General features: G+C 43.3%; 3 protein-coding genes across 3 annotated transcripts; 2 read left to right on the top strand and 1 right to left on the bottom strand.

The window, feature by feature from the left end:
- Positions 1–5,650: 5,650 nt before the first annotated feature.
- On the bottom strand, positions 5,651–33,612 carry LOC308285378 (uncharacterized protein; the record flags this gene model as incomplete). Its single annotated transcript, XM_080726109.1, has 14 exons — positions 5,651–7,350; positions 8,012–8,124; positions 8,800–9,186; positions 11,933–12,172; positions 13,486–13,582; positions 14,660–14,755; positions 15,995–16,080; positions 17,731–17,892; positions 18,404–18,453; positions 19,651–19,808; positions 23,273–23,428; positions 29,165–29,318; positions 30,130–30,388; positions 33,495–33,612. The coding sequence occupies 14 exons, from the start codon at positions 33,610–33,612 to the stop codon at positions 6,004–6,006; spliced, it is 3,423 nt and encodes a 1,140-aa protein (XP_080582235.1). The 3' UTR covers positions 5,651–6,003.
- An 11,124-nt stretch (positions 33,613–44,736) lies between these two features.
- On the top strand, positions 44,737–76,645 carry lamc1 (laminin, gamma 1; the record flags this gene model as incomplete). Its single annotated transcript, XM_080725925.1, has 18 exons — positions 44,737–44,860; positions 46,656–47,080; positions 48,166–48,470; positions 50,894–51,024; positions 54,094–54,260; positions 55,689–55,874; positions 56,931–57,048; positions 57,230–57,328; positions 62,748–62,884; positions 63,513–63,635; positions 63,990–64,179; positions 66,843–66,955; positions 67,688–67,912; positions 69,135–69,323; positions 69,862–70,107; positions 71,075–71,228; positions 71,745–71,887; positions 76,638–76,645. The coding sequence occupies exons 2-18, from the start codon at positions 46,693–46,695 to the stop codon at positions 76,643–76,645; spliced, it is 2,922 nt and encodes a 973-aa protein (XP_080582051.1). The 5' UTR covers positions 44,737–44,860; positions 46,656–46,692.
- A 1,225-nt stretch (positions 76,646–77,870) lies between these two features.
- Positions 77,871–89,701, top strand: LOC308285795 (hyaluronan-binding protein 2-like). The gene is made up of 10 exons (XM_080726675.1): positions 77,871–77,943; positions 78,051–78,353; positions 82,589–82,843; positions 82,964–83,224; positions 83,870–84,169; positions 86,039–86,231; positions 87,962–88,125; positions 88,322–88,453; positions 89,025–89,173; positions 89,491–89,701. Exons 3-10 carry the CDS (start codon positions 82,753–82,755, stop codon positions 89,686–89,688), a joined length of 1,488 nt encoding a protein of 495 aa, XP_080582801.1. The 5' UTR covers positions 77,871–77,943; positions 78,051–78,353; positions 82,589–82,752; the 3' UTR covers positions 89,689–89,701.
- The last annotated feature ends 25,463 nt before the right edge of the window (positions 89,702–115,164 follow it).

The raw sequence follows: 115,164 nt of genomic DNA, 5'->3' as shown, positions 1-115,164 counted from the left end.
CCTTTATAGTATAGTGTATAGTAAGTGATGGGCCCAAACTTTTACCCCCTATAAAAGAAATTGCTCAATGCTGACAGGTGGTTTCATGAACGTATATAGACAACATTTTAGGCCAATAAAAAAAAACTATATACCAAATATCATACCTATGATACCAACTTAGCATAAATGCTAAGCTGGCAGCCGGACTACTATGATTGGCCGCTAGTTGCGCTGTTCTGGTACCAAAAGCAATTCCATTAATTTCCCCCAAACTTCTCTTACCTTAATAAACATTGCTAGTTTAAGACAATGGCCCTTTTTCATATCCAGACTTGTCACTATGCTTAAAATATACAAGTCTGTCTGTAGTATTTGATTTGTGCACATCTGGACTCCCACACAACATCAGTCATGCCCAAATATGGAGGTCCACCCCGCTTGACAGAGACATGAGCTTAACCGAACGCACCATTTGCCCCTGTTGTCCCTGTTTAGACATGTCATCATAGACACAAAAGAAGAGAAAACTAGAAGCAGTGCTCTTCCGAGCACAGGTCTCCACCAGGCCAGGCGTCCTGGTGGTGCAATGTAAAAAGGGTGGCATATGTTCTTCACCTTAGACCTTTCATGCAATCGGACACTGCATGCATGATTTGAGGCATTGTGTTCCAAAAATGTGTTTTGACAAAGTCTACTGCTGGTGGCGCTATAACAGGCCAATGTGAAAAGAAGGGTAGCATTTGTTCCTTGACATAGTGGAAATATGTGTGGCAAATTTCACGGTAATCGCAAGCTGCGTTGATGATTTGAGGCATTTTGTTCAAAAACGGAGCAATCCTGCAAACTTTGGAAGCTAATATTGGCCAATCAGGATGGAATATGAAATATCAGACGGATCAGACTTGATCACATGACTATAGAGATACTGTGTACTGATTTGTGTTATTTTTGGAGAAAATCTGAAGGAGTAATATCCAAAAATGTGTTTTACATAAGTCGGCCCAAAGGTGGCACTATAAAAGGCTGATGTGAAAAATGCATTGAAAAGGTTTTTCCTTGGCCTCTAGGAAGTGCGTGTACAAAGTTTGACACTGATCGGTGGAGTTATAGGTAAAACCACAAATCGGCCTGTTATAGCGCCACCATGAGGCTGATTTAAAAAGATTAAGTGGCATTTCTTCTTCGGCCTAGTGCGTTTGTGATTTGAGGCATTTTGTTCAAAACGGCTCAATCCTACAAACTTTGGAAGCCAATCTTAGCCAATCAGGATGGAATATGCAAAATCGCACAGATCCGTGTCGATCAAATGACTGTGGAGATAATGCATAGAGATTTGTAGGATTTTTTGACATAATCTGTAAGAGTAGTGTACAGAAATGGTTTTGCGAACATCGGCCTCATGGTGGCGCTAGAACAGGCCCATTTGAAAAATGGGTCAGAGGTTCTAAATTGGCATCCAGGGAGTGTGTGTGCTCATTTTGGCAGTGACCGGGCCAACGGCGACTGAGATTAGGTGGTAACAAACTGCGAGGACGCACGCACGGACACACAGACGGACGGACACACGGACGGACGGACGGAGGGGAAAACATACTCTCCCCCATGCCTTCGGCTGGTGGAGACAACAAAGTGAAACATAGGAGCGGTTTGCACAGCTCGAAAAGAAGAATAGAACTAAACAAACTAAAAGGAATATTGTGTGTGTGTGCGTAAGACCTTTTCAAGTAAGTCGAGTACGTTCCGGCCGTTCAACTTGGCATTCATCTCACGGAGGATCCAGGGGTGTGTTGTCTAGAGTGAGATCCAAGGGTGTGTTGTGTAGAGTGAAAAGCCACTCTATGGACAATCCTGATGTCATCGAGTATGACACTACAGTAGTGATGTCATAGACTGTAGGGTTGTAACGATACATTTTAACAACGATAAAACACGCATTCACAATACATGGTTGACGATACGATACATGGGCGATATTGGTACATTCATGGCGATACGATACGATTCAATGATTTAAAATCGATATACTAACTATTTAGCAAAGTTATTAAATCTGTGTGAAAAGTGTCAATAGTGCATGTTTCTAAGGGAAAAAGTAAACACTGTGATTCTCTAGTCTAGCAAATACATGGACATTATATTTCAACACATATGGACAAACCCGCACCTTGACATGAACACAGAGATTACACACATTTATCGATAGACCAGCAGTAGCTATATGGAATGGAAAAGTAATTAAACCCCTCTTTTTCATTTTCCCTCTTAAAATTGCTAAATATAAGGCACAAATGCTTTGTTTCCATACAATCAACACTGCAAAACGTTTCGATACCGATTATCTGCATTGTAAAACGATACATTACAAAGCCAAAACGGTAGGATATATGCTTTTGCATAACGATCATTGCAAATTAAAAAAATTGATATATTGTTACACCCCTGATAGATAGGGATCCAAGTACTATCATAATGGGTACTGCAGTGCTTACAATGGGGAAGGCAGGTTACGATGGGTATTGCATAACCAAAGTGGAAATATTCCTTGTGGCCACCGTCCGATTCCATAGCCTGGACAGACGTCAACGATATGGGAACAGATCAAAGTACCTCTGATCCTATGAGAAAATCTCAGGTTTGTTCAAATATGGTATTCCTCAATATGACATCAGTCTGACATTTTCGCTGCCGTATCATTATAAGTTGTAGCATGTGCAAGAGAGCTCCATTATTGAACAGAGCTGCAATTGATCCATCTTGTTATACACTGTGTTGATTCAATCTGAAATGCTGCATTGGACCGCAAATCTAGAAGGAGTGCCAAAGAGATCCTTCATCACTGCTGTGACAGTGGGGCTGATCGACAGGGATCAGATTCCTGTGTACGTCTTCAACACAGTGTCCTTGGTTTGGATGAAGTTGCCTGGTGTGACAACTGGAAATACCCTTGATGTTCCTGCCAACCGAGTGTTCCACACAGCTGTGCTGATAGAAGATATTGTCTACATCTGGGGGGGACAAGTGGATTTTAAGATAATTATGGAGGATGACAGCTGGCTTACCACCGAAGGCCGCTACTGCAACGTGCTTTATGCCTTTGATGTTGACACCCGTGGATGGTTAAAGGCCAACATTTCTGGGACTGTTCCAGAGGGGAGGAAGAGCCACTCTGCGTGTGTCTTGGGGAAGGTCATGTATATACATGGAGGATGGAACGATTTGACTGGACGCTCTAATGACACCTACAAGTTGGACACCACAACAATGGTCTGGTCTTTAATTAACACCAAAGGCACTATGCCACTTGTTTCATTTAGTCACTCTGCCACTATTATAGGGACAAAGATGTTTGTATTTGGGGGTGAAGGAGACCAGGACGACTACAACAACACTATCAGAGTGTTTGACACGGAGACCAACTGCTGGACGAACACACCTTCTGCACAGCTTCTTCCAGAACAACGCAGATGTCATTCAGCCTTTACCTATAATGGAGAGCTGTATATATGTGGTGGCTTCAACATGAACCAGAATTTCACTGATCTGTGGAAATTCAATCCAAAGACCTTCTCCTGGAAGATGGCTGTGCCCAAGGGAAAAGGCCTGTCAGGGCCTTTTCCCTTGGAGACTGTGTCATCCTCTTAAGTAGAAGGAACCTGCATATCCTTGACTTGAGTCCCAGTATGAAGACTTTATGCAAGCTAGCCGTTATTCAGTACGGTCTGGAACAGGCTGGACTTCCACACAACATCAGGTGGGAACTGGCAGCCATGACTACTGACAGCACTAAAAACCTCAGATCTACCAAGTTGGGTAAAAAATGGCAGTTCCGTGGCCGTGGAGAGCAAAGGTCCGTTTCTCAATGGATTTGTCATCTAGAAGGGTTATTAAACAAATTTGGCTGGGTTGTCTTTTTTAAAAGGGTCAGGAATTTTTTTTGGAGACCAAAATCCAAAATGGCTACAATCAGCTATGACAAAAATTAACTTTTCAATGGTTTGACCTACAGTTATGAATAAAACTTGTTTTCTGTGACTTTTTGGGTTGAAGAATCCATAATTGATGTTAATTTAATGATTTAACCTTTTCTTGAACTTCTGATCCAAGATGGCTGCCGACTATCGGCTCTGAAAGGTCATTTTTTAACATTGCCATAGAACCTTCATATTAGGCTCTAATGAAAGCTCTGCTCAAGCTAAAGCCAGTACAACTAACATAATGACACAGAGGTCCTCTCAAAGGTCAAAAAAGTCACTGTTGTCTTATACAGTGATTAGTTATCAAACTAATAGACTGCTACACTTCATCAGAATCTGTTGATTCTCCACACTGGCTCCACTCATCATCATCAGTACTGTCATCTGAAGAGTCACAAGTTGGGAGCTGCTGGGGCAAGGGGGGAAGGGGAAGGGTGTGATGCACTGGTCGGCACTTCCCATTCACAAGTTCCCAACCATAACCAAGGGGTAAGGGAGGCTCTAGCAGGTTGTAATGGAGCTGGCTAAATTAAGGTTGTCCTTTCAAGATGAAGATTCAAGAGTCATCATCAGGTGGAGGACAGAGTGTACATTGTTTCTTATATGTGACACTTTGAAGCTTTGACTTCCCCACAGGTAATAACTGCTGCAAACCATCTTTTTTTTAAAAATCACACCCAATGTGAAGTGAGCGGTGGTCGTGCTTACATAACATCTTCAGACTAGGATTTAAGTCTAGGATGTACAGGCTATGCTACACACACACGTTTTGCTATGGCAAAACGCTGAGGAAAAAGGCTACAGACATACGACATATGACATCACTAGACAAACATGATGCTACGTACACACATTTTGCTATGGCAAAACGCTAAGGAAAAAGGCTACAGACACACGCACAGCCACTTATAGGAAGATAGCAAGATTTGTGAACTGTTGTGACAAAAGAAGGCTAGAAACACAACCACCCTAAGGACTACAAACCATGGATTGACATCTAGACCTACTGCACATACAGTATGAAACAGAGCTGATACCTTTAAATGCATTTTGAGGGAAAAAAATGCTGCTATTTGTACCCTGTATATAAAATATCACAATGCGACATAGCTCTGTTTACTCAATGCTGTACCCCCTCCAACTGTATATATGTTCCCCATTTTCAACTGTTTTTTATTGTATTTGTGATACTTGCTTTGGCAATGTAAACGTATGTTTTCTCATGCCAATAAAGCTCCTTTGAATTGAATTGAATTGAATTGAATATAGGAGCGGTTTGCACCGCTCAAAAAAAAGCTTGGAAATTATTAAAACTGGTTTGAAAAGAGATTACATTGAATTACCAAGCCAACCATTAGCTTGGCTTCTCTCAGTGTGAATGCAGCATTACCCCTTATCCCTAATCTTCTTTGCCTTTTTTTCCCTACAAGATAAAGATCTACAAACTCACAAAGTGTTGATGTAGATTGTCTATTTGGGATTAGGGGTAAGGCATGGGCGAAAATGTAGCTGAATGTGTTTAAACCCTGAAACAGCCAATGAGTGTCCAACTCCAACATCATGTCATGAAGTGTTTAATCCTGAATGAAAGGCCAATGATTGTCCATGCAACAGCCAAGGTTCAAGGTTGTACTTTATTGTTACGTCTTCTGTACAGGTACATAAGAGTAAAAGGTATTTTTGTTCGGCTTTCTTTCAATGCAGTGCTATATATATAAAATAACAGCAGAACGACACAAAACAACACATCTAAAGAAAAAATAATAAGTAATAATAAGTAATAATGACTTAGGAAAGAAAGATTGCAAAAGGCAAAAGAGCAAAGAGAATGAAAAAAGCATCCTCAGCTGTACACGTGCATAAACTTTGGCATACTGTATTGTATACACCAAGCACCCTGTTGAAGTGTCCTTGAGCAATCAAGGCATTGCACCTGTCATTTACTTCATTTACTTTGAAGTTGCTCTGGATGATCATGTGACAGAAATGACTAAGACACAGGAAGTTGCCTGGATACTGAAGGCATTTTAAAAACATCAGTACAGTTCTACATCAACCCGAGATGTTTAGAGAGGCATGAGTCCAGACCACAGAGAATCAGTATCATGCTTGAACTTGCATCAGGTCCTTTGTGCCTCACTGTATCGATGACAAAACGTGCCTTGTCTTTTTTCGCCTGCATCTCAGCAGCCATCTCCCTCTCAGCATCGGTTAACACCTCCTTTGTGAAGAGTTTGTCCAGGAGACAGTTGAGATTGGGAAGAGAAACGTTGTCAATGAAGCTGCCTCGCACCGAAAACAGTCTCTCTTCTGCTGGAAGAGTCAGTGTGCGTTGAACTTGGTGTTTTCTTAAAGCAAGAGCTGAAAGCTTGACACAGCGTTCCCATGCGCAGTCAGAGGTGTTACTGTGTCTTAGAAGCAACCTAACATGCTTAAACTTGGCCTCTAATGTCACTTCAAAAGTTGAAATGTAGTTGTGATAGGATGATGCATCCACATTAAATTTAGCCTTACTTGGTTCGATTGTGATGGAATCATCTTGAGGGGAAGTGGAGAGCGTATATTCTTGCTTTGGGATTAGTTCACAGGGAGGCTTTTCAATGTAAATCTCATCTCCATTTATTTTCCTCCGTGTATGCAGCACTTCACTCAGCACAACATTCTCAGGTAGGAGCAATACTTTCAGGACTGAACTGGGATCATCATCATCTTCAATTGGTGGTGTATAAAACAGTGACACCAATGCCTGCACAGGATTTGGGCTGTCAACATCATTGATGATACCATAGGCAGAAAATCCATTTACATTTATGATGACATGGGTTTCTGTGATCACATCAGGGTAAATCAACTCAATGCCATCATCATCCATCACATGGACAACAGCCAAGCAGCATTTGCCTCCACCTGTGGAGAGGATCTCACAATGTGGAAAGTGTAACTGACACACAGACATCCGAGGACATTTTATGTCAAACAGTGGTCCTGCAGGCCTCTTGCCAAGCTGGGATAGAAGCAATCGGTGCCATGGGACTGTCCTGTAAGTCACATCTCCCTCTGTCCCAAACTTAAACACCAGGCCGGTCACACTGCATTTGAACAGTCCTGTTCGGGTGCAGTGGAACCTGTAGCTTTCCTTGTTTTCTACAAGAATGATATCAGGTGTAATTGTCTGTGTTTTGTCAAGTAGTGTAACATCATTTACACTGTGGCGCCGCTTTGCTCTGAAACCTGTCTTGTTCTCTAAATATGGAATATGGCTCAGTGAGGTTAAGCTGTGAGAACGAGGCAAGGAGAGGGATTCTCCCATCCTACAATCACTGAAGCATGAACTTAGATAAGTTTCATCAAGGAGCTCCAGTAGAGACCCTACCTCACCACCCTGCATCCCCTCCTAAAAGAAAGAGAGAGAAAATAAAATAAAGTTATGAATATTAAATAAACATAAACAAACATTACCTAAATAAGAAAGTCACCGGCAGGAAAAAAAATGGCACACCCAGTAGAGTGGCCTGTAAATTAAGGCCCGGCCCTAACTGGCTAACCGACTAACTAGCATACATTTTAGACTGAAAACACCAGGCCGGGTAGGGTCAGGTTCAGGAAGAACTTTCTATCACAGAGTAAAGCATTTGTTTTTTCATTGGGCCTAACCCGACTAATTAGCATACAGTTTAGGCCCTACCCGGCCCGGAAATGTGGGTACGGGTCGGGTAGGCGCTACTATCTTATCTTACTACTGTATATCTCACTATAAAATGACTGAACATCTGTCTGTGAGTTACTGTAGAATCCATTTTCTCCTCAGTGGGATGACCGATCTGTACTTGCACTCAGGCATCAATTGTTTCTTTATTGTCAGTTTTATGAAAATAAAGAGGATGATCCTTTGAGTGATGGTGAGTGAAGTTTGTATATATATATATATATATATATATATATATATATATATATATATATATATATATATATATATATATATATACACAAACACACTGAAGAGTACTTGTTTGTCTTATGTACTTATAATGTAGTACAAGATTGCAGCCACTAACCAGGTTAGATGTGTTATTTGGTCCAATGATTACAGATGTCTTCACAAACTGGGTGTTGGCGGACTCATGGCAGGCCTTGGGCTGTGAGTGCATATATAGACCCTCTGGGACCTCTGGGAGGAGAGGAGAGGAGAGGAGAGGAGAGGAGAGGAGAGGAGAGGAGAGGAGAGGTTTCAGGTGGTTGCATAGCGTGGTTGTACCAAGAAGATGGAATAATGCAAGCAGAGTCCCAATAACATAACAATAACATAAATTCTTTGTGAGAGAGTAGAATATTTATGATCAAAACGACACCTTATTCAACATTATATCTCCCCTTTAATGATACCAATTTGTATTGTGTTTTATATCATTATTGATAGGACAGTAGACTGACAGGAAATGGGGGGAGAGATGGGGAGTGACATGCGGCAAAGGTCGTCCGGATCGGGAATCGAACGGGCGACGCCGCCAGCCATCCATGCCTATGTGGCAATGCCTAAGCCTAAAGGCCTCTCCATACTTCGACCGAAATGTTCGGTGAGTTGTGTTTTCCGACGTGCAAATTTCCGAACTCTCATTCGGTCTAATGCTTTTCAGAAGTCCCCAGGGACATCATTTTATGGTCGAAAAGGACCTTTTGACCGAAATCTTCGGTTTCGGTCGAAGTATGGACAGCCCTTTAGTGGTATGCGCCTGGACCAGTAGGCCAGCGGGTGCCCCTATATTTAGCCTTTTTCTATAGAAAAATGCGTCATTTGAACAGCGCCTGAGAGCGTATAAAAAGGTGTGTCGTGTGATGTCATTACCTGTGGTTCCCGGTGGGGTGTTGGAGTTGGTGAAGAAGGCAGGCTGGGACAAGAAGGGAGCGCTGGGTGTCGGGGGGCACAGGCCGGAGGGGAAGGGCTGCAGCCTCAGCTGCCGGTTGTCCTGCAGCTTGCGGACGACGATGCGGCAGAAGCCCTCGTTGTGGCGGTCGCACGTGTCCAGCAGCTGGCGCACCTTGGCGGTGCGCGTGGGCCGGCCCTGCACCAGCTCGTAGTCCTCCACCATGAGGAGCTGGCGCGCCAGCAGCGCGTCCAGGCTCTGGTTGAGGCACGCCTCCGTCATCTGCGAGACGATCTCCTCACGCCGCTCGCCGATCCAGCGGGCGACGGGGCCCGCCGTGGGCGGGGAGTGGCAGTCGTCGTTGTCCGCTGTTTTAAGAAAGAAAGGCGGCACATAAATGTGATGCACACGTATCTTGTCGCGTAAGCGTGTTGTGGATTTGAGTGAGCGAGGCTTCATTTTGGCAGAGAGGTGCAATGCAAACCTTGTATTATGTGTTTGTTTTTCCTGTAATTATAGTTTTTGTTTTGTTTGTTTGTCTTCATATGATTTGCTTGTTTTGTTTTTGTCTGTTTGTTTTCCTGGGAAATATCTACTGCATATTTTTTTTGCTCTTGTTGTAAATGCTCTAGTTCTGTCAACGTCTTGAAATGAAAAGAGAATTAAAAAAATATAAATCATAAAAAAAGAAGGTGGTAAAGAGGAGAACTTTACAGTTTGATTCGTATATATACGCAATGGCACAAACATCACTCCAGTGAGGAGGGAGAGTGTTTTCTGCTGGTGTTTCAGTCCAAGTGTATCAAAGGGTGCGTTCGGAAATGCGCACCGGGATTGTGCTCAGTGTAGTGAGTGCCTAAACCCAACCCTAATCCTAACCCTAACCTCAGTAAAACAATGCCTAAACCTAACCCTAACCTAACCCTAACCACACCCGGTGCGCATTTCCGAACGCACCCTTTGATACACTCGGACTGAAACACCAGCAGAAAACACTCTCCCCCAGTGAGGGACTGGTGTGTCATCTTTACCCCCCAAAAATACTTGTTTTCTACTAGTAAGCGACCTCGCCCTTATTCAGATTGAGAACCGAACTCTGAGAGGGTAATGGAAGCAAATGGACCCTTAAGGATCCATTTTCTTCCATTCGTACCCTCTAAAGGGCCACAGTGATGTGGACATCAGGGATGTGGACACATCAGGGATCTCCATATATGGGCATAAAAGGGATTTGTTCCCCTGGCATCACAGGGATCTCCATATCTCCATATATGGGCATAAAAGGGATTTGTTCCCCCTGGCATCACAGGGATCTCTTTAACAGGGCATCATTAATATTGATGACATCAGGGAACTCCATATCTGGGCATAAAAGGGATTCTGTTAGTGTGACATCACAGTGAAGCCAGAGTGTGATGTCAGAGCGGCAAACCCATTCTGGTAGAGTGGTTCCCCTGACATCACAGTGACGTCAGAGATGATGTCTGAGCAGCAAACCCATAGAAACCCATAAAAATGTGTACACGGACGCAAACAAGCTGTGACGTTTCTCATGGTAAACTGCGACCTTCGGTCACAATCATATAGACGCCCTTGAATTCATTCCTCGCATTCCTAAGCCAATAATTTGATGACGAGGGAGTCTCCGGTCAGGGCCGTTTTTTGCACAGACACACTAGGCACTGTGCCTAGGGCCTGTCATGTCATTTATTTTTATACTACTGAGAAGCGTCACATCGAGATTCATTGTGAGCTTGTAGATCGGCTTATATAGAGATTATCTAGAGAGATTACAGCCTTATATGCATTTCGGCAAATAGACAAAAATGTACAGTATATAAGGCTATACAATCTCTCAAAAACAGATGTAGTGCTACACTAGGAACAAAACAGAGAGGCTGCTGTTTTTTTCCCTTTTCTTTGATGATGGCTAGCCAGAGTGATAAGGCTGAAGTGGTTGCTGCATGTTTTGTAATAACTATTAGAATCTACAAAGTAGACCAACTAGTAACTAAAGTTTTCAAATAATTGAAATAAATACCTTAACATTTTATTGGGGGTAAAGTCCTGTAGTGTTTACATATGAGCTGGAGGGGAGCATTATATTAGCCTATTAATTATTGTTTGGTGAGGAGGGGAGCGACTTGCATCATATTAGGATATTATTATTTTTTTTGTGACCCGTTTTTAACCGAGAAAAACTAATAATTTCACAGAAAAACACAATTTTATTGCACAGCCCTATCTCTGGTAGGAGACTTGAATAGTCTCCTACCGGAGACACTAGTATCTTTCCTCCTGTCAATTATTGGCATTTGAATCTCCATCAATTCAAGGCTTCGTGGGTTGTGTAATTGATAGAAAATACGATTTTTGGGGGGCGAAATACTCCTTCAACATACCCGTTGGATTCATCTAATATGCATCATACCCAATGTTGCTGGCCGCCACAGAATCTAATTAATATCAAAACAAGTAGCACAAGAGGAAGACATTATCGCTTTATAAGTTCTTCTATAAACTCCAATTTCGTTTTCTTTTAAAACTAAATTACTTTGATCTGAAGCCGTGGCTGATACAGAGACATCTATGAAACCACATGGCAGTGGAAAACATTTACTGAAAGGCTGTTGACACTTGAAGAAGACTGTGTGCAAACGTAAACTAATCAAATATCACAGGAACAAAGAACGCTTGGTTGAGGATGAAAGAGGGGGAAATGATGGCAAAAGCAGGCATAGATTTCATTCAGCCTATTTATCTAGCGGCCATCATCTGTTCTGGGAGCTGATTTAGTAAACCATTTCACTGTATGAAACTGTGTGTGTAACAGCTCAACTTTTGGCTGTGTAGACACACATTATTTAAGATTACATCGTGACAGTGTGAAATGTGTGAAATGTGCTCAGTTTTGGCTATTTTCTGAGTGTTCCCATAATGTTTGACTATTTGAAGACATCAGTGAAATTAACAGATTTGAACATTTTTGTAACAATTTTAAGCGTTTTGCCCAGAATTACTTGCCCAAAATAGGGATTATTTTACGAAGTTATCGATATTTTCTTTAAATGATTAAATCAATTAGTTCAATTAACTGTTTGCACCCCTAGTTACCTGGCTTTGGTGGTGATGGTGGTGGTGGAGGTGGTGGAGGTGGTTGTGGTTGTGGCTGGGGTTTCAGAGAGGGTTCAGACCACTCTTCGGTAATGGGCAGGCATGGGTTTGTGGGGATGTTTAATTCTTTATCATTAGAGGCGGCCGCCTGGGAGCATTCGTTCAGGTTGTTGTTGGTTGGGCTCTGGACCCGCAGCGGCTGGGGGGGCTCCAGCGAGTGAGGCATGAAGGAAGACACTCCTGGATGAGAGAAAAGGATGGATAGATCTTATAGTCAGATTTAAAATATGTTGCTTTCGAGGAAAACTCTCCGTCTTCATATTCTAACTTTCAGTATTTTCATTTGATCATACTACAGTGTCACACAAAAGCATCAAAAGTAGCAGATCTACAAGCTGGAAACGCATGCGCAAAGTGATGGGTTTTAAAGGACAACCTTTTTTTTTTTACAACAAGGGTTCATATTTTAGATTGCAATTAGAGAAAAGAAGAGTGTTCAAATGTTTTCATTTCAATTTCAGTGGTTGGGGGCATGCGTACAAGTGGCTAAATATGTATTTTTAGACACAATAAGCCAGAGATTTCTTTATTACTATTTACAATAACACTAATAGCCCCCATAAGTCACATCTGCCAATGAAAGATTGTGGTGCATCTTGGGAATGGGTGCATGTACGCATGCACCCACCCACTGAAATCGCTAAAACTATGGAAAGCAGTAAATGAAAACATTTTAACCCTCATCTTTTCTTTTCTAAAATATGAACCCTTGTTGTAAAAAAACAAAGTTGTCTTTTAAGCTTGTAGATCTGCTACTTGTGATGCTTTTCAATTTGAATCCTGAAAAGAAAGATTTTGGACATATGAGGTTTCCACCCGGCAAAGACGATATACAAAGTCTATTTTTAATTTCAAGGTCCGCCCAAGTTGATAATAAGTATGATTAGGTCACAGGCCCCCATTATGACGTCCACTGTAAAATCCTCAGAGAGCTCTGTAACAGCAATCCACAGACTGCCACGGTCAGCTCTACGAGGCCTTTCCTAGTCTGTACAGCGTTCCCCAACACACCTCCAACACAGAGGTTCTCAAAGTGGGGTCCCCAAGGGGTCCTTGAGGGGTTCCAGGGGGGTTCCCAGGCGTTATTATGATTCACACCACAGCTCCAGGCGGAACCGCTCGTTTCGTGTCACCAGCGTCGGCATAGTTTTACTGAGGTTAAGGTTAGGGTTAGGGTTAGGTTTAGGCATAGTTTTACTGAGGTTAAGGTTAGGGTTAGGGTTAGGGTTAGAGTTAGGCATAGTCCGGCACCTCCGCACGGTGCAAAAGAAGCGCTCCCTAGCTCCGGTTCAGCCAATCAAAAGCTTCCATAGGCGGGGTTTGCCTGGAGCTGTGGTGTGAATGATAATAACGCGGTTCCCAGCTACGTTATTGACAAGTTGACAACCAAATGCACCGTCACAGATCAGTAACTCTGAGACGGCACGAATGGATGAATGGATCTGAATCTTCAGTTGGTTGTACAAAAAAGGTGTGAGGTATGATGTCATTACCTGTGGTACCTGGTGGGGTGTTGGAGTTGGTGAGGAAGGCAGGCAGGGACATCTCTGTGTCCTGGGAGGAGCAAGACCCCGAGTCTGAGGTGGAGCTCTGGCGAGACACACAGTAATCGATACAGTTAAAGACACATTATGAAAAAGGAAGCTCTTCTGTCACGCATAAGTCTAGAAATGTCGATAGATCTTTATTAACTCATTAAAAGCCAAACGCGCGATGTCGCGCGAAAAGTACTTGAGTACTTATAGTGCCGAATGCGCGATGTCGCGCGAAAAGTAATATATTACTGTAACGGCGAGTATAAATACCGAGTATATGGCGGAAGCTCCGGAGGCGAAAATCGTCGCTGATTTGTCATCATCACGGCTCCACCAGCACAAAATAGTCATCCCATAACATTGAGGTGGACGGGGGATCTCATCTTAAATGTCCATTATCTCAAAACTACACTTTAGAAGCGAAGATGGAGGCAGATGCTCGCTTATATAACACATATATAAAAGCTCCAATGCAATCCAGCATGGCACCACGTAAACAACGATCGATTCCGGCGCACGACCCGATGACGTCAGACCGGAAGTGATCACGCTGTGCACTTCTGGCCTTCAAAATAAGAGAGTGCAAGTGGATGGAGCCTGCGTGAGGCACTCTGGACATCATTGCGACCGAAAGTCGCGGGCGCAAAATGAGTTAATATACTTCTACTTGAACACCTTTTGGGGTTCTTGTTGCCATGTATCGTAGCTGTCGGGCAGAAACCTTGTATCTCCAAGTTTCAAATGTGTAATTTTTTTTCCCGCAAAGTAAAGCACTGCTTCATCATACAAGGCCATCGCACAAATGTAGTGAAAACAGCTGATCTACAAGCACACAACGCCTCGCACGCTGTAGATCGGCTGTTTCACTAGTTTAAATCATTTTTTAAAAGGATAAATACAAAACAAACGGTTTTGGACATACAAGGTTTCCACCCGACAACGACGATATCAGTAACAGTAATAAATAGTTTAACCCCTTGAACCCAGCATCCCCATTCAGGAGGGGAAGGGGGGAGCACGTCATCACATCACAACACATCGCAAAGCAACACGTTGTGAGCTTGTAGATCGGCTATTGTTGTTGGTGAAGAAATGTGGTTAAGGTGGTGAGTGAGGGTATGCTCTGCCTTACGGGGCTCCTGTAGAGTTCAGGGTGGTCAGTGTTGACGGGTTTGTCCTCTTTCTTCTTCCCACTCGAGGCCGGGCAACAGCTGGTACCCCTCATCAGCTGTGGACACACGCACGCACGCACGCACGCACGCACACACACACGCACGCACACACACACACACACACAGAGTGAAAAACTGATTGAAAGCAAATCTACAGGTAGACAGTGACATTCACCTGGCCAATACCACTATCAGAATCACTTAATTGGCGCACACACACACACGCACGCACGCACACTCACCTGACTCGCTGCCCGATGTGCTGTGTATGATTTGCTCAGATAGTTACTCATTACTCATTGCGTACAAAGGGTATGCAATAAATGCGTAATTCAGCTACGAATGAAATCGATCACGATGTGCACGCACAGTCGCACATGCAAGACCAACATTGAAAACAAGGAAGGATGAGTCCATTGGGTCAATAGTGTTGAAATATGTTGAAAATGTGTCCAGTCATCTACTCAAACAAAGCTGATTGAGACAGTACAGATTTTTTGTTTTTATATATAATTTTCAACTTTCTATTGATTTTGTTATTTTTATTAGGAACACCCGGACTGGATCCACAGATTTGGATCCAGATCCTCAGTCAAATGAATAGGAAGTCAAATCGATTTCACTGGTTGTACTGGGTTTGGTGATGTTCTATACTGTTTGAATCAGCTTTGTTTGCTTACAGCTTCATTGTTTTCAGGCCAAGGAACCCTTAGTTGAGAGAGAGATAAAGCAGGGACCCCCACAACCTGTTTATAGATTCCATATTGTTTCATTGTTTGACAGCACAATAATCAGTGTATTTTGGATTCACGTCAATTTGTGTTTTCAGATATTTAACCACTTGAACCGTCAACACTTAATATCTTCGGAGTCATCTTTCACTTCGTACTTAGTCCGCTCTTTTTCCCCTCTACACCAAACCTCTTTGCTGAAAATAGCCGATCTACAAGCTCACAATGCCTCGCAGCGCGAGGTTTGTATGAAAAAGAAATGACATACCATCACAGCCACTCATCATACGGCAATTTTGGAGTAAGTGTGCAAGAAACATGCCTTAGAGAAGTGTGTGTACTGTTCATTAACACATGCTTTTTTTGCTGTTCTATTATTTGCCTTTACCAACTTAGCTATTATATACTGTATGCATTGCTGATGAATATTGATCAAAAATGTCATTGTATACAGTAAGTATTTTGTGAAAGCACAATGAAGTCATTCCCACATTATTGATACTGATGTACTTGGTCATTGAAAATGTTGTCCATGTCGCCCCCCAGCCCTGCCCCCTGACTGACCTTTGACTTCTTGACCTCCAGCACCGCCTCCAGGAAGTCAATCTCATCGAATCGTCTCAGCATGGGCTCCAGTTCTATCAGACACTCTGGACAAGAGAGAGAAAACACTGCATGGGCTCCAGTTCTATCAGACACTCTGGACAAGAGAGAGAAAACACTGCATGGGCTCCTGTTCTATCAGACACTCTGGACAAGAGAGAGAAAACACTGCATGGGCTCCTGTTCTATCAGACACTCTGGACAAGAGAGAGAAAACACTGCATGGGCTCCTGTTCTATCAGACACTCTGGACAAGAGAGAGAAAACACTGCATGGGCTCCTGTTCTATCAGACACTCTGGACAAGAGAGAGAAAACACTGCATGGGCTCCTGTTCTATCAGACACTCTGGACAAGAGAGAGAAAACACTGCATGGGCTCCTGTTCTATCAGACACTCTGGACAAGAGAGAGAAAACACTGCATGGGCTCCAGTTCTATCAGACACTCTGGACAAGAGACAGAAAACACTGTGAACATGGGCTCCAGTTCTGTCAGACACATTTCCATTCTAGTACAGAAGGCAGCATGGCTACATGTTTCACTTCCTCTAGCAACATTGCTCACTCATGGTCACATTCAGGCTAATCTTTTGTGGCCAGACTGTTGCCTCTGACAATGTTCAAATGCTTCCATCATGCAGTCTTCTTCACGGAAGCTATGATCACGAGTAAGGGATAAAGCGGATGTGGAGCCTTTTCTGAACTTCCGTTTTGTCTTACAGTCGCGAAAATGTACGGTATCCTAAAATAAATCAAAACCATCTAAGCATATAAAGTATATAGCTTGCTGCTTAGCAGAAATGGAAATAAAACATATGGTGTAGGTGTAGGTGTAGTTCCAGACTCCATATAGCATTCAGAGATTGTGGAATAGCTGTCTGGTAATGCAAGACTACATTCAGGCCCATGCACAGACCATTTGCTGTAGTGACTTGCCACATCTCATCAAACTATGATAGACATACTTGAACCACTTAGGAGTCGGGACCTTATCCCAAGGTAGTTATCACATAGACAGGCGAGAAGTGAGCCCCCCTTGTTTCCCCTATCCTGTACATAGTGTTTTTTATAACTGCGATATTATGGTATGTTTTCTTTACTTGCTATTATTATTATATTCATGAATTAAATACTGAGGGCTACTAACGTAAAAAAGACCGTACAAAGTCTTAATGGGGATCTTCCTTTTAGGCAGGGTGTTTAACTGTACTTGTACTGTAGTACATTTCATTTGTATTGACTATACTTTCTTCTCCATTTTTGTCTAATAAAATAATTAATCATTCAATCAATCAATCAAAACCTATCTAGACATTTCTAAAAGAAATGTCTAATAGCTCACAATGGAAATGTCCCTTTTAACTCGTCATGAATCAGATTTCAGTAAATAAAGACACACTGAATCATGCAATCATCCAACGAGCTGGCAAGATGTATGGAGAACCGGGATGACTGGAAGCGACGATGGAAGGCTCGTCTGAGGACGACCTAGAGAGTATTTGCACTATTTTGAAAAACATTTTAAAATACTTCAAATAGCCGATTTACAAGCTCATAACGTGTTGATGTAGATTGGGGAGTTAAACTATTTTAAGATGCTTTCAGATGGGGGGTCCAAGGCCAAATACATCCTTTAGAATCTGTGACATGACAAAACGTCTGGTTTGAGAACCCCTCTAGGTGTAGCCTTAGCTTACTGAGGGAGGAGGGGCGTTCGTCTGGGTTGGCGGTCCAGCCGGAGCTCATGAGGCTGATGAGGGTCTCCCTGCCGGGGATGTCGGGGGACAGGCTCTCTGTGCCCGTGTCCGGACGCAGTCCGCGCAGCACGCTGAACATGATCTGCATGGGGTTGGTCATCTCTATGCGTGCATGCGCACGCACACACACACACACACACACACACACACACACACACACACACACACACACACACACACACACACACACACACACACACACACACACACACACACACACACACACACACACACACACACACACACAACTTTGCTAGGAGGACAGGGCAAAGGTTGATCTTGAAGATAGCCTAGAGATGAAGATAAGCCCACTGTTTCTCAAACAGCCTACACATTTCTTTACAGGCAAAAAAGATAAATATATACTGTGTGTGTGTGTGTGTGTGTGTGTGTGTGTGTGTGTGTGTGTGTGTGTGTGCGTGTGCGTGTGCGTGTGTGTGTGCCTATATACCGGTATATATATACTGTATATATATATATATATATATATATATATATATATATATATAGTTTCAAAAATAGCAAGTTCAAAACAAGCTTGTAGATCAGTGATTTCCGCTATGATTGCACATAAAACTGGATATTTACAATGGGGGGAGAAAAGAAAGAATACCTTCGTATGGAATCCGCCTGGACAGCACCTCCCACATAATGATGGCATAGCTGCAGGAGATAAGTCGTTTAGAGAAATAAGTCATGTATCATTCCTGCTAAATGGAACCCCTCTTGACTGAAAGAAGAATTCATGTATCATGAGAAGCACTTTGTAATCGTAACTAGTCTAAGCCTTTTCTCAGGTATGTCATGGCATTTCTTCAAACCAGCTTGCAGAGAACAACAAGACACACCTGGGGAAGAACTCACAACTAGGGCTGTCACAATTATGACATTTTAAATCTTTTAGGATTTAGAAGGGCCTCAGGTCTGAATGGGCTAATGAAGTTTCAGACATACTGTATTTAAAAATGTCAAAGTATCAAATAAGGCTTACGTGTTAAAGACCAACACTTATGCCATATAACAATATTCAAAATCCCAGGCGATATCTAGTCTCATATCATGATATTGATTATCTTCTTCTTCTTCTGGCTAATTCCCATCAGGGCTGCCATAATCTATTAGTGGATCATCCGTTTCCATCTGGTTCTGTTTTCTGCCTCTCCATCAGTATCCTGCGACCTGCATGCCTTCTCTCGCTGCATCCATAAACCTCCTCTTTGGCCTTCCTCTTCTCTGGCAGTTCCATCTTCAGCATCCTTCTCACAATAACCAGGGTTCCCCAATTAGTTTTGCCCAAGGGGCCGAATTATGTCTAGGGTACCAAGCCGAGGGCCACAACATTGCAGGGGGCGACGGTGGTGCTCCCGCTACTCCAGCGACAGTTCAGATATCGTCGTTGTCGGGTGAAAATCTTGTATGTCCACAACCGTTTGTTTCGCATTTATCATTTAAAAAATGATTTAAACTAGTGAAAACAGCCGATCTACAAGCACACACCGCCTCGCACCGCGAGGCGTTGTGTGCTTGTAGATCTGCTGTTTTCACTACTTTTGTGCGACGGCCATGTATGATGAAGCAGGGCTTTACGTTGCGAAAGAACATACAAATTTGGAGATACGAGGTTTCCACCCGACAACGACAATATACTAGTGTTGTTGCTGCAACCACCATTATTACTGGGGTTGGTGGGGGCCGCAAATGGCCCATGGGCCGCCTATTGGGGAACCCTGCAATATACCAATCATCGATATAATATTGACAAATTGTCCAATCTGCCCAGTCCTACAGTAGGTACCTGTACTGTACATACCATGCATTCACGGTTCTCTACTTTGGTAGAGGTTCCTGTGAGTGTCTCACCTGTAAATGTCGTGTTTGACGTCGGCCCGGCGGCTCTTGGAGGGGTCGTACTGCTCAGGGGGCATGTAGATCACTGGGCCCCCCTTCTCCGGCTGTTTGGAGCCCGAGCCTTTACTGATGGACAGCTGCCGCCACTTTGAAAGGCCAAAGTCTGCGATCTGTGCACAACATTTTGGCTTAATGTCTTTTTTTGTGTTTGCAGCCCACCCATATGACTACTTAACAAGTGGTCATGTGGGTGGGCTCAGGGTTCACACGCATCTTTACCAATTAATTTCCCAAACTTTTCCCAAACTTTTCCAGAATATTTAACCCAATTTCCAGGACAATATAACAATAATTCAGCTCAATAATAGGTCGCTTATACCTTTTTCAGGCCGTGACCCCCGAAATAATCATGTTTTAACTGGGGACCCGGCACCCTGACGAGCACTAAGAGTTGAGGAATTTAGTATAACACGGTTCTATTGTGAAAATAGCAGATCTACATGCTCACAACGCCTCGCGTTTCACAATTTCTGCCTCTAGTATTTGACAATTTGGCCCATGTTTAATTTGTAATTTCAGAGGTATTAACAAAATCAATAACCAAAGACAATGCATAGCTATTTTTTCCAGGACCTTCCAGGACCCTTGATAAATTCCAAAACTTTTCCAGTACTGGAAAAATATTTTTCTAATTTCAAAATATTTCCAGGAATTTCATGACCATTGGAACCCTGTGGGCTGCATGTATTTTCAGAGAGAAAAGTGACACCCTGCAGGCACACTTCAATGAGCTCTATGGGGGCATCATTAACCACTTACACCCTAGGGCTCTGTACTTTGGTCCCCTCCTTGGTATCTCTAGTCTATACCAAATCTCTTCAGCAGAGATAGCTCATCTATAAGCTCCACACAACAAGTCAGTAGGAGCGAGATCATTTAGCGACCTACAACCGGGTCGCGTCGTGGTCGGTAGTTTTCAGCGACCGGGTCGCTAAATCGAGCGACCGGGTCGCTAAATCGAGCGACCGGGTCGCTAAATCACCGACCGCGCCGCTAAATCGACCGACCCGGTCGCTAAATCTACCGACCTGCCTGCAGTTTTAGGTTGGTAGATTTAGCGACCCGGTTGGTACATCTAGTGACCCGGTCGGAAGATTTTGCGCCCCAGTCGGTCGATTTAGCGACCCGGTCGCTCGCTTTAGCGGCACGGTCGGTGATTTAGCGACGCGGTCGGTGATTTAGCGACCCGGTCGGGAGGTTGCGTGGCAGGTTAGCCTAACTGAGGTAAGGTTACTGAGGTTAGGGTTAGGGTTAGGGTTAGGGTTAGGGTTAGGGTTAGTAGCCCGGTGGTCGGTGGAAGCGACCACCGGTCGGTGGATTTACCTACCCGGTCGCTGGATTAGCGTCCCGGTCGGTGGAATTAGCGTCCCGGTCGGTGGAATTAGCGACCCGGTCGGTGGTTTTAGCGTCCCGGTCGGTGGTTTTAGCGTCCCGGTCGGTCGATTTAGCGACCCGGTTGGTGGTTTTAGCGTCCCGGTCGGTGGTTTTAGCGTCCCGGTCGGTGGTTTTAGCGTCCCGGTCGGTGGTTCTAGCGTCCCGGTCGGTGGTTTTACCGTCCCAGTCGGTCGATTTAGCGACCCGGTCGCTGAAAACTACCGACCACGTCGCGACCCGGTTGTAGGTCGCTAAATGATCTCGCCCTCTCTCCAACAAGTTGTGAGCTTGTTGACATGCTATTTTCACAAAATATTTGCCTATTTTTGAATAGAATAGGGACGCTGGGGTTCACATAGTTAAAAGAAGGGCATTAATGCCAGTTGTGTAACTGAGACGGATTAAGAATAGTTGGTTCGTGCTTATAGGATGGCTTTCTTTTTTACATAATTATTTAAATACTCAATGCATAAGCTTAACCACTAATATCATCTTTTCTGAGGGTCACAGGGAGTCAAATTGGACCCTTTATAACTTATGCATGCAAATGGATTCAGATTATTTATATACCGTAGTTATATTTCATGTAAACATCTCTCAGTCACACTTAAAGGAGCACATGACCCATTTTCAACCTTACCTTACAGTATAGTACTAATGCTCATTATAAGATGGCACCATTTCTGTCTCCTCACTCTGCCTCAGAGGACATCGTCAGTTTAGGAAGGTTTGGTCATTTTGAACCAAAAACTGATGGTAAGAACAATGGCTTCTATTTCAGAATGCTAGTCCATTAAGAGAAGGGCTGTAGTTTGTATTAGCTTGGAATCAATGATGTCACTATATAGTAGACAGATTTCTGAACTGTCCACAGCCCTCCTCTGAGACACAGAGTGGCTGAGTAGACATGAATTGTGGCATCTTACAGTGAGCATTAGTGAGGACCACTTACCATTGGTGCCTATTGAGCTTGGCAGATTTTCTTTCTCTCACGTCACTTTGTCTGCTGACCTCACTCATTTAGGTCCTGCAATGTAGTTTCAAATGCACTACATTGCAGGCGTTTTTTTTTAGAGTGAAAAATATATATATATTTGTGTGACATATGTGATGTTGGCAGGTTGCCCCAGAAAATGTGCCGATCTCAATAGGTACTAACAGTATATGAAGATACAGGTTGGAAATGGGCGAAGTGATCCTTTGCCATTACAGTACTGTTCAACATGCTCAATATTAACACACACACACACACACACACACACACACACACACACACACACACACACACACACACACACACACAAACTAGAGCTGGGATAACCGACCGAAAACCCTCGGGGCCTGTCGGACGCATTTTCATAATAAATTGTCGGACGTCGATTCGGGTCAGACAGATTTTTGCTATAGCCTCTGCCTTCATATGACATGCATCATGCACTCTCTCTGATGATGCACGCAGCGTGCAACTCCTGTGTGTGTGTGTGTGTGTGTGTGTGTGTGTGTGTGTGTGTGTGTGTGTGTGTGTGTGTGTGTGTGTGTGTGTGTGTGGCACTGTGTGTGTGGCACTGTGTGTGTGGCACTGTGTGTGTGGCTGCTCGCGCTAATGTTGCAGCCGGAGACATAACTCTGAGCATGGAGAAAAGTCCCATGCTGAGGTAAACGCAATGTTGAGGTTTCATTGGAAGTGGTGTGCCGCTGAATGGAGCTCCCTGCTTGTGTTCCCACTACTTTACCTTGCATTGGATGTTTATTTTTCGGCGCTGTTGTGTGCACTGCTGTGCCAGCCTCGTCCGTCCATCCGTCCAACACACATCACATCACCCAAGTAAATCCTGGCTTATACTTTCACAAGCCACAGTGTGGCTTAATATTCACATTAAGGGTAACAAGCAGGCACGCTGCATGCACTGCACATTAGAACAAGTTTGCTAGTGAGTGTAAATCAGTGGCTTCCTCAAAGAAAAAGAAAGGAGGGGAAAAAGCGTTGGAAACATAAGGTTCAGGCCTCGGCGCGGGTCGGACACATTTTAATGATTAATGCTCGGACGCCGATTCGGGTCGGACAAAAAACTGTCGGACACGGGTTCGGAACGGACAGAAAAAATGGGCCGGATCCCAGCTCTAACACACGCATGCACGCACGCACGCACGCACGCACACACGCACACACACACACACACACACACACACACACACACACCTTGACATGATATTCCCCGTCCATCAGGATGTTTTGCGTCTTGAGGTCGTGGTGCAGTAGGGGCGGGGTCATGTTGTGGAGGAAGTTGACCCCCAGGGCGATCTCGTAGAGGACCCTCAACCTCAAAGGCCAGGCCAGCACAGGGTACAAACCCCTCTATACACACAGAACAAGAAGAAACCAGGTATAAAACATATACAGATCCATCCATCGATGATTTTGATTACTAAGGACCTCCGACAGAAACAAGACCGCTAAGGGCTTTTTTTGGGTGTTCCTTTTAGGCAGGATGTTTGACTGTACTTGTGCTGTGCTCCATTGTTTTGTGTTTGACTGTACATGTATTATTTTTGTCTAATACAATAATCAATCAATCAATCTAAAAATAATTAGAATATCGGTATTGTGTAAAATCGGTATGGTATTTTTTTACACAATGCATATATTTTTTAATGTATAGACAGATCTGTAGGAGGAAAGACTCCAAACTGTCATTGTGTTCAGGAAGTGAAGGAAATGGTTAGAGATGGACCGATTGCAAAATTCTTGGCTGATACCGATCCACCGGTTTTATGAAGGTCTGACCTGCCAAAACCGATTTTTCCGATACCGATTTCTTTAGCTAAGAACTAGAAAATAGGGTTGCTCCAATACCCTTTCTTCAGGCCAAGTAGGCCTACAAGACATACTTCAATGTGAGTACCAATAAGCTAGAAGAACACTAATGGCAAATCAATCACAATAGTACAATATCCAAAATCACAGACAATATCCAGTCTAATATGACCGTCTGGACTAGGCAGGAGGAAAGCAGGTGACGCATGTTTTTTTCCCTTCTTTTTGGAGACGACATTGACACAGGATTATGGAATATATCCTCACATTGCAAAGGTAATCAGCACCATCTGTATTCTGTAGGCTGCCACTAAGTAGACTGGCTGCTACTTGCTAATGTTTACTTTAGTTACAGGACCAGAGCATCATGCTGTGCAGTGCCATAGACACAATTGGCATAAAACCGGTATTTATGTCAGTGACCACCGATTCGGCCGGTTTGATATAATACCTGCCGATTTTTGATATTGGCCGATACCGATGTCCATCCCTAGAAATGGTGCTAAAACACATTCATGTCAATGACAACCAAATTAATATGTATTTGACCGTGGATGACCATTTTAAGAATATGTTGTGACAGGGAAAAACACAAAAGATTTGTGTTGTTAAAATGTTTCCAAAACATTCAAATTCTTTCAAATGTTTTCAAGTTGTTTTGTTGTTGTTGACAATAGCAGAAAATAGCAGCTCTACAAGACATCAACATACATCTACAGAGATGCGATGTAGCTTGTAGATCAGTCATTTGCGCAGCGCGCACAGTTATGACGTGGCTTATGTCATGAGACCAGTCCAGTGTCAGCGCTGCGCTGCCTGTCACAGTCACAGAGAGAGCATAGCGTGCGACGCGCTTACATGAATGGGACATTTACAATCTACAAGCACTCCTCTCGGCCGCGGAGGGGTCCGTCGCGGGGGGGTCCGTCGCGGGGGGTCCGTCGCGCGGGGGTCCGCCCGACTCCGCCGCGGAGGGGTCCGTCGCTCAGCGGGACCACCGTGGACCACTGCGGACTGAGTTGCTGCTGTTAGCCAGTTAGCGTAGCCTCTATCTAGCCTTACATTAAGACGCTTTCTGCCGAGACTTTCGCATTGTGACATTGGGGCGAATGTCACAATGCGAAAGTCTCGGCAGAATGCGTCTTAATGTAAGGCTACGTAGCCTCCACTGTCTGAGCCCAATAAGCCTCATGTCTGTTGTAAAATGTAAAACTACTCACCGAAATAGACGGTTTTAGGGAGTTGAAAGCCTACTTTCCTTAGTGGGAACACCCAGAGCCCCTGCACCTCACGTCTAAAATAGCCTAAACTTTTTAGGCAGAAAAGAAAATATGTAGCCAATTATTTAAGAATATTATAGGCAGGGGTCTTCAACAGAGCTGAGAGTTTTAAATGTAATAAAAAATAAGCAATGTTTTGTTGGGTTATATATTATATGTCTTAATTATTAATTGATTCGCTTGTAGGCCTATACCAAAATCCATTAAAAAAAGTTTCTAACTGTTCCCAGGTCAAATATTGATGTGTGATTAAAATGTGATTAATTGAGATTAATTAATTACAAAGCCTGCAATTATAATTTCTTTAATCGCATCCCAGAGACTCTTATTGTTCCAATAAATTGGATTCAGTTCTAAAAGGAGCTGTCTAAACAGATTTTGCAGTAAAAAAAAAAAAAAAAAAAAAAAGTAATATAACTTAATATATTACATATTACTCTTGATTCCAAGTAATAAGTAATATAATATTATTACTTTTTCCAAGGAGTAATAAGTAATAAGTAACGATTACTCTCCTAAGTAATATTGCCCAACACTGGTAGCCTATAGACCCATTTCTTGTTTAAAAACATTGAGACTAAATGCACAGGTGACTGTATCATCTATCTATAAATGCGAGAAGTCTCTGTGTGTCTGTAATCCGCGTATCTCGAGAACCGTTCGTCCCACCGGCTTCAGATTCGGCACGCGCGTTCCCCGCCGCGGCACGGAGTGCAGTGCCGGGTCTCGACCCGACCCGACGCGCGGTTTTCCCGAACCGGCGAGAAACGTTCGGAATCTCCTTATGCGGGGTTGATTGTTGACATCAGGCTGTTCCGGAGGAAATCGGCGAAAGCTCTGACTCATTGTGACATCACTTCATAAAAGGCTCTGACATCACGTACGCCACATGAGTCAACAAAAAATCTCTGTGAGTGTGTATGTATGTATGTAATCCGCGTATCTCGAGAACCGTTCGTCCCACGGGCACGCGCGTTCTCCATATATGGGAATAAAATGAATGCCCGTATGCGGAGCTGATGTCTGACATCAGAGTTTTCCGCAACCGGTACTGTGTGTGCAGAGATCATATATGGGCATACGTGGACAAAGACAAACAGATGGTCAAAACGGGTCCTATGACAACAGGTATATTGGGGTTTGCATTAAAGGGTGGGGCATTCATGGGTTTGCACCGCAGCAGGTAGTGCAGTGCTCGGCCTCGACCCGACCCGATACACGATTTTCTGGAACCAGCACGAAAGGTTCGGATTCTGATGTCTGACATCAGGATTTTCCGGAACTGGCACTGTGTCTGCATAGATCTCCATATATGGGCATAAAATGGATGCAGACAGACAGATACAGATATCTCCATATATGGGCATAAATGGACACAGGCAAACAGATGGTCAAAATTCTCCATATATGGGCATAAAGTGGACGCAGACAGACAGATACAGATATCTCCATATATGGGCATAAATGGACACAGGCAAACAGATGGTCAAAACGGGTCCTATGACAACAGGTATAATGGGGTTTGCATTAAGTTTGTCTCCTCCATCTGTTTGTCTGTGTCCCTTTATTCCCATTATGGAGATCTCTGTATCTGTCTGTGCCTCCGACTGTGTTGCAGACACAGTGCCGGTTCCCCCTTTAATGCAAACCCCATTATACCTGTTGTCATAGGACCCGTTTTGACCATCTGTTTGAAAAAGCGACAGAGATCTCATATATGGGCATAAAATGGACGCAGATAAACAGATATCTCCATATATGGCATATATGGGCATACAATGGACGCAGAATCACAAAGATCTCCATATACGGGCATAAAAGGGACACAGACAGACAGATACAGTGATCTCCATATATGGGCATAAAATGGACGCAGATAGACAGATATCTCCATATATGGGCATATATGGGCATAAAATGGACCCAGAACTATAACTGCAGTGATCTCCATATATGGACATAAAATGGACACCGACAGACAGACAGACAGATACAGATATCTCCATATATGGGCATAAATGGACACAGGCAGACAGATGGTCAAAACGGGTCCTATGAAAACAGGTATAATGGGGTTTGCATTAAAGGGCGGGGCATTCATTCCCTATTTACATTGTTCCGAGTTGGCCAGGTCGCCGACTAGACGCTGTAATCAATTCTCAACAATCCCCAAACCTGTTGTTTTGGGGAGCGCTGGTTTCATTGGCTCATTTGGTACCGACCGGCGCGTGCATCTAGGTTCTTATAAGTGTAACGTGGACAAGAAATGCATATATTATCCCCAGAATAGGGACCCTAGAGTTGAAATTGGTTAACGCTAGGGCTGTCCTCGACTCGGGATTTTTGGAATCGATTCGAATCGAGGGGTTCATTCCGACGCGTCGACGAATCGTTTTATAGTCTACTTTGTGTAAAAAAAAAAAGAAAAAAAAAAAAAAGTTTTGCTTTAAACGTCCACATCAACACAACACAATAATACATTAAGATGAATTGAATGCACGGTGTTTTCGGTGATATCGGTGCGCGAGCACAAACATTATCTGCATAGCAATGTACAACACACCGTTAAAACAAATAAAACATCTCCGCTGATCAACTCTGCCCCGTCTCGGCAGCATCCACTGCCGTGCAGTAAAGATGAGACATTCGCGAACGATTCCGCTCTCTTGAACGGCTTTTTTAAATGAACGATGGGATCCAGTCCGCAGTCGCGGGACACAGAGCACTGACAGAGTAATGAGTCGGTGTCGAGAACGGATTCATTTCAGAAACGGATCATAAATAGCTGGAGGCACAGCTCCCAGCTAGAGCCCTCAGTGTGGACATGTCATGGACGCAAACACAGCGAAACAAACTACAAACATCATCATGGATTACTTACAACACTGGAACAATTCAGAAGCACTTTAATTAGAAAATGTAACTAGTAGCCTACACTTGTGTATGTTAATTTGACTTTAGTAGATTGTTTAATTACTTCGTGGACGTGCGTGTGTGCTGTGGCAGGTTATTTAATATGGGATTTTGACAGCGTGCTTCTCCTCTTAAGTACGGAACACCGTCCCGGCTCCGAATGTTTTAACGAAGCGGCGGTTCTGGCCGTTCCGTCTCACTTTCACCCCTACGCTGGTGCGAGACAATAAATAACTGTTCGCCAATTGCTACATCTCTCAATTGGAAGTACATGACACCAGTCTAGCAGCAGTGCACCGCAGTATAGTAGGTTAACTGGTGATATAAAAAATATATATATATTTTCGACTCCTCGACTCAAACAATTGGCGTCGATTCCCGGGGCTTAAAACGACGCGTCGATTCGTCGATTTTTAGAGGACAGGCCTAGTTAACGCCAGAGCAGTAATTTACTTTTTAAATACTTTAATAAAGAAGCAAGGAACTTTTTGAGACTCCAGTTCACGGACATTAGGGCATTCACGAATAGTGATTTCTAGTATTCGATTTATTCGACCTCAAAGTATTCAAATAGTCGAACATTCGACAGGACTGGCCAAACTGTCAAATATTAAGTAAGCGAACATTGTGAAAATAGCCGATCTACATGCTCACAACGCCTCGTAATGCGAGGCGTTGTGAGCATGTAGATCGGCTATTTTCACAATATTTATCTGCGGAACCGAGTCACATTAAATGTAATACCTACAAGTGCTTGTCAGGGTGGGGGTCCCCAGTTCAAATATGTTTATTTTGACATCCACGGCCTAAAAAGGTTTGAGAACCCCTGGCATAGAGCATTAACAAATTCATCCACCATGGGCATTGACAACTCATTCTTATGACTTCCTATCTTTAAAAAAATAAAAATCAGCGAATATTCGACTTCGGTGAATAACGTCGAAATCGAATAGTGACTTTGATATTCGAATATTTGAATATTTGGTGAATGCCCTAACGGACATACAGCACCCAAGTCAAGAAGAGCTTAAAGATGTAACTGGCAGGCAGGTATACAACAGGTAGGTAGTAGGTAGGTACCAACCTCATGGAGCAGCACCTTCAGGGAGCCGTTGCTCATGAACTCGGTGACGATGCAGAATAACTCTGGCTCGTTGCACACGCCAAAGATCTGGATGATGTAGTTGAACCTGGCCTTGTGGAGAACCTCTGCCTCCTTCAGCAGGCAGTTCCAATCCCTGAAACACCAGCACATCATGCCTTGAGCAAGCAAGTACCGCTGGAACATAATACTCACAGTCGAATAATGTTGCAAGTGAAAATAAAGCATTCAAAATTTGACTTCAAGTCAAGTACATATCTTATTAGGATCAAATGATACTTAAATCCCTGTAAGTAAAAGTATTTATGCCGAGTGGCCCATTTCAGAATAATAAATATGACTCTGCTGTATTATAATTATTATATACATCAACAATATTAATTGTGGTTAATATTGCAGCTGGTAAGGAGGGAGGGGAAGCCCAAATGGAGCCTTACAGGGCTGTAACTCTGAGAGTCTATTTGGTTCCATTTGTGCAGCACACAGTTATGGGGTTCTTCGAAATCAAACGATACGTGTTGTCGCCAGACAGTCACACAATGAAAGTCAGCTCCAATATTAAGCAGTAACGTTACACACACGGCCACCAAGCTTGATTTCAAGATCAGACATGATCATGAAGGCTGCATGGTCACATTTCAACATGTTATCACTTGCCTGGCGTTGCCAGCCTCTATCACATCACTTCGTTTTGGGAAGAGAGTCTGGGATTTCAGGAAGAGTTTTCATTTCTGGGGTTTGCCCCAAACCACGTGCCCCAAGCCTACAGAAACCACATGCCCCAAGCATACAACCCTGATTGGCCAACCCTTGAAGCTGGTTGAGGAAATAGAATCTCAATGGATCGGTGCCAGACCGTACTACAACACCACTACCGCCAGGGAGTGTTGTTGTGTTCGGTCTGGTTTATTAACCAGGCAATGTTATCACACAAACGTATTAGATACCTTTCACCAACGGGAGAATCAAGCTTGAGGCACTTGAGGGCCACGGTGGTCCGCCAATCGGAGTGCTGAGCCTTGAACACGGTGCCGAAGCGCCATCTGCTCAGGCAGTGCAGGTCGGTGAGCTTCTGGTAGGGGATGACGGGCAGGGTGCTGGTCAAGCTGCCGATGTTCACATGACCAGTGTCCGTGCTGGGATGCTCCATATCCGAGCTGCTGTGAGCCTGTAAGTCCGGTGACTCTGGTCCGTTAACTCTGGAAGCTGGAAGGATTATTTATTGTGTGAATCATCCACTGGACTGAACTAGCCCTGAAACATGACGGTCGTATGACACAACCGGCATGCTTCCACGTGAACCTGGTTTCAAGCAGACTAGCCAAATGCCATGGCACGCGTCGCTAAACAAACTCACGGATGTCAGAATATGTGTCGCTCAACCAGAAATTACACGTAGCAGAAATACAAGGAAAAACTGAAAACAATGTTTGAAATTCGATATCCCTAGGGGAATTTTTGACAGCTGCTGAAAGTTTGGTTCCCATTCACTTATTATCCAGTACGCTTATTCGCAATTTTGACATTTGAATCCTGAAAATTTGCATTTTTATTTAATTTTAACTCATTGAATGCCATTTCAAGATGGCCCCCAAGTACCAGACTGCCACTATCCTAGATTTCTAGTGCACGGATCAATTTTTAGTGCACGGATCGTGCACGCCCATGCACCATATATGCATCATATGTGTAGTACTTTTTAACAGCTTTCAAACAAAAAAATCCGCTTGGAAATCCGTTCAGGCATTCATGAGATAGAAGCCTTCAAAGTCAGACAAAACAAACACTGCCACCTTCCAAATTTCTAGTGCACGGATCATTTTTTAGTGCACGGATCGTGCACGCCCATGCCTAGATCATGCACCATATGTGTAGTACTTTTTAACAGCTTTCAAACAAAAAAATCCGCTTGGAAATCCGTTCAGGCATTCATGAGATACAAGCCTTCAAAGTCAGACAAAACAGCCATTTTTGACATTTTGAAAGATGTGTTTGTTATGGGGCTAAACATGCAATTTCGCAATTGCGATCATGCCTAATACATTTGAGGCATTTTTAGAATTTTTTTTATAAAAAAAAATTTTGAATTTTTTTTTTTTTTTTTTCAAAATGGCTTCCAACTCGGGAAACTCGGGCTGTGGCAGCCTGGGAGTACTGTAATAACTCGTGAAACTCGTGCCTTGGCAGTCAATGAGTTAAATGCATTTATATCTATATATCTATATATCTATATATACTATAATTTTGCGAATGTCCGAGTGAGTGAGTGAGTGAGTGAGTGTCTGTCTGTCTGTCTGAAACAGCGTTTCTCCTCAGTGGCTGGAGCAATTGATCTGAAATCGCATCACCATTAGCATATGAACACACCTAACATAACTGTGAAGCCCGTTTGTCACTTTCACAAATCATATACTGTATATTAGCATTTTTATGGTGTATCTACAATCTATTCTGCATCTAGCATGAGGCACATCTATTCTGCATCTAGCATGAGGCAACATGTTTAACCAGCTCTCTCTGTGTGTGTGTGTGTGTGTGTGTGTGTGTGTGTGTGTGCAGGCAGGCGGGTGTGTGCGCAGGCGGGTGGGCGGGTGGGCGGGCGGGCTGGCATCTTACATTGATGCTCCTACATATTATCATGCAAGCACCAGTTAAAGTTACTTTCCATCCCTCATATACTGTGTGCACAGTGCACATCCCATAACCCATACACTGCACATCATTTTGGAGCTCATATCTTTGAACGGGTAAGGGCTAGTGTTCTTAACTTTATGAACTTGAATACAAATAGGCCTACATTGGACAATGGACATAAAAAAAAGACTAGTAGGCCTACTATTCATTAAGCTAGTATAGACTGAAGTAATTCAAGTGGGCCATGTTTGCAAGTTTAGAATCAGCTGAAATCAATAATATATCAGTATTTCGATATTAACCTGCGGGCCACATTAAAGCTATACTGTGTAAGTTGCTCAACTTGTGGTCAGTAGCTCTATAGCAAACCTCGGTCGCGTCCGCGTCTTTCGGCCGTCTTTCGGTTCTCACACCCCCGCGTCTGCCTCCACCTCGCCGAGATCTATCTTTTGAGGGGTCCCTGGTTCCTGTGCGTTCAGCCATTCCGGAGATACACTCCTTCACCCATGCTTCACCGTGCACCCGAGTATAGAGACACACGGGAGACTACAAATATGGCCGCCCTAGCGACCCCACTCCAAGATGCGCTGTGATTGGCCGGCAGTGTATAACCCTCGCTGTGATTGGCCGGTAGTGTGATGACGCAATTTTACCGCGAAAACCGGTCCCCGGTAGGGATCATAGAAAACATATAAAGAGAAGGCTTTTGAAGCTGAAAATAACGGAGTGGGGGTTCTAAAACTTTAGCGATTTAACAGTTAGGACCATTTTAAGATTTGTTTTATAAAAAAAGTTACATGGTATAACTTTAAGGGAAGGTTGGGGCCGCATGTGGCCCTCGGGCCGCCAGTTGCCCATGTATGTATGTACTATACCTGTAGGCCTACACTATAGCCTACTATAGTGTATTAAGTGAATGGGACTCTGTATAGTAAGTTGAATGGGACTCCAACTTTCAGCAGCTGTCAAAAATGTAAACCTGTAGAGGTGTAGACACCTTTACAAACACATTGGTTAAGAAATGTCTTGGTAAGGTATTTATTCCCAGATTTGACATTATTCTGGCTATGAACCTGAGTGAAGTCACGGAGGAGTACACATTATAGCCCCATATTCCCAAAATGTATGTTGCATGTTTTTTTTTTTTTTTGCATCATGTTTTTACCACAGTCTTTCTTATATTTTCTGCATAGTAGACCTACTACTGTTTTATTTGTCTGACGTCATTCAATGTTATACGAGTTAAAAAAGGACACTAATTTAAAAGAAAATGAGGTGTTTAGTTGACCATGTAGCCTACCTGAGAACTGTACTGTCATTACTCATGAAACTGTATAGGCCTACCCTTTCCTATGCAAACTTCTAATAAAGGTATCAATCAATCAATCCATTCAGTCTGAATGGATTGATTGATTGAAAACTGTGAATGATTCAGACCCATGCACAGCAACTCGCTGCTAAGAAACTATGCGTCTGGCTGTCAAAAAGAAGTGTTTACAAAATAATGTTACGCGTTAATTAGCTAAGTTAGATAAATAAAGGCGTCATATGGCCGTTATTGTGTCGTGTGTCATTGTGTCGTGTGGCTCCTTTCGGAACCTCTCTCTTCCGCCTCTCCTACACGCTCAGGCTCGTGGGTTCGTGCCCGTGGGTCGGGCCAGGGACGCGTGACACTCACTTGTCGTCGATCTCTGCGGGGTCATGTTGATGCTAGGTTCGATTCTCCTGCGCGCCTCTTCATTCTCTTGCTTTAGTTTCTCCTCGATTCGTGCGAGCCTCTGCTCCAGCGACGACATGCTGTGTTCTTTAGTCAAACCTGCTGACACTGCCCTGGAGAGACTGCAAGACCAGGAAGTGTCTCTCTCTCTCACTCACACTCACACACACACACACACACACGGCGCACGCGCACGCACGCACGCACGCACGCACACACACACACACACACACACACACACACACACACACACACACACACACACACACACAGAAGAGTAAAGTTCAACTCTCGTGCTGTCTAAAGAATGTTGAGAAAAACCTTCCTGAAGTGTAGGCTAACAGACAGGCAGACAGACATACAGACAGACAGACAGACAGACAGACAGACAGACAGACAGACAGACAGACAGACAGACAGACAGACACATTCCCCCTCCGCACCCTCCTAACCGGAGTCCCCCAGGGATCTGTACTTGGCCCTCTCCTTGGGTGGAAATTAGTGATAGATTGATATAATTGACAATGGTTAATAAGTTATGTTTATGAATGGCAATGGTACGACCAAATTTACATGCATGTTTAAAATAAAAGCATGAATATATTAATCTATTATTTTAACCTCTTGAGCCCCATTCCATCCTTATCTCCCGATTAGGGACTCTTAGGGAGCAATCGTTTTTTATGAACAGCACCCCCTCGAGGAAAATAGGGGAGGGTCATGCTATTTTAATTTCAGTCCTATGGAGGGTCTGCTGATTTCACTTTGAATTCAAGGGAGGGTCATGCAATTTTTAATTACCGGTAAGAATAGTCCGGTAACACTGCCAGGCAACTATTCATGTACTGTAACATGAAGGTTAACGATCGCTCGCTGAAAATGCGCATTTGACTCATTTGACCACAGGCAATCAACAGCACAAAATGAATGGCAGCTGTTACAAGCCTTCTCTGTCTTGTGCACAACACGTGTGTTAACTGTTTTATCTGTAACCTATAGAACGAGGGCTTGGAGCGCAAAGGGCCAAATAACCTGTTCTCAACCTGTGAGAACTTCTCACCTTTTTTGTAATGTCCACGTTGACTTTTACACTAGCAGCAGTACTCACTGTGTGTTACTTTAGTTTGGAGGGTCAGGAGTTTATATTTGGAAATGTGTTTTTGGGATGAAGTGCAGGCTGTGCAGCTGGGATCTCAATGCATTATATTAGCCTATTCATTATTGTTCATTGCTGCTGCCGCCCGCACCCGTTTTTAACCCTAAAAAACCCTAATATTTTACAGTAAAGCTTCCGCTGCCTTAACCCAGTTGCCTTTTTGATACACTCGGACTGAACAACCTGCAATGTCCCTATAGCCTGAGCTGCAATACCGCTGGCTGACCAGAGAGGTGCTGTTGAGCAGCCTTGAAATGTAGATGCACCGAGCGAGGTTGGGACTGTTGAAGTGACAATACCAGCAGGCAACACTCAGACAGATATTATGCAGTTTTTTTCCATCAATCCTTCCGTCCATTCAAATCAGTTAAGATTGCAGCCAGGCTGCACTGTCTCCTTTTTAATAGCATGTAGTCCATGCCTTAGCGTTCACAGAGCTGATGTGTTGAGCTACTGCAGAGATACAGCATCAAAGAGTAAAAAAAAAAAAAAATATATATATATATATATATATATATATATATATATATTTTTTTTTTTATAACATACAAACAACATTTATAATTGTATATTGTCTCATTACAAACGCAGTAGGATTCATAATGTTTTACAAAGCAAACACTCATGTGGGCTAGTGTGTGGACTTGATTGATTGATTGTTTGTTTGTTTGTTTGATTGATTGATTGTATGTAAAGCAGAATAACAAAATGCCACTTCTGATGAGTTTGTAGATCTGGCTTGTATAGCCTATAGATCTGCTACTTTGCTTATTTCTCTCGCCCAATCTGGCAACGCCGTCTTCTCCCGCAGGTAGTTTGGTTTTTCTGAATGGAATGACGTCACGCAGTTAAGTACTAAAGTTACTCCTCACTCTCTCTGCTGCTGCGCGTTGTTCAGCCGCGGTTGTTTTGTTTTGCTCTGAAAAGTTCGCTTGGTTCAGAATCTGATCCTGTTCGCTTCGGCACTCCAAACCACGTGGTCTCCGTGGGTCTTTGAGGATCAGGTGTAGAACGGTTTCCTCTGGGAGCGGTGGATTCGCTTATTCTGGCCGTGAGTTAAACTAATGACTTTTCCGCGCTATTCGTTAATATCATTGTTGTTGTTTTTGTTGGTGTGTGTATTTCCTGCAATGACCATTCTTTGATTGTTTGATTGAATACGTTAAGCAGTTGAAGTCCCATAGGAAAAGCACAGGACAGTGCTTGAATCTTGAGCCTACACGTCTACTACTAAGTAATGGGATTTAAACCCTTGTTTTCATAGGGTCATTGTACTCGTGTGTGTGTGTGTGTGTGTGTGTGTGTGTGTGTGGGGAGAGAGAGAGAGAGAGAGAGAGAGAGAGAGAGAGAGAGAGAGAGAGAGAGAGAGAGAGAGAGAGAGAGAGAGAGAGAGAGAGAGAGAGAGAGAGAGAGAGGTTAATGCAGATTAATGTGAGGGAACAAGGTTTTCAGTCAGCTTACTGTCGCAGGTTTACAGAAGTAAAAAACTTCTATCATATTGTTATGAAGGAGATCATTCAAAGCAAACAAAACAAATCTAAAAAGGTTTTGTTTCTGGGGGAGTGGGAGATTTCAATTTAAATGTTTGCTTAAAACGATATAGGCCTATACAAAGATTTGCACACATCTTCACTGTTTTTCAAGCAGATCTACAAGCTCATAGCGTGGCACAAAGTGACAGGACATGAGCTTGTAAATCTGCTATTTTTTTTAGGTTACAACGATTATGATGCTAATTTAGCTGGGGACCCCCTGGCAATGTATGCAAAAAAGGACCCATTCCCATTAGTCACTAGACTGCGTGATTCAGTATTTTGTTTTCAAATTCAGATGAGGTTGGTCTGGATGAAAGCCTCTTAGGTAAAACACAACAGAGATTGTGGCAATTAACATGAGAACGGGTGGAGAAGTAGTCCTATTCACATTTCTAAGCGGTGCTCCTGGAAGAGCTAAGCTCCAACATCTGGCTTTGTCCGGTCCCCAGAAGATCTCCGGTCCCCCAAAAATGTCTGGGCTCTGAGTGTCCAACATCTTGCCTAGATAGATATGGCCCCTTGGCACAAACGGCTCAAAGTTTGTTGTATGCCAGGGTCTCGTTGGTCAAGCTTTGCAGGACACCGCTCACTCCTCTATAGGTGTGATTTTCTTTATTTACGTAAAAGTATAAATACGGTACTGCATTGTATCAACACTGTCACGGTCACACCACACTTTTATTCTATATGTGCATTTCAATGGGAATGGAGCGTTTTCTTTTTTGTAGAAAACTGCAAATGGCAGCAAAACGATCCATTCCCATTGAAATGCATAGGCAGAAGCTGTCCTCACAGGTGTGTGTATGTATATATATATATATATATATACCGGTATACATACATACATATATAATGATATAGGCTACTACATTTAATTTTGGCACCAGTAAACCACGCCCGCTGCTCTATATTTGCCTCTGAGCTGTAGTGGAGTAGACGTAAAAGTACTGACATTTGGAAATACTCCAGTAAAGTAAAAGAATACCTCAAAATGAATTGTGAATGTTGTGATCAACACAACATTTATCTGTGGAACAGTCACATCTGTGGAACAGTCACACTAAATGTAAATGATTATTTTGTCCACAGTTGAAATATGATTATATGGGGGTTCACAGCCTGATAACCACTGCAGTGAATGACCTGCAAAAACACACTGATTCTTCATTGCTGGAGTAGCCTATTCATTCATAGAGGGAGGCCTTGGGGCAATGAATGTTGGCATCAAAGTAATGATTGCATTTTGTAAAAACATGGCAACGGGCATTCTGTGTAAAGCACCCTGGGTTAGAGACCCCCTGAAATGGAGAAAACAAAGAGGCAGAGGCAGAGCAACCCTACCTTATTATAAATTAGCATATGGTGACTTTATAGATAAATATACTAACTTAAATATCAATTGGGGTACTCAGTCAAATAAAGTAATATATAATATAATAAGTGATTATCTATATGGAGGTCTGGTAATGTTTAAAGACCAATCCTTAGAACAAAGTAAAACACTCATAAAGTGCCTAAACAGCGGCCTTGTCACCGGTTTTATCAGAGATGTAATGTGGTTAACTGTGCATGGCCGACTCCCCGTCAGAGGGGTTGTAAAATGGGTCTGTTAGACACAGAATGCCCAGTTCCAGACTGTAAAGAGTTTGAGACAATAGGTCACTTATTGATTGACTGCCCCAGGTCAAAACATGTCTGGAGCCAAATGTATGACATGGGAGTCAAGGTGCCCTGCCACAGAGACACTTTATACGCAAACTTTACCTGCGCAAAAGATAATTTTGATTTATTTTGGCTGTGTATATGTGTTACCATTTATAAACTGTGGAAAACAAGATGTAAGATGTCAACAGATAATATCTTTGTGGATAAAAACGGAGTTAAGAAAACGAAAAACAATGGACTTGAAAAGAAAGCAATTCAGCAATTGCTTTATAATGTTATTTTATTTTTCAAATGTAATGTTATTTTATTTTTCAAAAGTAATTCTTATGCACTGCTATTATCACTGTTATGGATATTTCTCTTGCTTTTTTTTTTTTTTTTATAATTATTTTTATTAACTTTTAAACATTTCATCTATGTTACAAAATATTGCTTTAAAATCATTACAACACTATTACAAAATGCATAGTTATCAAAAACCCCTACCCTACCCTATACCAGTACAAAATTCCCACAATGCATGATTCCCTTTTCTATTACCATAAGACATACTGTACATAACACATTTGAACATGATTAGACATAATTATTATTAGACATGATTATTAGACATAATTATTGGACTTAAGTGAACATGACATAATGACGTAATGTAGGCCACATACCACTGTACACATGTTTTTGTTTTTTTTTTGTTTTTTAAACAGACAAAAAAAAAGAGAGGAGAAAAAAAATAATAATAATAATATTAATAATAGTAATAAATGCGGATGCTGGTGTTTAATTAATTGTCTCCAATTCTCTTCCCATGCTTGGGATGTACTCCACTGCCCTACCCCATATCTTTTGGAAGTGGACAGGTTTTCCTTTCACCTGGTACATGATTTTTTCTGGTGTACAATAAGATAGTAGCTCTGACCACCATTGTTTAATCGGGGGAGGGGCTTCAGATTTCCAATGACACAGTATACACTTTTTTGCAGCAGCCATTGCTAGCAAAATGAATTTCTTTTCAAAGGCATCAAAACCACTTAACATTGTGACGTCACCCAAGATGGCTATACGGGGATCAGAAATCAGACTTTTTTGAAGAATTTTGGATAGCTGTTCAAATATAAATTTCCAATAATGATTTAGTTTTTGACAATTCCAAAATGTATGGATCAGATCTCCCTTTAAATGCTGGCATCTAAGACACTTGGGTGATGTCTCATGGCTAAATTGATATAAGCGGTGAGGTGTGTAGTAAGTTCTATGTAGTACATTAAATTGGATTAACCTGTGTTTGGTATTTGTCAGAGTTGTTTGGGTTGTTTGCAATAGTGACTGCCATTCCTTCAGAGTGTATTCATGTTGGATGTCTTTTTCCCATTTATTTTTAAGTTGTAACATTTTGTCATCTTTCAGCTGGCTATTCAATAGTGTGTACATCTTGGATACAAGTCCCTTAGTTGATTTAGAACCAATAAACAGCTTCTCCATTGGGGTTTCGGTTATATAAGGATAGCTGTTGCTGTTATTCTTAACCCAATTTCGTAGCTGAAAATATTTGAAAAGATCAGAAGATGGTAAATTAAATTTCTCTCTCAAAAAATTAAAATTTGCAAATACATTTTGGTTATACAGATCTCTTATCTCTCCGATTCCTTTGGATCTCCAGTTTGCTGTAGTCCCGTCTCTAATAACTTTAGGGACACAAGGATTGTTCCACAAAGGCATGCTCATTAACAAGGTATTTTGACCAAAGAGTTTTACAGCCTCTTTCCAACACTCAAAGGTATGTTGTATGATCTGGTTGTTGGTGATAGCTTTAAGATTTGTTTGTGTGTCTATATAAGGGATTACCTGTATTGGAGTGGGGTGAATTATATTTTTTTCCAATTCAACCCATGCTGGCGTGGACACCCTCTCACTGTTGAGCCAACACCAAACGACACGTGATTGGCAGGCCAGGTAGTAGAGCCTAAAGTTGGGGAGATTTAGTCCCCCTTTATTCAGGGGGGACTGTAATGCTGTTAACCTAATCCTAGCCTGTTTCTGGGACCATAAAAAGGTTGATATAATTTTATTCAATGATGTGAACAGGCTTGGTGGGCAACTAAGTGGTATTGACTGGAACAAATACATTAATTTGGGCAGTACATTCATCTTGACCACATTGACACGTCCAATTAATGATATTGGTAGGTCTTTCCATTTGAATAGGTCTGTTTTAATTTTTTCCATAATGGGCAAGTAATTATTTTGGTATGTTTGGTTCAAGTCATTGGATATTTGGATGCCCAAGTATTTAAAACATTTTGGTGCCCATTTAAAATGGGAAACTGATGGGTGGGCATTATGGGTGGTTACCTGATTTAGAGGCATTATTTCACTCTTGTCATAATTTATCTTGTAGCCAGATATTGCACTATATGCGTCCAGTATTTTGAGCAATTGGGGCAAAGATTTGTCTGGGCGAGTAATATAGATTAGTAAATCATCACAATATAGTGAGAGTTTGGTTTCATTTGTTCCAGTCGTTATGCCACTTATATTGGTGTTGGTCCGAATTGCTACCGCCAACGGCTCTATGGCCGCGGCGAACAGGTAAACAGAGAGTGGGCAGCCCTGTCTTACTCCACGTCCCAATTGGAAAGGTTTGGACAGTACACCATTTGTCAGCACTTGGGCTTTAGGGGAGCAATACAACATCTTAATATATTTAATGAAAGCGTCACCAAAATTCATCTGTCTTAGAGTGAAAAATAGATATTCAAACTCAATGGTATCGAAAGCTTTTCGAGCATCCATTGAAATTACAAATCTTGGGTCTTCTGCTTGTTTGGAAAGCTCAATAATATGAAAAAGTTTTCTGATATTGTCTGATCCCTGTCGCTGATGAATAAAACCTGTTTGGTCTTTGTGAATTAGAAATGACATCACTGACTCCATCCTAAGTGCTAGCACTTTAGAAAATATTTTGTAATCCACATTTAGCATTGACAGGGGCCTATAGGAATCACATAGTTGTTTATCCTTAGAGGGCTTTGGAAGTACATTAATTGTTGCCAATTCTAGGGTTGGTGGAAGCTTTCCATTTTTGATGCTGTCTTTGAGCATTTCTATAAATGGGTGAATTAATTTATTTAAAAACTGTTTATAAAATTCGGCCGGTAGGCCATCAGGGCCAGGCGCTTTGCCCGACTGCAATGAGTTAATAGCTCTGATGATTTCTTCCTTCGATATATCGGTCTCAAGGTTGTTTTTTTCTTCTGTGGAAAGCTTAGTGATCGGTAAATTCCCCAAAAAGTCCTCACATTTTGTAACAGTGGACTCCTGATTTTCAGACTTATATAGGTTATGCTGGTTTATCTCTTCAGATTTGTATAGTATAGTATTTCTCTTGCTTTTGAAATGTTATTTGTTATGGAATATTTTGAATGATTTGTAACTTGTGAAAAATTTGTTTTGGAATTTGCTCCTTTATTGTTATGTAATGCCCAGTGAAAATTATTTTTGAAATTGCTTCTTTATTGTAATGTAATTCCCAGCTTGTAAAATGTATTTTTGAAATGCTCCTTTATTACGTAAAGTTTTGATTTACTTGTAACTTAATTGTGAAAATTCAATAAACATATTTTGAAAAACCTATTCATTCATAGTAGTGTTTAAGGTGGTCATGTTCCATTAGAATACACACCATGATTAGTAGAATTTAATGTGGTCCTATCACAGCAGCACACTTATCCTTGCTGCTGTGTTTACTTTGCATATAGTGTTATACTTGTACTTCAGTCATTAGTCATTTTTCCAAACTCTCCATGACTGTCTCACAGCCATGTGATTGTGTTGTGCTTTGGTGTGTGTGTGTGTGTTGTGCTTTGGTGTGTGTGTGTGTGTGTGTGTGTGTGTGTGTGTGTGTGTGTGTGTGTGTGTGTGTGTGTGTGTGTGTGTGTGTGTGTGTGTGTGTGTGTGTGTGTGTGTGTGTGTGTGTGTGTGCGTGCGTGCGTGCGTGCGTGCGTGCGTGCGTGCGTGCGTGCGTGCGTGCGTGCGTGCGTGCGTGCGTGCGTGCGTGCGGTGCCTACGTCCATTGCTGTTAATTGGCATTTTCAAAATAAGCCTAAAACCAAAAGATCACAGATCTACAAGCTGACAATTGCTTTAGAACCCCTTTTCACCCCAATGTAGTAAAACTAGAGGTTCGCGGCCCTTTGGGCCGCTCACATCTAGAGTCCACCCCCGCTTCTTTACTGTAGTGTACTGTACTGTACTGTACCTTACTGTGCTGTACTGTACCTTACTGTACTGTACCTTATTGTATTGTACTGTGCTGTACCTTACTGCACTGTACTGTACTGTACCTTACTGTGCTGTACCTTACTGCACTGTATTGTACTGTACCTTACTGTATTGTAGTGTACTGTATCTTACTGTGCTGTATTGTACTGTACCTTACTGTATCTACTGTACTGTTCTGTACTGTACCTTACTGTGCTGTAGTGTACTGTACCTTACTGTACTGTATTGTGCTGTACCTTACTGTACTGTAGTGTACTGTATCTTCTGTACTGTACTGTATGGTAGTGTACTGTACTTTATGGTACTGTTCTGTGCCTTACTGTAGTGAACTGTAAAAGTATTATGTACATTCCAGATATTATTATTATTATTATTATGACTATTGTTAGTTTTTAATTATTGTTAGTGATGCAACTGATATGGAGATTCCGAGATTCCAATCTCTATCTTTATCTATGTATCCATCTTAGGGCTGTCAAATGATTAAAATTTTTAATCAGATTAATCACAGCTTAAAAATTAATTAATCATGAGTAATCACGAATCGAACTATGTCCAAAATATGCCATTTCTGTCTGTATATTGTTGTGGAAATGTATAGATAAAGGTGGAATAAGGCGGATACATTTATACAGTATGTACTGTATGTATTTATGAATGTATGATAAGCGACCGTCAGGTCGCAGCGTGATTTTAGGTCCAAAAATGTGTTAAAAAATCGACCTGATGGTGGCGCTATATGGGACAGATCCATGTCGATGAGATAAGTGTAGACATACTGTGTAGCGATTTGTGTGATTTTAGGGCAAAAACTGTAGGAGCAGTATTCAAAAATGTGTTTTTAAAAATTTGGCGGGGGTCCCTGGAGCTGCGGGGGTCCCTGGAAGGGTGGAGGTTGTGGATTGGCAGACAAGGATTGTGTGTGGAAAATTTCACATGGATAGGGGCAAAAAAGTGTGATGTGACGTGACAGACAGACGGACAGACAGGCGGTGGAGGTTTTCATAGTAACTGCGACCTGACGGTCGCAATTAGAATCATTAGTATTGTTTATTTTAATTATTATTATTAAGGAACTTTAGAAATCTCAGTTGGAACTGTTACCCCAGTGACCCGATGCTGGATAAGCAGTTGAAGATGGATGGATGGATGGATTATTTTAGAGTAAGCTACTTTATTTACCATTATTGTGTAGCAATAAAACACAGGATTATAGTTTAATAAAGAGCCTAAATGCAACAATAGTATAGGCTTGTCATTCATGATGGAAAATACATTTTGGGGAGAAGTGGAACTTAAAGTCATTTTAGCATGAGGGGGAGATCATGATTACTTGATATCTGGGCTAATGCATTCAGTTGACACACGCAGCACAAGCCAGACTGTGCCGATTGCCTATGTCAAATGAGGGTCAACGAGCTCGTTAACCTAACGTTACACAGCCTTAGCTGGAAAATATGCACAGTGTTGAAGAGAAGACAAATGATCACGCATCGCATCGCATTTCTCTGGATCTAATGCAAGCAGTTGGAGCCTAAAAACGTGGATTTCAATGTGTTGCTGTTGTCCTCTCCAATTGAACATCCAAAGGTAGTAGATCCCTATTTGAGATGTATTGATGATCAGTTATTAATCCAGTGGCAGCGAATGGTTTCCAAGCTGTTTAAACAACTTTTTTTCAGGCAGCTTTAGTTTAGCCTCTCTCTAACGAGAGGTCTCCCCCTCTGCTGTCTGCTCAGAGTGACTGAGTGTGTGAGGAGGGGGGAAGGGGGAGGGGGGAGCAGGATGCGTTGCAGGGCAGGCTGTGTTTGGCTGCAGTGAATGGGCCGGTTAGCGAATCGGCATAGAGGTGGGCGGTATTTTTCCGTACGTTCTACCTACCGTTGAGTTGAAGTTGAGTTGGAGTGGATGCAGAGTGGGCGTGAATGGGCTTGGAAGTGGGATGCGGCTTTTGCTAAATTGTATAATAAAGATAATTGCCAAAGAATTCCTTCCCACACACATGTCGGTGTTGTCACTGATGACCTCTGGACATATTGATGACCACTGATCAAACAGAGTGATACAAGGCATTCCTCAATCATGCTACTGGAAGCACTGAGGCAATGTTTATTATCAGAACCGTGACATCTTGACCGCATCTGTCTGTCTGTCTGTCTGTCTGTCTGTCTGTCTGTCTGTCTGTCTGTCTGTCTAAATGGGTAACGCTTATCTTTTTTGTTGATTGACTCTCACGCTCTGACATCACACTGTGATGGCGTGGGAACCAAATCGCCTTTAATTGCCATATATGGAGATCCCTGTGATGCCAGGGCAACCAAATCCCCTTTATGCCCATATATGGGGATCCCTGATGTCATCAATATTAAGCCCATATCTGTGAATGGGTAAGTAGAACATGACCTGTACTTGCCCGACGGGCAAGTGCCTCTGAGACCTTAGTATCAACCCCTGTGTACAGAGTAGTTGTTTAGTTGTTTAACGCTATCTTCTACCCCGAGCCATTTTAGGCTTGTCAGAGCTCAGAGGGCACTACAGCAGTAGCATCACATAGCCAGACAACTTATGCAATGGCATATAGAGTCTAGATGTGCTAGGCTACTACAGCAGACACTATAAGAGACACAAACAGAAGAGAGTAGCAGGAATAGGACTGAAAAACCACAAAGGAATCTCCTCCTGACAGAGAGGTGAGAGAATGTTCATTTAACATTGAACACATTGTTTATTTACTCTATGTTTGTGCCTTCATTCCATTAAGACAACCTACTGAAAGAGTAGAGGTTATTTGCTGTGTAGAGGTTATTTGCTGTGTGTGTGTGTGTGTGTGTGTGTGTGTGTGTGTGTGTGTGTGTGTGTGTGTGTGTGTGTGTGTGTGTGTGTGTGTGTGTGTGTGTGTGTGTGTGTGTGTGTGTGTGTGTGTGTGTGTGTGTGTGTGTGCTCTGCTCTCCCATCAAATGTGGGTTCCAAAATGAGGAATTCTACGCTACTTGTGGGGCCCTTTTCTACTTGTGAGGCCCAAACGCTGGAACCCACAAGTTTTTTCCTTGAAATCAAGTTATTATGCTCCCACTGTGCTATGGTGTGATTTTTAGGTCGGGTTTCACAATTGATGTTCAAACTCCCAATGTGTGAGTGTGCGTGGCTTGGAAAAAAACACTCCCCTCCCATAACTTGTGGGACATGAGGCAGTATAATCATCTGACAATCCTTAAAAAATACTGGATTATAGCTCATATCAATTTTTTTTTGTAATATCTGATTGTTGCTGATGACACCTGATTTTGTTTGGGAGCTGTACGAGCTCTGGAAAGGGTGGGCCCCTCAGATGATGCGGTTTCCTCAAGGTCAAGTTATGGGAGGGGAGTGTGTGTGTGTGTGTGTGTGTGTGTGTCTTACACCGCCTGTGATATACAAACATTCCTGTGTCAAACCTTCCATGTTTCAACTCTGTACTGAAGATCCTGAATTCATTGCACATCTGCTGCTAAATACACAAGATGATGTTGTTGTTAACGACTTACTTAATACTCTATTACTGTAATATTATTACTTTACCCAGTAACAAGTAGTGTACTCTGCTAAAACTGTAAAATTATTACATATCACTCCAAACAACGCTGTCGTTACAACAGCGTAACTCGTTAAAAAGAATGTGATTTGTTTTTGTTTCTGACCGAGATTAAACTCTCTATCTCTTCTCCCTGTATGAGTCTATGAGTCGGTGTTGCGCTGTGTTTGTGTCCAGCAACCATGCTGCATATCCGTGGAGCAGCGCATTTTAAACGGCAGCGTAGGAGGTTGTCACATGTGCAGCAAGAACAGATTTACAAGCTATCAACACTGTGCAATTGTACAGGATGTTAGCTTGTAGATCTGTTCTTTTTAAGGCCAGTCCGCACCAATTAATGCAACTAGACGCAAAAAAGAGCTGACTATCTGCATGTGACTGGAGCGTCTGCCACTGATCTTAGACATAAATCATAACACCAGTAGAGGTCGCTAATATTCGGACGTTAGGTCTCTACTGGAGTTATAAGGGGGAGTCAGAAGCGGAAGCATTCCGACGAGGAAACGTGAGTCTCGGAGAAGTTTGAGTAAACATTAATTTATTAGAAACATATGGACTAACACATGCCGACGAGTGGGCTCATCGGTAGATAGAAAGCTGTTTCGACGATGCGGTGAGCACCTTATTGATTTGTACATGTTTTGAGCCAAATATGGACGTTGGAGCTCAACCGGCGAGAGCCCTCTGACTCCCCATTATAACTCCAGTAGAGACGTAACGTCCGAATATTAGCATCCTCTACTGGTGTTATGATGTATGGCTACACTGATCTAACCTTGCATCACCAGCATCATTCATCTGATTCACCAGCGTGAATGCAGGAGGAAACCACAGACTGTCAACTACGGCTCAATCATCACATCAGCCTTATTGAACGTAATTGATGATACAGCATGATCTCCCTGTCTTTGTAGGTAAAGAAGAAACGTGGGCAACTCTAATATTGGAATCATGATGCATAGTTTAACAAGTCAACTGGTGGTTGTGCTACTCGCTGCCTCACTAAACTGCTCGGTTCTTGGGGCCATGTTGAACAACTGTTCGGACGAGCAGAACCGAGCAAAGCGATGCATGCCGGAGTTCGAGGACGTCGCCTTCGACGTGAAGGTGGTGGCCACCGACACCTGCGGCTCCCCGCCGGAGCAGTACTGCGTGCACAAAGGCGTCACCGGGGTCTATAAGTCGTGCCACGTCTGCGATGCCGCAGACCCCAGCCTGCACCACAACGCCTCCTACCTGACCGACTACAACACATACCAGGACTCGACCTGGTGGCAGAGCCGAACCATGCTGGCTGGCATCCAGCACCCTTACACCATCAATCTCACCCTACATCTAGGTAAATACATACCAGTAAGACTCGTTAGAAGGCAATGGTAGCCCATCAGGAGGGAATATGGGAAATGGGACAGATCCATATTGACATGACTTTAGAGATACGGTGTAGCGCTTTGTGTGATTTTAGGGCAAAATCTGTAGGAGCAGTGTCGAAAAATGTGTTTTGCAAGAATCGGCCTCATAGTGGTGCTAAAAGAGGGCCATGTGATAAATGAGGGGTGGAGGTTGTGGTTATGCAGCCACGGAGTGTGTGTGCAACATTTGGCATGGATAGGGGCAACAGTGGCAGAGATTTGAGTAGGGAAAAAGTGTGACGTGACGTGACGGACAGACTGACTGACAGACAGCCGGTGGAGGTTTTGATAGTAACTGCGACCTGATGGTCGCAATAATACACCAACGTGACCCTGCACCTAGGCAAATACTTATAATACGCCATCAACCTTACCCTGCACTTAGGTAAATACATACGGCTGTGATTGTTAGGCCAAAACCTCACCTGAAATACATCTGCAGTGCACCTAGGTAAATACTTATACAGTAATACACCACACCTGACCCAAAATACACCATCAACCTCAAGGCAGGCTAACTACAGTTGTTGTCATTACACAAAAACCTTAGCTGAAATACACCAGCACTCGCCCTGCTCCTGGGTAAAGTCATTGTAATAAACCAAACCTCACTCTGCGCCTAGGTGAATACCTCCTAGACTCGCCTATCATACGCCAAAACTCACCTGCACCTACAGTAGGTAAAGTACCTGTAATAGGCTACACCAAAACCCTGCAACAGTGGATCTGTATATAAGATTTGTGTAATATTCAAGTGTAAGGAGGTATCGAAAGATAACTCAACATGCACACATCAGTGTGTTGGGCATGGACAACACACTGATGTCTGGGACTCTTGTTTAAGCAGCACCTTGTTTACCCAGCGAATTCCAAGCCAGCAGATCTGCTGTCTTGAGCGCACAATACACCAGCTCGCAACTTAGCATGGATGACCCTTTACGATCCAATTGACATGAAATGTTTAGCTGTTCATTTGTGTGCTACATCTTTTTTTCCGTTATGTTCCGTTCAGGTAAAGCCTTCGACATCACGTACATTCACCTCAAGTTCCACTCCAGCCTCCCGGAGAGCTTTGCCATCTACAAGCGGACCAGCGAGGACGCCCCCTGGGTTCCCTACCAGTACTACAGCGGCTCCTGTGAGAAGACCTACCAGAAGCAGAATGGAGGTTACATCAGGACCGCTGAGGACGAGATGCAGGCGCTATGCACCGACGAGTTCAGCAACATCTCTCCTCTGACCGGGGGCAACCTGGCCTTCTCCACCCTGGAGGGGAGACCCAGCGCCTACAACTTTAACAACAGCCCGGTTCTACAGGTACTAATTAATAATAATTCATACATTTTTATATATTATTTGATCCCTTGGGGGGAATTCAGTTTTCAGCTTCACCCAAGCTGATTGCTGAGCAAGTGGTCGGGCTTGAGCACAGGGGAGGAGCAGTTAACTGTGACATTGCAACACTTTATCGTGGCTGGAAATCCCGCCATAAAGGGTGATGTCACGCCAATTCTTGACCATCTGGCCAGTGATGTATATCAGACCATTTACCCATATATGGAGACGCCTGGTACCCATATATGGTAGTCTAAGTCTCGCGTAGCCAGACAACTATTCCCAATCTCCGAATGCTATATAGAGTCTGGAACGGCAGCTCCCGAACGGCGAGTATCGGAAGTAGCCACTGCTGCACGGAACTGTAGTCCCATTGGAAACATAACAGAAACACAATAGCTCAGACAAAGTCATTCGAGCGGCATATCCTTGTTATGGGTGTATAGTTTAAGAAAACGTTTGAATACATCATGGAAGTAACACCAACAACACCAGAGAAAGACGAAATAATGCCCCCAGAAATATTGAAAGGAGACATAACGCTTCCAGTAGGACATGTTATTGCTACTGCACCAAGGGAGCGGTTGCGTCACATCCGCTTTAACTCGCGCTCATCGTTTCTATTTCCGTTTGCCAGACTGTATGCCGGGAGCATTTGCCCAAATCGCGGAGGCAACAGTCGGGCCTCGCGAGACTATATGGAGATCCATGTACTGTATGTATATGGAGATATGCTGTGAGAGCCCAAACATGCTTATTCAGTTATGCGTTATGTGAAAGTCCTATGATGTCTATGATGACATCCGACATCATACCCATACATGGAGATCCCTGTCTGAACCAGCCACACAAATATGGGCTGTCTTCCTCCATATATGGGCATTCCCATATGAAGTCTGATATAACTGTGATGTCACAGCGATGTGTCAGGGGAACCACCGTGTCAGGCGTGACTGACAGAGATACGGACAAGATTTGCTGGTTTTCATAGTTAACTGCGACCTACGGTCGCAATAAGATATATACAGATATGGTCTGTGTAGTAGCAGCAGGTACACAATGTTTAGAACAGCTGGTGTGTGCATGTCCTTTTTAGGAACATTAGCATCAGGAGTGGCCTATAGATTAACGAAAGTAGCAGCAATTAGATTGTCCATTTAAAACCTGGAATGCATCATCTGTGTCAATTTAGATGTTATGTAAGAGATAGCGTCTGGCCAAGCGGGCGTTAAATAAAATTTCCGACAGGCTTATATCAGGCTGAAGGGACTTTATTTCTCGATAACGGCCGCTCGGCCAGACGTTATCCAACTAATAACAAATCAAAGTATCTCCTCGCTTACAGTAGTGAAAGTATTCCACAAGTGTTGCGCTGGGCGTACCCCCAGCGCAACACGGTCGCCTTGGAAAACAAGGAAGTGCTGATCAAATAGAATCCATTTTCTGATAGCCTACTACTGCATCGTCTGCATCGTTTGTTTACATGGCTCTCACGTTGGATACGGCACAAAATCCACACAGTGCAGCCTGAGTGCAGCAGGTGCTCTGAATAGTGGTGTGTTCATGAGTGATTCGTTTATAAGACTCATAAACGTTTCGTTCAAATCCCTGAAATGTGTCACCGCTCAGACACGCCCATTCAGAAAATCACTGAAATGAAAGGCAAAGCTTAAGCCCTTTGCATACAGGACCGTTGCGTTTTTTTTCCGTTTGCTGCATGAATAAAATGCATTGGATTTGGTGTGCAATGCTGTGCGGAATCGGTGCTGCGGATCCCAAAAGGAGTCATAAAAGAAGTGATGAGTTTTTTACCGCATGCGACAAGACGCACAAATTGAACTGGGTTCGATCGAGAAAAAGACGCACGGCCGCAGCCACTCGTCGCACGGCTAATTCGGATCCGGTGTGCATGAGGTCGTAGAGAATCTTTGTTTTCTTTAAAAAAAAAAAAATGTCCGTTTTATCCGTGCTGATAAACGCGCCTGTGTGCAAAGGCTTTAAGAGTTAATAAATGGGTTTGGGCTGGAAGAGACACTGGGAAGACCAAAAAACAAGAACAAAAAAAAAAGAAAATGTTGAAATTTATGGTGGGGCCCCTTGAAGCAGAAAGAGAGGCAAAGCAGGGACTCCCACTTCATAAAACCTTTTTTTTCTTTCTTCCGTGCAACTTAATGAGCATATTGCCCTATCACCAGTATTATGTAAATTATTGTTTGTGTTTGTTGACATACACAGTATCTTTGCTAATACTATATTGGATTCATGTTGATGTGTATAATCAGACATCTACATATTTTTGAAACAAAAAGAAAATCCTATCACAGAGAAATGTGATGCAACAGGGGGTTGAAGGGTTTAAATGGCAAGCAATAGTAAAAATCAATGTCCAACACTCTTTTTTTCAGGAATGGGTGACAGCCACTGACATCAGGGTGACTCTGAACAGACTGAACACGTATGGAGACGAGGTGTCAAACGACCCCAAGATCCTCCAGTCCTACTACTACGCTATCTCTGACTTCGCTGTGGGAGGGAGGTGAGACGCCTGTCTGTCTGTCTGTCTGTCTGTCTGTCTTTTTTTTTTCCTAAATTTTTATCCCACGATTTTTGTAACCCATTTTTTCACCCGGTGCCAATTGCCTAAGCTGTGATCCTGGGTTCTACTCTCCCTCTACCAACCTGGGGAGGGCCCCGAACTGAGCTCATGCTTCCTTCAATGCATGAGGAGTGAGCAGGCCGCTTCTTATCACCTGACAGGGGGAGCTTCCCTGGTTGGACGTAGCGTGTGGAAGTAACACGTTATTCCAACCAGTTCCATTCCCCTCCATCAGGCACCCCGGCTGGCCAGGGGGAGGCTTTATAGAGACCAGGATTACTGCATGAGAACATGCAAACTCCACACAGAAAGGCCCTTTTTGCCAACCCCACCTAGGGTGTGGGCACTGATGACGCGGAGGAGGGAACACGCCCCCAGCAACCACAGTGTCCCCCGGCGGGAATCGAACCCAGGACCTTCTAGCTGTGAGGCGACAGCACTACTGACTGCGCCACCGTGCCCCCTGTCTGTCTGTCTGTCTGTCTGTCTGTCTGTCCCGGCTACTACTCCTCTATCTGTGACTTGGCTGTGGGACGGAGCAGAGACACGCCCCTAAAGAAACCACTGGAACCCCTGCATTCTGTCTGTCTCCATCCATCCATCTTCAACTGCTTATCCGGAATCGGGTGCGGGGGTAACAGTTCCAACTGAGACTTCCAGATTTCCTTATCCCGAGCAACTTCCTCCACTACCTCAGGGAGTATACCGAGGCGTTCCCAAGCCAGTTTGGAGATATAATCCCTCCATCTGGTCTTTGGTCTGTCACGGGGTCTCCTCCCAGTGGGACTTGCATTGAGGACCTTCCTAGGAAGGCGCTCAGGGCCGTCGGGGGGCATCCGTACTAGATGCCCGAACCACCTAAGCTGACTCATTTCCAAGTGTAGTAGCAGCGGTTCTACTCCAAGTCTCTCTCAGGTGACTGAACTTCTCACCTTATCTCTAAGGGAGATACCAGCCAGTAAATCAAGTGAACTGATTTGATTGGTAATTTTTGGTTTAAAAAAATAAATAAAACAATTAAAAAATTAAATTGCAGATGTGCAAGCTTATTACAATGTGACACTTTGTAGATTTTTGCACAATGTATGCTATTATAAAATAGGGCTTAGGTGTTTAATCGTACTAATCGATTAATCAATTATGAAGAATCAATATTTGTTTTATGACTCACTAGGCCTATGGTCTATCTCTGTTTCTCTTTCTCTCTCTCTGCCGAAAGGCATGGGAGAGACTATGTTTTCCCCTCCTTCTGTCCGTCCGTCCGTGCATCCGTGCGTCTGTGCGTGCGTGCGTTCGTCCGTCTGTTACCAGCTAATCTCCGGCGCCATTGGCCGGGTCGCTGCCAAACTGTGCACACACTCTCCCTGGATTCCAATTCAGAACCTCTGCCCCAAACTTTACACATTGGGCCTTTTCTAGCGCCACCAGGAGGCCGATTTTTGCTAAAATAACTTTTGCCAGTACTCCTAGAGATTTGGTCTAAAAATCACACAAATCGGTAGACAGTATCTCTACAGTCATGTGATCGACATGGATCTGTCCGATTTTCCATATTTCATCCCGACTGGCTAAAATTGGCTTCCAAATTTGCAGGATTGGTCCGTTTTGAATAAAATGCCTGAAATCATGGACACAGTGTGCGATTTGGTTGAAATTGTGCATGCACATTTCCAATAGGCAGAGGAATAAATGCCTCTTTCTAATCACTATTAGAAAGAGCTATAACAGAGCTATAACACCCCATTCCTGTTTTTACCTTTAACTCTTTAAAGCTATACTGTGTAAGATGCCCAACTAGTGGTCATTAGCCCTATAGCAAACCGCGGTCGCGTCCGCGTCTTTCGGCCGTTTTTCGTACCTTCAGACCCCCGCGTCTGCCTCCACCTCGCTGAGATCTATCTTTAGAGGGGTCCCTTGTTCCTGTGCGTTCAGTAATTCCAGAGATACGGACTCCTTCACCCTGCCTGGTAGGCGAAATTACCTAGAGACGGGATGGTACAAACGGGTGACAACAAATATGGCAGCCATAGCGACCCCACTTCAAGATGCGCTGTGATTGGCCGGCAGTTGTATAACCCTCGCTGTGATTGGCCGGTAGTGTGATGACGCAATTTTGGCGCGAGATCCGGTCCCCGGCAAGGATCACAGTTTACATATATAGAGAAGGCTTTACAGGCTGAAATTCACGGCGCGGATCTTCTAAAACTTTTGTGATTTAATAGTTAGGAGAATTTTAAGATTTGTTTTATAAAAAAAGTTACATAGTACAACTTTAACGTTGTATGTGCACGCCCTAGAGGCCAAGGAAAAATCTTTGCCCTGCATTTTTCATATCTGTCTTTTATAGCGCCACCAGGAGGCCCACTTATGTAAAACACATTCTTTCCTATTATTCCTTGAGATCTTATCCACAAATCATGCAAATGTGTACACAGTATCTCTATTCATGTGATCAAGACGGATCTGTCAGATATTTCATATTCCATCCTATATGGCTAACATTGGCTTCCAAAGTTTGCAAGATTGGCCCATTTTGAACAAAATGACTTAAATCATGAACGCACTTTCTGATTACAGATTTTGCATGCACATTCCCACTAGTTCAAGGAACAAATGCCACCCTTTTCACATTGGCCTGTTATAGCGCCACCAGCAGGTTGCCTTTTGTCAAACTAATTTTTTGAACAAAATGCCTCAAATCATGCATGCAGCGTCACATTGCCGTTAAAGGCCAAAGAAGACATGGCACCCTTTTGTGCTCGGAAGAGCACTGCTTCTAGTTATGTGATGGAATTAGCTTAACCATTAGCCACATTTGGCTGACTCCTTTCTTGTGCCAGCGCACTGAACCACTAGTGTTTTCGTGTGTAGTCGCATGTTATACACCTCAATACTCATCCTAGCCTGATCGCTCTTTCTTTCTCTCCCTGTGTGTGTGTGTGTGTGCGCGCGTGTGTGTGCGTGTGTGTGCGTGTGTGTGTGTGTGTGTGTGTGCATGCGCACTGGTAGGTGTAAGTGTAATGGCCATGCCGGTGAGTGTTTGACGAACGAGGTGGGTGTAAAGAAGTGTAACTGTAAACACAACACAGAGGGAGTAGACTGCAGCCGTTGTCAACCGTTTTACAACGACCGACCGTGGGGGAGAGCCACTGCCGAGAACCCCAACGAATGTTTACGTACGTATACATGCACAACGACACACTGGTGGTTCCCAAGGTGGGGTCCAGGGACCCTCAGGGTTTCTTAAGGGGGTTTCTAAATGGACTGTTACAGGTCTGTAACTCTGTACACACAGTGTACAAACGGAACCCGATTTTTTGTACTCTCAGACTTAAGGGATGGTCTGTGAAACATTTACGTTTGAGAACCACTGCACTACACAAATACACAACCGTTTAATAGTGACGAGCAACCGCAGACAAACCTAACGAATACGCACAAAGTAAAGTATGTACAAGTTCAGTTCAATGACGACAGGAACGTCTCGCTTCAGCCAATCAAAAAGTTGTATTTGAATGTGCCTGTGGAGTGCCTTGGATAAACGCGCTATATAAATGCACCATTTACCATTTTATAAAAATGCACCATTTATGTACAGTATGTACAACTACAAAACAATACACAGATGTTAAAGTATCTAGGAAAGACACAACTGCACAATACAATTACACAATCCCCTTATCTCTCTTTCTCTGGAGAGACAGAGAGAAGGAGACAGATTGATAAATAGATGGAGAGCGAGGGAGACAGGTTGATAAAGCCAGAGAGAGATAAGGGCCGCGGCAGTTGAAGACGTCTGCAAAGATTACAACAGGACCACACATGGACATTATGTTATCTTATTAGCTAATATTGTAGCCATTATTTTTCCCATTAAAAAAAGAAAAGAAACCAACGTCAGAAGCAGAATGTATTTGACTACTTTAAGCCCCATTTTATACAGACTCATGTGATGCACCAGCTCAGTGGCATTGTGGTTAGAGCTTCCGCCCCGAGACTGGGAGGTTGGGGTTCGATCACTGGCCGGGTCATACCAAAGACTGTGAAAATGGGACCCAGTGCCTCCCTGCTTGGCACTTAGCATCAAGGGTTGGCTTTGGAGTCCCTGCAACATACTAGCATCATGTCCAGGGAGTGTAGGCCTACTTGTACATCAAGCTGCCTCACGCTACAGAAACAGGAGATAAGCTCCTGCCCTATGGCCCTCATGGCTCGACAAGTCTTACTTACTTACTCACGTGATGCAACAGATTTTGAGTGTACAGATCAGCTGTTTTAGCCAACATTTTCTTTTCTTGTATTTTTTTAAATTTTTTTTAATTGATTATCCTTTCCATAACCAATTAGTTGATTAACTGTTGCCCCTCTGTTCTGGGGTGCACGCAGTGTGACAGTTATTGTTGTGCAAGTGTTGTCAGTTCCACACACTAAACAACATTTCTGCTGTGAACCACAGAGGAATTTCTGATCGTGAAATATGCTCAAACAATAACATTTCAACAAGTCAATGTGTCTATATTTTGTGTGTGTGTGTGTGTGTGTGTGTGTGTGTGTGTGTGTGTGTGTGTGTGTGTGTGTGTGTGTGTGTGTGTGTGTGTGTACAGCCTGTGAGTGCAATGGGAAGAGCTTGGAGTGTTACTTCGATGTGAAGCTGTACCGGGCCACAGGTCACGGAGGTCACTGTCGGAACTGTACCGACAACACAGATGGACCCAACTGTGAGCGTTGCCTTGACAACTACTATCGAAAGCAGGGGGGCCGATGCCTGCCATGTGGATGCAACCCTGTTGGTAAGGACCCCCACTCTGATATACAGTACACCACGGACCCCCACTCTGATATACAATACACCATGGACCCCCACTCTGATATACAGTACACCATGGACCCCCACTTTGATACATGTATTCAGCCACAGACCATAACTGCGTGTAAAAATGGAACAAATGGAACCAAATGGATCCTTAACGGGTCCATTTGGTTCCATTTGTACACACTCTCAGAGTTACCAATCATTTAGCTGGAGACCCCCTGAAAGATCCCTGGGACGCCACTTTGAGACCCACTGTATTTGACCATTGACAATCAGTTTGATGGGTTTTTATCTGGGACTAGAGACCCTAATCTACACTGTAAAATCAATAGTTTTAAACAGGATCATTAAAGGACCTACACCATGAATTTTCACTTTTTCTATTTAAAAACCTTTTTTTGGGGTCCCACTGGCACCTTCTATCCTCACAAAGTCCTATTTCTGTACATTGTGTCTTTCTCTGGTTTTGGGAAGACAGAGATGAAAAGCTTTCCACGGGTTCTCAGAACAGTGCTGTTCTGAGAGTTGACGCATGTGACGTCACACGCGTTTCCCTTTTTTTTTTTTTTCAGTCACAAAAAAAAAAATTCAAAAAAATGTTTTTTTCAAAAAAAAAATTTTAAATTTTTCAAATTTAAAAAAAAAAAAATTCTTTTCAAAAACTGTCAAAAGGTAAAAAATAAAAAATTCAAAAATTTTTTTTTTCAAAAACTTTTTTTTCAATTTTTTTTTTCAAAAAACTTTTTTTTTAAAAACTTTTTTTCAAAAACTTTTTTTTTCTTCAAAAAACAGAGGCCGTTTTGGTATTTCAGCTGGAGAGCCTCATTATAGTAGAGCTAGAACAAACAAAAAGAATGGTCAGAGTGTTTGTTGAGGGTTAAAACCTCAACAAACACTCTGATATATGCTTTTGAGCATATATTTATACAAAAAATATAGTTTTAAAAGCATGGTGTAGGCCCCTTTAAAAGACTTCTCTAACTATATCTGTGGTTGTAACCTCCTCTCTCCTCTCCTCTCCTCCTCCTCCCAGGGTCTCAGAGTACACAGTGTGACAGCACAGGGAGGTGCAGCTGTAAACCAGGAGTGACAGGAGATAAGTGTGACCGCTGTCAGCCAGGATACCACACTCTGACTGAGGCTGGATGCAGGTGATGCTCTTTTTTAAATCCATTTCTAACTCTGGGAGAGTGTTCGCATGCATTGTTTTGTTACACTCTCAGAGTTACATTAACACAAGAATGTACTGTGTGGTTTGCACCCAATCTGACTCTTTGATCTCTCTCTCTCTCTGTTTCTCGGTGTCTCTCTCTCCTCCTCTCTCTCTCACAGAGCGTGTTCATGTAATCCATCAGGAAGCACTCAGGAGTGTGACGTTCAGACTGGAAGATGTCAATGTAAAGAAAACGTAGAGGGTTTCAGCTGTGACAGGTATGTGCACTCTCTCTCTCTCTCTCTCTCTCTCTCTCTCTCTCTCTCTCTCTCTCACTCTCTCACTCTCTCTCTCTTTGATTGATTGATTGATTTTATTTGATAAATTCACATAGAATTATCTGGACAGCACAAAAAGTCCAAGGACTTAATTCCGTTGCGTATCCAAAAACAACAATTCATAGTAACTGGCTAACATGTCATTCTAAAAATCCCTATACTAAAACATTCAATAAAAACAACATAAAACATTACAGGAAACAAACAAAATAAATAAATAAATAATAAAACATTGCATTTTACACCAAACAAAAACCATACCAACAAGGTCATGTTAGACCCACCCTATTCTAGTTTGCGTATCAGCCACTTTTTCACATCTTTTTTAAAGACATTTAAGGACTGGGCAAATTTTATTTTATTTGGGATTTTGTTCCATTTTGTTCTCTCACTCTCTCTTTCACACACACACACGCACGCACGCACGCACGCACGCACGCACGCACGCACGCACACACACACACACACACACACACACACACACACACACACACACACACACACACACACACACACACACACACACACACAGACACACATCCTGTTTTGATATACACACTAGATAATTCATTCATTTGTACTTTTATACCAGGTAGTATTTGATTGATCAGGTTTCTAAGCCTGAAACCTACTCTGTGCTCTTTAGATACCTCATGGAAATTAGAAAGGCAAGAGATCACAAGGCAAGAGTTTCCCCACCTTCCGACCACGGTGCAAATCTTGTGTATATTTAGAATGTTTTTTTTTCATGCTAAATCAATTTAAAATTGTGACAAACATCAAATACAATATGTATGTGCCCCTTCTGCCCAACATGTGCCATCACATTTATTTAAAGAAATAAAAGAATATGTCAAACAATTACATATTCAGTCGTGGATAAGCTGTCACTGAGTTTGTACCAAATGTACCCCTTATCTGCTTGCGCAGCCTCTGCATAATAGGCATGCAATTCCACCGATTTGTATTTATAGGCTTTATAGTTTCTGTCAGTGCTATCAGTTGCATTTAGAGCTGAAACTCGGACAACATTTTACTGCACGTAATGATGAAAATAGACAATCGTGTGCACTGCAGTCGTGCTTGCAGAAGACCTCACAGACCGCACAGTCGCCGCCAGGCTGCGGTTTCTCTTCCCCTCTTCCCCTCTTCCCCGGTCGCGGACCTGCCGATGGGGGACCACTCATGCATGAAAACGACCGCCTGCGCGTGTCCATTTGGTTTCATTTTACGATCTCAAGAGTTAAGGACCTATAATAAGGGTCTGTTTGGTTACCAACTCTCCTTATTTAACAGGAGACCACCTGTAAACCCCAGCACAGCACTGGTGGTCCCTGGATCACTGGTTGAGACCCACTGCTGTAGACTTACTAGGCACAATTGTATTTGATCACATATTGAACGCCACTAATAGCCTATAAGTCTTACCTCTGATGAGGAATAGTAGCGTTTCACTTTGTGGATATAATTTTTCAGTGTATTATTTCGTGATGGATTGAACCTTGTAGGCTAAACTTCTTTATTCTCATTATACATGCTGGGAGCATTATGTTCAGCATCCATTTGGCAATCGGCGGGAACAGAACAGTTCTAATTAATATCTTACGTTGTCAATGTGACGCCCATATGTTTTTTTCTTTTTTCTTTTCTTCTTTTTTTTTTTTTTTATTTTTTATGACGAGACAAGTTGAAGTTTTTAGCACAGCCAAGTTCAGCCAAGTTCAAGTTCCTAGTCTGCCGGCGAGAAGGAGGGGGGCGACGTGAGCCTCCATTGTATTAGGCTTTAATTTATAATACTGTAGAGTAGACCACTGTATTGATCACATCATCACATAACGCTACACACAAATCCAAAATAAGCCTTACCTTTGGTCTGATAAGGATAGGACAGTGTTGAAATATTAATCCAAAAAAATAATTTCCTCTCAGTAGGATAATCAATAAAGCTCGCGATCCGGTCTGGTCCATAATATATCGGAAAGCAGCGTGTCACAGCTCTATATGCCTTCAACATTATCTTTTTGGCAATGTTCAGTAGAAAAGGCTTATAATATCCATTCCATGCTTATTATGTTGTGGTGGTTTAAAACTTATTTATGGAAGCAATGCAGATGATGATCCATTGTATCCTACAATTAGTCAGGGAATTTTAATATAAAACCCTGGGAATAAATTCCTTACCAAACAATTTCTTCGCCAATGTGTTCGTAAAGGTGTCTAGTAACATATCTAACAAAGATTGAAATTCAACATCCCTAGCAAAATGTTTGACAGCTAGGGTAATTCTGGGTCTCATTCACTTACTATACACTGTACTACCAGTAAGACTCCCTAATCGGGAGATAAGCGACCGCAGGTGGCTTATCTCCACAAATAGGGCTAAAATTTGTTTTTCCAAAATCTTCCTGATCCATGTTGATGACATGAGTGTAGACATGCTGTGTAGTGATATTCGTGATTTTAGGGCAAAAACTGTAGGAGCAGTGTCCAAAAATGTGTTTTAAAAATCGGCCTGAAGGTGGCGCTAGAATAGGGCCATGTGAGAAATGAGGGGTGGGGTCTCCGCGTTGCCTTGGCGGACGAATAGGTATCGGCCCCGGCTCTCCCGGACGCTCCTAGCCCGAGTTACGGCATTTTATGTGCGCTGCAGTGGCAGGGGGTCCTCCACTGGGGGCGCCACCACTTTTGCATCCGTTCTGGAGCACCAGGAGTAGGTGGTCCCCGGGAATTCCCCGTGAGCAGCCCCGTTGGGGTGGTCATTTGGTCATTTTTGCACATTTGGTCATTTTTTACATCTGGGGGTCCCCCGGGGACCTGGGGGTCCCTGGGGCTCCGGGGGTCCTTGAAGGTTGTAGTTTGGCAGGCAAGGAGTGTGTGTGTAAAATCTGGCATGGATCGGGTCAACGGGTGCGGAGATATAAGCAGGGAAAAAGTGTGACGTGTGACGTGTGAGCACATTTGGTCATTTTTTACATCTGGGGGTCCCCCTAGGGACCTGGGGGTCCCTGGGGCTCCGGGGGTCCTTGGAGGTTGTAGTTTGGCAGTCAAGGAGTGTGTGTGCAAAATTTGGCATGGATGGGGGCAACGGTTGTGGAGATATGAGCAGGGCAAAAGTGTGACGGACTCACTCACTGACAGACAGACAGCCGGTGGAGGTTTTGGTAGTAAATGCGACCTACGGTCGCAATAAGGGAAAAAAATCACTCCCAAAAATATGCTTTAAGTAGCATGTTAAGGGTCTAACTATGTGTTTTTAATCATTCTGAATCCATTGCAAGCATTTGTTTTGCACGAAAAACATTCATTGGGCCAAAAACAGACGCAAAAAAACTATGGTTTAGTGATGAGTCATCACTTTTCACAAGGTGTATGGGGTCCATTTCTGGCCCACGGAATGTTTTTTGTGCAAAACAAATGCTTGCAATGGATTCAGAATAATTAAAAAAAACACCTAGTTAGACCCCTCACATCCAACTTAAAGCATATTTTTGGGAGTGATTTTTTCCCTTACAGTATAGTGTATAGTAAGTGAATGAGACCCAGAATTACCCTAGCTGTCAAACATTTTGCTAGGGATGTTGAATTTCAATCTTTGTTAGATATGTTACTAGACATCTTTATGAACACATTGGTGTTATTCCCAGATTTGACAGTTATTCTGCTAGTTTTCCCTGACTAAATCGGCAGGACAGATTTTATTTAAATTTATCATGACATACACCTGTGATACGCAAGAAATGGGATATACATGCTGCTTGATGAATCTGACTAAGTTTTTGCTTCCAGAAATATGCAAAAAAATACACTGTATTTACGACCAGATTGATGAATCGGGCCCAATGTCCTCGACTCGTCTCTTTCCCAAGCGGCGACATTTCATCTTTAAAGTCAGACCGCTGCCATTCCTTGGAACTGTTAAAGGCCCTACAGACAGGCAGCAGTTGCCGTGGGGACTCCCGCTAGGATCAGCGGGGGCCGCGCCCCAGTGATACACAAACACACTCACTCAGTGAGTAGCCTCGGAAACCCAGACTTTTATTTTGGCGATAGGAAGAAAAAATACTCAGTGAGTAAACGCCACGTGGTATTTCACAAAGATGAACACAATCCCGCCCGCGTACGCATGCACAAACGAGCACGCACGCGTTGATTTCACGGGACTGTGCCCGCCCCCCTCGCCACCCCTAAACTAATCTGTGCGGGCAAAATAACCGCCCGCCTCCCATTGAAAATGAATTATTACTAGGACGCGGTGACCACATATCGCCTGGAACCGTCTGGATATGTGGGTGGATTGGATGGATGATGAAACTTGTCAGTGTCTCGTGAGACTCAATCAGCAGGTTCCAGCCGACCTGCAACAGGCTGATCCTTCTCTGCAGTTTTTTGAAACTCTTTGACCTCGTCTGTTGCAAATGTTTGATCTGATTCTGGTTCTGGGTTAGGATCTCATGGTGGGAATGAACATGTGCACTCAACAGGGGCCTCAACTCAACACACACGCACACACACGCAACAGGGGCCCATATCACATGCAATTGCATGTCTGTCTCTGTCTGTCTGTCAGTACCAGCTGTTATTATGTCTATTGTCTATAGGATCTGTATATTATCTCATTTATCTGTCAGTACACTTTAATTAACCCTGAAACCACTCGCACATGCGCGCGCACACACGCACGCACACAAACACAAACGGAAACCTCATCAGACATCAGACATGCCATCGTGGACGTGGAGTCAAAGAGTCAACCTAACACGAAGCATTAAAAGCATCAATACTTATACTTGTATTAAAGAATATATCGCCGGGTGGAAAGCTTGTACGTTTAAACTGTCACTTTTAAGGAAATGGAAAAGGGAACCTGTGTTCCAATGGACTCATGTTTAATCGCAAGCTCTTAATAATACTTGTAAAAGCGACGGTCGCGCCTTGTCTTGGCCATCTGGCCAAAGGGATTTGGTTCCCCTGGCATCACAGAGATCTCCATATATGGCAATAAAATGGATTTGGTTCCCCTGACATCACAGTGATTATATATTGGCATTCACAGATATGGGCTTAATATTGATGAAATCAGGGATCTCCATAAATGGGCATAAAGGTGATTTGGTTCCCCTGGCATCACAGGGATCTCCATATCTCCATATATGGGCATAAATGGATTTATCCTGACCTGTCTCAGTCACCCAACAATCATATTAGACTCTAATACAGTATGTTCTAGGGGAATTAGCCCTTTATTTGTTGTTGTTGTTGTTGTTGTTGTTGTTGTTGTGCATTAAGGTTTCCAGGTGTGTACAGTTGTGTTGTTGTTTTCCAGGTGTTGATCGTGTTGTCTTGTGTTGTTGTTTTCCAGGTGTAAGCTGGGTTTCTTCAACCTGGACCTCCTGAACCCTCAGGGGTGTACTCCCTGTTTCTGTTTCCAACACTCGTCGGTGTGCAACAGCGCAGAGGGCTACAATATGCACACCATCTCCACACACTTTAACGCAGGTAACGGTAACCTTTATAAGACCTTTGTACACTGTTTGGAAAAGGTCAAATTACGGTTAATTTATACACATCCTCAATAAGTGTGCTTTCTAGTGTCCATGGAGAATCGAGCTGCTTAACTGCTTAACATTCGTTAGAAATGTAATTCTGGTCTCGTCCTTAAGTCTATATAAAATGTGTGTCTAGGAGAATATACCTGTACGTGCACAGTAGGGCATTCACAGAATATTCAAAACATTCTAATATTTGACTATTCGAATACTTTTAGGTTGAATAATTCGAATACTAAAAATCACTATTCGTGAATGCCCTAGTGCACAGACAATCTTTCTTTCTCCGCCCAGATCGGAAAACTCATCTTGACGGCTGCATTCATTAACGTTAACGAACCAACATTAACAATGGTCTCAACATTAACAGCTGTGCGCTTCCTGTGGGTTTTTGTGCATTGCTGGAGAATTGAACCGTAATTTACCCATTTTCATCCTGGGGTACACACTTAAACTGTGTGTGTGTGTGTGTGTGTGTGTGTGTGTGTGTGTGTGTGTGTGTGTGTGTGTGTGTGTGTGTGTGTGTGTGTGTGTGTGTGTGTGTGTGTGTGTGTGTGCACTTGCGTGCGTGCGTGCAGATGATGAACAGTGGAGTGGGCAGATGCGGGATGGTTCCAGTGTTCCAGTCCAGTATTCTCCCAGTAGTCAGGAGATCTCCCTCATCTCTGAAGACTACTTCCCCAAATACTTCATAGCTCCAGGTACACTCTCTCACTCACTCTCTCTCTCTCTCTCTCTCTCTCTCTGAGCAACACACACACCATATAATGTATTGGTTATATTGGTCAGGCTAGTTTCTTCTGGCCCATCGGTTCAACTTGATGGTTGGACCGACATCACCCTGGGCAGGGCACACACCCTGGGGAGTCCTCCTGTTTGATGCCTAACCGCTAAGGAATGGGACCGTTAAGAGGGAATCGCGAAGGAACCGGAATCATTAAAATCCTAAAGGATACGCAATATCTTGTTTGCTCTGACAACATACGTATATAATCTGTCTCATCTCTTGTCATGACAACACATAAACTGTCTCTCATCTGTTGTGGTGGAAACAGAGAAGTTCCTGGGCAACCAGCTGCTGAGCTACGGTCAGAACCTGACGCTGAGCTTCAGGGTGGACCGGAGGGACACTCGCCTGTCGGCCGAGGACCTGATCCTGGAGGGAGCCAATCACAGAGTGGCCGTCCCGCTCATCGCCCAGGGCAACCCCTACCCCAGCGAGAACATGCAGACATACGTCTTCAGGTGGGTTTGTGCACTTTGGGTTAATTTGAGATGTGTTAACACATTGGATGCCATTATTATGGTAATTATTTGGATATAGAGTGCCACCATAGACTTCCGCTTTATTTTGAAGAGCCGAATTTTGTATGCTTCCTGATGCTCATGGCCGAGTTGCATCATGGGATATGTAGTGTTTTCACTCACCAGCGGCTACCGCAGCTTCTGTTTACCATGGTAACCAGGTAAGACATCTCCAAATGTCTTAACATGTAATCTGCGTCCGTTAACCTTTGACCTTAAGACTCTTAGGCACCCATTACTGTCTATTCTGGTCTGTGTGATGGGTAAAACGTTTTTCTTTTTCTTTTTGCATGTAGTTAAATTTTGCTTATTTAGTAGGCTACATTGTTATAAAGAAAACGTAAGCAATACATATCAAAGAAAACAAGTTACTGTGCAAGGAAAGGAAGAAGCCGTTAGCTTATTGTCTCCACCAGCCGAAGGCAGGGGGAGAGTATGTTTTTGCCCCTGTCCGTGCGTCTGTGCGTCCGTGCATCCGTCCTCCGAGTTTGTGTACAGCTAATCTCCGGCGCCGTTGGCCCGGACGCTGCCAAAATGAGCACACACACTCCCTGGATGCCAATTCAGAACCTCTGCCCCACATTTTTCAAATGGCCCTGTTCTAGCGCCACCATGAGGCCGATGTTTGCAAAACACATTTCTGTACACTACTCCTACAGATTTTGTCCAAAAATCACACAAATCGGTAGACAGCATCTCTACAGTCATGTGATCTGTCTGATTGTCCATATTCCATCCTGATTGGCTGATATTGGCTTTCAAAGTTTGTAAGATTGGTCCATTTTGGACAAAATGCCTCAAATCACAAATGCAGAGTGCAATTAACATGAAATCGCGCACACAGGTTCCCACTAGGCAGAGGAAGAAATGCCACTTCAAATTTTTGAAATCAGCCTCATGGTGGTGCTATAACAGGCCGATTCGTGGTTTTACCTATAACTCCACCGATCAGTTTCTAACTTTGTAAGCGCACTCCCTATAGGCCAAGGAAAAACCCTTTCCTTGCATTTTTCACATCAGCCTTTTATAGCGCCACCCGGAGGCCGACTTATGTAAGACACATGTTTGGATATTACTCCTTCAGATTTTACCCAAAATGAACACACATCAGTACACAGTATCTCTACAGTCATATGATCAAGACGGATCTGTCCTGCATTAAATATTCCATCCTGATTGGCTAAGATTGGCCTCCAAACTTTGCAGGATTGATCCGTTTCAAACAAAATGCCTCAAATCAAACACAGCGTGCAATTGTAATGAAATTGTGCTTGCACATTCGCAAAAAGGCCAAGGAAGAAATTACACTACAAAATGTTCAAATCAGCCTCATGGTGGCACCATAAAAGGTCTAAGATTGGTGAAGAACACATGCCACCCTTTTTACATTGGCCTATTATAGCACCACCAGGACACGTGGCTGGTGGAGACCTGTGCTTGGAATAGCACTTCTTCTAGTTTGGAATCCTTTCCTTAATGTTGAAGGTTATTAAATAATGTGGATTAAAAGTTCAATAGAACATTACAAAAGACTACAAGTTACAAGGAGAGCAGCAGTGGAATAAAGAAAGAAGCACAAAAACTGCGCAGTAAAGAAGAACCATTCACAGTTCAAAACACTTGAACCCAGCAGGGGCGCTGGAAGGGGGGTGCTGAGGGTGCTTCTTTTTTTAAGATATATATATACACGCTATATCAAAATAATAATGTATTTGACTTTGGGGAATAAAATATGTTGAAAAATGTGTTTGATTATCACATGGTCACCTTGCCACCTCCGGTCGGAAGGGTAGTTGAATTTAAAATTTGTTTTAAAATAAATCCCGCTTTGATGGCACACCAAAGTCTATTTATTTGAGAACTAGAAACTGTCTGCAGGCTCATTGTTGCAAACTAACACTGTTGTATATGGGGAATAAAAAACAGTAGACAACCGTTATAAAAATAATACCCGATTTTGTAGTGTGTGTGTGAGAGTGACTGTGTGTTTGCGTGCGTGTGTTGCACTGTTTGCTAAAATAAGTAGTAAACAGCTCCTTGTTACAACGCTGTGCGGGAAATAAGCACCCAAAACCGTAATAAAAAGAACCCAAAACCGGATAAAAAACTTGAATTTTCGTCGCCGCGCGCATGAACCAAGCTCCTCCAAGCTCAGCTCCCCTTGGGATGTGGGAGTTCCAGTGTCCCTTGAAACCAGCATCATTAATGTGGAGAGGGAACGTTAAGCCAAAAATATCCAATCTGACTGCAAGCTCATTGCGACACATTGTGTGCTTGCAGATCGGCTATTCTCAGTGTAGACGGTGATAAAAGTGGTCAAAGTACAGTTGCTTCTCCAGTTTATTAAGAATCAGTGGTTAGCAGTTCATTTTCTGGTGTGTGTGTGTGTGTGTGTGTGTGTGATGTGTTAACAGTGTAAGTGGTGTGTGTGTGTGTGTGTGTGTGTGTGTGTGTGTGTGTGTGTGTGTGTGTGTGTGTGTGTGTGTGTGTGTGTGTGTGTGTGTGTGTGTGTGTGTGTGTGTGTGTGTGTGTGTGTGTGTGTGTGTGTGTGTGTGTGTGTGCACGCGCGCGCGCGTGCGTGTGTGTGTGCGCGCCCCCTGCAGGCTTCATGACAATACTGACTACCCCTGGAGACCAGCCATCAGTCACTCTGACTTCCAGAAGCTGCTGCACAACCTGACCTCCATCAAGATCAGAGGAACCTACAGCGAGAAAAGTAAAGTATCTCCTTAAATAATACCAACCATCTACTATTAATTTAGCGAATGTCCGCCGCCGGCCTCCTACTCTGATGTCATAGTACTGACATCACAGACTGGCCTGGACACGGAACACCATGTATGGGCATACAGATCTGCCCAACGGGCACTCCAACATTACTTCTGAGACTCCTACATTTAATCCCTCAGATACTGTGCACACCCCCCTGGGCACAGGACTAGCTGAGCATCCTGTCCAAACTAGAGAACTAAAAGACAAGTCATTTTGTGTTTAGTTGTTTTCAACATGCAACCAAGTGTAAAAACGATCATTAAGATGCCAATAAGGTCTTCCAAAATACGTTTTGTGACGAAACCAACTTGAAAAAATCACACCCAATGTGATGTGAGCTGTGGTTGTGCTTGCATAACGTCTTCAGACTAGGATTTGAGTCAAGGATGTACAGGATATGCTACACACACACGTTGAGGAAAAAGGCTACAGACATACGACATATGACATCACTAGACAAACATGATGCTATGTACACACATTTTACTATGGCAAAACGCTGAGGAAAAAGGCTACAGACACACGCACAGCCACGTATAAGAGCGGTTTACCACCGCTCAAAAAATTAAATAAAAAAGATGACTATAAGATATGACTAAAACTAAATGTAATTTTACTCAAAAGACTATGACGAAACAAAATACTATAAAATGGAATCTCTCATCCTGTCCCCCAGGTGCCGGTTACCTGGACGACGTGACCCTGATCTCAGCACGTCGGGGCCAGGGTGGTACCCCCGTCCGCTGGGTGGAGCAGTGTACCTGTCCCCAGGGCTACGTGGGACAGCACTGTGAGCAGTGCACCCTGGGATACCGGCGAACCACACCCGCCCTGGGACCCTTCAGCCCCTGTGAGCCCTGCAACTGCAACGAACACAGCAGCTCATGTGACCCAAACTCTGGTACGTAGGCTAGACCAGTGACCCAAAATGATCATCATATTTGAAAGGGGGGGACTAGAGGATGACACGGGAGGGGATTTTCACTCCTGTCCCGTCCCACTCCCGCAGAAAAAATCCTGTCCCATCCCAATCCTGGGCCAGAGTAAACAAATAAATCCCATCCTGTCCCACTCCTGTACAATGACTCCTGGTCCCATCCCGCTCCTGGTCAAAATCACTCCCGTTCCCGCTCCCGAAAAAAAATAAAAAAATAAAATCGCGCAGATGTTTTTCTATTTTGATCCATATTATATTTGATATCATGTTTATTATTATATAATGTATCATTTTATAATGTTCGCAGTTCAAAGACCTCACTTTCCTGTGCAATTTATTTCTGCGATTTGATGAACTGGTCTGGGATGATTCCTGCTCCTGCCCACTCCTGTTGATTTTCATTCCTGTCCCGTCCCGATCCTGGCATTAATACAAATTTGACTCCTGGGACCCACGGGAATTCCTGTCAAATGTCATCCTCTAATGGGGACCCCCCCCACCCTGATGAGCACTAAGAGTTGAGGCATTACATTTTGTATAACACGGTTCTATCGTGAAAATAGCAGATCTACATGCTCACAACGCCTCGCAACGCAAGGCGTTTGGCCAATGTCTATTTTGTCATTTGATAGGTATTAAAAAGACCATAAAATGACATTTTAGAAATGAGCATATACCCGCCATACACTTAAACTATGTTGGTTTGTTCACTGTTGAATGACAAAACAATATTGCACATTAAGTTAGTCATCTGGGGAGCCACCCCCCTTCCTCTTTGAGTTGACTTTAGTAGGCTAGTGTTTACATTTTAACTTCATAGACATAAATATGTAGTAGGATAGCTAACAGTGAATTCATAGCCTGGTTAACCATCCTGGTTGTGTGAAAATCACAGTGGAAGAGCCCATCAGCGTCTGCATCCAGGGCTGACGCTGATTGACTCTTCCACCTTTTCTTAGTTGATAAAAAAACACTGAATTGCCACTGGGCAAAACACATCGGTTCCTCCGTGATACACTCACCAAGTTTGAAGTCGATCGGTCAGACATATATGGGTAAAATACTATATGGCGGACCGCCATGGGACGGATCATTTATAGATGGATAACACATTCCAAAAACTGTGAACCAGTGGCCTTAAATAAAATCCTGTTTATTAATGGTAATGTGTTTGTTTGTGTAACAGGGGCGTGTCAGTGTAAGCACCACACGGCTGGGCTGAGTTGTGAGAGGTGTAAGGATGGTTTCTATGGCGACGCCACTCAGGGCACAGCCAATGACTGCAAGCCATGTCCCTGTCCGGCCAGAGTCACCTGCGCTGTGGTCCCCAAGACCAGAGAGGTGGTTTGTACCACCTGTCCTTTTGGGACCACAGGTACACACAGAGACACACACACACACACACACACACACACACACACACACACACACACACACACACACACACACACACACACACACACTTATATACTTTACTTAAATGTAGGTCCGCACATTTTTATTAAAACACAGGGGGCAACTGGCTTTTCCACAAGCCACATTCCTCTAATTGGACCTAATCATTGGACTTTTAATTTACAAATGTTTATTCTCTTTGTAAATCATTGTAGTGTTTTAACCACACACGAGTCCCACAGGGATTTATGCTAGTATTTTGTCTTTCGTTTTCTTTTCACTATACAAAGTGAAAGTCTTTTCCAGAATACGGATGCTAGGATTTCAGTGATTAATGTATCTCTGTATCCCTTCCTTCTTTCTCTCTCCCCTGTGTCTCTCTCGTCACACACTCTGTCTGTCCATCTATCTATCTGTCTCTCTCTCTGTCTTTCTCTGTCTTTCTCTTTATCTCTCTTTCTCTTTATCTCACTTCATCTGACTGTCTGTCTCTCTCTCTCTCCATTTCCCTCCCTCAGGAAAGCGTTGTGAGTTGTGTGACGACGGCTTCTTCGGGGACCCCCAGGGTCAGAACGGCCCTGTGAGGACGTGCAGGGCGTGCCAGTGCAGTGACAACATCGACCCCAACGTCATGGGAAACTGTCACCAGGAGACCGGCGAGTGTCTGAAATGTGTGCACAACACCACCGGCTTCTTCTGCGAACACTGCCAGGAGGGTTTCTATGGCAACACCCTGGCTACCAACCCTATAGACAAGTGCAAAGGTAAGAAGACATCAAATACAATATATACATGTATATTATATTTGTATATGATAATAATTACTTGTGCAAGCAGAGCGTGCAAATACTGCGATCGGCTGGGTATGTATTAATATATGTCGGTGTCCTGCTTTGTTTACACCGGTAGCCCAATCAGGGATCAGCATTTCTAGCAACGTCATCATTAACATCCAAAGAGAGAGCAGCATTCCTGGTGATGTCATTGGCATCACCAGTGGTGAGCGAACCTCATGGCGCGCTCTGCTGGCACACAAGTAGGCCATGTATGAACTACATGTGCACAAGGAGCAAATTGTCACCTTGACAGAGTGCAGTTCTAGCTATCAATCAATCAATCAATCTTTATTTATATAGCACATTTCATACAGCAAGTGCAGCCCAATGCGCTTCACAGAACAAAAAGACATTTAAAAGGAAGGGAACAATCAATTTTAACAATAAAATATAAAATATAAAGATAACTAGACCAGGTCAACCTGGTTGTGCCAGACCCCCTGTCTGTCATCATCATTTATGACATCATGCCTTTTGTAGGCATGTCATCATCATGTCATCATCATATATACCCTTTATATAGAAAACCCGGACCGACAGACATTTGCTTATGTAGGCCCTACCCATTTCATGGGTCTGGCAAAAATACAGACATAAGAATAAAAAGACAGCAATATGAGAGCAAATAAAAAAATAAAAATAGAAATCAAGTAAAAACCTAAGTAAAAGCAAAGCTGAAAAGGTGAGTCTTAAGATTTAGTTTACTGTAAAACTATCAACGGTTAAGACCTTAGGTCGATTCTACAAATGTCTTCTAAATCCTAACAGTTTTCTGAAAACCTTGGTTGGTTTATCTCAAAATATTATGTTCCAGGGACCCCCAGAAGCAAACATTTGAGAAATGTTCATCATCATAACATCACATCATCTCACCCCTCTCCTCTTGTCTCGGTAGCGTGTTCCTGTTCACTGCTGGGTACTGTGGGCAGTCAGACCAGCTGTGCTCAGGTCACAGGTCAGTGTGAGTGTTTTCCTCACGTCACCAACAGAGACTGTAGGGCTTGTGAGCCTGGATACTACAACCTGCAGAGTGGCCAAGGATGTGAACGGTTAGTGGAACGAACACACACACACACACACACACACACACACACACACACACACACACACACACACACACACACACACACACACACACACACTTTCAAAATGTTCCAGAAATGTCCAAGAAATATCCCATCTACAAGCTCACAACCTGTTGCAAGACGCTGTGAGATTGTAGATGGGCTATTTTAAAGTTATAACATCGTATGATTTGTTTATTTGGGAGGGACAGAATACATTTATGAAAACGGCAACAGTTGTTGTTCATATAATTTAACAATAAAAGAATCACACCTGGCGTGAAGTTAGCGGTGCTTTTTATGAGTTAATTTAAATAAGGGTCCCGCGAAGCTTGGCCAAAGAGACCCTGGGCTCCTTCCAGAAGTGGTTAAAAGATGACTGACGATCTTGTCAAACTCCACCCAGCGTTGTGATTGGCTGTTGTCATAACCGTGCAGACATGATTGGTTGGCTGGCTATAATACCTCCTTTGTTTATACTGTGTACTTCCTGTTTTCCAGATGCAACTGCAACCTGATTGGCTCCACCAACGCCCAGTGTGACATCACCACTGGTCAGTGTGAGTGTCAGCCAGGGGTCACTGGTCAACAGTGTGAGCGATGCAAGGTCAACTTCTTTGGATTTGGATCGTCAGGCTGCAAGCGTGAGTGTGTCACCATGGCAACGGACAAATGTACTATTTACCTCGTTGTTTGTTGACTAGAGTTCACGTTACTCTGACCTCACACTAGTGAGTCACTTTCTGACCAAAGCCACATTCTAACCCTTAATTCAGAAGACTTGGTGCGATTGGGGGCGATGAAGTTTCAACATTCTTGCATATTTAATTAATACATTTGCGCTCACACTGCAAGTTGTCAACTGCAGCAGGGAATCGGGGAAAAAATAGGGGTGAGAATTGAAGGGGATCAACAAGGAGAAAGAGAGAAAGAAAGTGAAAACGAGTGTGGAAAAGATAAAAAATGCATCAGGACAGTATTCTTGTGCATCTCCCCTGTGATCCGTCCAAGTACATTATGAAAATGTTGACTTTTGTCAATGTTAGGTATGCTGGGTAAGGATGTGGGTTTGATCCCCACATACGCCACACAAAAATACATTGGCAAACTTTGACAGTTACCTGTTAAGCATAACCCTTATGAGACTGTACTTCATTCATAGACCTATTGTATTGTATTATAGAGTTATTCATATTCACTGGTGATACAAGGCAGAATTTCTGAAAATGTGCTTGTATAAAGTCCTGAAGGCATTTTGCGAATATTTATTATATACAACTGTTCTAGGGGTATTAAGGGATGCTGAATCCAAATGTGCTGTATATAATGCTCAAAAATGTTCCTAAATGGCTAAAAATTTAGAAAACCAACATGGTCGCCACTGCAAGGCTGAAATCTATATAAGTGCAAATCTTTTTGACTAAGGTAGAAACTTGAACTAAATGTGTTTTTCTAGGTTAGCCTACATGGGGAATTTGAAATTCTATCCTGATTTTAGATCAGACGTGAATAATTGGTTTGAAACTCATACATGTATAGCAGAAAAGGTTTGTTATTGATGCATAATTCATCAAACAGAAACAAAAGCAGGTTGAACCATGGTTTTATTCATCAAAACTCTTTTGATTTAGATTTTTCTATCAACAAGTCATATATGCAAATTATATATAGTCCTTAACACAAACTCTGCCATCAAAATACCCCTTTGTACCCCTTCTCTGCCATGCCCGTAGAGCCCGTAAATGCAATAAAAATTAATTAAAAATCATTTTTTTATCGAAGCGCAACTAAAATAGGCCGGAACTAATGCTCCGTGATCGGTTTCTACACGGACACATTATTGAGCGGACCACTTTAACATTGGAGTCCCTGAACCGGAAGCGGAAGTCCGTCCTCTATTTTGGCCCAGCTTACTGTCTACACTCCGCGGCTTACAGATGGAGAAGCTGATGGAATACGCGAACACACGAGCAGTGTCCGATCACGCACGATGGGAACTGGACGAGCGCCCACGTTAACAGGTAGGACTCGGAGAAGCCGGCAGTGCGTTATTTGGAATTGCACACGCGTTCTGGGCGGAGGCGTTGATTATTGTCCACGACACTGCAAGCGGCGCGAAGGCCAGCGGACCTTGGTCCTGCTCTTCGCCCCCGAGCGCCGCCGGCCGCGCGAGTTACGAAGCCGTGGTGAATGCAATCGTTCTATTTATGCCCAGGCCGTAAGGCCTGGGCAAGCGCACGATAAACGCACCGCGCACCTCTGTGCGGTCCAAGCGGACAAAAAGGAGCGCTCCCTAGCGCCAGTTCAGCCAATCAAAAGCTTCCATGGGCGGGGTTTGCCCAGAACGCGTGTGCAATTCCAAATAACGCGCCGGCAGTGAAAGACATAGAGAAATTAACGGGCTTTACGGCCGTAAACTACGAATGAGTTTAATATGAAGTAGGTAGGCTACATTAATTTAGCATATTTGCAGTCATCAATATTTCGAGCAGATGTCATAGGTATCTTGCAGCTGCATGCATCCAATTCCACTTTTCCTGAATAGAATATAATGGATTATAATATAATATAATAGTATTTTACCATATCAATAAAAGTAAATGTACATGGGAATACTTCTTACTGTAATCCTTACTGTGGCAGCTTATTCACAGTCTTCCTCAGTGTTCCGGCAAGTGTTGAGTTTTTTGCAGTTGCATGCTTCCATACATGCCATATGACTCTTTCTGGATATAATAGAAGAGAAGGGGATACAACGTTTATAGCCAGCACAAGTACATCAGGGTAGGGTTCATCAATCTGTCAACATCTAAGAGTCTAGAGAGTATGCAGTATAGTAGGCTGATATTCTCTAAAATTACCAAATCCCATTAGTACAATATATCATACATACATACCTGCAGCTGCAACGTTGGCACTCCTTTGTACACCCACATGAAATGAACTCCCTGCAGGCTTTGGGCATAGGTGGCAGAGAGAGTAGCTGTGGCACTAACTGGCCTTCCTTGATCATCCATCCCATTTCCTCCACTGGAGGAAGATCGGGGTGTGGCAGGTGAGCTTGATTCCATATAGTTGCTTGATGGTGTGCACGCATGATATGGAACCTCACAGCATCTGTGGTTGGTGGCAGAGTCTCTTGGGGACGGCCTTTGCAGAATAACTTTACTTGTGCTTTGTTGCATGAATCAACGTCAGGCACACCATAGATCTTACAAATGAATGTTTCTGATGATGTCACGATATCTTCTGTGAAAGGGCCCTTACCAAGGCCAGCAAGATCAGTGTGATGTTGTTCGAACACCTGCCAGGCTGTCTTCTTTCCGTGGCCGCTGAACTGAGACACACTGTCACATCCAGTAAGGGCATGGAAGGCAAGGAGAGTGTCCAGTTGATCCTCAGACAGTATTCTGTGAATTTCATGCACTGGGAAAAGCTTTGGGTCCTTTGATGTCCCAGCTTTCATGTAGACATACGGTAGGTACATCTGATTTTGTCAAAGTGAGCAAGCAGTAGTAGAAGCACGTCTGTGTCACGTGCTGACACGACTACTGTTTCCATCGGTGCATGGATACAGTGAAGGATCAGTCGTGTATCAGCTTGTATCGTGTATCAGTCGTGCATCAGCTTCCTCGTGGTCAGCACTCAGGGAGGAGACTTCAAGATCAGATCAGATGTACCTATGTCTACATGAAAGCTGGGACATCAAAGGACCCAAAGTTTTTCCCAGTGCATGAAATTCACAGGATACTGTCTGAGGATCAACTGGACACACTCCTTGCCTTCCATGCCCTTACTGGATGTGACAGTGTGTCTCAGTTCAGCGGCCACGGAAAGAAGACAGCCTGGCAGGTGTTCGAACAACATCACACTGATCTTGCTGGCCTTGGGAAGTGCACTTTCACAGAAGATATCGTGACATCATCAGAAACATTCATTTGTAAGATCTATGGTGTGCCTGATGTTGATTCATGCAACAAAGCACGAGTAAAGTTATTCTGCAAAGGTCGTCCCCAAGAGACTCTGCCACCAACCACAGATGCTGTGAGGTTCCATATCATGCGTGGACACTATCAAGCAACTATATGGAATCAAGCTCACCTGCCACACCCCAATCTTCCTCCAGTGGAGGAAATGGGATGGATGATCAAGGAAGGCCAGTTAGTGCCATGGCTACTCTCTCTGCCACCTATGCCCAAAGCCTGCAGGGAGTTCATTTCATGTGGGTGTACAAAGGAGTGCCTCAGCCAACGCTGCAGCTGCAGGTATGTATGTATGATAGATTGTACCAATGGGATTTGGTAATTTTAGAGAATATCAGCCTACTATACTGCATACTCTCTAGACTCTTAGATGTTGACAGATTGATGAACCCTACCCTGATGTACTTGTGCTGGCTATAAACGTTGTATCCCCTTCTCTTCTACTCTATCCAGAAAGAGTCATATGGCATGTATGAAGCATTCAACTGCAAAAAACTCAACACTTGCCGGAACACTGAGGAAGACTAAATAAGCTGCCACAGTAAGGATTACAGTAAGAAGTATTCCCATGTACATTTACTTTTATTGATATGGTAAAATACTATTATATTATAATCCATTCTATTCTATTCAGGAAAAGTGGAATTGGATGCATGCAGCTGCAAGATACCTATGACATCTGCTCGAAATAGCCTATTGATGACTGCAAATATGCTAAATTAATGTAGCCTACCTACTTCATATTAAGGACTATACGTATATAATTTGCATATATGACTTGTTTTTGTTTTTGTTTTTTTATATTAATTTTTATTATGATTTTTTTGAAAGACAGGACATCACAGACATCAACAAAACATAACAAGACAAACACACCAGACAATCATACACAAGTCAAACACGGGTAATTCACCTATCATATAAAAAATACAAAAGTACAAAACACGAGTAATTCACCAATCATATAAATAGTACAAAAGTTAGCAACCTCTTGGAAAACATGATCATCTACTAATGTAGCCATTATGGACTAAACGTCCAGATGCGCCATAATAGGACCCCAGATGAACTCGAATGCAGTATGACTGTCCTGTTTAAAGCAACGAAGCCTCTCCAAATGAATAATTGACACAAATTCTGTAAGCCATCTGTTGAAACAAGGTATAGTAGAGGATTTCCATTCAGTTAAGATAATTCTTTTGGCTACTGGTGTACCAAGCATAAGTGTCTGTTGGACAGAGTACGGCAGAGAAAGAGAAGCTTCGGAGCAACCAAACAGGACAGTTACGATTACGATATACGATATACACTACTGTACCAAGCAAAAATGCTTTGCCAGAATGGAACAATCCTTGGGCACGACCAGAACGTGTGTCCCAGCGTGCCCTTGGATGTGGTGCATCTGTCACAGATATCTGAAACGTTTGGATACATTTTATTCATTTTGACTTTGGAGTAATGTAATCTGTGCATAACTTTAAACTGAACAAGCTGCAGTCTGGCATTGACTGAGCTTGAGTGGATTCTCTTCAACCCCCATATATGACTTGTTGATAGAAAAATCAAACCTCGGTTCGAAGTGAAGCGGTGAACTTTTATTCTATGTGTTCTAGAGTTATGAACTCTGTGATCTATACATTCTTTATATTCTGAATGAATTAATGATTTTATCTGGAGGGCCGAATTGTCATGTGAAGCTTGACCAATCCTCAATCATCAGACCGGGACGGACACTACACACATACGTACATACGTACGTACGTACGGACGGACGGACGGACGGACGGACGGACGGACGGGACAGGACAGATAAAACCTATTCATTCTGAACTGAAATGGCCATATATGGACATGGGACACACATTTTGCTTTTTGAAAAAGCCTATTCATTCTGGACTGATATTCTGGACGTACGAGACAGAAAAAACCTGTTCATTCTGGACTGGAGTGACCATATATGGACATGAGGTGACATACATTTTGTTTTTGAAAAAGCCTGTTCATTCTGGACTGAAATTACCATATATGGGCGTGGGACACACAAAGCCACTCGCTTCAAAAATTTGATGAATAAAACCATAAATAAATTTGATGAATAAAACCATGGTTCATCCTGCTTTTGTTTCTGTTTGACGAATTATGCATCAATAACGAACCTTTTCTGCTATACATGTATGAGTTTCAAGCCAATTATTCACATCTGATCTAAAATCAGGATAGAATTTCAAATTCCCCATGTAGGCTAACCTAGAAAAACACATTTTTGAGCATTATATACAGCAAATTTGGATTCAGCACCCCTTAATACCCTTAGAACAGTTGTATATAATAAATATTCGCAAAATGCCTTCGGGGTTCTGATTTTCTGAAAATTGATCCTGTCTATATAAAGCTGGTTGCACACTGCTGCGTTTTTCGGGCCGAATATCGGAGTGAATTTCGGAGCCCGCAAATAAAAAATCAACCTCACGTTATGTCAGTCACGTTTGCACACTGCCGCCCATTTCGCAACGAAAAAACGCTTTTGATGTATTGATGGTGATGTATTTCCCTTGCTTATTGTAAATCGCTCTGGATTAAGAGCATCTGCTAAATGCCTAAATTATAATTGTAAACACTGTTGTACTGATGGACAAGTTCCATGTACTGTTACACTCAAACTCTTTGGATTTTTCCCCCTTCAGCTCCCCATGTTCAACCAACAGTCCACACAACAGGTAAACAAACATGAACAAATAACTACACATCATTGTAAGTTAAAAGGTTTTTCTTCTAATCAAAGTTATATTACCTTTTTACCATATGTTCTATTGTCTCTGTACAGAGTCTGAATATGTCAGGTTGGTGGGAGGAACCAGTCACTGTGCTGGTACACTGGAAGTGAAACACCAGGGAGATTGGAGACCTGCGGTTGATTTTACTACTAGCTGGAACCTGGAGTCATCATCTGTAGTGTGTAAACAGCTCAACTGTGGCTCTGCTGTTGACACAAAACCGACTCATGTTTCTACACGTCAACCTGTATGGTGGATTACATCTTCCTGCATTGGATCTACAGTGAGGGAATGTGCAACACACAGTCCGCTGTCTGTTAATTCTGTGGAGAGACTGGAGGTGACCTGTTCAGGTAACAAACAATGACTTCAACAATGACAGTGTCTGTCTGGCTCTCGGTCTTATAGTGTTCCATGACATCCCTTAGAGAGAGAGAGAGAGAGAGAGAGAGAGAGAGAGAGAGAGAGAGAGAGAGAGAGAGAGAGAGCAGCCACACTGCCCCCCCCCCCCCCCCCCCCCACACAGTAAACATGATTTCAATCGCGATTTTGCATGTTCCACCCCCCATACAACCCCATCTTTCATACAGGTCAGCCATCTTTGCTTACATAACATGTAAAACATAATGGCTATTTTCTCAAGAATGCCTGAACGGATTTCCAATCTGATTTTTTTGTTTGAAAGCTGTGAACAGCCTGCACAAACATGGTGCATGATCTGTGCATGGGCGTGCATGATCTGTGCACTATAAATTACATGGAAGTCTATGGAGATTTATGGCAGGGAAAACCCAAAGAAGGCATATTTAATTGGCAGTAAACGAGTTAAGGGGAGCAAATGCTAATTTTGTGCAATTTTTCCTCGTGCTAATCAGTCTAAAAGTGCAACATTTTGCACAGATGTAGCTCAGGGCATGCTCTAATGATTTAGCTAGGGCGCCCGAGTCGGCGACCTTCGGGGTCACCACAGCACCCTCAAAACTCTGAAAAGTGATGACTCATCACTTTTCATCACTAAAGTCGATGGGAGCCCAACTTGATTTGGCTGCTGTGGCGACCCCGAATGTCGCAGACTCGGGCGCCCTAGCTAAATCATTAGAGCATGCCCTGAGCTACATCTGTGCAAAATTTTGCACTTTTAGACTGATTAGCACGAGAGAAAAAAAACCGGTAGCACTTTACAATAATGACCTGTTATAAATCATTTATAAACATTTATAAGCAGTTTATAGATGAGTAATAAAACATGAACAAACTGTGTATTGACATTTGTAAATGTTTAACTAAACATTTATAACTGTTTTAAACATCATTTACATGTTATTAGTAAGGTATTAGTAAGTAGTAAGCTAATCATTAATAAACCATTTATATACATTTGTAAATGCTTACTAAATCATTTATAACCAATGCTAAAATTCACATAATGTGTAGGTAGGAATGCATTTACAAATGTCTGTTAAGGTGACCTCCATGTGTTGTTCATGTTTAATATACGCTTTGTAGATGTTATCAAGAGCCCTAATGTAAAGTGAAGGCTATTAGAGTTCTCAACGGGCCTGAAAATTAAGGCCCGGCCCTAACTGGGCCCGACAGGGCAGACCCGAGGCCCGGCCCGACCCTAACGTGTTTCATCATTTTAAGCCCGAAGCCCTAAAAAGCCCAAGTGAAGGAAAATAAATAAATTTAAAAAACGCCTCCAGGTGGCGCCACGCCGCCACCGCGGTGACCGTACCATGTGTTATTATAGCGGAGTAGTAGGCTGAGAGAGTGAGTGAGATTAGCCTACCTTTCCACTTTTGGTTCAGCAATGTTAGCATGTTTTCTCATGAAGAAAAGTTTAATCCTTAATCCTCCTCATCGTGTTCACATCCTGCAACGCATGCATCTATCTGCAATCTGCATATGTGCCGTCTCTGTCGCTCAACTAACTCTTTGTCGCGTCTCTTTTTCTCCTCCACTCTTTCCTTTTGTTTCGGAGTCTCTGACCTGTTCTTAACCTCGCATCAGCTGGCTGCTGCTGTCTGATTTATGACCCTGTCGTGTCCTGGATAAGAAGCGCTGATCTGCAAGTTCTAAACAAGTCAGATCGTGATGCAAAGCAGACTTCAGTGGGTTTGTAGATTGAATGCCATTTTGGTGCGCAACACCAGCCTGCTATTATGTATATATCAGCAGCCTGCAGCCAGCATTGCACACACTGTCTTTGACCGCAGCTCTCTCTCTCACTCACTCGCTCTGCAGCAGAGAGCAGAGCCTCTGCTCGTCTGGTGCTAGTGGTGCGCTTGTGGTTATATAATAAATAAGCGAATGAAACGCCAGTTAGCGCCATGTTCTTTATCTTTATTAAATATGAAAAAAATTGAAATAAAAAATTAAACTTTTTTTTTTTTTTTTTTACTCACAGAACCCGAGGCCCGGCCCGACCCGACTAATTAGCATATATTTTGAGCCCGGCTCGGCCCGAATACGTCGGGTCGGTCGGGTAGGGTCGGGCTCGGGCAGAGTTTGAGAACTCTAAAGGCTATTCATTGCGACCATCAGGTTGCAAGTTACTATGAAAACCTCCCCCGGCTGTCTGTCAGTCCCTCCGTCAGTCTGTCCGTCACATCACGTCACGTCACGTCACACTTTTGGCCCTACTCTTATCTCCGGCACCGTTTCCCCTATCCATGCCAAACTTGCCAAACTGCTAAACATGAACAAACATGGAGGCCACATTAACAGACAGTTGTAAATAATGAATAGTCTTCACTTTACATTAGGGCTCTTGATAACATCTACTAATGATTTATAGATATTTAAGGAATGTTTTACAAAGCATAACCATGAACAAACAAGGAGACCACATTAACAGACAGATATAAATAACCAGTAAGGAGATAAGCAACCTCATGGTGGCGCTAGAAGAGGGGCATGTGAGAAATCAGGGGTGGAGGTTGTGGTTTGGCAGCCAAGGAGTGTGTGCAAAGTTTGGCATGGATAGGGGCAACGGTGCCAGAGATAAGAGTAGGGCCAAAAGTGTGGCGTGACGTGATGTGACGTGACGTGACGTGACGTGACGTGACGTGACGTGACGTACATCCGGTGGAGGTTTGTATAGTAACTTGCGACCTCACGGTCGCAATGAATAGCCTTCACTTTACATTAGGGCTCTTGATAACATCTACAAAGCGTATATTAAACATGAACAACACATGGAGGTCACCTTAACAGACATTTGTAAATGCATTCCTACCTACACATGTGAATTTTAGCATTGGTTATAAATGATTTAGTAAGCATTTACAAATGTATATAAATGGTTTATTCATGATTAGTTTACTACTTACTAATACCTTACTAATAACATGTAAATGATGTTTAAAACAGTTATAAATGTTTAGTTAAACATTTACAAATGTCAATAAACAGTTTGTTCATGTTTTATTACTCATCTATAAACTGCTTATAAATGTTTATAAATGATTTATAACAGGTCATTATTGTAAAGTGCTACCAAAAAACCTAAGGCCTCCGACTAACATGAATACTCACCCATACGTGTATTGTTTTCTGAGGCCATTTCTAGCCCACGGAATGTTTTTTGTGCAAAACAAATGCCTGCAATGGATTCAGCATCATGACAAACCCCTAGTTAGACCCCTCAGATCCTCCTTAAATACCCAGAAAAAAATGTTTTTCTGGGTATTTTCCTCCTGTATAGAAAGTCAATGGGAGCCCAACTTGATTTGGCCACTGTGGCGACCCCGAAGGTCGCAGACTCAGGCACCCTAGCTAAATCATTAGAGCAAGCCCTGGGCTACATCTGTGCAAAATTTGGCGCTTTAAGACAAAATTGCACGAAATTAGCTTTTGCTCCCCTTAAGGCCCCACACCAATAGGGCAGGTGAAGCTAGTGTTCCTGTGGCCTGTTCCACTAAGGAAGTATTAAGGATTTAGGCTGGATTAACCAGCTAGCCTGATTAAAGTTAGCCTGGATGTGGTGATCTGGATCTGGTGTGAGCTGGCAGGTCGCTCAAAACCAGAGTGATTACCAACAGAAGCATTTTGGGGGATTTTGGAAAATTTTGGGGGCGCTGCCCCACGTTTAGCTGTGTTGCTCATTACACCGTCGCACCATCCTTGCATGTTAAGTAGGGAGTTTTTGTGAGGAGTTGATCGAAGGCTTTCTGTTGTAAACGTCCTTGTCTATTTTCCTGCATAAAACTTGTTTTTAAGGTCCTGTCTGTCTTTAGTTTTTAGTTTTAGTGTTTTTGAGGGATTTGTATTAAAAATAATAGTGAGGGAATTCAATAATGTTCAGTTCAGATCCGAAAATAACCTATAAGTCCAATTTCAGATTCTCACAGATAAAAAAAAATAAAATAAAAAAATAGAAACTTAAACTTCCCTTGTAAAAAGGTACACAAAAGAAAATACTTTATTGTTCAGTGTTTTATTAATGTTTTGACCAAAGCTTTTATAATGTAGACACATTATTCAGACATGAATTATTGTTATTGTTCTAGTGGGAAAAAAAACTGCTGCCTTTACATTAATCAAATCAGATGTTTATTTGAGCATATTCATCTTTATTCCTCTACAGACTCTCCGGCAATTATCTCAGTATCAGTGGATCCACCAGGAGAGGTTGTTGAGGGCAGCAAAGTGACTCTGACCTGCAGCAGTGGTGCCAACCAACCAGTAGACACCTACACCTGGTACAGAGACATAGACAATAGATCTATCTCCACTGGTTCTCAGCTGGTGATGGGCAATGTGTCTTCAGCAGACTCTGGACAGTACTTCTGTCAGGGGACAAATAAGCAGAGATCATCACCAATATCTCTAGATGTTCAGTGTAAGTCCTTTTTTCCTCTTTTCTTTTACAGACAGCAACACAACAGCATCATTTGTTGAAGCAAGTTTACTTTGTGTCATAAAAGGGGCTTTTAAAGTGATATAAATGTTTCTCCATCAGATGGTCCAAAGAATGTCCTTTTGGCAGTAAGTCCACCAAGAGGTGTTGTCAAAGGAAGCTCAGTGACTTTCAACTGCAGCAGCAGTGGATCAAATCCACCCATCCAGAGTTACACGATTTTCAAAGACAACGCTATAGTGGCTCAGACGAAGACATTTACCATCTCTAACATCCAACCCAGTGACGATCGAACATACAACTGTCAGGCAAAGAACAAGATCGCTACAGTTAGTTCACCTGGAGTCAGTTTTGATCTTTACCGTGAGTATTTAATTTAATTAAGATACATTTATATCGGGCCTAAACTGTATGATAATTGGTTGGGCCAAAATGTTGTCCTTTTTCCCTCTGGATTGCATCCCGTAAGTCATCTAATAGTGACCTCTTTTCAATTAAGAACTGTCTCTCTATTAAACACATTTAGTGACGAAAACGGAGGTCCGCAGGTCGGAAATCTCTGTATTTTGATATTTTAATGCGAGCGTATTAATATCACTGTTCGCTACTGTAAGAATGATCTGCGGTTGCTAGGAGACCTATGCATGCAAAGATAACATGGATGAAAATTAAAAGCAGGGAAATGGGATTATCTCTGGTTCTAGGTTTCCGCAGCACCCATAGTCCATTCACACGCTGTTTAGTGGACACTGGGCGGAGCTACAACAACCAGAGAATTATTTTCCGTATATAGACATAATTTTATACAGTACCTTGGTTTCAATAAATGAACCCAGTACATTTTATTGGGTTCAGACTGACACAAAATGGTCATTACAGTAATTCATTCTGATCCGTCTGAAAAATAGAAATATAAACGTCTCTCTTCTCGCTCCCCTTCAGACTGGGTGTGGTTTCATGAACAAGAGGCTTTACTTTTTTACCACGTGTTCTATTGTCTCTGTACAGCTGTCAGGTTGGTGGGAGGAACCAGTCACTGTGCTGGTACACTGGAAGTGAAACACCTGAGAGAGTGGAGACCAGCGGCTGATCTTACGCTTAAATGGAACCTGAAGTCATCATCTGTAGTGTGTAAACAACTTGAATGTGGCTCAGCTGTTGACACTAAATGGAGTCCTAGTTTTGAACTTCAACCTGTATGGTGGATTACATCTTCCTGTAATGGTTCTGAATCTTCACTGAGGGAATGTGGAAGTGGAACAATGCAGTCTGTTTATTCTGGGGACAGACTGGAGGTGATCTGTTCAGGTAATAAACAATTGCTTAAACGACACTAATCTATACTGTCCGTCTGTCTGTCTGTCTGTATGTCTGTCTGTCTTTCTGTCTGTGTGTCTGTATGCCTGTACCATCTCATATTCTATCTGTCTGTCTGTTTGTTCTGGGCCTTTATAGTGTTTTATAACATACCTACAAAAGAACAGTAAACATCATCTGTCCTTCCCCCATGTTTTAGTCTGGCCATGAATTCTTCTTATTTATCCATGTAAAAACCTAGATTTGTTTATAATATAATAAAGATTCTGGCAGTTGTGTGACTGGCACCTGAGCATGGGTCTTGAAACTTTGAGTTTGTATTGATGCTCCAAGCAGCAACACTTCCCCCCAATGGAGAGATGCCAGAGGCCTTGTCCCAACAGGGCAGGTGAAGCTGGTGTTCCAGCATACAGAGTAGCAGCATTATTTACTGTCAGCCCTGGTACCATTTATACACTTGGGCCCCGTTTACACTGCGCTTTTGCAACGAGAATTCCGCAAAATCAGTCAGATATGCCTTCCGTTCAGACGACAACGGCATTTTCGGGGGTTAAAAGCGGAACGAAGTGAGACCAGAATTGTGGGTGGAAATGATGACAACGGTCTCCCCTTGTGTCACCATGTGAACTGCAGAAACGCAAGAAACAACAACACATTTGATGTCATGGCTCGCATACAGCCTACTGCAGCCACGCCATGGTGAATGGTAAACAAGTCGTCTATCCGTGCGTCACCGCCACCTAGCGAAATTACATGGACACTACATCATTTCAAGCCCTGATGTAGCTTCATATGAATGCTGGATAAAAAGCAAAACGCAGCGGCGATGTCCTTGGACCTCGCTGTTTTCTCTACAGAGCGTTGCTGTCTAACCGGGCCTTAGTATCAAGTTCTGTTAGACTGTTGAAGTCAAAGGAAGACGACACCCCAAGAAGAATAGACCAGTTCCTCACAGAGGAACCATATAGGCTTTCTTCCAGAGATTTACAGCAAGATTTGCAAAGCAGTGTTGGAACCACAGGCAGATGTCAAGGTTGCAGGAGCCATGCTCAGGTGTCAGTCACACAGTGACTGGTACACACACCTCAGCTGGTACGTCGCTCAAAACCAGAGTGATTACCAACAGAAGCATTTTGGGGGTTTGGAAACCTTTTGGGGGCGCTGCCTAGCCTTGTAAACCAGACTCCTCCTCCTGCCTTCTTTCGAAAGCAGAAGATGGGAGGAGTCAAGTTTACTAGGCTAGGCGCTGCCCACACATTTAGTTGTATTGCTCATTACACACCGCACCATCCTTGTATGTTATTGTTAAGTGAGGAGTTTTTGTGAGGAGTTGATCGAAGGCTTTTTTCCCTCTTTTGTAATAGTCTGTCTCTTTTCCTGCACAAGACTAGTTTTTAAGCCTGTTAGAATAACCTGAGAAATGTCCCCTTGGCTACAACATGGTTAATAACTAAATGTGGTGCGTTAGGATAGGCCTACAGGTCCAATATGACATTGTAAAAATGTTGCATTTATTTATATAGGACCTTTATCCAAGGAGCTTTACATTGTGCATTACATTCACCCATTCTCTCTCTCTCTCACACACACGCACGCACGCACGCACGCACGCACGCACGCACGCACACACACACACACACACACACACACACACACACACACACACACACACACACACACACACACACACACACACACACACACCAAGCAAGGCACCAACCTGCTCATCAGGAGCAGTTATGGGTTCAGAGTCTTGCTCAAGGACTCTTTGACACTAACTATGGGGTGGAGCCTGGGATCTATAAATTATTGTTATTGTCCGTCTGACCACAACGTAATCTCATGTCTCCATCTTGTCAGCCCTGTTCTCCCAGTGTGGCAGACCTGATCTCCCTGATGAAGTCAAGGTCATCAGAGGCAGGCCGTCTCTTCCTGGACATCATCCATGGCAGGTGTCCCTGCAGCGCAGAACCAAAGGCTCTAAGCGCTTCAGACACGCATGTGGAGGCGTCCTCATTGCATCCTGTTGGGTCCTCACTGCTGGTCACTGCATGTAAGCTGATATAAATCACTATTTCATGATACAGGTAATATCCTTGGCACAGGGGAGGGTGATCACTGGCATAAGTGTGAGAGGTGGACTATATTCTAAAAGAAAATATTTAATTAAATGAAGTTCCCTCACATCTGTATGCAAATTAAATCCTGTACTATAATTCTACATGTATTCATTTCAAACTGTGAAGGCTCATTGGGGAGTCTGGGAGATGGGTTTTGTCTAATCCTGATGTGAAAGAAAATATTTAAAAAGGTCAAATTTATATAAAATCATAATTAGTTTCGATGTGGTTCATGTTGATATGGCACACTGACTATCAAGAAAAAAAGGGACTTCAAAAAGGTATGATGCAATCACAGAAAGCATTCCTGACTCTAGATTTTTCTAAACAAATTTAGCAGGTAGATGATGGTATCCTCCATCCCAATGTGCAGCTGGTCCCAAAGTGCACAGAGTCCCAATGTCCACCAGGTACAGTATGTGAACTGAAGGGGATCGAGAGGTGGTCACTCACCAGCGATTCCACTTGCCTCTATAACTTAATTCCGTACATTGCTGACCTACCTTGCCTGCTCACGTATTAGGAGGGTAGTATGAGTTACCAGAAAAAACAAGGGGTGTTTTTAATGAATTTATCATAGTTAAAATGGAGTTTGGAGTTACAATGGGTGTGTATGGGGAGGAGCCCTGCGGGAGTAGGGCCTGATAACATTTACATCAAATATCTAAATACTGAAATAATCATATTAAAATCTGTTCAGGGTGTTCATAAAAGCCTGATTAGACAATAAAATTACCCAACGTTTTTTTTTTAAGTGAAATATCCCTTTCTTTAACTCTTTGAAACCCACTGCACTGTCTTTCTCGCGTTGTCTCTCTGACTCCCCTGTCTGTATGTGGGTAATCTGGGTACCCAGATTCAAAGAAAGGGCGAAGCCCATTCGGTCTGTCTCTCTTCCTTTGACGTAACCATCATTGAATCATTGGTATGTGGTTAGGGGATGACATATTTCCGCTTTTTCATAGATTCCAGTGGAGAACATGTACTGTGATAGGTTTCCTTCTTTGACAAACACAGTGTGTGGCCAACTGCATTTAGGTAAAAAAAAAAAAGTACTTAGTACTTACTTGAGTAAGAGTTATAAGTATCAAAGAAATCTAATACTCAAGTAAAGTACAAATCCTCAGAATCTGTACTTAAGTACAGTATGTAAATTAACTTGAGTACTGTCCACCACTGAGAGGTCATAACATAGCTAAAATAGCTGATCTACAAGTTCAATGTTCTGCCAATCCACTTGAATTCTACTGTCTTGCCAATGGCAGGATGTGTGACTTTCTGAAATCTGTAGAGTACTTCTCTCTGGATAAAAAATGACTGGTTGTTTCTACAGTGACAGTACCATGGCCATGCAGGTGGTCTTAATGAATGACTGGTTGTTTCTACAGTGACAGTAACATGGACATGCAGGTGGTCTTAATGAATGTCTGGTTGTTTCTACAGTGACAGTTCCATGGACATGCAGGTGTTCTTAATGAATGACTGGTTGTTTCTACAGTGACAGTAACATGGACATGCAGGTGGTCTTAATGAATGACTGGTTGTTTCTACAGTGACAGTAACATGGACATGCAGGTGGTCTTAATGAATGACTGGTTGTTTCTACAGTGACAGTAACATGGACATGCAGGTGGTCTTAATGAATGACTGGTTGTTTCTACAGTGACAGTAACATGGACATGCAGGTGGTCGTGGGGAGATTGGACCATACGATTCATGGAAACAATGACCAGGTCATCCCTGTGGGGAAAGCCATCAAACATGAGTATTACAGGGAAGTAAAGTCCCCTGATGGTACCAGTCTATTGGCTGTTAGTAATGACATCGGTGAGGACATGAATTTACATTGTGTCAGTGACACAACATGATTAGCTGTCAAGCCAGTTAGCATTCTGAATGTATTGACATAACTATGGCAAAAGTATACAAAGTTGTTCCACATTGACTCACATTGTAATGTAATTATTTCATTTGTAAATGACATTTATCAGATATGCTAATAATGTAACATTCTGTGTGTCAGCTTTACTTCAACTGGACGTCACCAAGGGTCCTCTGTGTGCTGTGGAAAGTCGCTATGTTAAAACCGCCTGTCTGCCTAAACAGCTCTTACCTGATGGCCTGGAGTGTGTGCTTTCTGGATGGGGCCGCACTCGTATGTATCTAACTACTAGGGTTGTAACAATACATTTGAACAATGATACGATATATATCACAATACATGGTTGACGCTACGATACATGGGCGATATTGGTTCATCCATGGCGATACGATTCAACGATTTAAAATCGATAAAGTAACCATTTAGCAAAGATACGATATACAAAGCCAAACGGTGCGATATTTGCTTTTGCAAATGGATATAGTAGATCATTGCTAATTAAAAACGATTTTTCAATTCCGTTACTGTTATCATTCCCCCCAACTAACTACACATTAGCAGTTAGCACTGATCTGAATCAACCTGATACCACACTAAACATGGTATGTATCTAACTACACATTAGCACTGATCTGAATCAACCTGATACCACAGACAGTTTAGAGAAGGTTAACACTCAGGTTCTTCTTCACGAACAGCTTGTGCGCCATTGATGCTCATCTATTACGGTCTATTCTTCTATATGCTATTAATTAATTTACCAATGGGAAGTGAAACTTTAGGTTGACATGTGTTAGTCTTTCTGTCTTCATCTGTGTCGTCTTTCTGTGTTCTTGACCCCCAGGAGAAGGGAATGAAGAAAGTTCCAGAACGCTGCATGATGCCAACATTCCCCTGATCTCTAAGAAGATCTGCGAGGATTTTTATCCACAGCGACTGGATGATACCATGCTCTGTGCAGGAGACATAGAGGGAGGAATCGACGCCTGCAATGTGAGTGTGTGTCTAATCTTAAAAACATGCAGTAATCCTGGTCTCTATACTGCCTCCTCCTGGTCTGCTGAGGCACCTGATGAAGGGGAAAGGAACTGGAATAACTGTTCCTTCCACATGCTACATCCTACCGGGGAACCCCCCGCAAATGCATTTGTTCCCACAGGTTTCTTTCCTTGTTTTGCATTCATACTTTTTTTTATGGAGAATGGAGCGTATTTTGCAGAAACTTGCAAATGGAAAGAAACCACTCCATTCCCATTGAAAAGCAGAATCCACCTTCATAGGTAGATTTTAACTTTTTGTTGTCCTTCCAGGGTGATTCAGGTGGACCCCTGAAGTGTAAACAGGATGGGATTCACTACGTGGCTGGTTTGGTGAGCTGGGGGGCTGGATGTGGTCAGAAGAAAAGTCCTGGTGTCTACACCAATGTCTTCAAGTATGTGGACTGGATTAATGAAACCATGTATGGTGTTGATGATTATAAAGATTATGTTTTTAAATCTATTTATTGACCCTGACTGAATTGACCTCAACCTCCGACACAATGTCAAGGTCATTTGGTCGTCATTTCATCATCTTAGAAATATTGCCAAAATGAAATGGTTGTTGACCACCTCTGATCTGACAAAAGTAATTCATGCCTACGCTACTGTCACTGTACACTGCAGAGAGTTGACCTATTGTTTATTTCTTTAAGATCTCCATTAGTGACTATTCTTCCTGGGGTCAAATTACAAAATTACAGTGAAATTGAAGATGACAAGCACAAATAAAATAGCAATTAAATTACTAAATACACATTTACAGTACATATGATAAAAAAAACAAAATACAAAAGTAGTACATTATTTGGTGCCCGTCATGTTGGACTATGCAAGGTAGGGGCGTCCTCTTCTCTGAGCCAAGCCTAAACCTGACCACATACCCAGTAGACCTAGACTACTGTACCTGTACACTGCAGAGAGTTGACCTAGACTACTAGGTAACTGTACACTGCAGATTTGACAGAGACCGATTTAACTCTACACTGCAGAGTTGGACCCTTTTTGAACATGGTGATGTAAAACACATATAATGCAGTGAACAGGGATTATAACTTACCTAGATATACAAGTCAGTGTATGTGTGCACTGTATGTGGGACTGTCATCCAGACATCATAAACATAAAGCATATTTAGGCTGTATTGCCATATAAGAAAAAGTGTCTAGAGAATTACGCCTCTCCACGGCTGGGCACTACTTTTTACTACTCAAGCCCACCTTGCCAACTCATTAGGTGGCGCACTCCCCCACTCCCCCTCACAGTAGATCCAGAGAGAAGGGAGCTCTCCTTCCTCCTCACCCTCCCTGTTAGCGATAATCACAGCATCTACCTCTCTGACACTCCTACCTCAGGAGAAGAGCCAGCTCCTGAGGTTGTCGCCCCCCAGTCTCTCTTCTAGGGTGACCCTCTGTGGCACTCTGCCCCACAATGGCTCTGAGATTTAAAAACAATAGGGCTCTATTGTTATAGAAGCATAGCTACCTCCCCACCTGGAGTTGGGATGACCTCCGTCGGCGTGTTTGAAACTTTTTAGCATTATTTTTAGCAAATAATTGTTTCTTCTATTTTAATTGTTGCTTTTCTCATGTTAATTTGATGTTTATGAGCATTGCCAGAATCGGCCTTTGCTTTCGTCCAGTTACCTCAAGCATTATGCATGCCACCTACCCCTGTCACTCAGGAGAAGCCCTCGGATGTAGACCCCATCCGAGTTGGCACATAGGATGGATTTGATCTTCACTTTTATGTCTCTTCTTTACTTAGATGTCGGGTCCCCATCCAAGTTCAGTGTTATGCATGTTACCTACCTCTTTCACTCAGGAAAGGCCATCAAGGCCATTTTAGAGTGAGGACCCCCTTATACCTAGTCCACGGCCGACTCCCCGAGTCTGCCCCTAGGATAGAATGAGTCCTCCTCACTCTTTATTTCTAGATGTTGGGCCCCCGCCCCATTGATTTTTGTGTGTTATGATGTTTTCCTTTGAGCCAGGCCTTCGGACGAATTAAAGACCCCCTCAGGTCTTATGCCCATGGTGGCCTTTATTATGCATGCTTTGTATTATTTTCTTTGATTTAGTTCCATGAATCCCTAGTCACTAATATGTCCTGAGAGAATCAAAACCACCAGGAAACTAGCATGGAACATGAAACCAAGACTCAGCTTAACCTGGGCTGAGATCCCCCTTGGTGACCTTAAAATTGTTTGGCTACAGTATGTGTCTAAGGCAACAGCTAAAGTTAATTGAAAACCTCTCCAGGATTACAGCTTTTCTTTCCACAACAAAGATTTTAGTTTTTGTTGTCACCTTTCATCTTTTCCCCTCTTTCTCCCTCTCCGTCTATCTAAGACATATTTGTGGCTAGGGAATATTACCATAACCAATGTATTGTTTACCTTGACTTTTATTTTGATTTGTTTTAAAAAGTGGACTTTTGTCTTTTTAAAGTAAAGTTTTGGAATGCAATTTTGTTTCCCTTTGTTGTATTTGAAATTTGAATAAATCCTGATTATATTATAACTTCAGCAAATGTTTGGTCTATTTTGTTGTTTCGGTTTTGCAGTGTTTTTATGCTTGGGATTTATGATTAATTCCAAACTTTCAAGAACTCAAGTTACAAATAGATTGATGCACATTCAATATTCTATTATATTGGAATATTAATATTCCATAACTTTATGGATCATACTATACGTCATATTTCAATATTAATATCCCCAGTCATTACTGGGGTCAGTTGGACCCTTGTGAACACAGTGATAAAAACAATGCAGTGTAAAAGTTGTGGCAGCAATCATAGAACAGTGATTGTCTGGACAGAGACTCACCCTCATGATAATGGATCCGCTTCAGTAGAGATAACAGTACATTAGAACGGTTTATATTAATACATTATATTCTCCAGTACAGATAACAGTACATTAGAATGGTTAATATTTGTAATACTTTATATGATTTTTCATTCTGGCCTGTAGGCCATTAGAGCATGCACAAAGATTGCCCAAATACGTGGGCAATCTTGACATGCAAATGTTTGAGAACTGATTTAACGATGATATAGGCCTAAATAAAATTGGAAACAAGCCCAAATAACTACACTTTAAAAACGGCCACTGCACTGCTCTAAAACAGTAGGCCCTATATAGTGTGTGCCAGCGGCTACGTCATTGTAGTCCTTAGCGGCTGTGTTTACCCAAGAAATGGCCGCTCTTAGAACTACATTTGGCACACCCTAGTCTGGGATCACTTCACTTTTCGGGCTTGTAACCGGTCTGGAGCGGAAACCACAAAATGTCATGTTGTAGTACTCAAAGGACTACAATTTGCCGGAAAGATCAAACCGGATTCAGTTTTAACCAAAAATATTCCCCTGCACTCAAGGACACACTTTTAGGGCCTACCTTATAAACTCCTTGATGCGGAGTAGTTTTGCTTTTGAAAAAATCGTTTGGTATGTGCATCTTTTAGTCCAACTTTTAGCGACTGGCAAGACTACACTAGGCTACTCGAGCATTTTAATAGGGATTGGGGAAACAAACGGAGGGAACCAAATCAAAGCGACGACGCCGCTTCTTCTAGTGGTTTCCGCGCTCTAGGCGGAAACCAAACGGCCTGTAGTGAACGAACACCAGGCTTTTTCTCAGAAAGCCTGGTAGGCGAGGTTAGGCACACCCTATTAGAAAGGTACAACGTTCTCCTACAAGAGCCATTTCATTTCATTAGAAAACACAGCATTTCTTTCGTTACAATTTTTACAATTTCATTAGTACATTAGTACACACAGGTGTTTAGATTTTGTGCTTTGATTTGTTTTAACTATGATATATATTAACTATGATACACTATTGGTTAATTAGTAATCAGTCAAACGGTGTCTGCCTTGTTAGTGGCTTGCTGTGTGGGATATATAAACCGTCTTAATGATGCTTGATTCAGTGAAGCTGTGCACAGAGGAGAGAATACAGATTTTTTTGCCATCAATGTACACATGTAGAATGTGTTTGTTTGTTATCTTAAAAGTTCAGAGAAAAGTAAAAAGACATCGATCGTCAACTGAAGCTCTAACACGGTTTTGGAGTGGGTTTTAAGAAACCACACTTATGATTTGTAACAAACTGAGGCTCATCGAAAATGATACACAAGACATGGAGTGATGCTATCATTCTCAGGAGCCAAGGAGACAAGTAAGAGGCTGCCTTTTCTAGAGCATTCTTGCACTTATCATTATCAATAACTCTTTTGCAAGTGTGTTTGCAATATTATTAAAGAAGAGTAAAGGTACTAACATGTCTGTGTTTTAACTGCCAAACCAATTGGTCTTAACTGACTTTTGTTATCACTTGCAACCAACGCTTCCTCTTCCCTCATACAAGGTCAAATATAATTTTGATTAATGGTATTGTGGATATTATTGAACTTTAGACAGACCAGTTGGGAAGGGTGGGAGCACTGTGAGGGTGGGGGGGAAAGTGATAAGTGATATACTCTTTTGGTCTCCTGAAAGGTGCATTTTCAGGTCTGTTATATGGGATGGGATCAGGTCATTCCACATTTTGATGGCAGTGCTGGAAATATTGATGATAGGCCTAATCAAAATATTTTTATCAAACTAAAATGGCACATTTCTGTCTCTTTGCAGGGCTGCAAGACAAATTCAAGCTATTTCAGAGCAGAGGAAGGAGGAGGTCTGCAAGAAGTTACACAAGAAGTAGCTGGGGCTTAGCGCCAGAGCTTGGTGCCAAGTTCCGCCCCGCGAGGGGCAGGAAGGCTGGGGGAGGACTTCAACACTTCCCAGCTCACCACAAAGAGAGCTCAGGTATATGCCAATGTTAATTTTGTAGACTATGGTGAAAAATGTTCGTTAACTACCTTCACTGAGGAAAACTAAATAAAAGCTAAGCTGTGATGACTAAAACCATGACTCAAGGTCTTTACACAACAGACTGAGCAGGAGCTCTGGCAGGGAAGCCACATACACAGGTAGCTATCAGTGGAATTCTGATGATGTATTTAATGCACCATAAAGTTGCTACTATCTCATGACCCGGAAATGTTACTGATGCCAGCCAAGCCATAAAGTCTTGGAAGCGCAGGATTTGGCTTTGGAAGAAGATGACACGTTGTAAAAGAGAATTTTCATTTGATAAAGAGAAATTTAAGGACATCACTGACATCCTTTTAGCCGATGATTCTACTGACGATGGCCAGCCTGTGCCCCATAAACCAGCGCAGGATGACAGCGATAAACCAACGGAACTTACCAGTGGTGTGATATGGATTTTAGAAGTGGTGCTCTTCAGATTGTTCAGAAGACGAGACGTTGAAAAAGAAACATGTCGTCGTCTCAGTCTGAGAAAGACAAGGAGATCACTGACTTTTTGTTAGCCGATGATGCTACTGGCGACGCCAAGCCTGAGACCTGGAAACCAGTGCAGACTGCCAGCGCGAAACCATCGGGATTTACAAAGGGACAACCCAGGTATGGTTAGCTACATGCTAGCTTAGCTACATGTTGCTAAGCTAGGGGGAAGGATGAGTGATATTTACCTCCCTTTTGGTCTCTTGAAAGGTGCATTTTCAGGCCTGTTTTAAGGGATGGGATCAGGGCATTCCACATTTTGGTGGCAGTGCTGGAAATATTATCAAACTAAAATGGCACTTTTCTGTCTCTTTGCAAGGATTGCACCAGACACCAGACTCTCTCTCTCTCTCTCTCTCTCTCTCTCTGATGATATATTCAAAGAATTGAATGCACGTGACACTGGGGGCCACTGTGGGGTGGAAAAAACACACTGTGCCATCATGGGGCCTATTACTGGCCTGGGATGCAGAGGCAGGACTTCACGCCAAGCCCCTGATAGGAGGACGGCTGGGGGAGAACTTCAACGCTTCCCAGCTCACCACAAAGAGAGCTCAGGTATACGCCAGTGTTCATTTTGTAGACTATGGTGAAAAATGTTTGTTGACTACCTTTTTCACTGAGGAAAACTAAATAACGCCTGATGACAGCACAAAAACAATGGACTTATTTGAAAAGGGAACAAAAAAGGTATGTTTAAAGTGGTGTAAAGTAACTAAATATACATTTTAAACTTATTTTGATTAATGGTATTGTGGATATTGCACTTTAGACAGACCAATTGGGAAGGGTGGGACCACTGTGAGGGTGGGGGGGAAAGTGATGAGTGATATTTACCTCTCGTTAGGTCTCCTGAAAGGTGCATTTTCAGGCCTGTTATATGGGATGGGATCAGGTCATTCCACAATTTGATAGCAGTGCTGGGAAATATTGATAATAATCAAAATATTATTATCAAACAAAAATGGCCCTTTCTGTCTCAATTCAAGCTATTTCAGAGCAGAGGAAGGAGGAGGTCTGCAAGAAGTTACACAAGAAGTAGCTTGGTGCCAAGGCTGGGGGAGGACTTCAATGCTTCCCAGCTCACCACAATGAGAGCTCAGGTATACGCCAGTGTTCATTTTGTAGACTATGGTTGACTACCTTTCTCACTGAGGAAAACTAAATAAAAGCTAAGCTGTGATGACTAAAACCATGACTCAATACAAGATGAATTCAAGCTATTTATGCAAGATGAACTCAAGCTATTTCAGAGCAGAGGAAGGAGGTCTGCAAAAAGTTACACAAGAAGTAGCTGGGGCTTGGCGCCGAAGCTTGGCGCCATGACTAAAACCATGACTCAAGCGAATAATTCGCTTTTATGTCTGGGCATTCCACATTTTGGTGGCAGTGCTGGAAATATTCTCAAAATATTCTTTAACTAAAATGGCTCTTTTCTGTCCCTTTGCAAGGTTTACACCAAAATCTGGAGGTATATCAGAGGAGGAAGAGGATGAGAGCCCAAAAAAAAACGCATCAAAAAGCTCTCGAGCTGAAGAAGCGCTTCAGAATAGACGAAAACTCTTAGATTTCTGGATCGTCCTTCTCCTCAGCAACTCCGGCAGCATCAGCATCAGCTCCGACCGACATCAGCAGCTCCATCTCCACAGGACTAGCTGGAGCTTGGCTCCTGGTAGCATTACACATACACAGCAGTCTTAATCTTTTTTTTGTCAAAAAACATTAATCACGATGGTCTTTGGTATTTTGATGGCAGCTGGAAACCTTATTGCTACTATCTCATGAACTGGAAATGTTGCTATACAACGCCATTAATAAAGTATAATGCAAATGCCTTGTAACTCTATGCTATATACTGTACACAGGGCCAGGGGTATGTGCCTTAAGTAGTTGGCGGGCTGCAGAGGGTGTTATGGGATGCGCTTGGGCGGTGTTTTCTCTTGTTCAGGTAGAGAGAAGGAAGCCACACTTAACTCAGTGAAGTTATTTTCTTTTGTTACTGTATGGATGATTCTGAAGATAGAACCCTGGCTGTTCACACAATTTTTGTGGAATACATTTTTGTTTATTAAAATCACCAGTTCTCCAGCATGGACTCCTTACTTCTTTTAGTATAGAAAGTAAAGGATTACTCTGAAACGAAGAGGACGGTGGTTATAGCCTTCAAACAGCTATTTTCTCAATGCAGCATAGCGCTGCCTTTAGAAGAGTTGAAATGTGTTGCAGAGTAATCCATAAGGTTTTTACGCAAGTCGTTCATTTGCCCAGACAAAAAGTTGTAAAATGGCTGTTTAGTAGCCTGGCATCCAGCCCCTGGTCTATATATGGCCTACTTCTAGGCACAAATGGCTCAAAGTTTGTTGTACGCCCAGGGTCCCATTGGCCAAGCTTTGCAAGACGTGCTGTGATTGGCCATTGGGGCACTCGATTGCACATTTACTCATAAATAGCACTGCTCACTTCACACTAAGTGTGATTTATATTCTCACTCCAAGTGAGAAAAAGACAAACTAGTGAATCAGTCTGGGTCCCAGGATAGCTGTTAATGGTCTCCCCCCTCTATTTTTCTTTTTTGTAGGATAAGTGTAATTCACATTATGCAAACACATTGAGGTAACCCAGGTAGCCAGCCGACACTGGACGAGTCCGGCTGAGATCTGGCAGTTCTGGCTGACTTCCGGCAATCGGTTTGCCATAAGTGAACCAGATCTGGGCCAGATGTGTTTGCCAGATGTCTGCTGGGCACCGGTTTGCCGTAAGTGAACCAGATCTGGGCCAGATGTGTTTGCCAGATGTCTGCCGGCACCGGTTTGCCGTAAGTGAACCAGATCTGGGCCAGATGTGTTTTGCCAGATGTCTGCCGGGCACCGGTTTGCCATAAGTGAACCAAATCTGGGCCAGATGTGTTTGCCAGATGTCTGCCGGCACCGGTTTGCCGTAAGTGAACCAGATCTGAGCCAGATGCGGCTGCCAGATGTCTGCCGGGCACCGGTTTGCCGTAAGTGAACCAGATCTGGGCCAGATGTGTTTGTCAGATGTCTGCCGGGCACCGGTTTGCTATAAGTGAACCAGATCTGGGCTAGATGTGGTTGCCAGATGTCTGCCGGGCACCGGTTTGCCGTAAGTGAACCAGATCTGGGCCAGATGTGTTTGCCAGATGTCTGATGTCTAGGGTTAGCTATTTCGCGTTATAAGTCAAAGACCATGCGACATCAGACCTTGGTTCCGAGATATGTTGTAGAGCTCTCCGAGATGAACGTGTGGATGTCTTGATTGTCCTCCTACGACCTTTCTTCCCCGGCATCTCCAATTTGACCAAAGGGTCATAGAGTCTATAACCGTTAGAGCACATTAAAAGGCAGGCCGGAAAAAGCTATCTCCTCACAGGAGTGTCTGTGTGAGATGAATCTTATACTGGCGTGTTCAGCTCACCGAGCCGAACATGTGTGTGTGTGTGTAACTCCTCTGTACAACACTCCTGTGCGGACTAAACAGCCCATAAAGTTAGAATTGTGGTTAGCCCTCTAGGGTTCGCTCAGAAATGATAAGCACATCCACGCGTTCGTCTCGGCGAGCAGATCAAGACTCTTCTTTCCATTTGTCTGTACGCCCCTTAGAACCCGAGCTAGCCTTTCTAGAAGGGTTAGAAAATGACCGAAGCATTTTCACGCGACAGGACCAACTTCATCGGACTCAGTGTCAAAAAGCAAGTCAGAATAAGTGTCTCCATGCCGCCGAGGCGGACGCGTGGATACCGGCCCCGGCTCTCCCGGTCGCTCCTAGGCCGATACGGCATTTTATGTGCACTGCAGTGGTGGGGGTGCTCCACTAGGGGCAATCACTTTTGGATCTGTTCTGGAGCAGCAGGAGTCGGTGGCCCCCCGGGAATTCCCCATGACCCTGTTGGGGTGGTCATTTGGTAATTTTTGCACTTTTTGCAACGGCAACAGGGGTCCCTGGAGCTCCGGGGGTCCCTGGGAGGGGTGGAGGTTGTGGTTTGGCAGGCAAGGACTGTGTGTGCAAAGTTTGGCATGGATTGGGGCAACGGTGACAGAGTTGGGGAAAAGTGTGACATGACGGACAGCCGGTGGAGGTTTTGATAGTAACTGCGACCTGGCGGTCGCAATGACCTTTAAGCATTTTCACGCGATGGGACCAACTTCATCTGACTCAATGTCAAAAATCAAGTCAGAATAAGTATCTTTTATCTGAAAATATAATATAATTGAAGCCATCCAAATTTCAAAACTGTTAAACTAAACCTTTAGGGGTTAAATATCTTAATATTCTTAATATACCAGTAAGACTCCCTAATCGGGAGATTTTAGGACAAAATGTGTAGGAGTAGTGTCCAAAAATGTGTTTGAAGAAATTGGCCTGATGGTGGCGCTATATGGGACAGATTCATATTGATGAGGTGAATGTAGACATATACTGTTTACCGATTTGCATGATTTTAGGGCAAAATCTGTAGGAGCAGTGTCCAAAAATGTGTTTTAAAAAATCGGCCTGAAGGTGGCACTATATGGGACAGATCCATGTTGATGACATGAGTGTAGACATACTGTGTACCGATTTGTGTGATTTTAGGGCAAAATCTGTAGGAGCAGTGTCCAAAAATGTGTTTAAAAAAATCGGCCTGAAGGTGGCGCTATATGGGACAGATCCATGTTGATGACATGAGTGTAGACATACTGTGTACCGATTTGTGTGATTTTAGGGCAAAATCTGTAGGAGCAGTGTCCAAAAATGTGTTTAAAAAAATCGGCCTGAAGGTGGCGCTATATGGGACAGATCCATGTTGATGACATGAGTGTAGACATACTGTGTACCGATTTGTGTGATTTTAGGGCAAAATCTGTAGGAGCAGTGTCCAAAAATGTGTTTAAAAAAATCGGCCTGAAGGTGGCGCTATATGGGACAGATCCATGTTGATGACATGAGTGTAGACATACTGTGTACCGATTTGCGTGATTTTGGGGCAAAAATTGTAGGAGCTGTGACCAAAAATGTGTTTTGCAAGAATCGGCCTCATGGTGGCGCTAGAAGAGGGTCATGTGTGAATTGATGGGTGGAGGTTGTGGTTTGGCAGGCAAGGAGTATGTGTGCAAAATTTGACATGGATCGGGGCAGCGGAGATATGAGCAGGGCAAAAGTGTGACGTGTGACGTGTGACAGACAGACTGACGGACAGAGAGCTGGTCGAGGTTTTGATAGTAACTGCGATCTGACGGTCGCAATTAATATTAATATAAAACTAATATAAAACCATTCTTATGTAAAATAACATACAGATTTTTGTATTTAATTATAGGCTATTAATTATATTATTAATATTATTTATAGTATGTATTATAACTATAATAGTTATAATAATTATTACCCCTATCGATATTTGCGTACACGACAACCAGTGCTATTGCTGGTGTACGGCACCAAATTTCCATGGCCCACCATATGGATCCTGTGGGCGTGAAAAATAAGGGGGTGGGCTTTGCATGTTCTCTGGGACCCCATCTACGTATGGACGCCACTTGATCGCCCATCAGCCGTCTGGATGATCAGCCGTCTGGATGATTCCTTTTTATGTGTTCCTTATTATAACTGCTAGGAATCTTGCAGTTCAAGCACATTTCCACAGTGTGGCAGGCTATTTTCAAAGCTATTGGAACAGCCCACCGTGTACAGACAGAATCACAATCTATTGCCCGTGTACAGTGCATGATCCAAACTTGTGAGGGGCATAAAATCTGTAATAAATCGCTCCAAACATATTGTAAAAATCTAAAACTTCTGTCCATCCATATTCAAAGTAAGCCGCATGTAGGCAGTTGTCCTTCACATATTCATATATATTTAATGTATTTATTCCATAAATATTTTTTGGGTGAGGGGGGCTCAACCCAATACAGCAGATCTACAAGCACCTCGCAGATCTACAAGCACCTGCCAGGGACACAGTTTGGTTGGCCTGTATAAGCCTTGCTGTCAACACACTACTACACCAACCATCACCTGCCTACCAATCAGGTCACCAAGCCAGGTGTGGTCAATTAGTGCCTGTCTTTTGATCAGTGCCTCCTGCCAAGTGGCCTCAGTCTTTCTTTGGAGTTCACTAGGAGAGAAGCATGTTTGAGCTCAGAGCAAAGTGTGTTTGTTTTCCATTTGGTCTTACTGTGTTTTGTTGGTGTGTTTGCAACCAAGACCAAAGCGATGTGCATATGCACATCGCCTAACTTACAGGGCAGTACTGTAGTATAGCCTAGGCATGTTCATGTAAAACTATTGGCCGTGTACACTAAGGCATGTAGAAACTAGGGCCCGTGTACACAGTGGATAATCCCATCAACGAGGAGCTACAGGACTGGCGGGAGCCTTGAGCAGCCTGGTGGGGACCCCGGGTTTCCAGGGGGTCCCTGGCTGGTTCCCAAAGTGTGGTTTGGGGACCCCCAGGGTTTCCATGGCTGGTTCACAACAGCCTAGTACATTCATGGCTGGTTCCCAAAGTGTGGTTCGGGGACCTCTGGGGGGCCCTACAGGGTTTCAAAGGGGTCCTTGGCTGGTTCCCAAAGTGTGGTTCGGGGACCTCTCTGGGTCCCTGAGGGGTTTCTGGGGCCTTGGCCTCGGACTGCAGAGTCCGGGGACTACCGATCAGGGACCACCTCCGCTCCTGTCCGACTTTGGGGCCTCGGCCTGGGACTGCAGAGTAGCCAGGGACCCCCTGGAGTTCCGGGGACCCCCGGGGACCACCGCCAAAAAGCTAAAAAATGACCAAATGATCCCCCCAAAGGGGCTGCTCACAGGGAATTCCCGGGGACCACGACTCCTGGTGCTCCGGAACGACGCACCAGGTCGCGCCCCTAGTGGAGGACCCCCCGCCACTGCAGCGCAAATAAAATGCTGTAACTCGATCTAGGAACGACCGGGAGAGCTGGGGCCGGTACCCACGCGTCCGCCTCGGCGGCCCGGAGACGGCCGTTCATAGAGCGCCACCTAGTGGCAGACCCCTGCAACTGCAGTCCGCTAAAAAGGCTTTAACTCGGCCCCGGAGCGACCGGGAGAGACGGGGACGGCACCCAGGGGGTCCCCGGCGGCAGGGCCACCGCCTGGGCCCCGAGGGACCCCTGGAGCTCCAGGGACCCCCAGGGACCCCAGCGCCACCGGGAAAAGAAATATGGAAAATACTCAATTAGCCGATCTACAAGCTATTGCTCCGGATCCAGCCTACTGTAGGCTAGTGAAGCCATCTAAACTCTCCGCTTCCCTAATCTATTCTCCCACTGTGCTGGACTTGGATGTGCTGGGCTGTGCTGGACTCTATCAGGCTCTGGTGGGCTGTTTTTGGCTCTGGTGGGCTGGGCTGGGCTCTGGTAGGCTATACAGGGCAGTACTGTAGTATAGCCTAGGCATGTTCTGGTGTAGATGGACACTAATATGGGTATAAGTAACTCAGAGTGTACTAATGGAACCAAATGGACCCTACTAATGGAACCAAATGGACCCTAATATGGGTATATGTAACTCAGAGTGTACTAATGGAACCAAATGGACCCTAATATGGGTATATGTAACTCAGAGTGTACTAATGGAACCAAATGGAGCGGCCCTGCCATGAAGTAGAAACACCACATAGTGTTGTCTTGTATGCCTGTTTACATCTGCCCACACTCATAATAGTATGTTGGTCCGTCTTTAGAACACGAAGGGTTCCCAGTTCGATCCCGGGCTCCCCCTGAGTTAATGTCGAAGAGTCCTTGAGCAAGACTCTGAACCCCTAACTGCTCCTGATGAGCAGGTTGGTGCCAAGCATGGTTTCCTCTGTCATCGCTGTATGAATGTGTGTGTGTGAATGGGTGAATGTAATGAATGTGTGTGTGAATGGGTGAATGTAGTGCACAATCTATGTAAAGTGCCTTGGATAAAAGTGCTATATAAATGCACCATTTACCATTTATGGGATAGGTCAGGGGTCTTCAATAGGGGGTCCGGCACCCCTAGGGGGTCCTCAGAGCTACTGCAGGGGGCCCTGTTGTAACAGAATGTGTGATAGGAACGTCTTTAGTTCTGTTGTAACAGAATCTTTGTGTGACGGGAACGGTGTACATTACACCCCTATTCTGAGGGGAATAGCAGATCTACAAGCTTGAGCTTGCAGTCCGGCTATTTTAGGCAAAGAGGTTTGATGTAGAAGTAAAACATAAGTGGAGACCAAGTACAGCCTTGTTAAGCATTTCATGTCATGAAAGGTGCTCTACAAATAATGTTTATTACTAGTAAGACGCCTCAGGGCGACATGCGACCTTGCCAAGGTCGCGCCAATTCTTGGCCATTTGGCCAGTGATGTATATCGGACCAGTTACCCATATATGGAGATCCATGTACTGTATATAGTACATCCCTTTTATGCCCATACATGGAGATCCCTGTCTGAACCAGCCACACAGATATGGGCCATGGCCATCTGGCCAGTGATATAGTATATATCAATGACATCCAGGGATCTTCATACATGGGCATAAAAGGGATTCTGGGAATACCCATATATGGACTTTTACATAGGTGATGTCACCTATGATATCACCTGTGATGTCACAGTGATGTGTCTGGTGTAGTGCTGTGCACCCTGGTCTGGCCTATTCAAGCCAGGTCCAGCCTGTAATGGCCTGGTGGAGACATCTAACTACCCCCCTTCCCTGGTCTATACTCCTACTTGGCAGGACTGGGCTGGACTTAGGTGTGCTGGAGCTCTATTGGGCTCCTGTGGGCTGTATTGGGCTCTGGTGGGCTGTGCTGTGCTTTGCTGGGCTCTGTTAGGCTGTATGGGGCAGTACTGTACTATAGCTTAGAAATATTCATGTAAAACTATTGGCTGTGGCGTGCACACAAAATCATGTGGTAACTCAATATGGTTATTGTGAGGCTGAAGATGCTTTCCATCATAGTGACATGCAGAAAAAAACTGTCCATATAGTATGGTTTACATAGAAGTCATGCCTTAGTGTACACGGCCAATAGTTTTACATGAACATGCCTAGGCTATACTACAGTACTGCCCTGTATAGCCTACCAGAGCCCAGCCCAGCCCACCAGAGCCCAAAACAGCCCACCAGAGCCTGATAGAGTCCAGTCCAGCACAGCCCAGCACATCCAAGTCCAGCACAGTGGGAGAATAGATTAGGGAAGTGGAGAGGTTGGATGGCTGCACTAGCCTACAGTAGGCTGGATCCGGCTTGAATAGGCCAGACCAGGGTGCACAGGACTGCACCAGACTCCACCAGGCTGCTCCATACTCCAGCCAGCTCTGTAGATCCTGTGTACACGGCACTCCTAACTCGAACGGTCAAGGGAAAGGGTCGTTTTAGGCGTCAAAACGGGCCCTTTGTCCTTAAAATGAATAAAAAAATCTAAAAAATATGTTTTGTTTTAGGCCGGACACACTTTTCATATTTGAAGCATGCCTGATCCGATGGAATGGGTTTCGTGTCTCTCCGACACTTTGAACCCTTTACGATTGCGAAAAAGACACCGAAAACCCGAATTTTTGTCCTTAAAATCAATAAAAAATCTAAAAAAAAACGTTTGTTTCACGCAGGAAACACTTTTAATATTTGAAGGATGCCTGATCCGATGGAATGGGTTTCGTGTCTCTCCGACAATTTGAACCCTTTACGATTGCGAAAAAGACACAAAATTTGCACGCCACCAACACGATTACACATTCTTTCGGATAAAAGACACATATTCTGACTTACTTTTTGACGCTGAATCCAACAAACCCGGTCTCGTGTCTCTACGACACTCCTAACTCGCAAGGTCAAGGAAAAAGCCACTGTGTACACGGGCAAGTTTTACATGACTTTGTGTACACGGCCAATAGTTTTACATGAACATGTCTAGGCTTTAGTATTGTACTGCCTCGTATAGCCCAACAGAGCCCAGCACAGAACAGCACAGCCCACCAGAGCCCAATACAGCCCCCCAGAGCCCAATAGAGTCCAGCAAACCTAAGTCCAGCCCAGTCCTGCCGAGTAGGAGTATAGACCGGGGAAAGGGGGTAGTTAGATGACTCCACCAGGCCATTACTGTCCAGATCTGGCTTGAATAGGCCAGACCAGGGTAGACTGCACCAGACTCCACCAGGCTGCTCCATGCTCCAGCCAGCTCTGTAGATCCTTGCACATGCGATTAACCACTGTGTACACGGGCAATAGTTTTAAGTTTTACATGAACCCTCAGAGGGACACTGTGGGCTTATCAAGTGGTCCATGGCCGGTTCTCAAAGTGAGGTCGGGGGGCCCACAGTGTCCCTCTGAGGGGACACGGCACAGACCGTGTACATGAAGGGCAGGAGCAAGTGTTCAAGTCCCATAGAATCTATGGGAAATGTACACAGGCGTGTACAAAGTCAGTAGTTTTACATGAACCCTCAGAGGGACACTGTGGGCTTATCAAGTGGTCCATGGTCGGTTCTCAAAGTGAGGTCGGGGAACCCTCAGAGGGACACTGTGGGCTTATCAAGTGGTCCATGGTCGGTTCTCAAAGTGAGGTCGGGGACCCTCAAAGGGACACTTTGGGCTTATCAAGTGGTCCATGGTCGGTTCTCAAAGTGAGAACACCACGGACCACGAACACCACGGACCACTTGATAAGCCCACAGTGTCCCTCTGAGGGTCCTCCGACCTCACTTTGAGAACCACCACGGACCACTTGATAAGCCCACAGTGTCCCTCTGAGGGTCCCCCGACCTCACTTTGAGAACCACCACGGACCACTTGATAAGCCCACAGTGTCCCTCTGAGGGTCCTCCGACCTCACTTTGAGAACCGACCATGGACCACTTGATAAGCCCACAGTGTCCCTCTGAGGTTCCTCCGACCTCACTTTGAGAACCACCACGGACCACTTGATAAGCCCACAGTGTCCCTCTGAGGGTCCTCCGACCTCACTTTGAGAACCACACGGACCACTTGATAAGCCCACAGTGTCCCTCTGAGGGTCCCCCGACCTCACTTTGAGAACCACCACAGACCACTTGATAAGCCCACAGTGTCCCTCTGAGGGTCCTCCGACCTCACTTTGAGAACCGACCATGGACCACTTGATAAGCCCACAGTGTCCCTCTGAGGGTCCTCCGACCTCACTTTGAGAACCGACCATGGACCACTTGATAAACCCACAGTGTCCCTCTGAGGGTCCCTCGACCTCACTTTGAGAACCACCACGGACCACTTGATAAGCCCACAGTGTCCCTCTGAGGGTCCCCCGACCTCACTTTGAGAACCGACCATGGACCACTTGATAAGCCCACAGTGTCCCTCTGAGGGTCCTCCGACCTCACTTTGAGAACCACCACGGACCACTTGATAAGCCCACAGTGTCCCTCTGAGGGTCCCCCGACCTCACTTTGAGAACCACCACGGACCACTTGATAAGCCCACAGTGTCCCTCTGAGGGTCCTCCGACCTCACTTTGAGAACCGACCACGGACCACTTGATAAGCCCACAGTGTCCCTCTGAGGGTCCTCCGACCTCACTTTGAGAACCACCACGGACCACTTGATAAGCCCACAGTGTCCCTCTGAGGGTCCTCCGACCTCACTTTGAGAACCACCACGGAACCACCACGGACCACTTGATAAGCCCACAGTGTCCCTCTGAGGGTCCTCCGACCTCACTTTGAGAACCGACCATGGACCACTTGATAAGCCCACAGTGTCCCTCTGAGGGTCCTCCGACCTCACTTTGAGAACCACCACGGACCACTTGATAAGCCCACAGTGTCCCTCTGAGGGTCCTCCAACCTCACTTTGAGAACCACCACGGACCACTTGATAAGCCCACAGTGTCCCTCTGAGGGTCCCCCGACCTCACTTTGAGAACCACCACGGACCATATGGCTCTCTGCTGCCCTACATTGGGAAATTGTAGTCGGCACAGGTGCCGTACACGACACCCTGTTGCAAGCGTACACGCCCCATTATAACTATGGGGGCGTGTACGCTCGCGTGTACTTCGAGCCTATATTGTACACGAGGCTTATATTTTTCTATTGGAACTCCCTATCGTGTACGGCTTAACTATTGTTGTTATTATCATTATCAATCAATTTATTATCTAATATAATCTTTGCATAAGTGTTGTTCATCAGATGAGAAACAATGCATTATTGCATCAGCAGTTAAAGGGTTAAGACCCCAGACCAGTGACATCACACAGTGCTGTGATGTTCCTTGCAGCACACTGAAACTGGATTGAACCGTTTTTTTTTAACTGCTTCAATGACTCACTGCAACAGCCAGGCTGAACACAGCAGGAGTATACCTCTCTCATGGACTAAATTTATATCTCCTTTTCGGTAGGTGAAATTTTAACAATACATAACCACTGGATAATGTAACTGTTACATGTTTGTTAAGCATGTTGTCTGTTGTGTTTTTGTAGAATGTGTGTATTTAGGGCCCATGCTAACCAGAGACAAATACAAAGCTAATGCTAAAGCTAGCTGATGCTAAAGTTATTACAGTACATCCTAAAGGAACTGAATGCCAACTGTGTTGAATAGCTTATACTATGCCCTTTTGATAGAAGTGGCAGTTTTATGTTTTGTGTCATAGGTGCTTTGCTGTGTACTGCAGTATGTGTGGCTAACAAAGCTAACATTATCAACTGTTCCATGTTAGCAGCATGTGTTGTGTGTAGCTAACATAGCTTATGTCAATTTGCTAGTTGTTCAATGGTAGCAGAGAGTGTAAAAATGGAACCAAACAAACCCTAACAGGTTCATTTGGTTCCATTTGTACACTATTAGAGTTAAGGGGAGACCTTGATATTTGAATCTTTGAGAAACACTGCTGTAAAGTATAATGGCCGGTGCCGGCAGTCATCTGGCAAACACATCTGGCCCAGATCTGGTTCACTTACGGCAATGCATACTAAACTGGGGGTCCTTGAAATTAAAGTTGAAGAACCAGTTTATCTATATCTATTAGTTTATTCCTTCATTATGCCTAAAGTGGTTAACATAACTATCATTGAATTGAGAATATAGGCAACATCAACATTAATGCTTTGGCTTGCACCATGTTTTTGTTTAAAGTAATTAAAGTCAATGTCATTGTTGATAGATCAGTACATTGCTAGTGTGTAGTGACTGTAATTAGACTGTGATGTCCACCCCTATAACTCATTGATGATAGTCTCCATTCATTCATAAATTTATTCATGATATTAATTTGTGTAATCAATTTTTTTTAATCAAATTGGTTTAATTAATTGACGTGTGTGTGTGTGTGTGTGTGTGTGTGTGTGTGTGTGTGTGTGTGTGTGTGTGTGTGTGTGTGTGTGTGTGTGTGTGTGTGCGTGCACCTACCTTCAAGGCGTGTTAAAGAGGACTATGCAAATCACTGCCTTGTTTCCATACCTGGCCGATCCCCAGGGCACTTTGGGCTATGTAAGTACATAATACAAGTCTAACTTCTTTACTCCTCACTCCTGGAATTGCTCAAAAAGACAGAGTGAGATTTCAACTAAATATTAACATTTCTGTATGCTGACCCTTTCTGCTAACCCCAACAAGTTGATTGCCACAGATGTCAGACCTGTTGACCTTGATTTTAGCAATTCTCCAGACAAGGGCATGTGTTTAGTTTTTTAAGGAGAAAAAAATAAAACACGTTCTTGTTTTTTTAGGAGCAGTATTACAATCCAGTAGATGGGAGTGGGTTTCTTGCATGGAGAGTGAAAACACTATAAGCCTCAGTAGTCGAGGACCCACATGGCCAAAAGCTCAAAGAAAAGAGGGGTACCTGTGATTTTCTGCCGTACTTTTTATTTCAGTTTTATCTATTAGGTTGGTCATTAAGGTCCACAGAATGAGAGGCCTGCTCTGCCGGAAACATCGCGAAAAAAAGTTATGGCCATTTGTATATTCACTGTCCCATTGACTCCACTAGAAATATTAAAAAAAGAAAAAAAAGTCTGCTTTAATTATTCTTTTTTTTTATTTATTTTTTTTATTCGTGATTCTGAATCCATTGCAAGCATTTGTTTTGCATGAAAAACATTCCTTGGGCAAGATATCAACCCCCCAAAACAGTCAAAATTGATGAGTCATCACTTTTTTCCCACTTTTCACAGTTTTGGGCTGCCGAAAAGTAACCCAAGCAATGTTTTTTATGCAAAACAAATGATTGCAATGGATTCAGAATCATGAAGAACCCCTAATTTGACCCCTCACATGCTAATTAAAGCAGATGTTTTTTTTTTTTTTTTTAATATTTCTAGTGGAGTCAATGGGACAGTGAATATACAAATGGCCATAACTTTTTTTCGCGATGTTTCCGGCAGAGCAGGCCTCTCATTCTGTGGACCTTAATGACCAAACTTATAGATAAAACAGAAATAAAAAGTACGGCAGAAAATCACAGGTCCCCTCCCATTTTGAGGACTGGGTCCCCGACTACAGAGGGACAAAAGAAGATAAGAAACTCTCAGCCACAGACAGGTATGTGATTTTGAATGGTTCATGACCCAGTGAAGTCCTCTGAAATATTCACCACCTTTACAAGATTTCTTGACATCGCAGGAATGATGTCGTTCTTAAACTGTCTTGCCTTAAAGTCAAACTGAAATGAAAAATGACTTTGAACAGATCACATCCCTGGTCATAGGGTGAACCCATTAAAATGTATGCCATGTTGTCGTCTGTATTCCATCTTGTCTGCAGATACAGGATTTCAGTCTGATGTTTGGTGATGTTTGCTGCAAAGTTCCTGAAGAAGTGGCCTACTCACTACATGCAGTAAGTCCTTGAACAAAGCTGTGGACTCACCCAGACAGGCGACCATGTAGATCTGCTTCATAACGCTGAATCCACCACAGAACAACTCGAAAATGGTACACTGGAATCAGGATGGGACAGTGAGATCTCCTCCATCTTGCCTTATCCACCTCATGCCACCATCACCTCAAGGCCGCAACAAGAGACCAGGAAAGCTCTCAGCCCGACAAGCCATTGACCACCTTTTGAAGTTTAACTAGGTAAGGTTACAGTTCAATTAAAGTTTAAGATGGCTCACTGTACTGTCCCTAATATTCACCCTTAAATACTTTTGTGAAATTATGCGATGACCATGCTCATCTGTAATCAGCGATTACCCTGTGATATTTGTCTGCTTTCGCATGAGAGCTCGGATGCTGCACTGATTATTATTTTTATTTTGTAATACTTTTGGCTGAACTTAAAGTGGCAGGAGTAGGCGAAACGATCATTAACTCTTTGGTTATTTCAATGGAAGAGATTGTGTCTCAGGGTTTAATGTAACATTGTATCTTCTTTTTCCCCCCACTGACTGAGAGAAGGTTCGAACGACATCACTGGGTGGGGGAAACATGTTGACTGTGCTTATATTGCTAATTTCATCTTCTCTGTCTGCAGACTATGTCTTACGCCGGTATGGCACCAAAGCTGGATGGAAGGCGGTGTCCGTGGCAACACTGGTCGGACAACGTGGAGGCGATTCACAGCAAGGGGAAGAGCAGGCTGTTCTTCCTAAGAAGACAAGATTGTTTGGCGTGTGCAACAGGATGCTACAGATGTTCTACCAATCTGTTATGGCAAGTGTTCTTTTTTTTGGAATAACGTGCTGGGGAGGAACAACTGAGCGGGTGACACCTTCAACCTCAACAGACTGGTGAGGAAGGCAGACTCCGTTGTTGGGTTCTCCTTGCAGGGGGTGCAGGAAACTGGATACGATATTGAAGAACTCCTCCCACCCCCTCCACCTTGAGGTCCTCGGATACTGGAGTAAGAGACAGAGAAACCTATAGATTCATGTACCCACGACAGAGACGTGAGAGACTGGCAGTCCTTTGTGAATGTTGTTCTCACACTATACAATGAGACAGGAATAGTTGTTACTGACTGTTCTCGTTCAGTTTTGCTGGGAGCACGTCACTTCTGCTTTTAGCACTGACCAATGGACACTTTCGCACTTTTAAGTAGTTAAGTATTATTGCATGTGTTTGACTTAACGGTGAGACACTTATGTAGCAGTGACTTATGGACACATTTGATTGGGGTCACTTTTTCTTGTTTGGCATTGCATCCATGAGTAGTAAGGGGAGTAACTGAAGTTTTTATTTGTATTTATTTTTTTGGAATAAAGACAACTTTGATCATAGTTTGGGTTTTATAACTAAGATTATACCCAAACCTCTTCAAAAGTAGACTTGCCTTTTAAAAGACTACTGTTAAAAGAACGTCCTCTGCCACCTTACAGAAAATAAAGTTTTATTAAAGGAAATTATTGTATAATTTGTGTATAAAAAATAATCTGCATGTATACTGTATCTCATCTACAACTCAAAGTGAGAAAAGGGTTATGGGTAATTAAATCTGAATTATTGCTCATTTATGGGCTCAAAGTAAGTGAATATATTTGCTTTGTAGAAAGGTACTTATTACTTTATTGATGTTGGAGTTTCACTCTTCAAGCCTCCACACACTGAGATTTTACTTTTCAGTGAAGGAGACTTTGCATTCAGCAGTTAAACCTTTGAAATTAAAAATGTTTTCATATTGATAGGTCATGCATTTTTCAATGAGGGACAAGCTAATATGTCACTGGTTTCTTTTCTTCTTTTAATTGTGTGGGTTTATATTACTAATAATCAAGCATTTCTGGTAGTGCAGTGATGGCTAACCCAGTATTCTGCTAGCGCTACCCCAATATCTGCCTATGGCTGAGCTTAATTGTAACAAGCTTATCCATAGGCAGATATTGCTGTAGCTCTGTCAGAATACTGGTTTAGTCATTACTTTTTACAGGCTGTCAACCTGCTTACATATGGGCTAGTATGGCAGAAATTGCATGGGCCAGTTCTGGCAATTTTGTTGGGGTGATTCCGGGCCGGAATCACCCCAACAAAATTGCCAGAACTAGCCCACGCCGGCCCAATGCTGGTTCAGTTCTGGCAATTTTATTTGGGTGATTCTGGCCCGGACTCACCCCAACAAAATTGCCAGAACTGGCCCATGCTGGTTCAGTTTCAGCAGCCGGACTCGGCCCGAATCCGGTTGCCGGACTTGGGCCAGATCTGGCATGAATGACGGCCAGAATCGGCCCAGTTTCGGCAGCCGAGTTCGGCAACCGGATTCAGGCTGATTCTGGGCCGTCATTCATGCCAGATCTGGCCCAAGTCCGGCAACCGGATTCGGGCCAAATACGGTCTTCCCGGCTTGCTGCATGCGGGCCAGTTCTGGCCCAAAAGAATTTGGCTACCTATCTCATAGTGAGTGGTCAAATCAGACATTTACTGTATTTGAGACATTTGATAACTTTTTAAAATTAAACTTGTGCATTGATGATTCTATTTGTGAAATGATGTAGTCAGAATCTTCGGACAATGTTTAACAAGGGGTGCTTATAGCCAAAGATATGTTGTTTCAAGAGAATTTAACAACCAATATGATATGGTCACAGAACAAGTTTTCATTCAAATTATTTTGAATGGTGAGTCTATACTAACTAGCCCTTACCCGTTCAAAGATATGAGCTCCAAAATGATTTGCAGTGTGTGGGTTATGGGATGTGCACTGTGCATACAGTATATGAGGGATGGAAAGTAACTTTAACTGGTGCTTGCATGATAATATGTAGGAGCATCAATGTAAGAAATACCCGTTTCGTTTAATGGCTACCCCCCCCCCCCCCAGCCCGCCCGCCCGCCCGCCCGCCCACGCACACACCCGCCTGCCTGCCTGCCTGCCTGCCTGCCTGCCTGCACACACACACACACACACACACACACACACACACACACACACACACACACACACACACACACACACACACACACACACACACACGCGCACACAGAGAGAGAGCTGGTTAAACATGTTGCCTGCATACGATTTGTGAAAGTGACAAACGGGCTTCACAGTTATGTCAGGTGTGTTCATATGCTAATGGTGATGCGATTTCAGATCAATTGCTCCAGCCACTGAGGAGAAACGCTGTGACAGACACTCACTCACTCAGACAGACATTCGCAAAATTATACTATAGATGAGAGGATTTCCCGTGGAAACATTCAGCCACTAGATGGTGCAGTTACTCAACTACACCAAATATCAACACGGTTAGGGTGTTGTGGCTTAGGCCTGTATCATTTTATGCATTTCTATGTTGTGAGGAAACATGATGTGTTGGTGACTGAGGGTGAAGAGACAACTGAACATTTTGTGGTTTAATGTTGCAACATGCATTAGCTATAGGTTTAGTTTAGGCTGTATTGTCATATCTATTATTCTACACTTAGACTATAATTCTGTGGACATGATTCGAGACAGGAATGACGTGTGCCATTTATGCCACATCCAACAGCTATTACACAGCACATTCTGTATAGTATCAGTGGACAATAATTACTTTTTTGCGGGGGGAGATATTGGTATCAGCATTATTAGAATAGCAAGCTTAACTTAAGGAGGCAAGCCTAATTTACCTGGACTGCACTCAACTAGACCATGTGTGTGAGGGAACATTTTTGAAATATTCTTTTCAAAAGGAGCAGAGTATTGGGAATGTTATGATGCTGACCCGGACAGATGAAGAGAGGTTCTTAGACATCAGGAGCACCTGCCAATCAATTAACCCTGCTGGCACTACTCTGAATGACTCCACAGCAGTCTTCGGTGAGACTACACAAAGACATTCACATTCTTCATATGCCATTATTGTCCATGTTTAAAACTTCGAAATGATAAGTTGATAAGGGCAGACATGATGGCAGGTTTCTGCCTTTTTTAATAGGATCAAACTCAGGAGTCAGGAGTCAATTATCAAGAAAAGAAGGGGGAAGTGCCTGGAGATGCCAACCAAAATTAAAATAATGGAAAGGAGCTACAGTAGGCCTCTATACTTTTACTATGTTTAGCACTTGTGCTTCGTTTTTGCTCTGTAAAGCACCTTGAGCTACATTTCATGTCATGAAATGTGCTATAGGCCTACAAATAAAGTTGTATTTATTATTATACAGGACCGTCGTCCTAGCTGCTCTCCCTAACCAGAAATTCCACAAAGCTAAAAATCAAACAAGCCTGACACGACTGCCTGCCAGTAATCTCCAAACCAAACGAAAACAAAATTACACGGTCAGTGTGCTGCAGCAGCTGCATTGTTTGGGTGTGTCTGTCTGAGTGAAACTGAACTTAGAGCAGAAAGCAGATTTTATATGCTTGTTGGGCGGGGCTGCAACTGCAATCAGGAATGAGCAGCAGGTGTGCAGCCTGATGAGAGGCCACATCTAGTTAACCATTTAGGCCTAGAATAATTGAATGCTTTAACCAGTGAAAAATAGCAGATATACAAGCTCGCAGCGCTGCGAGCTTGTAGATCTGCTATTTTTGAAAATGTGTGCAAATCTTTGAATATATGTATTTTCAAAGCGAACATTTGTAACTCAAATTTTGCTTCTGGGTGGTCCCTGGAACTAAATATTTTGAGATGGGGGTCCGTGGCCAAATATCATTTTGGGGGGCCTTCACATGAAAAGGTTTGAGAACCACTGACATAGTAGTCTCTCAAGAACAGACACACTAAGCTCCATTGAAGTGAAAATGACCTTTTCTTTGACAATGGCTGGCCAGATTGCTGACATAGAAACATAGGATTTTCAAAAAATCTTAGAAGGAATCAAAAGACACTAGAATTGGGTCAAAATTCTAATTTTCAAGATTTTTCAAAAATAGCATGCAGATCTACAAGCTCGCTGCGAGCTTGTATATCTGCTATTTTTCAATAGTTAAAAAAGCATAAAATAATGATACACAATACTGTGTACCCGTTCTAAATGGGTTAATCATTTACCTCTTTTGTGAACCCGAGTTGCCTCTGCACTTTGACCACATTTCACCCCTGTGCACACTATAAATTCACCAAAGAAAGCTGATCTACAAGCTCGCAAATGCTCGCATTGCAACTTTGCAAGCTTGTAGATCTGCAATATTTGGCTAACGTTCCCCCAAAGGAACAACCACACATTACAGATGAAAGCTCACAGCAATTTTGTGCAAATCTTTTAATATACCATAAGTATTTTTAAAGCGAACATTTGCAACTCAAATTCTGCTTCTGGCGTGGGGGTCCCTGGTACAAACTATTTTGAGATGGGGGTCCGTGGCCAAATACATATCATTTTGGGGGCCCTTTGAGCACTAATGACCGTCAAAGAAACCTGTAAGGGTTTAGGATGAAGGAAGTAACTTTTGAAGGAAACAACCTGCTACTGAGACAAATGTACCTATTTTTCTCTAAAATGTTGACAAAAAAATGCAAAAGCTGACGTCTATACTTCTCTTTTCACTAAATTGTTGGTGTGAATGTTTTCTCTCTTTTCTTGAAGGGTGTATTTTAAGTCCGGATTTGTGTAAGAAAGGGTTAAAAATTAACTCCATAGATAGGAGATATTTCAGCTTGGCACCTGGCAGTATTTTAAAATACATCCTTCAAGGATTAAGAAGAAGAAGAAAAAAATACCCTATGCGTGTTTCCATCCAGACTAGTTCAATTATTGTTGACACGT

The sequence above is a fragment of the Nannobrachium achirus genome, assembly GCF_963921795.1.
Source record: "Nannobrachium achirus genome assembly, chromosome: 5".
Lineage (NCBI taxonomy): Eukaryota > Metazoa > Chordata > Actinopteri > Myctophiformes > Myctophidae > Nannobrachium > Nannobrachium achirus.
Note: the sequence above shows the minus strand (reverse complement) of the source record. Positions and strands in the feature narration are given on the sequence as shown.

Coding starts and splice junctions, on each gene's coding strand:
- LOC308285795 (XM_080726675.1), top strand. CDS start 82,753: ATGGGCAATGTGTCTTCAGCAGACTCTGGACAGTACTTCTGTCAGGGG. Junction 88,454..89,024: donor TTCTGGATGGGGCCGCACTC/GTATGTATCTAA, acceptor CTTGACCCCCAG/GAGAAGGGAATGAAGAAAGT. Junction 89,174..89,490: donor GAGGAATCGACGCCTGCAAT/GTGAGTGTGTGT, acceptor TTGTCCTTCCAG/GGTGATTCAGGTGGACCCCT.